This window comes from Oncorhynchus kisutch, unplaced genomic scaffold (assembly GCF_002021735.2).
Source record: "Oncorhynchus kisutch isolate 150728-3 unplaced genomic scaffold, Okis_V2 scaffold909, whole genome shotgun sequence".
In the NCBI taxonomy this organism is placed as follows: domain Eukaryota; kingdom Metazoa; phylum Chordata; class Actinopteri; order Salmoniformes; family Salmonidae; genus Oncorhynchus; species Oncorhynchus kisutch.
Genome location: NW_022262854.1, coordinates 1 through 105000, shown reverse-complemented (window position 1 = coordinate 105000; position 105000 = coordinate 1). Strand labels below are relative to the sequence as shown.

At 46.2% G+C, this 105000-nt stretch overlaps 2 protein-coding genes across 2 annotated transcripts; both read left to right on the top strand.

Moving 5' to 3' along the window:
- Nucleotides 1-19129: 19129 nt before the first annotated feature.
- On the top strand, nucleotides 19130-76148 carry LOC109886485 (Na(+)/H(+) exchange regulatory cofactor NHE-RF2). The gene is made up of 6 exons (XM_031816988.1): nucleotides 19130-20106; nucleotides 21626-21907; nucleotides 58121-58339; nucleotides 70189-70342; nucleotides 71581-71699; nucleotides 72411-76148. Exons 1-6 carry the CDS (start codon nucleotides 19834-19836, stop codon nucleotides 72576-72578), a joined length of 1215 nt encoding a protein of 404 aa, XP_031672848.1. The 5' UTR covers nucleotides 19130-19833; the 3' UTR covers nucleotides 72579-76148.
- Nucleotides 30920-32212, top strand: LOC116363065 (RNA-binding protein 12B-like). The gene has a single exon (XM_031816989.1). It carries the CDS (start codon nucleotides 31159-31161, stop codon nucleotides 31834-31836), a length of 678 nt encoding a protein of 225 aa, XP_031672849.1. The 5' UTR covers nucleotides 30920-31158; the 3' UTR covers nucleotides 31837-32212.
- Nucleotides 76149-105000: the final 28852 nt, after the last annotated feature.

Genomic DNA, 105000 nt, shown 5'->3' with positions numbered 1-105000 from the left:
GTTTGTAGACTATGTTATAGAGTCCTGCAGGCATACTGGCTGGGTTTGTAGACTATGTTATAGAGTCCTGCAGGCATACTGGCTGGGTTTGTAGACTATGTTATATAGTCCTGCAGGCATACTGGCTGGGTTTGTATACTATGTTATAGAGTCCTGCAGGCATACTGGCTGGATCTGTACACTATGTTACAGAGACCTGCTGGCATACTGGCTGGGTTTGTAGACTATGTTACAGAGTCCTACAGGCATACTGGCTGGGTTTGTATACTATGTTATAGAGTCCTGCAGGCATACTGGCTGGGTTTGTATACTATGTTACAGAGACCTGCTGGCATACTGGCTGGGTTTGTATAATATGTTATAGAGTCCTGCAGGCATACTGGCTGGGTTTGTATAATATGTTATAGAGTCCTGCAGGCATACTGGCTGGGTTTGTATACTATGTTATAGAGTCCTGCAGGCATACTGGCTGGGTTTGTATAATATGTTATAGAGTCCTGCTGGCATACTGGCTGGGTTTGTAGACTATGTTATAGAGTCATGCAGGCATACTGGCTGGGTTTGTAGACTATGTTATAGAGTCCTGCAGGCATACTGGCTGGGTTTGTAGACTATGTTATAGAGTCATGCAGGCATACTGGCTGGGTTTGTAGACTATGTTATAGAGTCATGCAGGCATACTGGCTGGGTTTGTAGACTATGTTATAGAGTCCTGCAGGCATACTGGCTGGGTTTGTAGACTATGTTATAGAGTGGCTGGGTTTGTAGACTATGTTATAGAGTCCTGCTGGCATACTGGCTGGGTTTGTAGACTATGTTATAGAGTCCTGCTGGCATACTGGCTGGGTTTGTAGACTATGTTATAGAGTGGCTGGGTTTGTAGACTATGTTATAGAGTCCTGCTGGCATACTGGCTGGGTTTGTAGACTATGTTATAGAGTGGCTGGGTTTGTAGACTATGTTATAGAGTCCTGCTGGCATACTGGCTGGGTTTGTAGACTATGTTATAGAGTCCTGCTGGCATACTGGCTGGGTTTGTAGACTATGTTATAGAGTGGCTGGGTTTGTAGACTATGTTATAGAGTCATGCAGGCATACTGGCTGGGTTTGTAGACTATGTTATAGAGTCATGCAGGCATACTGGCTGGGTTTGTAGACTATGTTATAGAGTGGCTGGGTTTGTAGACTATGTTATAGAGTGGCTGGGTTTGTAGACTATGTTATAGAGTCATGCAGGCATACTGGCTGGGTTTGTAGACTATGTTATAGAGTCATGCAGGCATACTGGCTGGGTTTGTAGACTATGTTAGTGGGTTATCTGTTTGAATGGGGTTTTGCATTAAACATAGCAGTTTCTCTATTTTGGCCCCCTGACTCCAAAACACCTCTGTATTTGTGAAATAATTGGAGCACATTCTTCTTGTTACCAGTTCTCTCTCTCTCTCTGTCAGTTTCTTTTAAAATGTATATTTTCCATACTGCAGTTGGGAGATGGCACCTCCATTGTAACTTTGACAGTTCTTCTCCTCCCTTCTTGACGGTCTTGGATGTCAAAGATTTTAGAAATGGACAGATTTGATAACAACTGTGAGAGGAGGGAAGGGGAGGGAAACTTGTCTCCCACAAACTGTGAGGAGGATAAGGTGAGGGATGATGCTGTGGAGGTGGAGGGAGGGAACGAGGAAGGACTCTGTGAAGGTGGAGGGAGGGAACGAGGAAGGACTCTGTGAAGGTGGAGGGAGGGAACGAGGAAGGACTCTGTGGAGGTGGAGGGAGGGAACGTGGAAGGACTCTGTGGAGGTGGAGGGAGGGAACGTGGAAGGACTATGTGGAGGTGGCGGGAGGGAATGAGGAATGACTCTGTGGAGGTGGAGGGAGGGAACGAGGAAGGACTATGTGGAGGTGGAGGGAGGGAACGAGGAAGGACTCTGTGGAGGTGGAGGGAGGGAACGTGGAAGGACTCTGTGGAGGTGGAGGGAGGGAACGTGGAAGGACTATGTGGAGGTGGCGGGAGGGAATGAGGAATGACTCTGTGGAGGTGGAGGGAGGGAACGAGGAAGGACTATGTGGAGGTGGAGGGAGGGAACGTGGAAGGAATCTGTGGAGGTGGAGGGAGGGAACGAGGAAGGACTATGTGGAGGTGGAAGGAGGGAAGGAAGGATGATGCTGTGGAGGTGTAGGGAGGGAACAAGGGATGACACTGGAGGTGGAGGGTGGGAACGAGTGATGATGCTGTGGAGGTGGAGGTAGGGAACGAGGGATGACACTGGAGGTGGAGGGTGGGAATGAGGGATGATGCTGTGGAGGTGGAGGTAGGGAACGAGGGATGAAGCTGTGGAGGTGGAGGTAGGGAACGAGGGATGATGCTGTGGAGGTGGAGGTAGGGAATTGGGATGATGCTGTGGAGTTGGAGGTAGGGACCGAGGGATGATGCTGTGGAGGTAGGGAACGAGGGATGATGCTGTGGAGGTGGAGGTAGGGAACAAGGGATGATGCTGTGGAGGTGGAGGTAGGGAATGAGGGATGATGCTGTGGAGGTGGAGGTAGGGAACGAGGGATGATGATGTGGAGGTGGAGGTAGGGAACGAGGGATGATGCTGTGGAGGTGGCGGTAGGGAACGAGGGATGATGCTGTGGAGGTGGAGGGTGGGAACGAGGGATGATGCTGTGGAGGTGAAGGACAGAGGTTGCTCTCCGGTTTTGTGATGAAACAAATGTGTGGTTAAATTTAATCTGCCACTGTGTCTTCTTATAGTCTCGGCCTGTAGATCAGTGTCAAGGCACATGAACTAACAGGTTATAGAGCAAACAACGCAATTATCACAACACACATGTTGTAACGTGGCATGTTTTGGGGGCTTGGCTTCCCCAGGGATTTTCCCCACACTGTCACATTCTTCAAAATGAGCGGACCAAGGCGCTGTGCTCAATGCAGCGTGCATTGAGTTCCAAATTTTTTTAATACAGAGTGAAACTAGAAATAAAACCACAAAACTTACAAAGAACGTGAAGACGTAGTGCCCAAACACACTAACACGAACAATATCCCACAAAGCAGGTGGGAGATAGGGCTTCCTAAATATGATCCCCAATTAGAGGCAACGATTACCAGCTGCCTCTAATTGGGAACCATACAAAACCACCAACATAGAAATACACATTTTAGAACACCCCCCTAGTCACACCCTGACCTAAACCACTATAGAGAATCCAAGGGCTCTCTATGGTCAGGGCGTGACACACGCACTGCTACTTTGCATATCCCAACTCTCTCTGAGACACCCTCGGAGAGTGGGGTCACGGCCAAGGTCTGCCATTATCTGGAGAAATTAGGGTGAAGTGCCTTTCTCAAGGTCACATCAACAGATTTTTCACCTTCTCAGCTCAGGATTCGAACTAGAGACCTTTCTACCTGGATGCATGTTTTGACATGTGTGTGTGTAAATACTGTAACTGAGCCACATGCAATACCTACAGAGTTTCACTAGACTCTACGATAATATGTACTCATCTCTCTTCAACCAAAAGATTACAGGAGACAGGATGGAATAATCATTTCATAGAGTCCTTTCCAAAAACCCAGCATCTCACCAGTCAGAATCTTAAACCAAAAAGATAATTTCATGGATGCCCTGCTTTCAGAATTACAGGCCGCTTTCCAAAATGTCAAGCTGCCTCTCTGATTTTCCTTGGTCACGCGGAGGTGTATAGACTGTTCCTGCCGGGATTTTGAATGCAGTGTTACATTTTGAAGGAGATGTGAGGCATTTTGTGTGTGCAGTTTTGGGAATTGTGTGTAGAGTTTTGAAAAAAGGAGAAACTGTAATAATTTTATCTTAGACAAGCTGTCTTGTTGTCTAGTGGATTAGGCATAGAACTCTCTACCTGTTACACACGATGTGCATGCCCTCAGCTCAGAGGAAATGATGATACAAAATGTAAAACGGAACAGAACAGAAGGATTCTCGCCAGAGGTGTGTTTGCATTGTGAGAAGACAAAACAAGTAATTTAATCATGAATAAGAGAGAAAGGGAAACAATGGTGGAATTGCAGACGTATCTATTTACGCCCTCACCACGACGCTGGCCTGAGTGGCAATTGCCTGGAAATTGCTATTTTATTTGAAAGGTCTGCCGGAACAATTCTCTGGGTGTAATAGTTTATTGTTCCGATGCCCTGCTTTCAGAATTACAGGCCGCTTTCCAAAATGTCAAGCTGCCTCTCTGATTTTCCTTGGTCACGCAGAGGTGTATAGACTGTTCCTGCCGCCCCCACTGCAAATCACACAGAGGTGTATAGACTGTTCCTGCCGCCCCCACTGCAAATCACACAGAGGTGTATAGACTGTTCCTGCCGCCCCCACTGCAAATCACACAGAGGTGTATAGACTGTTCCTGCCGCCCCCACTGCAAATCACACAGAGGTGTATAGACTGTTCCTGCCGCCCCCACTGCAAATCACACAGAGGTGTATAGACTGTTCCTGCCGCCCCCACTGCAAATCACACAGAGGTGTATAGACTGTTCCTGCCGCCCCCACTGCAAATCACACAGAGGTGTATAGACTGTTCCTGCCGCCCCCACTGCAAATCACACAGAGGTGTATAGACTGTTCCTGCCGCCCCCACTGCAAATCACATAGAGGTGTATAGACTGTTCCTGCCGCCCCCCACTGCAAATCACACAGAGGTGTATAGACTGTTCCTGCCGCCCCCACTGCAAATCACATAGAGGTGTATAGACTGTTCCTGCCGCCCCCACTGCAAATCACACAGAGGTGTATAGACTGTTCCTGCCGCCCCCACTGCAAATCACATAGAGGTGTATAGACTGTTCCTGCCTCCCCCACTGTAAATCACACAGAGGTGTATAGACTGTTCCTGCCGCCCCCACTGCAAATCACACAGAGGTGTATAGACTGTTCCTGCCGCCCCCACTGCAAATCACACAGAGGTGTATAGACTGTTCCTGCCTCCCCCACTGCAAATCATACAGAGGTGTATAGACTGTTCCTGCCGCCCCCACTGCAAATCACACAGAGGTGTATAGACTGTTCCTGCCGCCCCCACTGCAAATCACACAGAGGTGTATAGACTGTTCCTGCCGCCCCCACTGCAAATCACATAGAGGTGTATAGACTGTTCCTGCCGCCCCCACTGCAAATCACACAGAGGTGTATAGACTGTTCCTGCCGCCCCCACTGCAAATCACACAGAGGTGTATAGACTGTTCCTGCCGCCCCCACTGCAAATCACATAGAGGTGTATAGACTGTTCCTGCCGCCCCCACTGCAAATCACACAGAGGTGTATAGACTGTTCCTGCCGCCCCCACTGCAAATCACACAGAGGTGTATAGACTGTTCCTGCCGCCCCCACTGCAAATCATATGTTTTATTTATTTCAGAATTATGTAAAAAATGTATTAATAAGCATTTCTGAGTTATCTTAGACAGGCTGTCTTGTTTGTAGGTTGGTAAAAGACAACTGAGACTAAATTATAGTTATTATAAACTTTTTGCTTATCATATGTTTCTAGTTTCATGTTTGAATATCACGTGCACAAGTACAGTGAAATGCCTGTCTTGCAAGCTCCAAACCCAACAATGCAGTAATCAATAACAATTTAACACTACATATAACATAAGGTAGAACAAAAACACACAAGAAATGAAAATAAGAAGAACACAAGATAGTAAGAAGTTATATACAGGGTCAGTTCCAATACCATATTTACATTGTGCAGAGATACTGGAGTGAAAGAGGTAGATATGTAAATATGAGTGTGTGTGCTTGTGTGTAGAGTCACTATAAATGTGTGTGCGTGTGTGTGTGTGTGTGTGTGTGTGTGTGTGTGTGTGTGTGTGTGTGTGTGTGTGTGTGTGTGTGTGTGTGTGTGTGTGTGTGTGTGTGTGTGTGTGTGTGTGTGTGTGTGTGTGTGTGTGTGTCCAACAAGCTGTTCTCACCATCCCCAGTAGAGCTATACTAGGCCTATACTTTTCCATTTGGAGAGTGAGAAGGCAGTGTTTCCAGCATGTGAATATGCATGACGCAGGAATACTCTGCTGGCTCTGAATAGCCAGAGGGAATTGCCATGTGTTCACAGAGATGCAGATAATATTTTACAGAGCAAACCACAGCTGTTTATTTTTTGTGTGTCAGGATAAAGTCATGGCCCAAATCATGGTACAGTATATGGATATCAGCTGCTATTGGTTTTAACTCAATGGATTTGCTACATTGTGGCGAGGGGCGTAGATCCTCCACTAGCCAAGTGACTGACAGTGATTTACAGCACATGGTAATCCCTATCCTGTCAATTCCCAGGAGCACAATTCCCAGACTGCCTTACTCCCACCATCACTTCTCTTCTACCATCCCTATCGACCTGCTTGCCTCTATAAAAGTCCAACAACGTCACTAAAAAAGGCAGAGGTCTTCAGGAAAACATATTTTTCAATGGTGTGGTAAAACTGAAAGCTCCATTTCATATCCACTAATAATAAAGGGAAGGTTTACTGTTGCTCGCTCTCTCAATCTTTATTTTTCATGAGAGGGTTTACGGCTTTTCAGACTTGATGTATCGATACCGCTTGTCGTGAGGAAGCAGAGAGAACAGTCTGTGGGTGGCTGGAGTCTTCCTTTCACACCGCCTGGTATAGAGGTCATGGATGGCAGGGAGCTCGGCCCCAGTGATGCACTGGCCTGTCCGTACCACTGTCTGTAGCGCCATGCGATCGAGGGTGGTGCTGGTGCCATAACAAGCAGTGATGTACTGGCCTGTCCGCACCACTGTCTTTAGCGCCATGCGATCGAGGGCGGTGCTGGTGCCATAACAAGCAGTGATGTACTGGCCTGTCCGCACCACTGTCTTTAGCGCCATGCGATCGAGGGCGGTGCTGGTGCCATAACAAGCAGTGATGTAGCCAGTCAAGATGCTCTCAATGGTGCAGCTGAAGAACTTTTCAGCCAGAATTGTCTTTATTCTTTTGGAACTTCTGTGAGTGTAATGTTTACTGTTCATTTGTATTGTTTATTTCACTTTTGTTTATTATCTACTTCACTTACATTGGCAATGTTAACATGTTTTTCCCATACCAATAAAGCCCTTACATTGACATTGCATTGAATTGAGACAGAAGCAGAAAGCGAGAGTGAGAGTGAGAGTGAGAGTGAGAGTGAGAGTGAGAGTGAGAGTGAGAGTGAGAGTGAGAGTGACAGAGAGACAGAGAGACAGAGAGACAGAGAGACAGAGAGACAGAGAGACAGAGAGACAGAGATGATGAGGTGAGTGGAGGAGATGTAGACAGAGAAAGCAGAAAGTCAGGTAGGAGGAACAGACAGGAGAGTAAAAGAGAAAGGAGGAACAGACAGGAGAGTAAAAGAGAAAGGAGGAACAGACAGGAGAGTAAAAGAGAAAGGAGGAACAGACAGGAGAGTAAAAGAGAAAGGAGGAACAGACAGGAGAGTAAAAGAGAAAGGAGGAACAGACAGGAGAGTAAAAGAGAAAGGAGGAACAGACAGGAGAGTAAAAGAGAAAGGAGGAACAGACAGGAGAGTAAAAGAGAAAGGGAGAGATAAAAGGTTAAGAGATAAATAAAGGGTGATTAGAGCCGACTCATCACTCCCCCTTCTCTCTTGCTCTCCCTTTTTCTTTTTCCTCACTCTCTCTCACCTTTCTCTTGTTTTCATCCTCGGCTCCCTCTCTCATCTTTCTTTCTCCCTCCCACCTCTCTCCCTCCCTCCCACCTCTCTCCCTCCCTCCCACCTCTCTCCCTCCCTCCCACCTCTCTCCCTCCCACCTCTCTCCCGACGTATCTATTTACGCCCTCACCACGACGCTGGCCTGAGTGGCAATTGCCTGGAAATTGCTATTTTATTTGAAAGGTCTTCCGGAAACAATTCTTTGGATGTAATGGTTTATTGTTCCGATGAAATAAAGTGGATTTGATTTGTGTGCCCTTTTTAGACTGGGACATCCATTATGGTTAATGTAGGAAGAGGGATGAGGTGGTAAACTGGGACATCCATTATGGTTAATGTAGGAAGAGGGATGAGGTGGCAAACTGGGACATCCATTATGGTTAATGTAGGAAGAGGGATGAGGTGGTAAACTGAGACATCCATTATGGTTAATGTAGGAAGAGGGATGAGGTGGCCAACTGGGACATCCATTATGGTTAATGTAGGAAGAGGGATGAGGTGGCAAACTGGGACATCCATTATGGTTAATGTAGGAAGAGGGATGAGGTGGCAAACTGGGACATCCATTATGGTTAATGTAGGAAGAGGGATGAGGTGGCAAACTGGGACATCCATTATGGTTAATGTAGGAAGAGGGATGAGGTGGCCAACTGGGACATCCATTATGGTTAATGTAGGAAGAGAGATGAGGTGGCAAACTGGGACATCCATTATGGTTCATGTAGGAAGAGGGATGAGGTGGCAAACTGGAACATCCATTATGGTTAATGTAGGAAGAGGGATGAGGTGGCAAACTGGGACATCCATTATGGTTAATGTAGGAAGAGGGATGAGGTGGCCAACTGGGAAATCCATTATGGTTAATGTAGGAAGAGGGATGAGGTGGCAAACTGGGACATCCATTATGGTTAATGTAGGAAGAGGGATGAGGTGGCAAACTGGGACATCCATTATGGTTAATGTAGGAAGAGGGATGAGGTGGCAAACTGGGACATCCATTATGGTTAATGTAGGAAGAGGGATGAGGTGGCAAACTGGGACATCCATTATGGTTAATGTAGGAAGAGGGATGAGGTGGCAAACTGGGACATCCATTATGGTTAATGTAGGAAGAGGGATGAGGTGGCAAACTGGGACATCCATTATGGTTAATGTAGGAAGAGGGATGAGGTGGCAAACTGGGACATCCATTATGGTTAATGTAGGAAGAGGGATGAGTTGACAAACTGGGACATCCATTATGGTTAATGTAGGAAGAGGGATGAGGTGGCAAACTGGGACATCCATTATGGTTAATGTAGGAAGAGGGATGAGGTGGCAAACTGGGACATCCATTATGGTTCATGTAGGAAGAGGGATGAGGTGGCAAACTGGGACATCCATTATGGTTAATGTAGGAAGAGGGATGAGGTGGTAAACTGGGACATCCATTATGGTTAATGTAGGAAGAGGGATGAGGTGGCAAACTGGGACATCCATTATGGTTAATGTAGGAAGAGGGATGAGGTGGTAAACTGGGACATCCATTATGGTTAATGTAGGAAGAGGGATGAGGTGGTAAACTGGGACATCCATTATGGTTAATGTAGGAAGAGGGATGAGGTGGCAAACTGGGACATCCATTATGGTTAATGTAGGAAGAGCGATGAGGTGACAAACTGGGACATCCATTATGGTTAATGTAGGAAGAGGGATGAGGTGGCAAACTGGGACGTCCATTATGGTTAATGTAGGAAGAGGGATGAGGTGGCAAACTGGGACATCCATTATGGTTCAAGTAGGAAGAGGGATGAGGTGGCAAACTGGGACATCCATTATGGTTCATGTAGGAAGAGGGATGAGGTGGTAAACTGGGACATCCATTATGGTTAATGTAGGAAGAGGGATGAGGTGGCAAACTGGGACATCCATTATGGTTAATGTAGGAAGAGGGATGAGGTGGCAAACTGGGACATCCATTATGGTTCATGTAGGAAGAGGGATGAGGTGGTAAACGGGGACATCCATTATGGTTAATGTAGGTAGAGGGATGAGGTGACAAACTGGGACATCCATTATGGTTAATCAAATCAAATCAAATCAAATTTATTTATATAGCCCTTCGTACATCAGCTGATATCTCAAAGTGCTGTACAGAAACCCAGCCCCAAACAGCAAGCAATGCAGGTGTAGAATACCTAGGAAGAAACCTAGAGAGGAACCAGGCTATGTGGGGTGGCCAGTCCTCTTCCTGCTGTGCCGGGTGGAGATTATAACAGAACATGGCCAAGATGTTCAAATGTTCATAAATGACCAGCATGGTCGAATAATAATAAGGCAGAACAGTTGAAACTAGAGCAGCAGCATGGCCAGGTGGACTGATAGAGAGAGAGAAAGAGAGAGACAGACAGACAGACAGACAGATACAGAGAGAAAGAGAGACAGACAGATACAGAGAGAGAAAGAGAAAGAGAGAGACAGGCAGATAGAGAGATATAGAGACAGACAGATACAGAGAGAAAGAGAGACAGACAGCTTCAGAGAAAGAGAGAGACAGACAGATACAGAGAGAGAAAGAGAAAGAGAGAGACAGACAGATACAGAGATATAGAGACAGATACAGAGAAAGAGAGAGACAGACAGATACAGAGTGTCACGACTCCGACCGAAGGTGGCTCCCCTTCCCGTTCGGGTGGAGCTCGGCGGTCGTCGTCGCCGGCCTACTAGCTGCCACTGATTCTTTCCTCCCCCTCCTTATGTGTTTATTGAGTACACCTGTTTTGAGTTGGGTATAATTAGTGAGGCTTTATTAGTCAGCCGGCCCGCCTGGTTCTTTGTGCGGGATTAATTGTTGTGACCTTCTGTTTTGTAGTATTTGAAAGTGTTTGATCCTGGTGGTGTATTTTGGTTGTGAGCACCTTGTGTTATGTTTTGTGCATTAAAAAGCACAGCATCGCACTCTCTGTTTCCTGCGTCTGACTCCACACCCACGACACCCGGAACGTTACAGAATCCCGCACCTCGAAGGAATGGAGTCAGCAGGAGCAACAGCCAACCCTCTCCCATCGATGGAGGAAAGGGTTCTACATCATACCACCGTTCTTTATCGGATCGGAACGGCTATGGATCAGGTGATGGAGAGAATGGACCGATGGGAGAGAAGTGGTCTCCTCTCTCCACCTTCGGCTCCCCCAGCTCAGGACTCCCCTTCTCCCGACTCCAGCACCCTCCGTCTTACGCTCCCGAGAGTTTATGATGGAGCGGCGGCGGGGTGCCAGGGGTTCTTACTCCAGCTGGAACTGTACCTGGCCACCGTCAGACCCACTCCCTCGGGAGCGGAGAGGGTGAGTGTCCTCATCTCCTTCAGCACGGGTCGTGCTCTGGAGTGGGCGAACGCAGTCTGGAATGGCCCAGACTCAGCGATGGGACACCGCTCTTTCCCTGGATGAGCTGATTGATATGTCCATCCGACTGGACAATCTGCTGGCTGCCCGCGGGCTTTCGGAGAGGGTCCTGTGTGTTCCACCACCCAGCACCTCCACTCCCGTTCCGATGGAGTTGGGAGGGGCTGTGCCGAGGGGTCCCAGAGGAGGAGGCTCCCTCTGCACCAGCTGTGGTCGGCGAGGACACACGGCCGATCGGTGCTGGGGGGGTACGTCTGGGAGTCGAGATGGCAGGCGGAACACTTCTCGGTCACCCCAGGTGAGTCGGCACCAAACTCACCCAGAACCCCCTGTTGGTCACATGTTTGTCTTGATTTTTTTCCTTACATTTTTCCCCTCTTCCCTGCATAGGGCGCTAGTCGATTCAGGCGCAGCTGGGAACTTTATGGATCGCGGACTCGCTATTAAATTAGGTGTTCCGCTTGTGCCGATAGATTCTCCCTTTCCCGTGCACTCCCTAGATAGCCGGCCATTAGGGTCAGGGGTGGTCAGGGAGACCACGGTTCCACAGGACATGGTAACGCAGGGGAATCATAGGGAGCGTATCAGTCTCTATATTATTGATTCGCCTGCGTTTCCAGTGGTGCTAGGGATTCCCTGGCTGGCCCGGCACAATCCTAAAATTTCGTGGAGACAGGGGGTTCTCCAGGGGTGGTCAGAGGAGTGTTCTGGAAGGTGTCTGGGAGTTTCCATCGGTGCCACGTCGGTGGAGAGTCCAGACCAGGGTCCCACGGTGTGCATTCCCCCCGAGTATGCTGATTTGGCAATCACTTTCAGTAAAAAGAAGGCGACTAAATTACCACCACATCGACCGGGAAGGGATTGTGCGATAGATCTCCAGGTAAACGCTGCGCTTCCCAAGAGTCACGTGTACCCATTGTCCCAAGAGGAGACGTTGGCTATGGAGACATATATCACGGAGTCTCTGGGACAGGGGTACATTCGGTCCTCCATCTCACCCGTCTCCTCGAGTTTCTTTTTTGTGAAGAAAAAGGAGGGAGGTTTGCGTCCGTGTATTGATTATAGAGGTCTAAATGCCATCACAGTGGGGTTCAGCTACCCACTACCTCTCATTGCTACGGCAGTGGAATCATTTCAGGGAGCGCAGTTCTTCACAAAATTGGATCTCAGGAGCGCGTATAGCCTGGTGCGTATTGAAGGCGCTGTTCATGGATGCTCCCGTGTTGGCGCATCCGGACCCCTCTCTAGCATTCATAGTGGAGGTGGACGCGTCCGAGGCTGGGGTGGGTGCCGTGCTATCACAGCGCTCGGGTACGCCACCAAAACTCCGCCCCTGCGCTTTCTTCTCGAGGAAGCTAAGCCCAGTGGAGCGTAACTATGATGTGGGGGACCGGGAGTTGTTAGCGGTGGTCAGGGCTCTGAAGGTGTGGAGACATTGGCTTGAGAGGACTAAGCACCCCTTTCTCATCTGGACCGACCACCAAAATCTGGAGTATATTCGGGCAGCTAGGAGACTGAACCCACGTCAGGCAAGGTGGGCCATATTTTTCATCCGATTCCGGTTCACGTTATCGTATAGACCGGGCTCCCAGAACGTGAAGGCGGACGCACTGTCCCGCCTTTACGACACGGAGGATAGGTCCACCGAACCTACTCCCATCCTTCCCGCCTCAAGGCTGATAGCACCAGTGGTATGGGAGGTGGAATCGGACATCGAGCGGGCGTTACGGGCTGAACCCGCGCCTCCTCAGTGTCCAGCGGGGCGGGAGTACGTGCCGCTTGGTGTTCGGGACCAACTTATTCGGTGGGCTCACGTCCTACCCTCCTCGGGTCACCCTGGGGTGAGGAGGACAGTGGGGAGCCTTCGGGGGAGGTATTGGTGGCCTACCTTGGCTAGGGACGTTAAGGTTTATGTCTCCTCCTGTTCGGTATTACAACCCCTCCCCGTTACACAACGGCCATGGTCACATCTATCCGTAGATTTCCTGACCGATCTTTCCCCGTCTCAGGGGAACACCACGGTTCTGGTGATTGTGGATCGGTTCTCTAAGTCCTGCCGTCTCCTCCCGTTGCCCGGTATCCCTACAGCCCTACAGACTTCGGAGGCATTATTCACCCACGTCTTCCGGCACTACGGGGTGCCGGAGGACATCGTTTCTGATCGGGGCCCCCAGTTCACGTCCCGAGTATGGAGGCCGTTCATGGAGCGTCTGGGGGTCTCAGTCAGCCTGACCTCCGGTTATCACCCCGAGAGTAATGGGCAGGTGGAGAGAGTAAACCAGGAGGTGGGAAGGTTTCTGCGGTCGTATTGCCAGGACCGGCCAGGGGAGTGGGCGAGATACATCCCCTGGACCGAAATGGCCCAGAACTCACTACGCCACTCCTCTACTAATGTGTCCCCCTTTCAGTGTGTGTTGGGGTACCAGCCGGTCCTGGCACCGTGGCATCCGAGCCAGACCGAGGCTCCTGCGGTGGAGGAATGGGTGCAGTGCTCCAAAGAGACCTGGAGGGCTGTCCAGGAATCCCTTCAACAAGCTAGTGGACGGCAGAAAAGGAGTGCTGACCGCCACCGCAGTGAGGCCCCCGCGTTTGTACCCGGCGACAGGGTCTGGCTCTCGACCCGAAACCTGCCCCTCCGCTTGCCCTGCCAGAAGCTTGGGCCGCAGTGTGTAGGGCCTTTCAAAGTCCTGAGGAGAATAAACGAGGTGTTTTATCGATTACAACTCCCTTCCTATTATCGTATTAACCCCTCGTTTCATGTGTCTCTCCTCAGGCCGGTGGTAGCTGGTCCCCTACAGGACAGTGAGGTGCCGGAGGTCCCTCCTCCCCCTCTGGACATCGAGGGGTCCCCCGGCGTATACGATACGGGCCATTCTGGACTCGAGACGCCGGGTGAGGGGCCTGCAGTACCTCGTGGACTGGGAGGGGTACGGTCCGGAGGAGAGGTGCTGGGTACCGGTGGGGGACATTTTGGATCCGTCAATGTTGAGGGATTTCCATCGCCTCCATCCGGATCGCCCTGCGCCTCGTCCTCCAGGTCGACCTCGAGGCCGGTGTTGGCGTGCTGCGGGAGCCGCGCGTCAGGGGGGGGGGGTACTGTCACGACTCCGACCGAAGGTGGCTCCCCTTCCCGTTCGGGTGGAGCTCGGCGGTCGTCGTCGCCGGCCTACTAGCTGCCACTGATTCTTTCCTCCCCCTCCTTATGTGTTTATTGAGTACACCTGTTTTGAGTTGGGTATAATTATTAGTCAGCCAGCCCGCCTGGTTCTTTGTGCGGGATTCATTATTGTGACGTTCTGTTTTGTAGTAGAGGAACGTGTTTGTTCCTGGTCGTGTATTTTGGTCGTGAGCACCCTGTGTTACGTTTTGTGCATTAAAAAGCAAGGGTGCATTCTGAGCCCTCTCCTGTACTCCCTGTTCAACCACGACTGCGTGGCCACGCACGCCTCCAACTCAATCATCAAGTTTGCGGACGACACAACAGTGGTAGGCTTGATTACCAACAACGACGAGACGGCCTACAGGGAGGAGGTGAGGGCCCTCGGAGTGTGGTGTCAGGAAAATAACCTCACACTCAACGTCAACAAAACTAAGGAGATGATTGTGGACTTCAGGAAACAGCAGAGGGAACACCCCCCTATCCACATCGATGGAACAGTAGTGGAGAGGGTAGTAAGTTTTAAGTTCCTCGGCGTACACATCACAGACAAACTGAATTGGTCCACCCACACAGACAGCATCGTGAAGAAGGCGCAGCAGCGCCTCTTCTTCCTCAGGAGGCTGAAGAAATTCGGCTTGTCAGCAAAAGCACTCACAAACTTCTACAGATGCACAATCAAGAGCATCCTGTCGGGCTGTATCACCGCCTGGTATGGCAACTGCTCCGCCCACAACCGTAAGGCTCTCCAGAGGGTAGTGAGGTCTGCACAACGCATCACCGGGGGCAAACTACCTGCCCTCCAGGACACCTACACCACCCGATGTCACAGGAAGGCCATAAAGATCATCAAGGACAGCGACCACCCGAGCCACTGCCTGTTCACCCCGCTATCATCCAGAAGGCGAGGTCAGTACAGGTGCATCAAAGCTGGGACCGAGAGACTGAAAAACAGCTTCTATCTCAAGGCCATCAGACTGTTAAACAGCCACCACTAACATTGAGTGGCTGCTGCCAACACACTGACTCAACTCCAGCCACTTTAATAATGGGAATTGATGGGAAATTATGTCAAATATATCACTAGCCACTTTAAACAATGCTACTTAATATAATGTGTACATACCCTACATTATTCATCTCATATGTATACGTATATACTGTACTCTATATCATCTACTGCATCCTTATGTAATACATGTATCACTAGCCACTTTAACTATGCCACTTTGTTTACATACTCATCTCATATGTATATACTGCACTCAATACCATCTACTGTATGTATTACACTTGTGTCTATAAGGTAGTAGTCTTGGAATTGTTAGCTAGATTATTTGTTGGTTATTACTGCATTGTCGGAACTAGAAGCACAAGCATTTCGCTACACTCGCACTAACATCTGCTAACCATGTGTATGTGACAAATAACATTTTATTCGATTTGATTTGATTTGCATTAAAAAGCACAGCATCGCACTCTCTGTTTCCTGCGTCTGACTCCACACCCACGACACCCGGAACGTTACACAGAGAGAGAAAGAGAAAGAGAGAGACAGACAGATACAGAGAGGGAGAGAGAGAGAGAGAGAGAGAGAGACAGAGAGAGAGAGAGAGAGAGAGAGACAGAGAGAGAGAGAGAGAGAGAGAGAGAGAGAGAGAGAGAGACAGAGAGAGAGAGAGAGAGAGAGAGAGAGAGAGAGAGAGAGAGAGAGAGAGAGAGAGACAGACAGACAGACAGACAGACAGACAGACAGACAGACAGACAGACAGACAGACAGACAGACAGACAGACAGACAGACAGACAGATACAGAGAGAGAGAGAGAGAGAGAGAGAGAGAGAGAGAGAGGAGTAGGAGAAGAGCAGAGGAGAGGAGGAGTGACATTCATACTATACAGTCGTGGCCAAACGTTTTGAGAATGACACAAATATTAATTTCCACAAAGTTTGTTGCTTCAGTGTCTTCAGATATTTTTGCCAGATGTTACTATGGAATACAGAAGTATAATTACAAGCATTTCATAAGTGTCAAAGGCTTTTATTGAAAATTACATGAAGCTGATGCAAAGAGTCAATATTTGCAGTGTTGACCCTTCTCTTTCAAGACCTCTGCAATCTGCCCTGGCATGCTGTCAATTAACTTCTGGGCCACATCCTGACTGATGGCAGCCCATTCTTGCATAATCAATGCTTGGAGTTTGTCAGAATTTGAGGGGTTTTGTTTGTTCACCCGCCTCTTGAGGATTGACCACAAGTTCTCAATGAGATTCAGGTCTGGGGAGTTTCCTGGCCATGGACCCAAAATATCTATGTTTTGTTACCCGAGCCACTTAGTTATCACTTTTGCCTTATGGCAAGGTGCTCCATCATGCTGGAAAAGGCATTGTTCGTCACCAAACTGTTCCTGGATGGTTGGGAGAAGTTGCTTTTGGAGGATGAGTTCGTACCATTCTTTATTCATGGCTGTGTTCTTAGGGAAAATTGTGAGTGAGCCCACTCCCTTGGCTGAGAAGCAACCCCACACATGAGTGGTCTCAGGATGCCCCAAACAATCGGAAAGGGGATTCATCAGAGAAAATGGCTTCTCAGCAGTCCAATCCCTGTACCTTTTTTCAGAATATCAGTCTGTCCCTGATGTTTTTCCTGGAGAGAAGTGGCTTCTTTGCTGCCTTTCTTGACAACAGGCCATCCTCCGAAAGTCTTCGCCTCACTGTGCGTGCAGATGCACTCACACCTGCCTGCTGCCATTCCTGAGCAAGCTCAGTACTGGTTGTGCCCCGATCCCGCAGCTGAATCAACTTTAGGAGACGGTCCTGGCACTTGCTGGACATTCTTGGGCGACCTGAAGCCTTCTTCACAACAATTGAACCGCTCTCCTTGAAGTTCTTGATGATCTGATAAATGGTTGATTTAGGTGCAATCTTACTGGCAGCAATATCCTTGCCTGTGAAGCCCTTTTTGTGCAAAACAATGATGACGGCACGTGTTTCCTTGCATGCAATCATGGTTGACAGAGGATGAACAATGATTCCAAGCACCACCCTCCTTTTGAAGCTTCCAGTCTGTTGTTCAAACTCAATCAGCATGACAGAGTGATCTCCAGCCTTGTCCTCGTCAACACTCACACCTGTGTTAACGAGAGAATCACTTACATGATGTCAGCTGGTCCTTTTGTGGCAGGGCTGAAATGCAGTGGAAAAGTTTTTGGAGATTCAGTTAATTTGCATGGCAAAGAGGGACTTTGCAGTTAATTGCAATTCATCTGATCCCTCTTCATAACATTCTGGAGTATATGCAAATTGCCATCATACAAACGGAGGCAGCAGACTTGGTGAAAATGAATATTTGTGTTATTCTCAAAACTTTTGGCCACGACTGTAGAACCTGGATGGATGGATTGTGTTCTTTCTGTCAGAGTAACATCTTGCAGAAAGTGATTGGTTCCCTGACTGACGTACAGATCCTCCTAGAAGAGACACTAATATCCTGGGATGACACTAAAGACAGGACTGCTCCTCCAAGAAGAGACACTAATATCCTGGGATGACACTAAAGACAGGACTGCTCAGTCTTGTTGTGTTTAATCCACAGTTTGAAAAGTATGAGAAATAGTGCTGTCTGCAAGTTACAAATAATTAAAAAAAATATGAGCTGGCGCACACCCAGAAAAAATATTTTGTGTAGAGGTGCTGACTATCACCAACGTTTCGGCTTCAGGACACAGAGATGCCGAAACGTTGGTGATTTACCCAATAAATGACTGGGAGTTTATATGTGGAGTGTGCAACGCTCTTTATTTACAGACAGACAATAACGTAAGCATATACTGTAAATACAGTATGTGAATATACTGTATCAGAATGTTGTTGTTTTTTACATTTTGTGTTATTCTCGACAGTTGTTAAATGCATTGTATCCACATTTGTGGTTGTATTGTGTTTTTGAATTGTCAAATAAATCAAACACAAACAAAATAAAGTAGGCTAAATATAAATAGAATTGCTAGAACCGGCATCCCCATTCAAGTCAATGAGACATACTGGTGCACTGGACATAGAATCAGGAATTCTATTTCTATCTCTTGATCATGTATCATACCTGTATTGTAGAGTAACATACGGCCAGTACATGTACAGTCTTCGTGGCCTCTGCAAATACATTCCTCTGCTGCCACCTGCTGTTTTTATGTATAGACAGCAACAGCATATTATATCCATATATACAACCTCCTTGGCCTTAGAAACGACAGAGGAGGGTATCAGCTGACCCTACCCCAATCCTAACCTTAACCATAGTGGGGAAAATGCTAAACTGACCCAAGATCAGTGTCTAGGGGAAACTTCCCCCCAGAGCTATAAAGACTCTGCTGCCCCCTCTGTGTTCATGTATTAGTGCTCCTCTCACTAGTTTGACTGTGACCATGCAGGCCATACGGGCTCCCCCTTCTGTTGCAGTTCAGCTTGTGCTACTCAGTGTAGGATAGGGTGCGTTCCAATAACATCTCCCTTCTCCTGAAGTGTACACTTGTTCACTTGTTCCCACAAATCCCCCCCCCCCCCCCCACCACACACAAAAAAAATGGATACTACTATCACTTTTCATACCCTTTTTACATGTATTTCGTGATTTGACCACTTAGGGGCACCATTGTAACATGAACGGTATGCGTAATTGTATGCCATGCGTAATGGTGCTAGAGGGGTCATGTTACAAATAAATCGTTATTTACCTGAATTTAATGACAAAAAAATCATTGCGTTGTCATTATGGTACAATTGAGTCCTTTCCGACACAACAAAACAACCTCCTAACTATTTTTGGTGAGGTCGCCATTTTGGACACTTGAGACACCCAGCGAGCACACTGATTGGTCGATTACATGCGGAGTCCTCATACCTGGACACCCATCCCGTGCTAAACGGCAGCATTTCCACAGCATGCGCTTGATTAGGCTACTCAGTGAGAAAGGACCCCTTCTTAGACCACTCTTCAAGATCCGCGCTCTTATAATGACAGCCCCAGAAAAACTCGTTGATTTCTAGCGAGGGAGGTGCTATTACGCACCAAACGAGTGTCCTATCCAATTATCTGGAAACCCGGCTTGTGTTGTAATTGAATCCTTATTCCCCAACCGGTTGTTATGGATGGAGGTCGAGAGAGGGGTTAGTTAGTGCCTGTTGCTCTTTCCTGGTGCAGCATGTTGCACGGGGGGTCACTCGCTTTATCAGTCCTCAGGATGGGCAAGTTGGAGGGATTGAGGACGCTGCGCCGCCAACAAGAATAATTCACTCGTTTTCGGAGAGACGATACGACTAGCGGATATCTTGGTTCCACCATGCAATACGTTCGCCTGGGTCGATAATTTACGCAATTTTTAGGAGGAGTTTGCCTTTATTACATGTGAAGTTCAATGCTGGAATATAATTTTTAATACGGAGTGTTTTCTTGTGTTTGGAGCGTTTTTTGTGTGTGAAGAACCTGCAGAGCAACTTTTGGAACAAATTACGCATACGCAGAGGATGGTGTTTTACATGTAGAGTGAAAGTTTCGCTCTGCGCTCTGTTGGGTCATTATTGTATTACATTTTTGTATGTTTTCTGCTTTGCTAACAATATTCAAGAACGAAATAGGTTTAAAGTCCTGGACTGCAGGAGAAATGGCCAGCGAACTGAAACCACGGCTTTGTATCATGACAAAGAGTGAGAACGGGTATGGGTTTCACTTGCACGGTGAGAAGGGGAAGAACGGCCAGTTCATTCGCAAAGTTGAGCCCGCGTCGTCAGCCGAAGCTTCGGGGCTGCGCCCGGGGGACCGTGTCATTGAGGTGAACGGGGGAAATGTGGAAAAAGATACGCACCATCAAGTGAGTATAGCACATCAAGAACTGTCCAACTCCATCCGGGTTTCTCTGTCAGTGGTCTACATCGACATGTTTAATATGCGCCAGCAGCACACCACCCTGCATACCACTGCTGGCTTTAACCAGCAGCACACCACCCTGCATGCCACTGCTGGCTTTAACCAGCAGCACACCACCCTGCATGCCACTGCTGGCTTTAACCAGCAGCACACCACCCTGCATACCACTGCTGGCTTTAACCAGCAGCACACCACCCTGCATACCACTGCTGGCTTTAACCAGCAGCACACCACCCTGCATACCACTGCTGGCTTTAACCAGCAGCACACCACCCTGCATACCACTAGCACACCACCCTGCATACCACTGCTGGCTTTAACCAGCAGCACACCACCCTGCATACCACAGCTGGCTTTAACCAGCAGCACACCACCCTACATACCACTGCTGGCTTTAACCAGCAGCACACCACCCTGCATACCACTGCTGGCTTTAACCAGCAGCACACCACCCTGCATACCACTGCTGGCTTTAACTAGCAGCACACCACCCTGCATACCACAGCTGGCTTTAACCAGCAGCACACCACCCTGCATACCACTGCTGGCTTTAACCAGCAGCACACCACCCTGCATACCACTGCTGGCTTTAACCAGCAGCACACCACCCTGCATACCACAGCTGGCTTTAACCAGCAGCACACCACCCTGCATACCACTGCTGGGAGGCACCCTTTCCTCTGGTCTAAAAATAATGCCCCAGGGCAGTCATTGGGGACATTGCCCTGTGTAGGGTGCTGTCTTTTGGATGGGACGTTAAACGGGTGTCCTGACTCTCTGTGGTCACTAAAGATCCCATGACACTTATTGTAAGAGTAGAGGTGTTAATCCTAGTGTCCTGGCTAAATTCCCAATCCAACCCTCATACCATCATGGCCACCTAACCATCCCCAGTTTACAATTGGCTCGTTCATCCCCCCTCCTCTGCCCTGTAACTATTCTCCAGGTCGTTGCTGTAAATGAGAATGTGTTCCCAAACCCTTCCTCCCTAGTCCCTTATCCCGTGCCGCTCGGCAGTAAGTCATCACTGGCGGAGACAGACGTCTACTGGGACAAGGGAGACCCACTTTAGACACTTCAGCAAAGAGGCTGACATGATGTAGGGTCCAGCTACTGTAGAGAGTGTTAGTGTTTCTGTCTCCCATCACCCCCTATTCCCTGTAGTTCACTACTTCATTATCATGTCAATTATCATGTTATTACTCTCATTCTCTTTCTCTCCCTATCTTACGCTTTCATCCTCTCCTTTGTTCCATTCCATTCAAAGGGCTTTATTGCCATAGGAAACATGTGTTTATATTGCCAAAGCAAGTGAACTAGATAATAAACAACAGAGTAATATATACAATTTTAAAAATGAATAGTAACACTCACAAGTTTCAAATATCCACATTTCAAATGTCATATTATGGCTATGTACAGTGTTATAATGATGTGCAATAATGATCTCCCTCTCCCCACAGGTGGTGCAGAGGATCAAGGCGGTGGAGCATGAGACCAGACTGCTGGTGGTAGACCGGGAGACGGACGAGTACCTCCGCAGCCTGCGCCTCGTCTGCACCGAGGAGATGGCTGTCCGTCTGGGGGGACCCACCTCTGTGTCCCCTGCCTCACCCCCAGCCTCACCACCCCCCTCCTCGCCCCCAGCCAAGAGAGAGAACGGCTCCGTGTCCAAGCTGCCCACTACCCTGACCAGAGAGGTACCCAAGCCCACGCGAAGGTCTCCGTCGCGGGCCGCCAAGAAGGTGCGTACCCCCTCGGTTGAGACTCAATGGATGTTTACTTTGTAGGGGTGTTGTGGTGGTGGGTTAGTGCTGGACTGGAACAAAAGCTTCCACATGCACAAACACACACCAGAGACCACCAGCTGACAGATACATGCTTTTTACACTGGAGTAGGGCTGTGTTCTTGTGTTCTTGGCTGGAACAAAATCCTGCACTCATATCTGCATATCAGAGATGGACTGAAGGCTCCTGGATCAGGGGATGGTATTTCGGGGATTATGGCTGAAGTTAGGGGAACATACAGTACTTACTTAGGCCTTTGAATTCCTTAAGGAATTCCACGCTTCCTATCTCTTCCAAACCCTTCTGTCCTGCACCATTCCTTCAAGGTGTTGATACGTCACCCCCACTTTCTTCATGTCTTGTTCTGTGTCACCACTCCAGCTGTTCTTGGGTCTTCCTCTCTTGCTTTCACCCTGTGGGTTCCAGGTAAGATTGAGTTCAAGGGTAGCTCAAGGGTAGCTAAACCAAAACTGCTATCTGCTATCTGCACAGTACCATGCTGTCACCGTGTGCTGGTATTTGAATGTGGGTCAGCATTCTCTCTCTGTAGCAGCCAGAGAAGCCGATGTATAACATCTGATTGCCTTTAGTCACAGATCTAGGGTCAGTCTATCTTCCCCAAATCATAACCTACACTATTAGGGGGAGACATACAAATTTACCTTAGATCTGTGTCTAAGGGTGACTCCATCCTATACCCGCTGAGATCTGATTACCTGGGTCTTGTTTTTTGAGCTGGCTGACTGAGCTCCAACCTGATCTGATGGCCTAGATTAGATTAGACCTGTCCTCTATTTGAAGGGAGCCCTGTCCAAGACCTGTCAACACACAGTAGTAATAATATGTGTGTCTGTGTGTGTGTCAGATGGCAGGATTGGTTCCAGACTTCTTGTAGTTTCAATGGTCAGAAAGTCACTCAAGGGTCATTACATCACAGTGGTTAGGATTCTGACCTAATGGACAATGCAGCAATTCTCCCTGTGCTTGCCAAGTACCTCAGTGACATCCTGTGGCTGTAGAAACTACTATCCACACAGTATTACAGTAGACCTCAGTGTAGAAGTGCTGGGCTAGGATCAGTTTAGTGTTTTAGATCATAATAAATAAATAACAATAAATAAGATGGATGGACAGGGGGACCTGATCCTAGATCAGCCCTCCTACTCTGTAAAGCTTTATGAATAGGGAACCTTGGGTGAACATGTTCTGGTGAATGGTTGTATGTGCAGATGTCTGAAATATGATAGCCCTGGCTTATAGCCCTGGGCTGCAAACAGTTTGTTTTCTCAAATCTAGTTCAAGTATTGCATGTTGATTATGAAAACATTTCCGTTGGGTCCCTGTCTTCCTGACAATCTACTCTGCTTTTGTTTTCATCTGCAAGAGGAGGCTCCTCTGCTTCTGTTTCATGCATTCAACAGAACATGTGTTTTCACTTACGCTCGTCTTGCCAATTGGTGCACGATGCAGAACTCTTATTTCTACAAAAGCACTGACAAGGCCAATCAGTGTGTGTGTGTGGGGGGGGGGGGGGGTGCAGTGTGTGTGTGCGTGCGTGCAGTGTGTGTGGGGGGGGGGCGTGTGGTGTGTGTGCGTGTGGTGTATGTGTGCGTGCAGTGTGTGTGTGCATGCGTGCGTGCAGTGTGTGTGTGTGCATGCGTGCGTGCAGTGTGTGGGGGGGGTGCAGTGTGTGTGTGTGCATGCGTGCGTGCAGTGTGTGTGCATACGTGCGTGCAGTGTGTGTGGGGGGGGGGGGTGCAGCGTGTGTGTGTATGCGTGCGTGCAGTGTGTGTGTGGGGGGGGGGGGGCGTGCAGTGTGTGTGTGTGTGTGGGGGGGGGGGGGGGGGTGCAGTGTGTGTGTGTGTGGGGGGGGGGGGCAGTGTGTGTGGGGGGGGGGGTGCAGTGTGTGTGTGTTTAGCCTTTGCTCAGCTGCGATCGCTTTGTGAGCCGTGGAGAGAAATCCCAGCAGCCTGAGGGGCCAGAAGGCCTAACTAAGTTTCTGGAAATGTATCTCTCCCCCCCCCACACCCCTCTCTCTCTCAATCTCTCTCTGCCCAAGCTTGCCTGAAGAGAACATAAAATACACAGAGACCCCAGAAACAAATCCTTTCCAAGTGGAGAGGAGGAAAGGAGAGGAAAGGAGAGGAAAGGACTGAGTTTGGGAAACCCTGCACAACAGCCAGTCAGTGGGCCAGTGTAGGGTAGTGTGGATGTCTGGAGGACACGCACACTCACACTCTCATGTATGCACGGCACGCACTCACACTCATGTATGCACGGCACACTCACACACTCACACTCTCATGTATGCACGGCACACTCACACACTCACACTCTCATGTATGCACGGCACGCACACTCACACTCTCATGTATGCACGGCACACTCACACACTCATGTATGCACGGCCCACTCACACACTCACACTCTCATGTATGCACGGCACACTCACACACTCATGTATGCACGGCACACTCACACACTCACACTCTCATGTATGCACGGCACGCACACTCACACTCTCATGTATGCACTCACACACTCACACACTCACACACTCACACTCTCATGTATGCAAGGCACGCACACACACTCACACACTCATGTATGCACGGCACGCACACTCATGTATGCACGGCACGCACACTCACACTCTCATGTATGCACGCACACTCACACTCCCATGTATCCACGGCACACTCACACACTCATGTATCCACGGCACGCACACACACACACACTCTCATGTATGCACAGCACGCACACACACACTCTCACGTAGGACTAGGGTCCTGCAGCTGGACATGTCTATGGTAATGTGTAACAAGCTGTGGGTGGACGAGGAGGTGATATTTCCTGTTTCATTACGAAGGGATCAAAGTGTGATATGTGCATGCCTGTGTGTCCACTCTAATCCACAGAGCTAAAATAATGTATTTATTTGTTGATATAGTTTAGTTGGTGGCCAGGACTCATTATAAAATAATAAGGGGACAGTATCCGGTCTGCAGCCTTCAGCTGACCCCAATGCCTGTACTCTGTCAGTGTCCCAACTGAGAGTCCATGTTTTATAAGAGATGGATTTCAGTCTAGATATGCAATATAAAACATGGACCATGCATCTGTAACTTCCATTGCAGACTCCAGGGGCTGACGTAGAGAGTGGGGGGGTACGACTGGAACGTCCCTCCTAGCTGTCAGTACCAGCCGTCTGTCTCACACCCTGTCTCCCACACACGTCTGTTTTCCCTCCTTGGCCTCCGCTGTGGTCCATAAAACAGACGTAGAAACGTCTGACCAGCTGGATGGATGGGGGAACAGGGAGGGAGGGGCTCTGTAGCAGGGCAGCAGTCTTTCACAGGATGGCTGCTTAACCACAGAGCAGTTCTGATCAGTTTTAGATGTGACTGTTTAGTCTACTCAGTTATCTAGAACTCTAAAGGACCTCTCTTTTCCTCTCTTCTCTACTGTGTATGCAGTGAGCCCAGTTTGCTACAGTAAGTGTTGTCAGGGCAGCCAGACTCCTAGGGTTACCTTGAATTCCAGGACTTCCTGGGGGGAGGAGTCGAGGGAGGAGCTGAGGGATTAGGCTCCAGTCTGCAGCCCAGTCTGTTCTGGGGCTGGGAAGTAGTGCAGGCAGCGCCTCTACAGAGCTCCACAGACCCCCTGTCACCAACCATAATCACTAACACATTCGCCTAATGTGTGTGTGTTTGTGTGTGTATGTTCATGTGTGCACGCGTGTGTGTGTCTGCATATGTGCATGTGTGCATTACTGCCTGCGTACGTGGGTGTATGCATGCTTGTCTGTATGTCCACATGCCACCTTTTGCATCAGTGCATCTGTGTGTGTAGAAGTCATACGATTCTCACTGGGGTTTTCTGGGTTTGATCTCCCTTCATCTTCTAGTTTCCTTTTCCCTGCATTCCTCTACTGTTTACACTCCTGTAGATTTGAGAGACAGCTAAGGGAGTCCAGAAGAAGAGATTAACTCAGAACCAACTGATTTCAGGCTATACTGACTATGTGACTGTACTGTAGCTGTACTGACTGAGTGACTGTAGCTGTTCTGACTGAGTGACTGTACTGGCTGTGGGACTGTAGCTGTACTGACTGTGTGACTGTACTGGCTGTGGGACTGTACCTGTGCTGACTGTGTGACTGTACTGACTGTGACTGTACTGGCTGTGGTATCTGTTCTGGCTGTGTGACTGTACTGGCTGTGTGACTGTAGCTGTACTGACTGTGTGACTGTACTGACTGTGACTGTACTGGCTGTGGGACTGTAGCTGTGCTGACTGTGGGACTATAGCTGTACTGACTGAGTGACTGTAGCTGTACTGACTGTGTGACTATAGCTGTACTGACTGTGTGACTATAGCTGTACTGACTGTATGACTGTATCTGTACTGACTGAGTGACTGTAGCTGTACTGACTGAGTGACTGTATCTGTACTGACTGTGTGACTATAGCTGTACTGACTGTGTGACTATAGCTGTACTGACTGTAGCTGTACTGACTGTAGCTGTAATGACTGTGTGACTGTAGCTGTACTGACTGTGTGGCTGTAGCTGTAATGACTGTGTGACTGTAGCTGTACTGACTGTGTGGCTGTAGCTGTAATGACTGTGTGGCTGTAGCTGTACTGACTGTGTGACTGTAGCTGTACTGACTGACTGTGTGACTGTACTGACTGACTGTGTGACTGTAGCTGTACTGACTGACTGTGTGACTGTAGCTGTACTGACTGTGTGACTGTAGTTGTACTGACTGTGTGACTGTTGCTGTACTGACTGTGTGACTATAGCTGTACTGACTGTGACTGTAGCTGTACTGACTGTGTGACTGTAGCTGTACTGACTGTGTGACTGTAGCTGTACTGACTGTGTGACTGTAGCTGTACTGACTGTGTGACTATAGCTGTACTGACTGTGACTGTAGCTGTACTGACTGTGTGACTGTAGCTGTACTGACTGTGTGACTGTAGCTGTACTGACTGTGTGACTGTAGCTGTACTGACTGTGACTGTAGCTGTACTGACTGTGTGATTATAGCTGTACTGACTGTGTGACTGTAGCTGTACTGACTGTGTTACTGTAGCTGTACTGACTGTGACTGTAGCTGTACTGACTGTGGGACTGTAGCTGTACTGACTGTGTGACTGTAGCTGTACTGACTGTGTGACTGTAGCTGTACTGACTGTGTGATTATAGCTGTACTGACTGTAGCTGTACTGACTGTGTGACTGTAGCTGTACTGACTGTGACTGTAGCTGTACTGACTGTGTGATTATAGCTGTACTGACTGTAGCACCAGGAATGCAACCCCCTTATGCACAATGTACACACATGAATCCAAAAAATGATTTACCCTGTACAGTGTATGGTTGACTTGATAACGTATAAAAAGAAGGTGAAACTGGGGAGAAAGAGAGTGCTAGAGAGGAGAAAGAGAGTGCTAGAGAGGAGAACTAGAGTGCTAGAGAGGAGAACTAGAGTGCTAGAGAGGAGAAAGCGAGTGCTAGAGAGGAGAGAGAGAGTGCTAGAGAGGAGAGAGAGAGTGCTAGAGAGGAGAGAGAGAGGAGAGAGAGAGTGCTAGAGAGGAGAGAGAGAGAGTGCTAGAGAGGAGAGAGAGAGTGCTAGAGAGGAGAGAGAGAGTGCTAGAGAGGAGAGAGATAGAGAGAGACAGGCATATGGTTGTAATATTATGTACATACTGTATGTAAATAGGGGTGGATATAAAACTCAAAACAGGAAGGAGAACATTTTCATCCATAAGCACAGCAGGCTTACCTATACAGTCATGTGAGTCGTGTCCAGCTTTCTAAAAAGAGTTTTTTTTTAACAACTAATAGAATCCTAATAGAATCCTACTGAGGACAATGACTGGAGCTGCAGAGGGAGTGTAACAGTTATATAACCCATTGTGTTGCGCGTAAGAACATCCCTTAGCCGTGGTATATTGGCCATATACCACACCTACTCTGGCCTTATTGCTTAATTAACAGGGGGCGTGGGTATATCTGAAGGCTGCTCTCCACACAAACACACGCACTCACACATGCACACAAAGAGAGAGAAAGAGACACACACATATGCACGCACACAATGACAGGGGTCTAGATATTACAGTAGAATCCTCTATCTAACCCAGCCAAGACTATTCCTTCAGGTGTATATATATATATAGACTGATGTAAAGAGACTCACTCCAGGGCCTAACAGCGTCTAACAGCTTCCTGAGACATAATCAAAGAAACAGAACACCCCCTCCCCCTCGATAGAGGAGACGAGATTGTGTCATTATCAAATGAAAGAGTTTCGTCTTTTGCTTGCCTCTCTCTCTCTCAATTTCTATTCAATTTCAATATAAGGGCTTTAATGGCATGGGAATCATATGTTTAGATTTGCCAAAGCAAATGGGGGCTCCCGAGTGGCACAACAGTCTGTGGCACTGCATCTCAGTGCAAGAGGCATCACTACAGTCCCTGGTTCAATTCAGGCTGCATCACATCCAGCGGTGATTGGGAATCCCATAGGGTGGCAAAGCAAGTGGAATAGATAATTAACCAAAGAGAAATAAACAATAAAAAAATATATTCACACACTTGCCAATCAGACCTTACCATTGGATGAATGAGTGGCTTTTAACTGAAATGAAATGAAATGGCGAAGGAAATGAAAACGGAACCATGTGGTCATGAGGATGTATCCCTTACCTCTCCACACAGCTTAGTCAGCAGCTATCACCTTAACACTTACCCAGTCACACAAACACACCCCCCTCTCTCACCTTCTCCAGAAGAGGCGGGGCTTAGTCTTGTATTGTCACCAGCACCTGTGATAAAGTGTCAGGTGTCACTTTCTCACAGCATCACACAGAGCAGCCTCAGCCAGACCTACACACACACACTTACACTCACACACACACACTCACACAGCCAAACCACTACAGAGACTACTCTTCTCATGCGTCTGTGGTGCCGGTGGTTGAGAACAGGTGTGTGACATCATTAGGACTGTGTTTGTGTGGTCATTCAGTTATATCACCTTACTGTGTTGGCATCAAGCAAAACTATTATGTCACTTGATTGTGTGGGGGTTGGTGCCACTCATTATGACGTCAATAGAGTGTGTAGGTGTTGGGGGGAAACAGGTAAAAAACACCTTGTTGACCTCCATATCTGTGTAGCACGCACGCGCACACACACACACACAGAGAGAGAGACAGAGACACACACACTAGTGATATGTGGGTTGACTCATAACCTGATGGCCCCGATGAGATATCCACGGGCCAAACGGGTTTCGGGTCATTAAATATTGTTGTTATGTGTGATAATTCTGAGGCACTATACAAATTCCACAGTCACAAGACGGACTTCAAATAGGCCTGTGACATGTCAAGAGAACTGTAGCCTACTGTTGAGATGGGTTAACTGGACAGTGACATGTCAAGAGAACTGTAGCCTACTGTTGAGATGGGTTAACTGGACAGTGACACGTCAAGAGAACTGTAGCCTACTGTTGAGATGGGTTAACTGGACAGTGACACGTCAAGAGAACTGTAGCCTACTGTTGAGATGGGTTAACTGGACAGTGACACGTCAAGAGAACTGTAGCCTACTGTTGAGATGGGTTAACTGGACAGTGACACGTCAAGAGAACTGTAGCCTACTGTTGAGATGGGTTAACTGGACAGTGACACGTCAAGAGAACTGTAGCCTACTGTTGAGATGGGTTAACTGGACAGTGACATGTCAAGAGAACTGTAGCCTACTGTTGAGATGGGTTAACTGGAAAGTGACATGTCAAGAGAAATATGATTTCTTTCTTTCAGCCTCTGGAGAGAATGTGAATGTGCAGTTATATACCGTCTGTAGAGGTGCTGTCTTTATCAGCATCATAACATTTGATAGTATTTCGGCCACATAAAATATGCATCCAATCAGAACTGTATCTGATCAGAAACTCATTGGGTCGTTTTCACAGCTTTCTGTTTCCTGACAACCGTCAAACTGGTGGTATCTTGCATTTTCTCCCCAGTCACTAAATGTCTTTGCTCCGCGAATGAAGATGACAGAGAGAACTTCACCGACGTCATCTAGATTGAAGCATTCGTTCATTCTATCTATTACATTATTCTGTTGAGCAGGTGTTTATTTAGTCTTCTAGGGCAACATATAATGACAAGAGAAGCTACATGTATCTAATTATAGACAAAATGTAGAAAATTATAAGCAGAAACATAATATCTAAATTATGCAAAAAAACAGTCCTGCCCCCCTTTCAAAAAGTATTGGACTGTAGCCACATGTTCTGTTTGTGGGTTAGGGGGTCGGGTGCTGGCCTCAGACTTCCACATGTTCTGTTTGTGGGTTAGGTGGTCGGGTGCTGGCCTCAGACTTCCACATGTTCTGTTTGTGGGTTAGGGGGTCGGGTGCTGGCCTCAGACTTCCACATGTTCTGTTTGTGGGTTAGGGGGTCGGGTGCTGGCCTCAGACTTCCACATGTTCTGTTTGTGGGTTAAGGGGTCGGGTGCTGGCCTCAGACTTCCACATGTTCTGTTTGTGGGTTAGGGGTCGGGTGCTGGCCTCAGACTTCCACATGTAGTCGGGCGGTTGAGGATGTTTATTAGCAATTGCAGGCGGGTGCGGGTGAACAAACAGCTGACCCGCGCACCGCTAACACACACACACACCGCTAACTCACACACACACACCGCTAACTCACACACCGCTAACACACACACACACAGTAATGTTCACAAGCAGCTCTTAACATCTTCAAAGCAAATACAATGAAATAACAATAACAAGGCTATTTACAGGGGGTACCGGTACTGAGTCAAGGTTCAGGGGTACAGGTTAGTCCAGGTAATTGAGGTAATATGTCGGTAGGGGGTAAAGTGACTATGCATAGATAATAAACAGAGAGTAGCAGCAGCGTATGTGAGAAATGTGAATGTATGTGTGTAGCGTCAATATCCAGGTGTGTGTGTGTTGGAGTGTCAGTGTAGTATGTTTCGGTGTGTGGTTAGCGTCCAGTGAGTTTACATCCAGCCTGTGCGAGAGACTCAGTGCAAAGAAATATGAATAAATTAAGGGGGTCAATGCAAATAGTCCAGATAGCCATTTGATGAACTCTTCAGCAGTCTTATGGCTTGGGGTTAGATGCTGATTAGAATACTTTTCACATACGCTTGATATGGCGGAACCTGGTGAGGAAGACATGGTGGAACCTATTGAGGAAGACATGGTAGAACCTATTAAGGAAGACATGGTGGAACCTGGTGATGAAGACATGGTGGAACCTGGTGAGGAAGACATGGTGGAACCTAGTGAGGAAGACATGGTGGAACCTATTGAGGAAGACATGGTGGAACCTACTGAGGAAGACATGGCGGAACCTGGTGAGGAAGACATGGTAGAACCTATTGAGGAAGACATGGTGGAACCTATTGAGGAAGAAATGGTGGAACCTGGTGAGGAAGAAATGGTGGAACCTGGTGAGGAAGACATGGTGGAACCTGGTGAGGAAGACATGGTGGAACCTGGTGAGGAAGACATGGTGGAACCTATTGAGGAAGACATGGTGGAACCTGGTGAGGAAGACATGGTGGAACCTTGTGAGGAAGACATGGTGGAACCTGGTGAGGAAGAAATGGTGGAACCTGGTGAGGAGGAAATGGTGGAACCTGGTGAGGAAGAAATGGTGGAACCTGGTGAGGAAGACATGGTGGAACCTGGTGAGGAGGACATGGTGGAACCTATTGAGGAAGACATAGTGGAACTTGGTGAGGATGACATAGTGAAACCTAGTGAGGTGGACACACTGACAAACTGCCCTGCCCAGTCCTTATGTCTGTTGCTGTTAGTCCAGTGATGATTATGAGGGCAGCCAGGGACTTGTTGCTATTGATGTGGCGTTGATGTGGCTATTCTTCCCACAGTGGTTGAGGCCAGGGATTTTCTGTTTGAACTGTGAGTTGAGTTTATATTTCTCCTTCTGCTGTTTTTGAAGCCATATTGACCCAGAAACCCTTAGCCACAACTGGGCATAGCGTTATCTGTCAGAACACACACTGTGAGGGTTTTGTTGCTGTTCTGTCAGACTCTGTAGTGGTGATTTTCTCTCTGAACTGTGAGTTGTTGTGAAAATTGGGCATATTTTTGTGCAACCCCTAATGCCTTTTGGACTCTCCCTCCCTCCCTCTCTGTTCCCCCATCCCTCTCTGTTCCTCCCTCCCTCTCTGTTCCTCCCTCCCTCTCTGTTCCCTCCTCCTCTCTGTTCCCCCATCCCTCTCTGTTCCCCCATCCCTCTCTGTTCCTCCCTCCCTCTCTGTTCCTCCCTCCCTCTCTGTTCCCTCCTCCTCTCTGTTCCCCCATCCCTCTCTGTTCCCTCCTCCTCTCTGTCCCCCCCTCCCTCTCTGTTCCCCCATCCCTCTCTGTTCCTCCCTCCCTCTCTGTTCCTCCCTCCCTCTCTGTTCCTCCCTCCCTCTCTGTTCCCCCATCCCTCTCTGTTCCCTCCTCCTCTCTGTTCCCCCCTCCCTCTCTGTTCCCCCCTCCCTCTCTGTTCCCCCTCCCTCTCTGTTCCTCCCTCCCTCTCTGTTCCTCCCTCCCTCTCTGTTCCTCCCTCCCTCTCTGTTCCTCCCTCCCTCTCTGTTCCCTCCTCCTCTCTGTTCCCCATCCCTCTCTGTTCCCCTCCTCTCTGTTCCCCCCTCCCTCTCTGTTCCCCCCTCCCTCTCTGTTCCTCCCTCCCTCTCTGTTCCTCCCTCCCTCTCTGTTCCCCCCTCCCTCTCTGTTCCTCCCTCCCTCTCTGTTCCGCCCCTCCCTCTCTGTTCCCCCCTCCCTCTCTGTTCCCCCCCTCCCTCTCTGTTCCTCCCTCCCTCTCTGTTCCTCCCTCCCTCTCTGTTCCCTCCTCCTCTCTGTTCCCCCCTCCCTCTCTGTTCCTCCCTCCTCTCTGTTCCCTCCTCCTCTCTGTTCCCCCCTCCCTCTCTGTTCCTCCCTCCCTCTCTGTTCCCCCCTCCCTCTCTGTTCCTCCCTCCCTCTCTGTTCCCCCCTCCCTCTCTGTTCCCCCCTCCCTCTCTGTTCCTCCCTCCCTCTCTGTTCCTCCCTCCCTCTCTGTTCCCTCCTCCTCTCTGTTCCCCCCTCCCTCTCTGTTCCTCCCTCCCTCTCTGTTCCTCCCTCCCTCTCTGTTCCCCCCTCCCTCTCTGTTCCTTCCTCCCTCTCTGTTCCTCCCTCCTCTCTCGTTCCCTCCTCCTCTCTGTTCCCCCCTCCCTCTCTGTTCCTCCCTCCCTCTCTGTTCCCTCCTCCTCTCTGTTCCCCCCTCCCTCTCTGTTCCTCCCTCCCTCTCTGTTCCCCCCTCCCTCTCTGTTCCTCCCTCCCTCTCTGTTCCCCCCTCCCTCTCTGTTCCCCCCTCCCTCTCTGTTCCTCCCTCCCTCTCTGTTCCTCCCTCCCTCTCTGTTCCCTTCCTCCTCTCTGTTCCCCCCTCCCTCTCTGTTCCTCCCTCCCTCTCTGTTCCTCCCTCCCTCTCTGTTCCCCCCTCCCTCTCTGTTCCTCCCTCCCTCTCTGTTCCTCCCTCCCTCTCTGTTCCTCCCTCCCTCTCTGTTCCTCCCTCCCTCTCTGTTCCCCCCCTCCTCTCTGTTCCCTCCTCCTCTCTGTTCCCCCCTCCTCTCTATGTGTGTGTGTGTGTGTGTGTGTGTGTGTGTGTGTGTGTGTGTGTGTGTGTGTGTGTGTGTATGTGTACGTGTGTGTGTATATATATATATGTACGTGTACGTGTGTGTATATATATGTACGTGGGTGTGTGCGTGTATGTACGTGGGTGTGTGTGTGTGTGTATATGTACATGGGTGTGTGTGTGTGTGTATATGTACGTGTGTGTGTGTGTATGTGTACGTGTGTATGTGTGTGTGTGTAAATGTGTGTACGTGTGTGTGTGTATGTACGTGTGTGTATATGTACGTGTACGTATGTGTGTATGTGTACGTATGTGTGTATATGTACGTGTACGTGTGTGTGTATATGTACGTGGATGTGTGCGTGTATGTACGTGGGTGTGTGCGTGTATGTGTGTGTGTGTGTATATGTACAGGTGTGTGTGTGTGTAAATGTGTGTACGTGTACGTGTGTGTGTGTGTGTGTACGTGTGTGTATATGTACGTGTACGTGTGTGTGTATATGTACGTGGGTGTGTGCGTGTATGTACGTGGGTGTGTGCGTGTATGGGTGTGTGTGTGTGTGTGTATATGTACAGGTGTGTGTGTATGTACGTGTGTGTGTGTGTATGTACGTGTACGTGTGTGTGTATATGTACGTGGGTGTGTGCGTGTATGTACGTGGGTGTATCAGGTGATGGTGAGGTCAAACAGAGACTGATCTGAATCTAAACACTAACAGAGTGACTAAACACCACAAACTGAGAATAAACAACTACTAGCTACAAACTGCAGCTAGCTGTCAGTCCTTATTAGGGATGGGCTCGGTTATTCCAATATCTGAATGGACTTCAGTATTCAATTACCTGGGAGAGTATAAAAATATATATATTAAAAAGATAGGCCTATTTTAATGAAAAGGCTTTGTCTAAAATGTCATTCAATTATTTGTGACATTGCTACATACAAGGACAGACATTTTAATAAAACAACGGTTATATGACAGTTTTTCACGCGTGTAGCTTGTTATTGTCGTCAATCAAAGCAGCAACACAGTGAGGCTCTAAGTGAAGTGGGAGATTTCTACTAATGCTGAATAGAATTACAATTACAGAATGAAGTGGGCTAAATGAGAAGGAGTAGGCTACAATGACCAACCAACAGGTAGGCTGTTGTTTAATAGGAATGGAGTTGGCTAAATGAGAAGGAGTAGGCTACAATGACCAACCAACAGGTAGGCTGTTGTTTAATAGGAATGGAGTTGGCTAAATGAGAAGGAGTAGGCTACAATGACCAACCAGCAGGTAGGCTGTTGTTTAATGGGAATGGAGTTGTTGTAGACAAGGACGCGGGGAGAGCAGCAGAAAACATCAATTAGCCTTGCTAGCTAGCTAACTGGATTGTGTACTTAGCTAGTTTCTTTATATCAATTTGATGCAGTCAAGAAACACACGACCAGATAGGATGATCTCTCTCTGTGTCAGACACACCAGCCCCTGCTCCTCTAGCACCCCTCCCCCATATGTCTGCTGAAACAACGAGCACAGTGGACCGCCTCTCCTGAGTCGCGCAAGCAAGTCCCCACTCATGTATTTCAACAATCCAGATTTACGAAGAAAAAAAATAATGATATTATAAGAATAGTGAAATCATTTCCAAGTCCCATCCCTAGTTCTCACTGCATGATACCATATCACTGCATGGTACCATATCACTGCATGATACCATATCACTTCATGGTACCATATCACTGCATGACACCATATCACTGCATGACACCATATCACTGCATGACACCATATCACTGCATGACACCATATCACTGCATGATACCATATCACTGCATGGTACCATATCACTTCATGATACCATATCACTGCATGACACCATATCACTTCATGACACCATATCACTGCATGACACCATATCACTGCATGACACCATATCACTGCATGACACCATATCGCTGCATGATACCATATCGCTGCATGATACCATATCGCTGCATGATACCATATCGCTGCATGATACCATATCGCTGCATGATACCATATCACTGCATGATACCATATCACTGCACGATACCATATCACTACATGATACCATATCACTGCATGACACCATATCACTGCATGACACCATATCACTGCATGACACCATATCACTGCATGATACCATATCACTGCATGATACCTCTGTAGGAAATGATGGAGCTTAAGATGGGAATCTGATCCATATTCATGTGTCCTCCTCGGTCCTCCTCTGCAGGGCTGCTGGTGCAGCAGAGTGGAAGAGAATCTGATCCATATTCATGTGTCCTCCTTGGTCCTCCTCTGCAGGGCTGCTGGTGCAGCAGTGGAAGAGAATCTGCGTGGGAATAAATGGATGTAGAGAACATGGTGTGGGGTTAGAGTCAAGGTCAGAGGTTACGATTGAATAAACGCAGGCAGGCAAGGCAGGCAAATGAAGGAGAGAGAATAATGATGGAGAGCTGGAGTAGTGTTGTGTTGAAGGAGAGAGAGAATAATGATGGAGAGCTGGAGTAGTGTTGTGTTGAAGGAGAGAGAATAATGATGGAGAGCTGGAGTAGAGTGTTTGTGTTGAAGGAGAGAGAATAATGATGGAGAGCTGAGTAGTGTTGTGTTGAAGGAGAGAGGAAAAGACTGAAGCAGTAAGAGGAAGGAGGTGAGAGAAAGAGGGAGAACGAGAGGGAGAGAGAGAGAGACAGAAGGAGTCTTGAGAGAGGGAAGAGATAAGAGAGAGAGAGAGAGAGAAAGAAGGAGTCTTTGAGAGAGGGAAGAGATAAGAGAGAGAGAGAGAGAGAGAAAGAGTCTTTGAGAGAGGGAAGAGAGAGAGAGAGAGAGAGTTGTGTGTTAGAGGATGTGTTCTGGGTGTTGGCTATAAGCAGATAGAGGATCCATGACTAATGGATCCAGTGGACAACTGCTTTGGTAAATACAGTTGTAGAGTACAATGATGCCACACACACACCTCTCTTTTATCTGTTGAAGCTGGATCATATGAACTTCATAAATCCCTTCTTTCACATCTTCTACTTCTTTTCTCCTATTCCCACATTTCTCATCTCTCCATCCGCAAAGGGATTTTGCAAATGTGTTTTTGTCTGCCTCATTGTTTTGATGTAATTCTGTGGGTAGTTTTCTGCCACTTTTTCTCTGTGTGAGAACTTGTTAAAAGTAGCATCTGTCTCTTTGCTGTCCCACATTGTGTCTCAGTCTGTCTCACGTCAGTTCTCAGTAATGGGATAAAGATGACTGGGGTCAGCTCCGCTCGAGAGGGACCAGTACAGGAGTCTTCTGGAGTCTGGAGCCACTCAGCTGAAGGGAGAGCTGAAAGCACAAAGCAGCTGGGTTTTAAACACTCTCCTGGGCCCATATTCACTAAGTGTCTCAGAGTATGAGTGCTGATCTGAAATCATTTTTAATTTGCTTTTAGATCCTAATATATGTATTTATATGGAGAGGGTGGGACCTGGTCCTAGATCAGCACTCTGAGACTCTTTGTGAATACAGGCCATGGTCTGTAGGCTGTCACTGAACCACTGAGACTGATCTCTTGTCTTATCTTTACCTAATCGCTCAGTGACTCTCTTCCACCCAAAAAGAAGGCTTATAGATATATAGTCATGTCCCATCATGGGATTTGTTAGTGTTTCCTCATGTGTACTGTGTAATGGTGAGTCATGGAAAGGCAATGTGTCCTATTTTTTTCTAAAACATGAACCCCAGTAACCCAGTGTTTATCAGTCCCAGTGCTATACACCTTCTCCCCCATCTCCTCTGTTCTTCCCTCCCTCCATCTCCACTCCAGTCTCCCCTCCATCCCCCTCTTCCCCAGTCCCTGCTGAAAGCCAGCTGTGTTATGTCCCGATGTGGGGCGTCTGGAGGGGCCCAAGGGGGGTAGGCGGGCTGGGTCTAGGACTGAGGAATGCCTGGAGTTGGAGCTGGTATGGGGAGTCTGGTTGGGGGGGGGGGGTTTAGGGAGAGGTGTGTTGTGCGTGGTGTTGAATACAGACGTGTCTTCCCTCTGTTATCTCTCCAGGCATGACTGCATGTCCGGCACCGAGGTCATCCCCCCTGTCAACCCAAATGAAATGTTGAATGTTTAGGTTTGTGTGGCCTTTGGCACACATCAGGGGAGATAGTTGCTCAACACCCCCTACCCCTCTATGCTCTGGTCTGCCCTGGTGGAATCAGGAATGGATCCCACAGCACAGACAGCTATGTGGTTTAGAGGTTCTGTTTGCTAACCACACACAGGCTCTCTCTCACACACAATAGTGATGTACACCAATACAGCTCTCAGAATACTGTGTAGGTTCTTCTAACCAGGAAGGGATCGATACACTGCGCCACTCATCGTTACCTAACTGTGGGAACCGCAGAGAGATGGATGGATGGAAGGATAAGAGGAGAGAGAGAGAGAGAGAGAGAGAGAGAGAGAGAGATATGTTCAGTTGTAGTTGCCAGGTCTTTGTAATGAGATCTGATTTTTTTTTTATACAACTAAAATAAGGGTTAAATACAAACATCCACCACACACACTCTTTTCCACACTTTCAACCTCTTCATTTCACCATCTCCCAACCTCCATCTCTGTTAAACCCCCATTCCCAATGAAATCCTCCTCGCTGCCTCACAGCTGCTTACAGTACAGCCAAACAGGGAGAGACATTGATCCTATATGTCATCAGCTCTGATCTTGGATCAGTTTCTCTGGATCCCATTGCCTCAGCCCACAGATGGAGCTTCGGGATCAGTGTGATTCCAGCCATCCCTTTCTTGATTGAACCTTTTACTGCAGTGGGCTAAATCAAAGTCACACAGAGTGTTTCTTGGTAGTCTTAAACCAATCTACTTTGAAACCAAAGTATACACCATGGTTATGAGCTTAAAGAAAGAAGACACCTGTACCATGTCAGATATAGTCTGCATCCCAATATTACACTTTATACACGTCACAGAAAACTGAAATATAATTAACTGTTTCACATAAACACCAGATTTTCAGATGTAAAAAAAGTGTATTAATTATGAAGTTATGAAAAATATGAATAACATTCCACCCGTGGGGCCACTAGAGGGCGATTTGGTCATTTGACTGCAGGAAAGCGCTACGGGAATGTGGAGTGTGGCTGGATCAGACCGGAATTACGCTTTCGGTATGGACTGGGATAGATGGAAATAATGCTTTGTATCCTAGGATGAGTGGGAATGCTATGGATCCAGCCATCTCCGGGGAATGGTGGAGTGGGCTGGATCAGATTGGAATCAGGCTTTGAATTCCTGTGTCAGGGTGTGGACTGGACTGGGATAAATTGGAATTATGTTTTGTACATGGGACTGTGATAATGGGATGGGAATAATGCTCTGTATCCCTATGGATGAGTGGGAATGCTTTGGAATGCTACAGACACTCAGCTGCTTCCCGAACTCAGGGATTAACTCATGGGTTTGTGAGGTGTTCAGGTGACATGCATGAATTACATGGGTCCCAATGCAATCTGGATGGGAGGACATTGTGGACGCAGAGAGGAATTCAACCTAATTGATTCAACATGCTTTTCCAGACATATTTTTGGGAAGCCACTGCCTGAAATTCATGTGTCATATTATTGTGAAATAAATAATGCTTTGGTTAAAATTGAACCATGCTGGTTGGATTTTAATTGAAAAGGTAAATTGTGATTTGGATTAACACATTAGTGATGTAGATGGTATCTAACCTCCTCGCTATCTCTCTCTCTATATATATATACTTTCTCTCTCTTTCACCCACTCTTTCTTTTATTCTCCCACTATCTTCCTCTTGCTGTCTCTTTCACACACACACTCTCTCTCTCTCTCTCTCTCTCTCTCTCTCTCTCTCTCTCTCTCTCTCTCTCTCTCTCTCTCTCTCTCTCTCTCACCATCAGTGTACATGCTGTTGGGCCTCGTCTCTTTCTCCCTCTGTTATCATCAATGTACATGCTGTTGGGCCTCATGTCTCCTTCTCTTTCTCCCTCTCAGTTACCATCAGTGTACATGCTGTTGGGCCTCATGTCTCTTTCTCCCTCTCAGTTATCATCAATGTACATGCTGTTGGGCCTCATGTCTCTCTCTTTCTCCCTCTCAGTTACCATCAGTGTACATGCTGTTGGGCCTCATGTCTCTTTCTCCCTCTCAGTTACCATCAGTGTACATGCTGTTGGGCCTCATGTCTCTTTCTCTTTCTCCCTCTCAGTTATCATCAGTGTACATGCTGTTGGGCCTCATGTCTCTTTCTCTTTCTCCCTCTCAGTTACCATCAGTGTACATGCTGTTGGGCCTCATGTCTCTTTCTCCCTCTCAGTTACCATCTGTGTACATGCTGTTGGGCCTCATGTCTCTTTCTCTTTCTCCCTCTCAGTTACCATCAGTGTACATGCTGTTGGGCCTCATGTCTCTTTCTCCCTCTCAGTTACCATCAGTGTACATGCGTTGGGCCTCATGTCTCTTTCTCTTTCTCCCTCTCAGTTATCATCAGGTGTACATGCTGTTGGGCCTCATGTCTCTTTCTCTTTCTCCCTCTCAGTTATCATCAGTGTACATGCTGTTGGGCCTCATGTCTCTGTCTCCCTCTCAGTTATCATCAGTGTACATGCTGTTGGGCCTCATGTCTCTTTCTCTTTTTCCCTCTCAGTTACCATCAGTGTACATGCTGTTGGCCTCATGTCTCTTTCTCCCTCTCAGTTATCATCAGTGTACATGCTGTTGGGCCTCATGTCTCTGTCTCCCTCTCAGTTATCATCAGTGTACATGCTGTTGGGCCTCATGTCTCTTTCTCTTTTTCCCTCTCAGTTACCATCAGTGTACATGCTGTTGGGCCTCATGTCTCTTTCTCCCTCTCAGTTACCATCAGTGTACATGCTGTTGGGCCTCATGTCTCTTCTCCCTCTCAGTTACCATCAGTGTACATGCTGTTGGTTCTCTTTCTCTTTCTCCCTCTCAGTTATCATCAGTGTACATGCTGTTGGGCCTCATGTCTCTTTCTCCCTCTCAGTTATCATCAGTGTACATGCTGTTGGGCCTCATGTCTCTTTCTCTTTCTCCCTCTCAGTTACCATCAGTGTACATGCTGTTGGGCCTCATGTCTCTTTCTCCCTCTCAGTTATCATCAGTGTACTTGCTGTTGGGCCTCATGTCTCTTTCTCCCTCTCAGTTACCATCAGTGTACATGCTGTTGGGCCTCATGTCTCTTTCTCTTTCTCCCTCTCAGTTATCATCAGTGTACAGAGGAACTTTCCACCAGTATAACCAGTGGTATCAGAGAGAGAGACTTTCCACCAGTATAACCAGTGGTATCAGAGAGAGAGACTTTCCACCAGTTAACCAGTGGTATCAGAGAGAGAGACTTTCCACCAGTATAACCAGTGGTATCAGAGAGAGACTTTCCACCAGTTTAACCAGTGGTATCAGAGAGAGACTTTCCACCAGTATAACCAGTGGTATCAGAGAGAGAGACTTTCCACCAGTATAACCAGTGGTATCAGAGAGAGAGACTTTCCACCAGTATAACCAGTGGGATCAGAGAGAGAGACTTTCCACCAGTATAACCAGTGGTATCAGAGAGAGAGACTTTCCACCAGTATAACCAGTGGTATCAGAGAGAGAGAGACTTTCCACCAGTATAACCAGTGGTATCAGAGAGAGACTTTCCACCAGTATAACCAGTGGTATCAGAGAGAGAGAGACTTTCCACCAGTATAACCAGTGGTATCAGAGAGAGAGACTTTCCCACCAGTATAACCAGTGGTATCAGAGAGAGAGAGACTTTCCACCAGTATAACCACTGGTATCAGAGAGAGACTTTCCACCAGTATAACCAGTGGTATCAGAGAGAGACTTTCCACCAGTATAACCAGTGGTATCAGAGAGAGACTTTCCACCAGTATAACCAGTGGTATCAGAGAGAGAGACTTTCCACCAGTATAACCAGTGGTATCAGAGAGAGACTTTCCACCACCAGTATAACCAGTGGTATCAGAGAGAGACTTTCCACCAGTATAACCAGTGGTATCAGAGAGAGAGAGACTTTCCACCAGTATAACCAGTGGTATCAGAGAGAGAGACTTTCCACCAGTATAACCAGTGGTATCAGAGAGAGAGACTTCCACCAGTATAACCAGTGGTATCAGAGAGAGAGAGACTTCCACCAGTATAACCAGTGGTATCAGAGAGAGAGACTTTCCACCAGTATAACCAGTGGTATCAGAGATAGAGACTCTCCACCAGTATAACCAGTGGTATCAGAGAGAGAGAGACTTCCACCACCAGTATAACCAGTGGTATCAGAGAGAGAGAGACTTTCCCACCAGTATAACCAGTGGTATCAGAGAGAGACTTTCCACCAGTATAACCAGTGGTATCAGAGAGAGAGACTCTCCACCAGTATAACCAGTGGTATCAGAGAGAGAGACTCTCCACCAGTATAACCAGTGGTATCAGAGAGAGAGACTCTCCACCAGTATAACCAGTGGTATCAGAGAGAGACTCTCCACCAGTATAACCAGTGGTATCAGAGAGAGAGAGACTCTCCACCAGTATAACCAGTGGTATCAGAGAGAGACTCTCCACCAGTATAACCAGTGGTATCAGAGAGAGAGACTCTCCACCAGTATAACCAGTGGTATCAGAGAGAGAGAGAGACTCTCCACCAGTATAACCAGTGGTATCAGAGAGAGAGACTCTCCACCAGTATAACCAGTGGTATCAGAGAGAGACTCTCCACCAGTATAACCAGTGGTATCAGAGAGAGAGAGACTCTCCACCAGTATAACCAGTGGTATCAGAGAGAGAGACTTTCCACCAGTATAACCAGTGGTATCAGAGAGAGACTTTCCACCAGTATAACCAGTGGTATCAGAGAGAGAGACTCTCCACCAGTATAACCAGTGGTATCAGAGAGAGACTTCCACCAGTATAACCAGTGGTATCAGAGAGAGAGACTCTCCACCAGTATAACCAGTGGTATCAGAGAGAGACTCTCCACCAGTATAACCAGTGGTATCAGAGAGAGACTTTCCACCAGTATAACCAGTGGTATCAGAGAGAGACTCTCCACCAGTATAACCAGTGGTATCAGAGAGAGAGACTCTCCACCAGTATAACCAGTGGTATCAGAGAGAGAGACTCTCCACCAGTATAACCAGTGGTATCAGAGAGAGAGACTCTCCACCAGTATAACCAGTGGTATCAGAGAGAGAGACTCTCCACCAGTATAACCAGTGGTATCAGAGAGAGAGACTCTCCACCAGTATAACCAGTGGTATCAGAGAGAGAGAGACTCTCCACCAGTATAACCAGTGGTATCAGAGAGAGAGAGACTCTCCACCAGTATAACCAGTGGTATCAGAGAGAGAGACTCTCCACCAGTATAACCAGTGGTATCAGAGAGAGAGAGACTCTCCACCAGTATAACCAGTGGTATCAGAGAGAGAGACCTCCACCAGTATAACCAGTGGTATCAGAGAGAGAGAGACTCTCCACCAGTATAACCAGTGGTATCAGAGAGAGAGACTCTCCACCAGTATAACCAGTGGTATCAGAGAGAGAGAGACTCTCCACCAGTATAACCAGTGGTATCAGAGAGAGACTCTCCACCAGTATAACCAGTGGTATCAGAGAGAGAGACTCTCCACCAGTATAACCAGTGGTATCAGAGAGAGAGACTCTCCACCAGTATAACCAGTGGTATCAGAGAGAGAGACTCTCCACCAGTATAACCAGTGGTATCAGAGAGAGAGACTCTCCACCAGTATAACCAGTGGTATCAGAGAGAGAGACTCTCCACCAGTATAACCAGTGGTATCAGAGAGAGAGAGACTCTCCACCAGTATAACCAGTGGTATCAGAGAGAGAGACTCTCCACCAGTATAACCAGTGGTATCAGAGAGAGAGACTCTCCACCAGTATAACCAGTGTATCAGAGAGAGAGAGACTCTCCACCAGTATAACCAGTGGTATCAGAGAGAGAGACTCTCCACCAGTATAACCAGTGGTATCAGAGAGAGAGACTCTCCACCAGTATAACCAGTGGTATCAGAGAGAGACTCTCCACCAGTATAACCAGTGGTATCAGAGAGAGACTCTCCACCAGTATAACCAGTGGTATCAGAGAGAGACTCTCCACCAGTATAACCAGTGGTATCAGAGAGAGAGAGACTCTCCACCAGTATAACCAGTGGTATCAGAGAGAGAGACTCTCCACCAGTATAACCAGTGGTATCAGAGAGAGAGACTCTCCACCAGTATAACCAGTGGTATCAGAGAGAGAGACTCTCCACCAGTATAACCAGTGGTATCAGAGAGAGACTCTCCACCAGTATAACCAGTGGTATCAGAGAGAGAGACTCTCCACCAGTATAACCAGTGGTATCAGAGAGAGAGACTCTCCACCAGTATAACCAGTGGTATCAGAGAGAGAGACTCTCCACCAGTATAACCAGTGGTATCAGAGAGAGAGACTCTCCACCAGTATAACCAGTGGTATCAGAGAGAGAGACTCTCCACCAGTATAACCAGTGGTATCAGAGAGAGAGACTCTCCACCAGTATAACCAGTGGTATCAGAGAGAGAGACTCTCCACCAGTATAACCAGTGGTATCAGAGAGAGACTCTCCACCAGTATAACCAGTGGTATCAGAGAGAGAGACTCTCCACCAGTATAACCAGTGGTATCAGAGAGAGACTCTCCACCAGTATAACCAGTGGTATCAGAGAGAGAGAGACTCTCCACCAGTATAACCAGTGGTATCAGAGAGAGACTCTCCACCAGTATAACCAGTGGTATCAGAGAGAGAGACTCTCCACCAGTATAACCAGTGGTATCAGAGAGAGAGACTCTCCACCAGTATAACCAGTGGTATCAGAGAGAGACTCTCCACCAGTATAACCAGTGGTATCAGAGAGAGAGACTCTCCACCAGTATAACCAGTGGTATCAGAGAGAGAGACTTTCTCCACCAGTATAACCAGTGGTATCAGAGAGAGAGACTCTCCACCAGTATAACCAGTGGTATCAGAGAGAGACTCTCCACCAGTATAACCAGTGGTATCAGAGAGAGAGAGAGACTCTCCACCAGTATAACCAGTGGTATCAGAGAGAGAGACTCTCCACCAGTATAACCAGTGGTATCAGAGAGAGACTCTCCACCAGTATAACCAGTGGTATCAGAGAGAGACTCTCCACCAGTATAACCAGTGGTATCAGAGAGAGACTCTCCACCAGTATAACCAGTGGTATCAGAGAGAGACTTTCCACCAGTATAACCAGTGGTATCAGAGAGAGAGACTCTCCACCAGTATAACCAGTGGTATCAGAGAGAGAGACTCTCCACCAGTATAACCAGTGGTATCAGAGAGAGAGACTCTCCACCAGTATAACCAGTGGTATCAGAGAGAGAGACTCTCCACCAGTATAACCAGTGGTATCAGAGAGAGAGAGACTTCCACCAGTATAACCAGTGGTATCAGAGAGAGAGACTCTCCACCAGTATAACCAGTGGTATCAGAGAGAGAGACTCTCCACCAGTATAACCAGTGGTATCAGAGAGAGAGAGACTCTCCACCAGTATAACCAGTGGTATCAGAGAGAGAGAGACTCTCCACCAGTATAACCAGTGGTATCAGAGAGAGACTCTCCACCAGTATAACCAGTGGTATCAGAGAGAGACTCTCCACCAGTATAACCAGTGGTATCAGAGAGAGAGACTCTCCACCAGTATAACCAGTGGTATCAGAGAGAGAGAGACTCTCCACCAGTATAACCAGTGGTATCAGAGAGAGAGAGACTCTCCACCAGTATAACCAGTGGTATCAGAGAGAGAGACTCTCCACCAGTATAACCAGTGGTATCAGAGAGAGAGAGACTCTCCACCAGTATAACCAGTGGTATCAGAGAGAGAGACTCTCCACCAGTATAACCAGTGGTATCAGAGAGAGACTCTCCACCAGTATAACCAGTGGTATCAGAGAGAGAGAGACTCTCCACCAGTATAACCAGTGGTATCAGAGAGAGAGACTCTCCACCAGTATAACCAGTGGTATCAGAGAGAGACTCTCCACCAGTATAACCAGTGGTATCAGAGAGAGAGACTCTCCACCAGTATAACCAGTGGTATCAGAGAGAGACTCTCCACCAGTATAACCAGTGGTATCAGAGAGAGAGACTCTCCACCAGTATAACCAGTGGTATCAGAGAGAGACTCTCCACCAGTATAACCAGTGGTATCAGAGAGAGACTCTCCACCAGTATAACCAGTGGTATCAGAGAGAGACTCTCCACCAGTATAACCAGTGGTATCAGAGAGAGAGACTCTCCACCATATAACCAGTGGTATCAGAGAGAGAGACTCTCCACCAGTATAACCAGTGGTATCAGAGAGAGAGACTCTCCACCAGTATAACCAGTGGTATCAGAGAGAGAGAGACTCTCCACCAGTATAACCAGTGGTATCAGAGAGAGAGACTCTCCACCAGTATAACCAGTGGTATCAGAGAGAGAGACTCTCCACCAGTATAACCAGTGGTATCAGAGAGAGAGACTCTCCACCAGTATAACCAGTGGTATCAGAGAGAGAGACTCTCCACCAGTATAACCAGTGGTATCAGAGAGAGACTCTCCACCAGTATAACCAGTGGTATCAGAGAGAGAGAGACTCTCCACCAGTATAACCAGTGGTATCAGAGAGAGACTCTCCACCAGTATAACCAGTGGTATCAGAGAGAGAGACTCTCCACCAGTATAACCAGTGGTATCAGAGAGAGAGAGACTCTCCACCAGTATAACCAGTGGTATCAGAGAGAGACTCTCCACCAGTATAACCAGTGGTATCAGAGAGAGACTCTCCACCAGTATAACCAGTGGTATCAGAGAGAGAGAGACTCTCCACCAGTATAACCAGTGGTATCAGAGAGAGACTCTCCACCAGTATAACCAGTGGTATCAGAGAGAGAGACTCTCCACCAGTATAACCAGTGGTATCAGAGAGAGACTCTCCACCAGTATAACCAGTGGTATCAGAGAGAGACTCTCCACCAGTATAACCAGTGGTATCAGAGAGAGAGACTCTCCACCAGTATAACCAGTGGTATCAGAGAGAGACTCTCCACCAGTATAACCAGTGGTATCAGAGAGAGACTCTCCACCAGTATAACCAGTGGTATCAGAGAGAGACTCTCCACCAGTATAACCAGTGGTATCAGAGAGAGAGACTCTCCACCAGTATAACCAGTGGTATCAGAGAGAGACTCTCCACCAGTATAACCAACCAGTATCAGAGAGAGAGACTCTCCACCAGTATAACCAGTGGTATCAGAGAGAGAGAGACTCTCCACCAGTATAACCAGTGGTATCAGAGAGAGAGACTCTCCACCAGTATAACCAGTGGTATCAGAGAGAGAGAGACTCTCCACCAGTATAACCAGTGGTATCAGAGAGAGAGACTCTCCACCAGTATAACCAGTGGTATCAGAGAGAGAGACTCTCCACCAGTATAACCAGTGGTATCAGAGAGAGACTCTCCACCAGTATAACCAGTGGTATCAGAGAGAGAGACTCTCCACCAGTATAACCAGTGGTATCAGAGAGAGAGACTCTCCACCAGTATAACCAGTGGTATCAGAGAGAGAGAGACTCTCCACCAGTATAACCAGTGGTATCAGAGAAGAGACTCTCCACCAGTATAACCAGTGGTATCAGAGAGAGACTCTCCACCAGTATAACCAGTGGTATCAGAGAGAGACTCTCCACCAGTATAACCAGTGGTATCAGAGAGAGAGACTCTCCACCAGTATAACCAGTGGTATCAGAGAGAGAGACTCTCCACCAGTATAACCAGTGGTATCAGAGAGAGAGACTCTCCACCAGTATAACCAGTGGTATCAGAGAGAGAGACTCTCCACCAGTATAACCAGTGGTATCAGAGAGAGAGACTCTCCACCAGTATAACCAGTGGTATCAGAGAGAGAGAGACTCTCCACCAGTATAACCAGTGGTATCAGAGAGAGACTTTCCACCACCAGTATAACCAGTGGTATCAGAGAGAGACTCTCCACCAGTATAACCAGTGGTATCAGAGAGAGAGACTCTCCACCAGTATAACCAGTGGTATCAGAGAGAGACTCTCCACCAGTATAACCAGTGGTATCAGAGAGAGAGACTCTCCACCAGTATAACCAGTGGTATCAGAGAGAGACTCTCCACCAGTATAACCAGTGGTATCAGAGAGAGACTCTCCACCAGTATAACCAGTGGTATCAGAGAGAGACTCTCCACCAGTATAACCAGTGGTATCAGAGAGAGAGACTCTCCACCAGTATAACCAGTGGTATCAGAGAGAGAGACTCTCCACCAGTATAACCAGTGGTATCAGAGAGAGAGACTCTCCACCAGTATAACCAGTGGTATCAGAGAGAGAGACTCTCCACCAGTATAACCAGTGGTATCAGAGAGAGACTCTCCACCAGTATAACCAGTGGTATCAGAGAGAGAGAGACTCTCCACCAGTATAACCAGTGGTATCAGAGAGAGAGACTCTCCACCAGTATAACCAGTGGTATCAGAGAGAGAGACTCTCCACCAGTATAACCAGTGGTATCAGAGAGAGACTCTCCACCAGTATAACCAGTGGTATCAGAGAGAGAGAGACTCTCCACCAGTATAACCAGTGGTATCAGAGAGAGAGACCCTCCACCAGTATAACCAGTGGTATCAGAGAGAGAGACTCTCCACCAGTATAACCAGTGGTATCAGAGAGAGACTCTCCACCAGTATAACCAGTGGTATCAGAGAGAGAGACTCTCCACCAGTATAACCAGTGGTATCAGAGAGAGAGACTCTCCACCAGTATAACCAGTGGTATCAGAGAGAGAGACTCTCCACCAGTATAACCAGTGGTATCAGAGAGAGAGACTCTCCACCAGTATAACCAGTGGTATCAGAGAGAGAGACTCTCCACCAGTATAACCAGTGGTATCAGAGAGAGAGACTCTCCACCAGTATAACCAGTGGTATCAGAGAGAGAGACTCTCCACCAGTATAACCAGTGGTATCAGAGAGAGAGACTCTCCACCAGTATAACCAGTGGTATCAGAGAGAGAGACTCTCCACCAGTATAACCAGTGGTATCAGAGAGAGAGACTCTCCACCAGTATAACCAGTGGTATCAGAGAGAGAGACTCTCCACCAGTATAACCAGTGGTATCAGAGAGAGAGACTCTCCACCAGTATAACCAGTGGTATCAAGAGAGAGACTCTCCACCAGTATAACCAGTGGTATCAGAGAGAGAGACTCTCCACCAGTATAACCAGTGGTATCAGAGAGAGACTCTCCACCAGTATAACCAGTGGTATCAGAGAGAGAGACTCTCCACCAGTATAACCAGTGGTATCAGAGAGAGACTCTCCACCAGTATAACCAGTGGTATCAGAGAGAGAGACTCTCCACCAGTATAACCAGTGGTATCAGAGAGAGACTCTCCACCAGTATAACCAGTGGTATCAGAGAGAGACTCTCCACCAGTATAACCAGTGGTATCAGAGAGAGACTCTCCACCAGTATAACCAGTGGTATCAGAGAGAGACTCTCCACCAGTATAACCAGTGGTATCAGAGAGAGAGAGACTCTCCACCAGTATAACCAGTGGTATCAGAGAGAGACTCTCCACCAGTATAACCAGTGGTATCAGAGAGAGAGACTCTCCACCAGTATAACCAGTGGTATCAGAGAGAGAGACTCTCCACCAGTATAACCAGTGGTATCAGAGAGAGAGACTCTCCACCAGTATAACCAGTGGTATCATCAGAGAGAGAGACTCTCCACCAGTATAACCAGTGGTATCAGAGAGAGAGACTCTCCACCAGTATAACCAGTGGTATCAGAGAGAGAGACTCTCCACCAGTATAACCAGTGGTATCAGAGAGAGACTCTCCACCAGTATAACCAGTGGTATCAGAGAGAGAGACTCTCCACCAGTATAACCAGTGGTATCAGAGAGAGAGACTCTCCACCAGTATAACCAGTGGTATCAGAGAGAGAGACTCTCCACCAGTATAACCAGTGGTATCAGAGAGAGACTCTCCACCAGTATAACCAGTGGTATCAGAGAGAGAGACTCTCCACCAGTATAACCAGTGGTATCAGAGAGAGACTCTCCACCAGTATAACCAGTGGTATCAGAGAGAGAGACTCTCCACCAGTATAACCAGTGGTATCAGAGAGAGACTCTCCACCAGTATAACCAGTGGTATCAGAGAGAGACTCTCCACCAGTATAACCAGTGGTATCAGAGAGAGACTCTCTCACCACCAGTATAAATAACCAGTGGTATCAGAGAGAGACTCTCCACCAGTATAACCAGTGGTATCAGAGAGAGAGACTCTCCACCAGTATAACCAGTGGTATCAGAGAGAGAGACTCTCCACCAGTATAACCAGTGGTATCAGAGAGAGAGACTCTCCACCAGTATAACCAGTGGTATCAGAGAGAGACTCTCCACCAGTATAACCAGTGGTATCAGAGAGAGAGAGACTCTCCACCAGTATAACCAGTGGTATCAGAGAGAGACTCTCCACCAGTATAACCAGTGGTATCAGAGAGAGACTCTCCACCAGTATAACCAGTGGTATCAGAGAGAGAGACTCTCCACCAGTATAACCAGTGGTATCAGAGAGAGACTCTCCACCAGTATAACCAGTGGTATCAGAGAGAGAGACTCTCCACCAGTATAACCAGTGGTATCAGAGAGAGACTCTCCACCAGTATAACCAGTGGTATCAAGAGAGAGACTCTCCACCAGTATAACCAGTGGTATCAGAGAGAGACTCTCCACCAGTATAACCAGTGGTATCAGAGAGAGAGACTCTCCACCAGTATAACCAGTGGTATCAGAGAGAGAGACTCTCCACCAGTATAACCAGTGGTATCAGAGAGAGAGACTCTCCACCAGTATAACCAGTGGTATCAGAGAGAGACTCTCCACCAGTATAACCAGTGGTATCAGAGAGAGACTCTCCACCAGTATAACCAGTGGTATCAGAGAGAGACTCTCCACAGTATAACCAGTGGTATCAGAGAGAGACTCTCCACCAGTATAACCAGTGGATCAGAGAGAGAGACTCTCCACCAGTATAACCAGTGGTATCAGAGAGAGACTCTCCACCAGTATAACCAGTGGTATCAGAGAGAGAGAGACTCTCCACCAGTATAACCAGTGGTATCAGAGAGAGAGACTCTCCACCAGTATAACCAGTGGTATCAGAGAGAGAGACTCTCCACCAGTATAACCAGTGGTATCAGAGAGAGAGACTCTCCACCAGTATAACCAGTGGTATCAGAGAGAGACTCTCCACCAGTATAACCAGTGGTATCAGAGAGAGAGACTCTCCACCAGTATAACCAGTGGTATCAGAGAGAGACTCTCCACCAGTAAACCAGTGGTATCAGAGAGAGACTCTCCACCAGTATAACCAGTGGTATCAGAGAGAGAGAGACTCTCCACCAGTATAACCAGTGGTATCAAGAGAGAGACTCTCCACCAGTATAACCAGTGGTATCAGAGAGAGACTCTCCACCAGTATAACCAGTGGTATCAGAGAGAGACTCTCCACCAGTATAACCAGTGGTATCAGAGAGAGACTCTCCACCAGTATAACCAGTGGTATCAGAGAGAGAGACTCTCCACCAGTATAACCAGTGGTATCAGAGAGAGAGAGACTCTCCACCAGTATAACCAGTGGTATCAGAGAGAGAGACTCTCCACCAGTATAACCAGTGGTATCAGAGAGAGACTCTCCACCAGTATAACCAGTGGTATCAGAGAGAGACTCTCCACCAGTATAACCAGTGGTATCAGAGAGAGATCTCTCCACCAGTATAACCAGTGGTATCAGAGAGAGAGACTCTCCACCAGTATAACCAGTGGTATCAGAGAGAGAGAGACTCTCCACCAGTATAACCAGTGGTATCAGAGAGAGAGACTCTCCACCAGTATAACCAGTGGTATCAGAGAGAGACTCTCCACCAGTATAACCAGTGGTATCAGAGAGAGACTCTCCACCAGTATAACCAGTGGTATCAGAGAGAGACCTCTCCCAGTATAACCAGTGGTATCAGAGAGAGACTCTCCACCAGTATAACCAGTGGTATCAGAGAGAGACTCTCTCCACCAGTATAACCAGTGGTATCAGAGAGAGACTCTCCACCAGTATAACCATGGTATCAGAGAGACTCTCCACCAGTATAACCAGTGGTATCAGAGAGAGAGACTCTCCACCAGTATAACCAGTGGTATCAGAGAGAGACTCTCCACCAGTATAACCAGTGGTATCAGAGAGAGAGACTCTCCACCAGTATAACCAGTGTATCAGAGAGAGAGACTCTCCACCAGTATAACCAGTGGTATCAGAGAGAGAGAGACTCTCCACCAGTATAACCAGTGTATCAGAGAGAGAGACTCTCCACCAGTATAACCAGTGGTATCAGAGAGAGACTCTCCACCAGTATAACCAGTGGTATCAGAGAGAGAGACTCTCCACCAGTATAACCAGTGGTATCAGAGAGAGAGACTCTCCACCAGTATAACCAGTGGTATCAGAGAGAGAGACTCTCCACCAGTATAACCAGTGGTATCAGAGAGAGAGACTCTCCACCAGTATAACCAGTGGTATCAGAGAGAGACTCTCCACCAGTATAACCAGTGGTATCAGAGAGAGAGACTCTCCACCAGTATAACCAGTGGTATCAGAGAGATCTTAGTGAATAATTCAACAACAGCACCGATCTCATTTCATCAACCACAAACACACGTACAGAGCCAGTGGTCACATTTGAGAAAACACACACACACACATTGACACATGCTCCATCATAATCTCACTCACACACACCACATACTGTACAGACACACACACACACCACATACTGTACAGACACACACACACACGCTGTACAGACACACACTCAGGGCAGGTTGACGTTTATTGGGATGAGTCTTGTCCTTGAGGCAGGACTGGGGGCCTCATACAGAGAAACACACATCACACAGGCAGGCAGGCAGGCAGGCAGGAAAGCATACCAGGGCCTAGTTCTGTTCTAATACCAGGGCCTAGTTCTGTTCTAATACCAGGGCCTAGTTCTGTTCTAATACCAGGGCCTAGTTCTATTCTAATACCAGGACCTAGTTCTATTCTAATACCAGGGCCTAGTTCTGTTCTAATACCAGGCCTAGTTCTGTTCTAATACCAGGGCCTAGTTACTGTTCTAATACCAGGGCCTAGGTCTGTTCTAATACCAGGGCCTAGGGCTGTTCTATACCAGGGCCTAGGTCTGTTCTAATACCAGGGCCTAGGTCTGTTCTAATACCAGGACCTAGGTCTGTTCTAATACCAGGACCTAGTTCTGTTCTAATACCAGGTGCCTAGTTCTGTTTTTAATAACAGGGCCTAGTTCTGTTCTAATACCAGGGCCTAGTCTGTTCTAATACCAGGGCCTAGTTCTGTTCTAATACCAGGGCCCTAGTTCTATTCTAATATCAGGGCCTAGTTCTATCCTAATACCAGGGCCTTTGAGTTCTTCCTGGTCAGGTCATGTGGTCAGGAAAAACTCCTGACCCTACTTACAGTGCATACTGTTTCCTGACAATGTGACTTGACTAGGAAAAGCCCTGCACTCAGCCTGACTATGTTGTATGGATATCATGAAGGTGGAAAACCATTCTGTTTGGATTTTCCTTTAGGAATCATTAGAATGTATGCCTGTTAGTTTCCAATGGCTGTGTTCAGAAACAGAAACGTAGCTCACACATATTGGAATGGGATTGGAGAATGTCATTCTGTACAGAGTTCCTAAACAGAACACTTGATTTTCCAAAACAAGGTTTGAGTTCTCACCCTGAAGTGATTTCCTGATTATAGGCTTGTTTGCCGACAGAAGGGAAAAAGCAAAAACTCGATTTTGTTCTGTTTCTCATCAAAGTATCTAAAAGCCACTGACCCATTAGAGACTGACCCATTAAAAAAAAAAAATCATTCTAACATGGATCAAGCCAAGTCTTTCTACAGTGATAGCGTTGGAATAGTCCATTTTTCCCTCATAAATAGGGGTGAAGGTTGAAACTGCCTAACCCCACCTGAAAAAGAACTAATGAAACTACCACATGAACACTGGCTTTATATCCATCCATAATTACAGATATCATCATTAACCTAGATAGGAAATACCTCTTATTCTTGTTCCCAGTTGGCTCCAAAACTCCCACACTGTTGCCAAGTGGAGTTGGAGGAGTGAAGCCTGGAGGGCGGCCATATTTGGCAGTGTTGTGATTTATATTCTCTATCTCTGCTGGCTGTCAGCTCAACTAACCAGTCCTTCCACACCCGCCACAGGTGTGAGAGTGACTATAACTGAAAGATGTTGTAACACCAAGCTCAGTGCAGTACATCACATGTAACAACCACTTCTTTAATGTTTGTATAAGGTACATCGTCTCATAATGATCGTGTCATAACATACATCGTCTCATAATGATCGTGTCATAACATACATCGTCTCATAATGATCGTGTCATAACATACATCGTCTCATAATGAACATGTCATAACATACATCGTCTCATAATGATCGTGTCATAACATACATCGTCTCATAATGATCGTGTCATAACATACATCGTCTCATAATGATCGTGTCATAACATACATCGTCTCAATGATCGTGTCATAACATACATCGTCTCATAATGAACGTGTCATAACATACATCGTCTCAATGATCGTGTCATAACATACATCGTCTCAATGATCTTGTCATAACATACATCGTCTCAATGATCTTGTCATAACATACATCGTCTCAATGATCTTGTCATAACATACATCGTCTCAATGATCTTGTCATAACATACATCGTCTCAATGATCTTGTCATAACATACATCGTCTCAATGATCGTGTCATAACATACATCGTCTCAATGATCGTGTCATAACATACATCGTCTCAATGATCTTGTCATAACATACATCGTCTCAATGATCTTGTCATAACATACATCGTCTCAATGATCTTGTCATAACATACATTGTCTCATAATGATCGTGTCATAACATACGTCTCATAATGATCGTGTCATAACATACATCGTCTCATAATGATCGTGTCATAACATACATCGTCTCATAATGATCGTGTCATAACATACATCGTCTCATAATGATCGTGTCATAACATACATCGTCTCAATGATCTTGTCATAACATACATCGTCTCATAATGATCGTGTCATAACATACATCGTCTCATAATGATCTTGTCATAACATACATCGTCTCATAATGATCATGTCATAACATACATCGTCTCAATGATCGTGTCATAACATACATCGTCTCATAATGATCGTGTCATAACATACATCGTGTCATAACATTGATTATTTTCCTTTGTTTACTTCTCTGTTTTTCCTCCTTTCCTTTTAATAGATGTTATCTTGCCCTTCAGAAACAGGAGAAAACAATCACATGAACGGCTGTTGGTGTACTGACATTTGATCATTGCCATCTGGCTTGCAGAAACAGAGAAATCCCATTTAGATATACAGTATTGTCAGAGTTGTTATGACCACTTGGATTGGACAGATCCTCAGAAGGCTTCTCATATCTTCCAAGTCCCTTGTTAACTGATGCATTGTTTTTCCTCCAAGCCAATCACCACTCTTTAATAAGACGTCTCCCGTTTCGCTGCACCTCAGCCCAGATTGGCCCTCACAGATGGTGCTGGCTAAGGTAGAGCGAAGAGGGCCTTTGGCACAGAAAGAGGAAGACACACACACGTACAGAGGGACGATGACATGGGCCACTCTCCAGGGGGTGATTAGTGCTGTGTGGACGGGCATCTAGAGGCAGTCAGAGGTTGGCTTGGCAGGGACGGCCGTCTCCCCTCGCTAATGTCTACCAGCAGGGCTGTTCACACTGTTTATCTTACTCTCAGACCTTCCAGAACTCACTCACTCTCGCTCTCTGTTTCAACTCTCTTGTTTCTTCTTTCTCTTCCATACACACACAACCTCTCTCTTTCTTCTCAACTTTTTCTCTCCATCTCTCTCTATACCTCTCTCTTTATATCCTCTCTTTCTCTCAACCTCGTTTTCCCCCTCCATCTCTCTCTATGTGGATCCAGGACAGATCCCTGGGTGGTAATAGCTAAGTGACCTCTCTGTATTAAGCCCCACCCCTTCCTCTTGGCCTTGCGGTCACTTCCTGCTTCTCTGCCAATAAGAATGAATTTGAATGAAATCAGTCTGAATCATTCCATTGTACTCCACATCAGGCCTGGAGGATTTTCTTAGGGCATCCTTCCCGGAACGCTGTTGGTTTAAGCAATTTTATGGAATTCTGTCCATGAAATGGGCCATGTTTTATATTTTGGTGTTGAGGAGAGAGAGATTTAGTCAGTATTAAAACAGATATATTAGATATCTACCTCGTAATACTTCTAAAAGTGACATCCATGCATCTGCGTACTCCTTCCATCCCACACCCATCCCTCCCTCGTCTCCCTCTATGCCCAGCGAATGGCTGACCATTGTTGTCGTCCCAACATAGACACACAGGGTGTGGTGCACTGTCTGCTAAAAATACCTTGGCAGGACTGGATGTATTGTCTGATGACAGGCGATGTATAATGCAGATATTGTGTGATAGTACACACACACACACTGATAGTGTGTGGCAGGTATGTGTTCTTCATTGGGTGTTTGAGGGATAGGGTCCCATATGGGGGTTAGCCCAGACCCCCTACACCCCCTTTACCACTCCATAACAACTCCTTATCACCCCACAGTGGAGGTGAGGTTACACCATGTCATTAATAACAATTACTCTGTCACCAGTGACACGTATTGTTAGTGAATTAACCTAGATGTCAGAAGTGTACGTACTGGTAGCGAATTCAGGTGCAGGAGAGCAGGGATTTGTAAACAGGCGCACACTTTATTTAGGCAAAAGTGCAAAACGCGCAAAACCGTCACAATAATTATGTTTAAGAATAAACATCTTCATGAAAAATAACACGGAAAAAACAAGCCAGTCTGGTCAACAATACACACGTAACACAAACAATCTCACACAAAGACATGATGGGGAACAGGGGAATAAATACATGTAGATTGATTGGGGAATGTAAACCAGGTGTGCAGGGAACAAGACAAAACAAATGGATACATGAAAAATGGAGCGGCGATGGCTAGAAAGCCGGTGACATCGACCACCGAACGCCGCCTGAACAAGGAGAGGAGCCGACTTCGGCTGAAGTCATGACACTAGATGCTCATTGACGTTTTACACAGATACTCAACACAACATTTACTCCGATTCCCATGTACAGTGTGGTCTACAGTCTTAGAAAAAGGTGCTATCTAGAACCTAAAAGGGTTCTTCAGCTAGAACCGTTTTAGTTCCAGGTTCCTTTCCACCGAGGGCTCTACATCAAACACAAAAGGGTTCTACCTGGAACCAAAAAGGGTTATCCTGGAACCAAAAAGGGTTATCCTATGGGGACAGCTGAAGAACCTGTTTGAAACCCTTTTATCTCAGATTGCATATCACTTTCCTGATAATCAGTTGTTATGTGTGGCTGTGGTTGAGGTGAGTGGTATGTGGTGTTGAGATGAGTTAGTTTTATACAAAGGGAAGGTCTTTGAGTTGGAGATTGTCTTTCTATACTTAAAGTCCAAATCATTGTCATTACAACTATAGACTCCGTATAGAGCAGCTGCTGAGTGTTTTTTCCACTGATAGGCTAGCAGTGTTAAGGAGATACAGGCCTACAAACAGTATGGACATTCCTGTGGTGTGATAACTATTTGATTTCTTTGACAGTCATCTTACTGTAATAACATCAGGATGATCTGTCACGGAATATTTCTCTCTCTGCTCATATGGCCTTAGTACATGTGCTGGTGTTGTACATACTATGTGTGGGTATCTTCAATCTGTTCTGCTTCTCTGACTCAAGTTAAACAGAATATACAGTAGATAGGTAGGGGTCGTATCTTCAATCTGTTCTGCTTCTCTGACTCAAGTTAAACAGAATATACAGTAGATAGGTAGGGGTCGTATCTTCAATCTGTTCTGCTTCTCTGACTCAAGTTAAACAGAATATACAGTAGATAGGTAGGGGTCGTATCTTCAATCTGTTCTGCTTCTCTGACTCAAGTTAAACAGAATATACAGTAGATAGGTAGGGGTTGGGATCAAGCAGAAGACACATTTCATTTCCCTGTGATAATGGACAACAAATGAAACACATTAGTGGTGTTTGTTTGGTAGAGAACACAAACAAGCAATAAAGACTATTGGAGGGATCCAAACTTCTTCCTTCTGCACTTACATCTGACAGGACTTCTTTGAGTACTTAGTAGTGTATATGACTCAACTGTAGATGATATTGTGTATCTTTCTCTCTGTTCACTACAGGAGGCTCTGGCCCATGTTAATGCCCATGCCCAGGTGGCGCGGACACCAGTGGACCCATCGGAGCTGTTCCCCAGGCTATGCCACCTGGTGCGGGCCGAGACTGGCTACGGCTTCAACCTGCACAGTGAGAAGTCCCGGCCGGGCCAGTACATCCGCTCCCTGGACCCTGGGTCTCCAGCCGACCACGCCGGGCTCAGACCACAGGACAGACTCATAGAGGTGAGGGGAGAGGGGATGGGTGAAGGAGGGGAGAGGAGAGGGGGATGGGTGGAGGAGGGGAGGATTGGTGTCGAAAGAGGGCAAGTGGTTAGAGACTGAAGAAGACGGGTGGGGGGCTGTGGAGCTCCATGAAGGGGTTTATTTTTCATGAAGGTGAGGAGGATAGGTGTGTGAGGAGGAGGCTGGGAAGAAGGGCTAGTCCAGGAGGAGAATAGAGGTGCAGGGGATTGGTGGGAGAGGGAGGAGGGAGTCTGATGTCTTAATAATCACGGAACTATGGACCAGTAGAGGCTTGGTTTGTAAACTTTAGACAAGTGGTGAGAGAGAAGGAGACAGGCTCCAATCAGCTAGTTTACATTGGTCCTAATGAGACCCTAATGAGGTGGGCTTTGAGAAATGGGGTTGGAACACCCTAATTAAGGGGGTTTATAGAACAGAGAGAGAGAGGGAGTGGGGTGATTGAACATGTGTCTGAGATAAGGGATACAGAGTGAGACCCCAAGAGGCATTTTACTCCCCTATGTACATGCAAATGTATGTGTGCTTGCTTGTGAATGTTTGTGCTTATCAGTGTGTGTACACATGTGTGACCTCGTGTGGCAGAAGTCTCGATGCTCATCCTTCATGCGTGTGCAGGGCCACATGTGCCTGGTTTAACCCCTCTAACGATACCACTGCTATAACACGGCCTGGAGCCCAGCCTCATCTCACACATGTTTTAGTTGAGATTAAGGAGGACAGGCTGATAGGGGGAGAGGTTATTCAGTCTGAAAGCAGGATACAGACAAGAGAGAAACATATGAGGCCTGAATGTGTGGGAGAAAGAAGGGATGGTGGGAAAGCAGAGGGTCAGAGATAGAGGGATAGAAGGAGACACAGGGGAGAAGCAGACGTGTGAAACATACTGATCCTGCTCACCATACACCCTCTCAATCAGACCCCCAGACACATTCCCATGAGCCCTGACCCCAGAGCAGTACATCAGGGCCTAACAAGGCCACACAGGGCCAAAACAGGGTCAGACAGGGCCAAATACAGGGTCAGGCAGGGCCAAATACAGGGTCAGACAGGACGTAAAATACACTGCATCAAAACCACAGGGTCAAACAGAATCTAGCTTGGTTTAACTAAACCTAACCTGGCTCGTAGCATTACCATGACGTTACCATGGCGTTGTGGTGAAAACACAAGGCTGGAAACAGTAAAAACAGTGTAATATGGCAGGCAGAGCAGTTGGATACAGTAGACCCCAACAGGGTCAAAGAGAGACTCACACACACATGCATGGCTATACCATTCCAGTCCTGCCCATACAGTACGAGTAACACGGACGGCTGTACACACACTGGCACTAGAGGGAGGAGTTGCTTTCAATGCTTTGATGTGCCTCGGTCTGTCCAGCAACAGGAAACAGGGAGAGTGATCTGTAGCTATGGGAGCTAGCTTCCTGTGTCTGTTAGATGACAATAACAGGCCAGGTCACTCCCTGTCTATGTGCTCTATGGTCCAGAAATAGGTTTTATCATGTTTATATAGAGACTAAAGAGTCCCTGCCCTGCACCCGAAGACACACATCCAGAGAGAGAGAGACAGAGAGACCTCGATCTTCTGCACAGATTCTGTCAGACCTGGGCCCTGACAGTAAATCTCAGTAAGACAAAAATGATGGTGTTCCAAAAAAGGTCCAGTTCCTAATAAAGCCCCTTAAATTGAAATGTAATTGACAGAGATGACAGAGATGCCCTTTCCTGAACCTGTATTCACACGCCCAGGGAGAGAGACAGAGATACCCTTCCCTGAACCTGAATACACACGCCCAGAGAGAGAGACAGAGATACCCTTCCCTGAACCTGAATACACACGCCCAGGGAGAGAGACAGAGATGCCCTTCCCTGAACCTGAATACACACGCCCAGGGAGAGAGACAGAGATGCCCTGCCCTGAACCTGAATACACACGCCCAGGGAGAGAGACAGAGATACCTTGCCCTGAACCTGAATACACACACGCCCAGGGAGAGAGACAGAGATACCTTGCCCTGAACCTGAATACACACACGCCCAGGGAGAGAGACAGAGATGCCCTGCCCTGAACCTGAATACACACGCCCAGGGAGAGAGACAGAGATGCCCTGCCCTGAACCTGAATACACACGCCCAGGGAGAGAGACAGAGATACCTTGCCCTGAACCTGAATACACACGCCCAGGGAGAGAGACAGAGATCCCTTGCCCTGAACCTGAATACACACGCCCAGGGAGAGAGACAGAGATACCTTGCCCTGAACCTGAATACACACACGCCCAGGGAGAGAGAGACAGAGACAGATGACTACACAGGACAGTAAATACAATGGGCTCCATTGGGTTAATACAGGGTATAGTTCAATGCAGTACTGTAGGACATTCCACTGACTTCCCACCCCACTGCTTAGATAAAGTAAGCTCTCAGAGAGGCCAAATACTTGAGACAATACAGTACTGTCTGTCTCTACTGTGCTCTTCAATTCATAACAATAGAATCTCATTCTACGTCTATGCATTACCTTCCCCAATATGTCTGCAAAGCAGCATTCAGCAACCAGCTGTGACATTCCACCACATCATATTCAAGAAGGTATTTGTAGATCAAGAACCTGTATTGGTGTCCTCCTCTGAACACAACAGTTAAACGCCTTGGCCTTCTCCTTTCCTGTATGAATGGGGCTCAACAGTATCAGCTGTGTTTTGACAGGACCGAGTGAAAGGGATTTCTAATGAACACAGTCTGGGTGTACAGTTTCAGCTCAGAGTGGTTTGTCTATAGTCATTGAAACCCTGTCTGTGTTAGCTAGATTAGCGCTAAGTGAAGTTACTCCCTACCCACTGATTCAGGGTCCCTATAATCAGTGGTGGAAAAAGTACCCAATTGTCATACTTGAATAAAATTAAAGATACCTTGATAGAAAAATGTTTATTTTATTTTTATTTAACCTTTATTTAACCAGCTAGGCTAGTTGAGAACAAGTTCTCATTTGCAACTGCGATCTGGCCAGATAAAGCATAGCAGTGTGAACAGACAACACATGGAGTAAACAATTAACAAGTCAATAACACAGTAGAAAAGAAAAAAAGTCTATATACATTGTGTCCAAAAGGCATGCAATTTTACAGATTAACACTGGAGTGATAATTGATCAGATGGTCATGTACAGGTAGAGATATTGGTGTGCAAAAGAGCAGAAAAGTAAATAAATAAAAACAGTATGGGGATGAGGTAGGTGAAAATGGGTGGGCTATTTACCGATAGACTGAAAGTCACCCAGTAAAATACTTGAGTTAAAGTTTTAAAAATCTATTTGGTTTTAAATATACTTAAGTATCAAAAGTAAATGTAGTTGCTCAAATATACTTAGGTATCAAAAGTAAATGTAATTGCTAAAATATACTTAGGTATCAAAAGTAAATGTAATTGCTAAAATATACTTAGGTATCAAAAGTAAATGTAATTGCTAAAATATACTTAGGTATCAAAAGTAAATGTAATTGCTAAAATATACTTAGGTATCAAAAGTAAATGTAATTGCTAAAATATACTTAGGTATCAAAAGTAAATGTAATTGCTAAAATATACTTAGGTATCAAAAGTAAATGTAATTGCTAAAATATACTTAGGTATCAAAAGTAAATGTAATTGCTAAAATATACTTAGGTATCAAAAGTGAAAGTATAAATAATTTCACATTCCTTATATTAAGCAAACCAGATGGCACAAGTTTCTTGTTTTTAAATGTACGGATAACCAGGGGCACACTCCAACACACAGACATAATTTACAAACGAAGCACGTGTGTTTAGTGAGTCCGCCCAGATCAGAGGCAGTAGGGATGACCAGGGATGCTCTCTTGATAAGTGCGTGGACCATTTTCCTGTCCTGCTAAGCATTGAAAATGTAATGACTACTTTTGGGTGTCAGGGAAAATGTATTAAGTAAAAAGTACATCATTTTCTTTAGGACTACAGTGGAGGAAAATTTTAAGTTGTCAAAAATATAAATAGTAAAGTACAGATACACCAAAAAACTACTTAAGTAGTACTTTAAAGTATTTTTACTTAATTACACCATATATACAAAAGTATGTGGACAACTCTTCAAATTGTGAGTCTGAGATTCCCAAAGATTGGAAAGCAGCTGCGGTCATCCCCCTCTTCAAAGGGGGGGACACTCTTGACCCAAACTGCTACAGACCTATATCTATCCTACCGTGCCTTTCTAAGGTCTTCGAAAGCCAAGTCAACAAACAGATTACCGACCATTTCGAATCTCACCATACCTTCTCTGCTATGCAATCTGGTTTCAGAGCTGGTCATGGGTGCACCTCAGCCACGCTCAAGGTCCTAAACGTTATCTTAACCGCCATCGATAAGAAACATTACTGTGCAGCCGTATTCATTGATCTAGCCAAGGCTTTCGACTCTGTCAATCACCACATCCTCATCGGCAGACTCGACAGCCTTGGTTTCTCAAATGATTGCCTCGCCTGGTTCACCAACTACTTCTCTGATAGAGTTCAGTGTGTCAAATCGGAGGGTCTGCTGTCCGGACCTCTGGCAGTCTTTATGGGGGTGCCACAGGGTTCAATTCTTGGACCGACTCTCTTCTCTGTATACATCAATGAGGTCGCTCTTGCTGCTGGTGAGTCTCTGATCCACCTCTAGGCAGACGACACCATTCTGTATACTTCCGGCCCTTCTTTGGACACTGTGTTAACAACCCTCCAGGCAAGCTTCAATGTCATACAACTCTCCTTCCGTGGCCTCCAATTGCTCTTAAATACAAGTAAAACTAAATGCATGCTCTTCAACCGATCGCTACCTGCACCTACCCGCCTGTCCAACATCACTACTCTGGACGGCTCTGACTTAGAATACGTGGACAACTACAAATACTTAGGTGTCTGGTTAGACTGTAAACTCTCCTTCCAGACCCATATCAAACATCTCCAATCCAAAGTTAAATCTAGAATTGGCTTCCTATTTCGCAACAAAGCATCCTTCACTCATGCTGCCAAACATACCCTTGTAAAACTGACCATCCTACCAATCCTCGACTTTGGCGATGTCATTTACAAAATAGCCTCCAATACCCTACTCAACAAATTGGATGCAGTCTATCACAGTGCAATCCGTTTTGTCACCAAAGCCCCATATTCTACCCACCATTGCGACCTGTACGCTCTCGTTGGCTGGCCCTCGCTTCATACTCGTCGCCAAACCCACTGGCTCCATGTCATCTACAAGACCCTGCTAGGCAAAGTCCCCCCTTATCTCAGCTCGCTGGTCACCATAGCATCTCCCACCTGTGGCACACGCTCCAGCAGGTATATCTCTCTAGTCACCCCCAGAACCAATTCTTTCTTTGGCCGCCTCTCCTTCCAGTTCTCTGCTGCCAATGACTGGAACGAACTACAAAAATCTCTGAAACTGGAAACACTTATCTCCCTCACTAGCTTTAAGCACCAACTGTCAGAGCAGCTCACAGATTACTGCACCTGTACATAGCCCACCTATAATTTAGCCCAAACAACTACCTCTTTCCCAACTGTATTTAATTTTTAATTTATTTATTTATTTTGCTTCTTTGCACCCCATTATTTTTATTTCTACTTTGCACATTCTTCCATTGCAAAACTACCATTCCAGTGTTTTACTTGCTATATTGTATTTACTTTGCCACCATGGACTTTTTTGCCTTTACCTCCCTTCTCACCTCATTTGCTCACATTGTATATAGACTTGTTTATACTGTATTATTGACTGTATGTTTGTTTTACTCCATGTGTAACTCTGTGTCGTTGTATCTGTCGAACTGCTTTGCTTTATCTTGGCCAGGTCGCAATTGTAAATGAGAACTTGTTCTCAACTTGCCTACCTGGTTAAATAAAGGTAAAATAAAAATAAAATAAAAATAGTGGATTTGGCTATTTTAGCCACACCCGTTGCTGACAGGTGTATAAAATCCAGCTCACCGCCATGAAATCTCCCTAGACAAACATTGGCTGTAGAATGGCTTTTTGAGAGCTCAGTGACTTTCAACGTGGCATCATAGGATGCCACCTTTCCAACAAGTCTGTTCGTCAAATTTCTGCCCTGCTAGAGCTGCCCCGCTCAACTGTAAGTGCTGTTATTGTATAGTGGAAATGTCTAGGAGCAACGACAGCTCAGCCACGAAATGGTGTGCCACATAAGCTCACAGAACGGGACCGCCGAGTGCTGAAGTGTGTGGTGCGTTAAAATCATCTATCACCGGTTGCAACACTCACTACTGAGTTCCAAACTGCCTCTGGAAGCATCAGCAGCACAACAACTGTTTGTCGGGAGCTTCATAAAAATGGGTTTCCATGGCCGAGCAGTCGCACACAAGCCTAAGATCACCATGAGCAATACCAAGCGTCAGCTGGAATGGTATAAAGCTTGGACTCTGGAGCAGTGGAAACGCGTTCTCTGGAGTGATGAATCATGCTTCGCCACCTGGCAGTCTGACGGACGAATCTGGGTTTGGCGGATGGCAGGAAAACACTACCTGCCCCAATGCATAGTGCCAACGGTAAAGTTTTGTGGAGGGGGAATAATGGTCTGGGGCTGTTTTTCATGGTTTGGGCTAGGCCCCTTATTCTAGATGATTCTGGGCTTCCAACTTTGTGGCAACAGTTTGGGGAAGGCCCTTTCCTGTTTCAGCATGGCAATGCCCCAGTGCATAAAGCGAGGTCCATACAGATGGTTTGTCAAGATCAGTGTGGAAGAACTTGACTGGCCTGTACAGAGCCCTGACCTCAACCCCACCGAACACCTTCGGGATGAATTGGAGTGCCGACTGGAAGCCAGGCCTAATCGCCCAACATCAGTGTGCAACCTCACTAATGCTCTTGTGGCTGAATGGAAGCAAGTCCACACAGCAATGTTCCAACATCTAGTGGAAAGCCTTCCCAGAAGAGTGGAGGCTGTTATAGCAGCAAAGGGGGACCAACTCCATATCAATGCGCATGATTTTGGAATGAGATGTTCAGTGAGCAGGTGTCCACATACTTTTGGTCATTTAATGTACTTTACATCACTGCCTATAATAATCTAGGTTAGGATCAGGAGTAGGCTGATCTCATCCTAGATCTGGGGTTAAGGACTACTTTTACCTTATGCAGTTTCCCCTATACAGGTCAGTGTCAGTAAACTGTAGTCAGTGAAGCCCTGTTTCACTGTTTCAGTCATTGGTTTGAATGCTGTGTCTGTTCGTTCTAGCTGGATTAGTGCTAAGTGGCTAGGTCACTGTACCTGCTGAAACTGCAGGCAGAGCCCCGGGGGTTTGGCCTAGGTAACCCCAGGCAGGTGTGTGGGCTCAGCGGTTGACTAGAGAATGATTATGTGTGTGTTATTCTCTGTGGCTAATGGAGAATGTCTCTGACCAAGCAACTGTGTGGCACGGTGCACTGCTTGGTCCATCTGTCAGCAGCTCGTTAGCAAGGTGAAGACCCATTCTCTCTCTCACACACACACACACACACACACAAAGGTAAACCAATGGAAACATTCCAGGGTGTACAACCTAAGCAAACACTGACGATTATGATTGTACCTTGAAAACGACTGCTCTGTAAAGCATTCAAACAGCACTGTATTCCAATGAAAAACAGCTTTGGACCACTGGCACTACACTGACTGTTGTATTGTGTGGGAGTCGCCTAACGAACAAGGGCCCTATTAATTAGCTTGAGTGGGCTGGATTGTTTTGTTGGATTGTGAAGGATTGCTGCTGCTATGAAACATGACACAACACCTGCTCCCCTATCCCAACACAAAGGGGGCTTGTTCTTCCTCATGCACTAGGGCTGGTATGATGAGACAAATCTCTACCAATTAGTGTGTGATGACTCCACTGAGCCTTATGTTCTGACACCTACTCTAATGGCGAGAGTGACAGAGACAGAGAGAGAGACAGAGCGAGAGAAAGAATAGATAGAGATGTCAGCACCATAACAGTTATCACTGCTTAACTCTCACTCTCTTTCACAACTTCTCTTGGTTTTACACATTCTTTCCTCCCTTTTCCCTCCTCCTAGTCTCTCCCTAGCCTTAACAGGCACTAGACTTTTACATTTCCAATGTAACAGTTAGTTATGAGAGAGTAGGTGGGTATCTAGCCGTGTAGTTACAGTGTATTAGACCAGTCTGGTATCTAGCCGTGCTGTTACAGTGTATTAGACCAGTCTGGTATCTAGCCGTGCTGTTACAGTGTATTAGACCAGTCTGGTATCTATCCGTGTTGTTACAGTGTATTAGACCAGTCTGGTATCTAGCCGTGTTGTTACAGTGTATTAGACCAGTCTGGTATCTAGCCGTGTTGTTACAGTGTATTAGACCAGTCTGGTATCTAGCCGTGTTGTTACAGTGTATTAGACCATCCTGGTATCTAGCCGTGTTGTTACAGTGTATTAGACCAGTCTGGTATCTAGCCATGCTGTTACACTGTATTAGACCAGTCTGGTATCTAGCCGTGTTGTTACAGTGTATTAGACCAGTCTGGTATCTAGCCGTGCTGTTAGTGTATTAGACCAGTCTGGTACCTAAGCCCTGCTGTTACAGTGTATTAGACCAGTCTGGTATCTAGCCGTGTTACAGTGTATTAGACCAGTCTGGTATCTAGCCGCGTTACAGTGTATTAGACCAGTCTGGTATCTAGCCATGCTGTTACAGTGTATTAGACCAGTCTGGTATCTAGCCGTGTTGTTACAGTGTATTAGACCAGTCTGGTATCTAGCCGTGTTGTTACAGTGTATTAGACCAGTCTGGTATCTAGCCGTGCTGTTACAGTGTATTAGACCAGTCTGGTATCTAGCCGTGCTGTTACAGTGTATTAGACCAGTCTGGTACCTAGCCGTGCTGTTACAGTGTATTAGACCAGTCTGGTATCTAGCCGCGTTACAGTGTATTAGACCAGTCTGGTATCTAGCCGCGTTACAGTGTATTAGACCAGTCTGGTATCTAGCCGCGTTACAGTGTATTAGACCAGTCTGGTATCTAGCCGTGCTGTTAGTGTATTAGACCAGTCTGGTACCTAAGCCCTGCTGTTACAGTGTATTAGACCAGTCTGGTATCTAGCCGTGTTACAGTGTATTAGACCAGTCTGGTATCTAGCCGCGTTACAGTGTATTAGACCAGTCTGGTATCTAGCCATGCTGTTACAGTGTATTAGACCAGTCTGGTATCTAGCCGTGTTGTTACAGTGTATTAGACCAGTCTGGTATCTAGCCGTGTTGTTACAGTGTATTAGACCAGTCTGGTATCTAGCCGTGCTGTTACAGTGTATTAGACCAGTCTGGTATCTAGCCGTGCTGTTACAGTGTATTAGACCAGTCTGGTACCTAGCCGTGCTGTTACAGTGTATTAGACCAGTCTGGTATCTAGCCGCGTTACAGTGTATTAGACCAGTCTGGTATCTAGCCGCGTTACAGTGTATTAGACCAGTCTGGTATCTAGCCGCGTTACAGTGTATTAGACCAGTCTGGTATCTAGCCATGCTGTTACAGTGTATTAGACCAGTCTGGTATCTAGCCGTGTTGTTACAGTGTATTAGACCAGTCTGGTATCTAGCCGTGTTGTTACAGTGTATTAGACCAGTCTGGTATCTAGCCGTGCTGATACAGTGTATTAGACCAGTCTGGTATCTAGCCGTGCTGTTACAGTGTATTAGACCAGTCTGGTATCTAGCCGTGCTGTTACAGTGTATTAGACCAGTCTGGTATCTAGCCGTGCTGTTACAGTGTATTAGACCAGTCTGGTATCTAGCCGTGCTGTTACAGTGTATTAGACCAGTCTGGTATCTAGTCGTGTTGTTACAGTGTATTAGACCAGTCTGGTATCTAGTCGTGTTGTTACAGTGTATTAGACCAGTCTGGTATGTAGCCGTGTTGTTACAGTGTATTAGACCAGTCTGGTATCTAGCCGTGCTGTTACAGTGTATTAGACCAGTCTGGTATCTAGCCGTGTTGTTACAGTGTATTAGACCAGTCTGGTATGTAGCCGTGTTGTTACAGTGTATTAGACCAGTCTGGTATCTAGCCGTGCTGTTACAGTGTATTAGACCAGTCTGGTATCTAGCCGTGCTGTTAGTGTATTAGACCAGTCTGGTATCTAGCCGTGCTGTTACAGTGTATTAGACCAGTCTGGTATCTAGCCGTGCTGTTACAGTGTATTAGACCAGTCTGGTATCTAGCCGTGTTGTTACAGTGTATTAGACCCGTCTGGTATCTAGCCGTGTTGTTACAGTGTATTAGACCAGTCTGGTATCTAGCCGTGCTGTTACACTGTATTAGACCAGTCTGGTATCTAGCCGTGCTGTTACAGTGTATTAGACCAGTCTGGTACCTAGCCGTGCTGTTACAGTGTATTAGACCAGTCTGGTATCTAGCCGTGTTACAGTGTATTAGACCAGTCTGGTATCTAGCCGCGTTACAGTGTATTAGACCAGTCTGGTATCTAGCCATGCTGTTACAGTGTATTAGACCAGTCTGGTATCTAGCCGTGTTGTTACAGTGTATTAGACCAGTCTGGTATCTAGCCGTGCTGTTACAGTGTATTAGACCAGTCTGGTACCTAGCCGTGTTACAATGTATTAGACCAGTCTGTCACAACCAACTCCTACTGCCCTCACTTCATAAGCAGCAGCGTTACTGAATTTTAAAACAAAATCCCCCTCAGGACACTGATACCTGAAACCCACACTATTGGTTCAGCAGAAACTAGGCATCAATATTTGATGGTGTACCAACGTTAAGGCAGGCAGCATCGTGCAAAGCTTACAGTACTCGCTGAATAGAGTTAATGGAATATACAGGAGTCTGTGGAAAGTCACAGGGAGAATCTCTCCAACAGAAACTTGCTGATGTGTTAGTGACTGAGGTGGAGGTGTGAGGGCTTCTTCTTACCTTTCAGACACTCTCGCTCCCCTCACACACTCCCCCCTCACTCTTTTCCAGCTGAATTCACAAGTTGCCGAACCAATAAAAGAGGGTTTACTATGACCAAAGAGAGAGAGAAAAAGTGTTTGAAAAGGAAACAAATAAATGATGTTCTATTGTTAGAGCCCATTAGCTTACATGCTCGTTCCATCCTTGTTGTAATGGGGTATGGAATGTAAAGGTATTCTGTTCAGTTTGTACGTCATTGAGGAAGGAATGCAGAATATTCTCTCCTATGCACCATCTTGCAAAAATGTGTGTCTGATTCCTCACAGGTTTTGTCCTAACTCTTCATTGAGTCCGGTGGAAAATGATCGTTTTGGTGCATAGTACCCTCTACTGTTTGGATCACGTAACGGTTTGCATATTCAGTTGATCCTTGTCTGAATAAATAAATATTTTAGTTTAGGCTATACCATGCTTTTGGACAGTTGTGAATGTGTTCTCTAAAACGCTGGGTCAGGTAAAGAGAATGTTGTTGGATTGAGACTGGTGACCTGCTGCACTGGTCCAATGTGGACGAATCAGAAATCAACTGTAAGTCAACCAGTGTAAAGTCTGCACACCAGTAATGACAGACGACCGACCAACCAACATCACTAGTGTGCTTTTTTGAGAACTTGTTTTGGATACTTAGTTGTTCCTGTCTGATCCAGCAGCAGGATCTACAGTTCACTGTTTCTTTCCTACTGTATCCATATTCACAACCAGACAGCCTTGAACGTCTGTCAGACATTGAAACATTGAGACAGTGACGAGGCCAGATCACAGAGTCACAGACAACAGTATAGATGGAGACATGTAACATCACTTACCCATAACACCCTTTCTTCCCCTCTCTCTCCCTTCTCTCCTTCCAGGTGAATGGGGTGAACGTGGAGGGCATGCGTCATGCGGAGGTCGTGGCCTTCGTAAAGAGAGGAGGAGATGAGACCAGGCTGCTGGTGGTGGACCCTGACACAGACCATCACTTTAAGAAGATGGGTGTCACCCCATTGGCCAGCCACGTTAAAGGTAGGCCTACACGCTTGTTTATCTGTAAAACAGAATATTTATTTCAAGTGTACTCTTCTAAACCACGCCAAAGGCACAGTACAGCTCGGGACAAGTCTCTAGTCTAATTGTACATCTCCATTTTACAGTTGCATATTGAGAAGGCAGTAATGGTGTTGATGATCCTAAACTAGAGTGAAATGTTATGGTGTTGATGATCCTAAACTAGAGTGAAATGTTATGGTGTTGATGATCCTAAACTAGAGTGAAATGTAATGGTGTTGATGATCCTAATCTAGAGTGAAATGTAATGGTGTTGATGATCCTAAACTAGAGTGAAATGTAATGGTGTTGATGATCCTAAACTAGAGTGAAATGTAATGGTGTTGATGATCCTAATCTAGAGTGAAATGTAATGGTGTTGATGATCCTAATCTAGAGTGAAATGTAATGGTGTTGATGATCCTAATCTATAGTGAAATGTAATGGTGTTGATGATCCTAAACTAGAGTGAAATGTAATGGTGTTGATGATCCTAAACTAGAGTGAAATGTAATGGTGTTGATGATCCTAAACTAGAGTGAAATGTAATGGTGTTGATGATCCTAAACTAGAGTGAAATGTAATGGTGTTGATGATCCTAAACTAGAGTGAAATGTAATGGTGTTGATGATCCTAATCTATAGTGAAATGTAATGGTGTTGATGATCCTAATCTATAGTGAAATGTAATGGTGTTGATGATCCTAATCTATAGTGAAATGTAATGGTGTTGATGATCCTAAACTAGAGTGAAATGTAATGGTGTTGATGATCCTAAACTAGAGTGAAATGTAATGGTGTTGATGATCCTAATCTAGAGTGAAATGTAATGGTGTTGATGATCCTAATCTAGAGTGAAATGTAATGGTGTTGATGATCCTAATCTAGAGTGAAATGTAATGGTGTTGATGATCCTAATCTAGAGTGAAATGTAATGGTGTTGATGATCCTAAACTAGAGTGAAATGTAATGGTGTTGATGATCCTAATCTAGAGTGAAATGTAATGGTGTTGATGATCCTAAACTAGAGTGAAATGTTATGGTGTTGTTCATCAAAACCAGCATCAGATTACTGACCTCCAAATCTGAGCCTGTAATTCTGGATGTTGGGTGAAGTTCCCCCACTAATGGTTCAGGTTAGGATTGGGGGGGAGGAAAGGGTAGAGAAGCTGATCCTAGATCTGTACGTAGAGCGTAATTCTGACCCTTCTTTCCCAGACTTTGATGGTCCGTCCATATCCAACGGCTCCCCCAGTCCTCAGATCAACGGCAGCTTCACCAGCAGCTCCATCCAGTCACACCACTCTGACCTGAGCAGTCCAGACAACAGCCTGCAGGTGTGTGTGTGTGTGTGTGTGTGTGTGTGTGTGTGTGTGTGTGTGTGTGTGTGTGTGTGTGTGTGTGTGTGTGTGTGTGTGTGTGTGTGTGTGTGTGTGTGTGTGTGTGTGTGTGTGTGTGTGTGTGTGTGTGTGTGTGTACAAACATGCAATAAAGCGTGCAAGGTGTGTGTATATGTGTGTCTGCATGCGTGTGTAGACTATATTGCCGTGTACAGTATATAACCTCTTGTTATTTCATATAACACATGTATCACATTAACAGATATTATCAGAATTACACATCAGGGTTCTATTTCAATTAATTAAATTCAGGAAGTAAACTGAGGTCTACCAATGTTACCATTCCCACATTTGACCAATTCCAAATCAGAGCAAATTAGAAGAATTGGAATTCCCGTTTACTTCCTGAATTGAAATGTAATTGACCTCAATCCTGCCATGCGTGTGTATGTCATCCACACTATAACTACCAAGTAGTCTCTGATATTGTCTGTCTGTCTGTCTGTCTGTCTGTCTGTCTGTCTGTCTGTCTGTCTGTCTGTCTGTCTGTCTGTCTGTCTGTCTGTCTGTCTGTCTGTCTGTCTGTCTGTCTGTCTGTCTGTCTGTCTGTCTGTCTGTCTGTCTGTCTGTCTGTCTGTCTGTCTGTCTGTCTGTCTGTCTGTCTGTCTCTGTCTGTCTCTGTCTGTCTCTGTCTGTCTCTGTATCTAGCTGGGAGAGGACGAGGCGAGCCGTCTGATGGACCCGTTTGCTGAGATCGGCCTGCTCCTGAGTCCCACAGCGGCTGAGGCCAAAGAGAAGGCACACGCCAAGAGAGCCAAGAAGAGAGCCCCTCAGATGGACTGGGACAAAAAACACCAGCTCTTCAGCAACTTCTGAACTTTTCTGCCACCCAATGAGAGAAGCAGAAAGACTGAAGACTGTCGAATTTGACATTTCTGAAACTTACCTTCAACATTCCTACCCGTTACCCCACCACCACTACCACCCAATCCAACAGAAGAGAATATGCAGATAGAATGTTGTACTTTGAACGTTGGCCATCCAACACCCACTCCCCCCTGCTTCCAAAATGGACGGGATGGAATGATGGACATCTCATCCTTTACCCCTCCTTCAATCCTCCCTTCTTCCACCCTTCTCTATACCCTCATCCCACCCAGAGAGCTTGTCTACTGGACTGGAATAAGAGACTCCAGCTTCTTCTGAATCCTCCCGTCATCATCAGTCTTTCCCTAAACTATCCAATGTCCCTCCTCTACCACTAACTCCCACCTCCTCTTCTACCACTAACTCCCACCTCCTCTTCTACCACTAACTCCCACCTCCTCTTCTACCACTAACTCCCACCTCCTCTTCTACCACTAACTCCCACCTCCTCTTCTACCACTAACTCCCACCTCCTCTTCTACCACTAACTCCCACCTCCTCTTCTATCACTAACTCCCACCTCCTCTTCTACCACTAACTCCCACCTCCTCTTCTACCACTAACTCCCACCTCCTCTTCTATCACTAACTCCCACCTCCTCTTCTACCACTAACTCCCACCTCCTCTTCTACCACTAACTCCCACCTCCTCTTCTACCACTAACTCCCACCTCCTCTTCTACCACTAACTCCCACCTCCTCTTCTACCACTAACTCCCACCTCCTCTTCTACCACTAACTCCCACCTCCTCTGAGGACTGCTCTGGAAAGAGGAGGCACTTATTTTTGTATTTAGAAAGTAGAAAAGCACCATGATAGGTGTTAGCCAGCCCAGCTATAAGAAGTATGGGGAATATGGACTATGTGAGATGTTTGTGAACACTGTGACCTGATCTTAAACATTGGGGTTTGTTTTGACCCTGTAAGAGAAGGAACGTACGCCCAAAGATGGATAAAACTCTTCCTCCTATGATCCTGCTGTGATTTTGTGTGATCGATGCGCCTCAGACGACTTCAAGGATTCACTCACCAGGAAAAGCACAAACTGGAGGCTGAATAGCATTGCTTCTGTATCATCTCTGTTTGTATTTGTATCAAAGCATCTGTTTTCTCACAATGTCATAACATTTCCACTTTGCTCCCTATGTTGGATATGAACTGGTATTCATAGATGGTGTTAACAATGCATAGACAATCAAAAGCCTTACTCCACCCATCCCTCCCTCTCAATATGATAGCATTTAAGATACATTGACTAAATGCATGCATACATGCACACACACAAGCCCCCTATGATTCTCTAGCCTATAGGCCTGCTTCACTCATTCTAAGGCAGTTTTAGTTTATTTAAGGGACCCTTATCTTTGACATCAATGACATCCTCTCCACTATTTCATATCCCAATGTCCCCGACATAGAAATAGAATTACTAGAATGGGAATTCCTCAATCAAGTTAAGAGTGAATAGAACAAGCGTTGAGTTTTTTACACTGCCTGTCTAGTACACCAGGGGGTGCCAATAAGACACACAGCAACATGAAGCCACTCCAGTACACTGCTCAGAGATGTATGAGGATTGGGACATGAAAGTACCATAGCAGGAGAAGATAGTCTGGGGATGATATGACCACTTTAAAGATGTATGAGATCTATGTAACACCTTGTAACATTTACATAAAGCCTGCAGGTATGTGTTATTACTAGTTATGAGTATTTATCATGCTTTACCTGTTATAGGCAAATATAATGCTATATTACTTGCTACAGTATGAGCATGTATAATGCTGTATTACTTATTATGAGCATCTATAATGTTTTATTACTTGTTATGAGCATCTATAATGTTTTATTACTTGTTATGAGCATCTATAATGCTGCATTACTAGTTATGAGCATCTCCATCTATGAGCCGAACACCTTTTATATGCAAAAGTATAGATACAAATAATGTATGAAATAACAAGATGGATATTGTACGGGATTGAAAGTGAGCCCAGCGTATCAAAGAAAGCTTACATCATTCAGTGTTGATGTGATGTTGTGGTAATGTTCTGCTCATGTTGTGGTACAGTGATGACAGACTGACATAGTGCTTGTATCAGCTACTCCAGACTGGGCTGTCTTTCTGTTTCACTTCAGAAGGGAAGGACACAGTTATTTTTGTACAACATGCCTGAATGCTGTGGATTGTGGATCGGCTGTGGTATCAGGGGCTTTGGTATGGGACTATAGCCTGGTCGCAGATCTATTTGTGCGATATTGCCAACTCCTATGGTCATTATCAAGAGGCGTCACAACAATAGCCATAGGAGTTGGTAAGACAGCACAAACTGATCTCGGACCAGGCTATTCTGAGCTATGGGGCTAGGGGCTCTGATCAGTGGGCCTGCCCAGTGGGGGCTGTGGTGGTGGGGTGGTGGGGCAGTGGGGTGTGTGGGAGAGGCCTATCCTGGAGGTCAGACTCAGAGATGCTCTAATGAATGAGACCAGGGGAGCAACAGGACTTACAAGAGATTAGTCCTAGCATAGGATAGCATGGGGACAGCTGTCCTGCACACAGACACACCCCAGACCAAACCACTGTCACGCCTCATAGGGGGGTGAAGATCAAGTTTATCTTACTGTGTGTGTGTCATCCACTGTTACGGATAGTAATCTCAGGTCCCCCCGGTCGTTCATATTGTGGTAGGATCTACACAAAGAGAACACTCCCCAGACCAAACCACTGCTACATCTCATACGGGGGTGAAGGGAGATAGAAGGCGAAAGTTTGTCTCTGTGTCATCCATTGTTACTATTCACCCAGGGTCCGTGCTGATCTAGGATCAGTTTTGCCTTTTAGATCATAATTAATAAGATTATATGGACAGGAGGGACCTGATACTAGTTCAGCACTCCTACTCTGAGACGCTTTCTGAATACGGGCCCAGGTCCCCCCTGGAGGTTCATATTGTGGTAGGGTCTGCGGGTCCCTGGTTGGGCTCGGTCTGAGGTACAGGCCAGGGTCAGCTGTGCTATGCGGCGCCGACACCACACTTAGGACAGAGAGAAATGTCTGATCTGTTTTCATATATTGCACAATTTATTTTTGTTAATACGCATATTGTCATTACTATTACTCATAATAGTACAGATAAAACCGTTTTTATTTCTCTGGTTTCCATTTGGGATCTAGCACCAATGTGTTTGCATAAGGGTTTTTACTATTGGTCCATATGATAAGCTGACCGTTAAACCCTGAGCAGAATGGTATATGACCCATGTATATTTACATTTTAGTCATTTGGCAGACGCTGTTATCCAAAGCAGCTTAAAGGAGCAATTTGGGGTTAAGTGCCTTGCTCAAAAGTTTGTTGACAGATTTTTCACCTAGTTGGTTTGGAGATTCCAACCAGTGACCTATCGGTTACTGGCCCAATGCTCTTAACCACTAGGCTACCTGCCTCCCTACAGTATATATACGGCAGGTTGTATTTTTTCAATAAAGTGTGACAATCTCCTCCTGGACTATATGACATCATCTCAGTGTCATCCCTTCTTCTTCTGTAAGTCTGTTGTCTCTGATACTAGTGGGGGAGGGGGGGGTCATCTGTTCAATGAGCTAATCTTCCCACAGCTGTGATCCAGGAGTTCTCAGAGATACTCCTCCTCTTCTCTCTCAAGGTCTTCCCCCCTCTCTCTATCTCCCTCCCTCACTATTGTCCCAGTCCTCCCCTCTCTCTCTCTGTCCCCCTCGATCCCTAAGGATTATGTGAGTGTTGGCATACAGTTTCACTCTGTTTCCAGAATTCTCTCGTGCCTCCAGCTGCCGTGAGTACTCAGGCCCGTTAGAGGTCACGCAGAGGTCCAGAGTGTGTGTGTGTGGTTGTCTTCACGTTGACATCCGTTTGGACCAAACCCGGCCAGATTGACATTTCTTTTTACCCCTTTTTCTCCCCAATTTCGTGGTATCCAATTGTTAGTAGTTACTATCTCGTCTCATCGCTACAACTCCCGTACGGGCTGGGGAGAGACGAAGGTCGAAAGCCATGCGTGAGATTGACATTTCTACATTATATAGGCTACGCATCAGCCGCCTTCCTTCCGACCGGAGGCCTAACTTACTCCCCACAATGCAACACACTTGTGGTTTTCAAAGTTCCCATACAACTCCTCATCTCTAGCTTTAACCCAGCCTTGGTTGAATTTATTTATTTATTTTTATTTTACCTTTATTTAACCAGGTAGGCAAGTTGAGAACAAGTTCTCATTTACAATTGCGACCTGGCCAAGATAAAGCAAAGCAGTTCGACAGATAAAACGACACAGAGTTACACATGAAGTAAAAACAAACATACAGTCAATAATGCAGTATAAACAAGTCTATATACAATGTGAGCAAATGAGGTGAGAAGGGAGGTAAAGGCAAAAAAGGCCATGATGGCAAAGTAAATACAATATAGCAAGTAAAATACTGGAATGGTAGTTTTGCAATGGAAGAATGTGCAAAGTAGAAATAAAAATAATGGGGTGCAAAGGAGCAAAATAAATAAATAAATAAAAATTAAATACAGTTGGGAAAGAGGTAGTTGTTTGGGCTAAATTATAGGTGGTCTATGTACAGGTGCAGTAATCTATGAGCTGCTCTGACAGTTGGTGCTTAAAGCTAGTGAGGGAGATAAGTGTTTCCAGTTTCAGAGATTTTTGTAGTTCGTTCCAGTCATTGGCAGCAGAGAACTGGAAGGAGAGGCGGCCAAAGAAAGAATTGGTTTTGGGGGTGACTAGAGAGATATACCTGCGTGAGTTGAATGAGATGATTTCGACGAATCAGCAGACTTCCCTAATAACGGGCCCTTCGGTACGCTGCATATCGGTGATGGAAGGCGGGGTACACTGTACTTCAATGGGTCCCTTGACCCAGCCTGTATTCCTTGGAGCTAACCGCGTTTGAGACGGTGTACGGCGGCCAAGAGCAAAAACTCCCTATTAGTCCGGCCCAATGGAGAAACCCTGGGAGGACCAGGCTCCTTGGAGTGGCCATTCCTCTGAGGCTGTACTGAGTCAAGATAAGAAGATTTCACCAGTGGAACCCAACCCACTGGCGGCACCTTTTTTCGGCTGTCAGGAGGTGCATCCTGTGTTACATAGCTCACGTCGCGACCTGCTTCACTTAGTTATCCGCTCAAGGTCGCACTTAATTGGGCATATATCTATGTGCGTGTGTTCAGTCAAGTGTGAAAGAGTCTCATTATAGAATGTGTGTCCTTTATTGTCTGCTACGGTGCTTCAGCAGTCTGGCATTCAGAGCTACCCAGCCTGTTTGTCCTAGACTCAGACTGGCATTCAGAGCTTCCCAGCCTGTTTGTCCTAGACTCAGCAGCGTGGCATTCAGAGCTTCCCAGCCTGTTTGTCCTAGACTCAGACTGGCATTCAGAGCTTCCCAGCCTGTTTGTACTAGACTCAGCAGTCTGGCATTCAGAGCTTCCCAGCCTGTTTGTCCTAGACTCAGCAGCGTGGCATTCAGAGCTTCCCAGCCTGTTTGTCCTAGACTCAGACTGGCATTCAGAGCTTCCCAGCCTGTTTGTACTAGACTCAGCAGTCTGGCATTCAGAGCTTCCCAGCCTGTTTGTACTAGACTCAGCAGTCTGGCATTCAGAGCTTCCCAGCCTGTTTGTACTAGACTCAGCAGCGTGGCATTCAGAGCTTCCCAGCCTGTTTGTCCTAGACTCAGTAGTCTGGCTTTCAGAGATTCCCAGCCTGTTTGTACTAGACTCAGCAGTCTGGCATTCAGAGCTTCCCAGCCTGTTTGTACTAGACTCAGTAGACTGGCATTCAGAGCTTCCCAGCCTGTTTGTACTAGACTCAGCAGTCTGGCATTCAGAGCTTCCCAGCCTGTTTGTACTAGACTCAGCAGTCTGGCATTCAGAGCTTCCCAGCCTGTTGGTACTAGACTCGGCAGCGTGGCATTCAGAGCTTCCCAGCCTGTTTGTACTAGACTCAGCAGTCTGGCATTCAGAGCTTCCCGGCCTGTTTGTACTTGATTCAGCAATCTGGCATTCAGAGCTTCCCAGCCTGTTTGTACTAGACTCAGCAGAGACACTGACTGGTGCCTAGTGTCTGTGTGTCCTCCTACGCTTTCCCAGAAAGCCAGTCATGCATAGGTCAGAGGTCTGCGACTGGTCAAGTTAACGGTCAGACAATGAGAACACAGTGATAACATGGTTACATGGGTCGTATTCATTAGGGCACACAGTAGCAGAATATTTTGAAATTGTCATTTAGCAGACACGCTTATCCAGAGTGACTTACAGAAGCAATTAGAGTTAAGTGCCTTGCTCATGGGCACATCAACAGATTTTTCACCTAGTCGTCTCTGGGATTCGAACCAGCGACCTTTTGGTTAATTGCCCAGTGCTCTTAACCGCTGGGTTACCTGCTGCCCCTCCATTTGGTGCCTAGTGAATACGGCCCTGTTGTGGGAGCACAGTGATGACATGTACACATACCTATTGTGTCATTGTTGAGGCTGTGTCTGAAATGGATATGGAGGTGGTGAGGTCTTTCCAGAGTCAGGTCAACAAATAGACAAGACGTGCGCTGTCTAAGAGATTACTAAAATGTTATGTTGACTTTGTAAATCCTAACCTCAAGAAATAGGCAGCATTTTCAAAACATCCCTATATCAGCAGAACCATCGGAGTTACAGACATTGAAACCACCAGAAATCACTAAAAAGACATTCTCTGGCCACATACAACTGTACACTAACTGTAAAACTGTAAAAAGAACTGTACACTAACTGTAAAACTGTAAAAGGAACTGTACAGTAACACCCAGAAAGACAACAATACACATTCAGTTAGCTAGGTGGAGCAACAGCAACAGTGCAAACTAGGCTGTGTGTGTGTGTGTACACGCATGCATGCTTGCCTGTCTGCCAACATGTGTGTTTGCGTGTGTGTGTGTGTGTGTGTGTGTGTGTGGAGCCCGGTACACCCAGTGCCATACCTGGTCTTTGTGGTAATGTGATGCCACACGAGGACAAATTAAACCCCCCACAGGCGCTGGTGGAGACTGACTACGTTCTAGATGTGCAACATCAAAGGATGGACAAGTTCAAAGCAGGCAGCAATTTATCAGAGCATTAAAAACAGATAAAGGATCCACAGGTGATCATTTCTATTCAGTCTGTCTATACAGGCATGTTTAGCCTCTCCTATTCAGTCTGTCTATACAGGCATGTTTAGCCTCTCCTATTCAGTCTGTCTATACAGGCATGTTTAGCCTCTCCTATTCAGTCTGTCTATACAGGCATGTTTAGCCTCTCCTATTCAGTCTGTCTATACAGGCATGTTTAGCCTCTCCTATTCAGTCTGTCTATACAGGCATGTTTAGCCTCTCCTATTCAGTCTGTCTATACAGGCATGTTTAGCCTCTCCTATTCAGTCTGTCTATACAGGCATGTTTAGCCTCTCCTATTCAGTCTGTCTATACAGGCATGTTTAGCCTCTCCTATTCAGTCTGTCTATACAGGCATGTTTAGCCTCTCCTATTCAGTCTGTCTATACAGGCATGTTTAGCCTCTCCTATTCAGTCTGTCTATACAGGCATGTTTAGCCTCTCCTATTCAGTCTGTCTATACAGGCATGTTTAGCCTCTCCTATTCAGTCTGTCCTTGTCTACGCAGGCATGTTTAAACTCTCATTGTTGTTGGGTTTGATGGGGTATTGCGCTCTCTTTCCCTGTGTCTGTCTGTCTTTTTCTTTCTCTCTCTGCCTCTGTGCTCTCACGCACTCTCTCTCACACACTCGCTCTCTCTCTCTCTCTTCAAGAACATCTCTCTCCTGACTTGCTCACTCTTTGCCTTTCTCTATTTCTCTCTCTCCCCCATTCCTCCATTTATCCCTCCCTTCCTCCATCCATCCCTCCCTCCCTCCCTTCCTCTCCTGCCCTGCCCAGATTGGAGTAGGGCCCCAGTAGGGCAGCTGTGCCCAAGAGGAGAAACCGGAGCCGAGCCACGGAAGCACACGGGTAGAGGAGGGGGAGAGTAAGGGGGGAAGAGGAGGCGGGAGTCTCCGTAGCCATGGTGACTGTGTGTTTTTGTTAGCGGCGCGTGAGTCAGCCGAGCGATGAGTCACAGTCAGGAGGAAACACACACAGAGGCACTACAGACACACTCACATGCACTCCCACTCACTGTGGAGCCAAACAAGGACAACTACACTAACATGCACACAGAGAGAGTAGAAGGAGAGAGAGGAGAGTAGAGAAGGAGAAAGGAGAAAGGAGCATGAATGAAGAGAAGGAGAGGGAATAAGTCAATCTGACTATGAAAAAGAAAGAGAAGCGCTGAACGATTAAAAATAGAGAGACATGCAGAGAGAAATACAAAATAAGGGAGTAAGAGAGAAAGAGAGAGTGGAACCACAAGCAGACAAATGTGGATGGAGAGGGAGAGGTTGGAAGAGGGCACATACCTCTTCCCAGGGGCACACTTTATGAGGGAGTCAGGGTGGAAATGAACACACCCTGTTAGTGCACACCTTGGCTTAGCTGACTAATCCTACAGTTGACTTAAGGCAGTGATTCCCAACTCCAGTCCTCCAGTACCCCCAACAGTGCACATTTGTTTGTAGCCTCAGACAAGCACACCTGATCCATCTTGTCAACTAATCATCAAGCCCTCAACGAGTTGAATCAGGTGAGTTTGTCCGAGGCTACAACAAAAATGTGTACTGTTGGGGATACTGGAGGACTGGAGTTGGGAAACGCTGCCTTTAGGGATTGTCCTATATTCCTATACATATGCAGTTCCCTCCTGAATTATTGGCACCCTAGGTAAATATTAACAAAAATGGCTGTGAAAAAATGTCATTGTGTGTCAGCTTGATCTTACACTCAAAATATAATATGCATCTAACCTTTGCTTAAAGAAAAAAATATATATATTTAAACTTTATTCAAAAACATGCATGTCACAGTTACTGACACCCCTAGAAATTATTATGAACCAAATCTAATTGATGTATATTCCGATTAAGATTTTACTTTTTAAAGTTTATCTGATTCTATGGGAACTCTCAAGTGGTCATCCATGACTTCCTGTTTCACTGGGGAATAAATATGCAGTGACACACAGAGTAAACTCCCTTAGTCATCCTTCAACATTGGAAAGGCCAGAGAACACACAAATGAAATGATACAAAAGGTTGCTGACCTTCACAAATCAGGCAATGCCTATAAAAAGATAGCTACACACCTGAAAATACCCATCTCCACTATTAAAGCAATAATTAAGAAATGTTAAACAACTGGAGCTGTGATGAACCTGCCTGGAAGAGAACACAAGTGTGTTTTGCCAACACGAACAGTGAGAAGGATGGTTCATATTTGGAGAATTGCAGAAGTTGGTTACATCTTGGGGTCACCAAGTCTCCAAAACTACAATTAGACGCCACCTCCATGCCACCAAGTTATTTGGAAGGGTTGTCAGAAGAAAGCCTCTGCTGTCACCAAACCACAAGCGTAAGCGCCTGGAGTTTGTTAAATCTCATTGGAACTTTGATTGGAACCAGGTTCTATGGTCTGATGAGACTAAAATAGAGCGTTTTGGCAACAAACACCAGAGGTGGGTTTGGTGTAAAGATCCATGGTCATGCAGAAAATAACCTCATCCCCACTGTGAAGTATGGTGGTGGATAAGTGATGTTGTGGGGCTGTTTTACTTCCGAAGGCCCTGGAAACCTTGTTAGGACACCTGGCATCATGGACTCTTCAAGTACCAGGAGATTTTAGGCCAAAACCTGTCTGCCTCTACCAGGAGGCTAAAACTGTGTCGTCGCTGGATCTTCCAGCAGGACAACGATCCAACACATACCTCCAAATCCACATTAAAATGGTTCACTGACCATAGAATCAAGATTTTGCAATGCCATCCCAGTCCCCTGACCTAAACCCCATTGAATACCTGTGGGGTGAGCTGAAGAGGAGAGTCCACAAGCAAGGACCAAGGACTCTGAATGATCTGGAGAGTTTCTGTATGGAGAGATGGTCTCAAATACCTTCCTATGTGTTCTCCCACCTCATCTAACATTATAGGAGATGACTCAGAGCTGTTATCTTGGCAGAGGGAGGGTGTGTTCTCCCACCTCATCTAACGTTATAGGAGATGATTCAGAACTGTTATCTTGGCAGAGGGTGGGTGTGTTCTCCCACCTCATCTAACATTATAGGAGATGACTCAGAGCTGTTATCTTGGCAGAGGGTGGGTGTGTTCTCCCACCTCATCTAACATTATAGGAGATGACTCAGAGCTGTTATCTTGGCAGAGGGAGGGTGTGTTCTCCCACCTCATCTAACGTTATAGGAGATGATTCAGAACTGTTATCTTGGCAGAGGGTGGGTGTGTTCTCCCACCTCATCTAACATTATAGGAGATGACTCAGAGCTGTTATCTTGGCAGAGGGTGGGTGTGTTCTCCCACCTCATCTAACATTATAGGAGATGATTCAGAACTGTTATCTTGGCAGAGGGAGGGTGTGTTCTCCCACCTCATCTAACGTTATAGGAAATGACTCAGAGCTGTTATCTTGGCAGAGGGAGGGTTCACAGTACTACATGTACTAAATGCAGGGGTGGTAATCATTATGACATTTGTTTTTGAATAAAATAATGATTTTTTTAAAACTAAATTAAAGGTTCAATGCAAATTATATTTTGAGTTTAAGATCAACCTGATAAACAACAATTACATGTATTTTTTTCACAGTGTTTTTTGTTCATATTTACCTATCCCAATCTCTATAATAGAGTGGTATCTGCTTTTGTAATCATATAGGCAGTGTTTCATTCTAGTTAGGGATAGTCCTACACCTACACACCAAGAGATGAACACCATCATCTCTATAACAGACAGGTTTCTGCTTTTATCCTATAGACCCATCAAACTCAACTCTGGACCTCCAAGGCAGTTCCACTCCTTATTTTCATTGTTCCCCTCTAATCAGGGACTGATTTAGACCTGGGACACCAGGTGTGTGCAATTAATTATCAGGTAGAACAGGAAACCAGACGGCTCCAGCCCTCATAGTTAAGAGTTGAATGCCCCTGCTGTATAGACAGTGCTTCATCATATAGACAGTCCCACGCCTACACACCTATACAGAGATGTACACCATAATCTATGTAATAGATCTTTTAAACATTCTACTCTATGAAGGGCTGTGTGGTAAGAGTGGTAGAGTTAAAGAGAGGCATTAGACACTGTCATTTTTATATCCTTGGTTCTTTTTGGATGTGCTTCTTTTCCCACGGCGTGTTGTTTGAGCAGAGGAGCCCGGAGCGCGCACGCACGCACACACACGCACGCACGCACGCACACACGCACGCACACACGCACGCACACACACGCACGCACACACGCACACACGCACGCACGCGCACACACGCACGCACGCACGCACGCACACACACACACACACACACACACACACACACACACACACACACACACACACACACACACATAAACATCATCATCTCTTGTGTTTATTCTGAAGGGCTTGTGTAGGCTGAGGTTTATACATAGGGCCTATGGAGAGCAGAGCTGGTCCGGCGAGACAGAGTTGAATGTGTGTTTTGGCTGCTGTACCTCTGGTAGAGTGGTTCAGTACATACATCTCAGGGGGAAAGAGAGTGGAGATTGTGATGGAGGCCACACGGTACTACCATTTAATACATTTCATCTATTATACACACACGGTACATGAGCCCCTAGGCTTGGGAAGTATACCGTATATACCGTAGACAGGGCTATTTTGAATTTCAGACAGTATGATTTTAAGTACAGATTTTTTTTTTCACAAAAATGTATTTGAGCCACATGGTATGTTAGTTTACAAAGAGCACATGGTATGCTAGTTTACAAAGAGCACATGGTATGCTAGTTTACAAAGAGCACATGGTATGCTAGTTTACAAAGAGCACATGGTATGTTAGTTTACAAAGAGCACATGGTATGCTAGTTTACAAAGAGCACATGGTATGTTAGTTTACAAAGAGCACATGGTATGTTAGTTTACAAAGAGCACATGGTATGTTAGTTTACAAAGAGCACATGGTATGTTAGTTTACAAAGAGCACATGGTATGTTAGTTTACAAAGAGCACATGGTATGCTAGTTTACAAAGAGCACATTGTGTTAGTTTACAAAGAGCACATGGTATGCTAGTTTACAAAGAGCACATGGTATGCTAGTTTACAAAGAGCACATGGTATGCTAGTTTACAAAGAGCACATGGTATGTTAGTTTACAAAGAGCACATGGTATGCTAGTTTACAAAGAGCACATGGTATGCTAGTTTACAAAGAGCACATGGTATGCTAGTTTACAAAGAGCACATGGTATGTTAGTTTACAAAGAGCACATGGTGTTAGTTTACAAAGAGCACATGGTGTTAGTTTACAAAGAGCACATGGTATGTTAGTTTACAAAGAGCACATGGTATGTTAGTTTACAAAGAGCACATGGTATGTTCGTTTACAAAGAGCACATGGTATGTTAGTTTACACAGAGCACATGGTATGTTAGTTTACAAAGAGCACATGGTATGCTAGTTTACAAAGAGCACATGGTGTTAGTTTACAAAGAGCACATGGTATGTTCGTTTACAAAGAGCACATGGTATGTTAGTTTACACAGAGCACATGGCATGTTAGTTTACAAAGAGCACATGGTATGTTAGTTTACAAAGAGCCATGGTATGTTAGTTTACAAAGAGCACATTGTGTTAGTTTACAAAGAGCACATGGTGTTAGTTTACAAAGAGCACATGGTATGTTACTTTACAAAGAGCACATGGTGTTAGTTTACAAAGAGCACATGGAGCAAACGGACTGATGATCCCCCGTTGAGCAGCAGAAAGTTGATCAAGTTACACGTGAGATTCTCTTGTAATGTTTGCCAGCTAACTACAGAGCCTTCAGAAAGTATTCACTCCTCTTAACTTTCACCACATGTTGTTGTGTTACAGTCTGAATTTAAAATAGATTACATTGAGATGTTGTGTCCCTGGCCTACACAAAATACCCCATAATATCAAAGTGGAATTATGTTTTTTACAAATTATTTTAATATGAAAAGCTGAAATGCCTAACTAAGTACAGGAATGAGAATGTGCTTAACAAGTCACGTAAGTTGCATGGACTCTCTGTGTGCAATAATAGTGTTTATGACTACCTCCTCTCTGTACCCCACACATACAATTATCTGTAAGGTCCCTCAGTCGAGCAGTGAATTTCAAACACAGATTCCACAACCACAAAGACCAGGCACGTTTTCCAATGCCTTGTGAAAAAGTGCACCTATAGGTAGATGGGTAAAACAAAACAAAAATTGACATTGAATATTTCTTTGAGCAGGGTGAAGTTATTAATTACACTTTGGATGGTGTAGCAATACACCCAGTCACTACAAAGATGCAGGCAGATACAGAAAGAAAAGAAGGAAGCCTGTAAATAATACAAATATTCCAAAACATACATTGGAATAAGGCACTAAAGTAAAACTGAAAAGAATGTGGCAAAGTAATTAACTTTAAGTCCCCCTTTGTTTTTACACTGCTGCTACTCGCTGTTTATTATCTATGCATAGTCACCTTACCCATACCTACATGTACCAATGTAACCCCGCACATTGCTGCTACTCGCTGTTTATTATCTATGCATAGTGACCTTACCCATACCTACATGTACCAATGTAACCCCGCACATTGCTGCTACTCGCTGTTTATTATCTATGCATAGTTACCTTACCCATACCTACATGTACCAATGTAACCCCGCACATTGCTGCTACTCGCTGTTTATTATCTATGCATAGTTACCTTACCCATACCTACATGTACCAATGTAACCCCGCACATTGCTGCTACTCGCTGTTTTTTATCTATGCATAGTCACCTTACCCATACCTACATGTACCAATGTAACCCCGCACATTGCTGCTACTCGCTGTTTATTATCTATGCATAGTCACCTTACCCATACCTACATGTACCAATGTAACCCCGCACATTGCTGCTACTCGCTGTTTATTATCTATGCATAGTCACCTTACCCATACCTACATGTACCAATGTAACCCCGCACATTGCTGCTACTCGCTGTTTATTATCTATGCATAGTTACCTTACCCATACCTACATGTACCAATGTAACCCCGCACATTGCTGCTACTCGCTGTTTATTATCTATGCATAGTTACCTTACCCATACCTACATGTACCAATGTAACCCCGCACATTGCTGCTACTCGCTGTTTATTATCTATGCATAGTTACCTTACCCATACCTACATGTACCAATGTAACCCCGCACATTGCTGCTACTCGCTGTTTTTTATCTATGCATAGTTACCTTACCCATACCTACATGTACCAATGTAACCCCGCACATTGCTGCTACTCGCTGTTTATTATCTATGCATAGTTACCTTACCCATACCTACATGTACCAATGTAACCCCGCACATTGCTGCTACTCGCTGTTTATTATCTATGCATAGTTACCTTACCCATACCTACATGTACCAATGTAACCCCGCACATTGCTGCTACTCGCTGTTTATTATCTATGCATAGTCACCTTACCCATACCTACATGTACAAATGACCTTGACTAACCTGTAACCCCGCACATTGCTGCTACTCGCTGTTTATTATCTATGCATAGTCACCTTACCCATACCTACATGTACCAATGTAACCCCGCACATTGCTGCTACTCGCTGTTTATTATCTATGCATAGTCACCTTACCCATACCTACATGTACCAATGTAACCCTGCACATTGCTGCTACTCGCTGTTTATTATCTATGCATAGTCACCTTACCCATACCTACATGTACCAATGTAACCCCGCACATTGCTGCTACTCGCTGTTTATTATCTATGCATAGTCACCTTACCCATACCTACATGTACCAATGTAACCCCGCACATTGCTGCTACTCGCTGTTTATTATCTATGCATAGTCACCTTACCCATACCTACATGTACCAATGTAACCCCGCACATTGCTGCTACTCGCTGTTTTTTATCTATGCATAGTTACCTTACCCATACCTACATGTACCAATGTAACCCCGCACATTGCTGCTACTCGCTGTTTATTATCTATGCATAGTTACCTTACCCATACCTACATGTACCAATGTAACCCCGCACATTGCTGCTACTCGCTGTTTATTATCTATGCATAGTTACCTTACCCATACCTACATGTACCAATGTAACCCCGCACATTGCTGCTACTCGCTGTTTATTATCTATGCATAGTCACCTTACCCATACCTACATGTACAAATGACCTTGACTAACCTGTAACCCCGCACATTGCTGCTACTCGCTGTTTATTATCTATGCATAGTCACCTTACCCATACCTACATGTACCAATGTAACCCCGCACATTGCTGCTACTCGCTGTTTATTATCTATGTATAGTCACCTTACCCATACCTACATGTACCAATGTAACCCCGCACATTGCTGCTACTCGCTGTTTATTATCTATGCATAGTCACCTTACCCATACCTACATGTACCAATGTAACCCCGCACATTGCTGCTACTCGCTGTTTATTATCTATGCATAGTTACCTTACCCATACCTACATGTACCAATGTAACCCCGCACATTGCTGCTACTCGCTGTTTATTATCTATGCATAGTCACCTTACCCATACCTACATGTACCAATGTAACCCCGCACATTGCTGCTACTCGCTGTTTATTATCTATGCATAGTCACCTTACCCATACCTACATGTACCAATGTAACCCCGCACATTGCTGCTACTCGCTGTTTATTATCTATGCATAGTCACCTTACCCATACCTACATGTACCAATGTAACCCCGCACATTGACTCGGTACCAGTACCCCCTGTATATAGCCTCCACATTGACTCGGTACCAGTACCCCCTGTATATAGCCTCCACATTGACTCGGTACCAGTACCCCCTGTATATAGCCTCCACATTGACTCGGTACCAGTACCCCCTGTATATAGCCTCCACATTGACTCGGTACCAGTACCCCCTGTATATAGCCTCCACATTGACTCGGTACCAGTACCCCCTGTATATAGCCTCCACATTGACTCGGTACCAGTACCCCCTGTATATAGCCTCCACATTGACTCGGTACCAGTACCCCCAGTATATAGCCTCCACATTGACTCGGTACCAGTACCCCCTGTATATAGCCTCCACATTGACTCGGTACCAGTACCCCCTGTATATAGCCTCCACATTGACTCGGTACCAGTACCCCCTGTATATAGCCTCCACATTGACTCGGTACCAGTACCCCCTGTATATAGCCTCCACATTGACTCGGTACCAGTACCCCCTGTATATAGCCTCCACATTGACTCGGTACCAGTACCCCCAGTATATAGCCTCCACATTGACTCGGTACCAGTACCCCCTGTATATAGCCTCCACATTGACTCGGTACCAGTACCCCCTGTATATAGCCTCCACATTGACTCGGTACCAGTACCCCCTGTATATAGCCTCCACATTGACTCGGTACCAGTACCCCCTGTATATAGCCTCCACATTGACTCGGTACCAGTACCCCCTGTATATAGCCTCCACATTGACTCGGTACCAGTACCCCCTGTATATAGCCTCCACATTGACTCGGTACCAGTACCCCCTGTATATAGCCTCCACATTGACTCGGTACCAGTACCCCCTGTATATAGCCTCCACATTGACTCGGTACCAGTACCCCCTGTATATAGCCTCCACATTGACTCGGTACCAGTACCCCCTGTATATAGCCTCCACATTGACTCGGTACCAGTACCCCCAGTATATAGCCTCCACATTGACTCGGTACCAGTACCCCCTGTATATAGCCTCCACATTGACTCGGTACCAGTACCCCCTGTATATAGCCTCCACATTGACTCGGTACCAGTACCCCCTGTATATAGCCTCCACATTGACTCGGTACCAGTACCCCCTGTATATAGCCTCCACATTGACTCGGTACCAGTACCCCCTGTATATAGCCTCCACATTGACTCGGTACCAGTACCCCCAGTATATAGCCTCCACATTGACTCGGTACCAGTACCCCCTGTATATAGCCTCCACATTGACTCGGTACCAGTACCCCCTGTATATAGCCTCCACATTGACTCGGTACCAGTACCCCCTGTATATAGCCTCCACATTGACTCGGTACCAGTACCCCCAGTGTTACTTTTTATTTTTTTATTTTTTTACTGTAGTTTATTTAGTAAATATTTTCTTAACTCTATTTTCTTAAAACTGCATTGTTGGTTAAGGGCTTGTAAGTAAGCATTTCACAGTATTGTGAAAAAACATTTGATTTGATTTGAATACAAATCATTATTTTGGGGTCAAATCAAACTCAACACATCACTGAGTACCACTCTTCATACTTGCATCATGTTATGGGTATGTTTGTCATCAGCAAGGACCAGTGAGTTTTTTAGGATAAAAATAAACTGAAAAGGGCTAAGCACTGGCAAAATCCTATAGAAAAACCTGGTTAAGTCTGCTTTCCAACAGACATTGGGAGACAAATTCACCTTTCAGCAGGACAATCATCTCAAACACAAGGCCAAATATTGCTTACCAAGATGACATTGAATGTTCCTGAGTAAGCTAGTTACTGTTTTGACTTAAATTGGCTTGAAAATCGGTGACAAGGCTTGAAAAGGGCTGTCTAGCAATGATAAACAAATAAACTTGACAAAGCTTGAATAATTTTTTAAAGAATAATGAGCAAATAATATATACAATCCAGGTGTGCAAAACTCTTAGAGAATTACCCAGAAAGGCTCACAGCTGTAATCCCTGCCAAAGGTGATTCTAACATGTATTGACTCAGGGGTGTGAATAGTTATGTAAATGAGCTATTTTGTATTTCATTATCAATACATTTTCAAACATTTCTAAAAACATGTTTTATGAATACTTTATGAAGGCACTGTATCTTAGTTAACTATCTAAGATGTACCAAATACATTTTCTCCAGCTCAGGGCTCCAGCTATGCATTTGGTTTGCTAACTTGCTCGCTATAGGTGGCTAGCTTGCAAGATCAAGCTTCTTGTTTACAGCAGAGACAATCAATCCCTTGCTGGATCAGGTGTGAGTAGCCTTTTGAGATACTGTAGTTGTATAACTTTATGAGCTGGGTTGTCTATCCATGTATTTAGTTTATGTCTGCTTGCGCTAGTTAGCATTTAGCTAGCGTCAGCTATAGCAATTCACTAGTAATTTGATAGCATTTGTTAGCATAAAAAAACGTTTGGAAAGAAATAGAGCCCATTTTAATGTTTGGAAAGAAATGGTGTGTGCACTGCTGGTAATACCGTATACCACAGTATGGTACAGGAATGGTATGGAAATCTGGATACTGCTCAGCCCTAGTAAGCCCTGCTCTGTTCTGTCCTGTTCCCTCCAGTGACATACATCTCCTGTTTTTACACTATCATAAAAGCTCAAGGACTCAACACTGAACATCATAAATGTTTTCTCAGAGTGTCCCTGAATCCCCAACTGATGCTAAGATATGCTATACAACTGCTTTGCAGGACAGCCAAGGAGATAGCAGGCCATGCATGGCTATAAGTCTTTACCATGTGACCTGACCAGCAAAAACTCCTATTAAGGCCCTATAAATAGTCTTCTAGCCCAGTCAGTATGGCATCGACAAGATGGCATTACATGTTCCACCGTATGGTCCATTAGATCAGAAGGCTAATTGAAATGTAAATATGTCATACAGAGTGTGCAACTGTTTGTTCTGTGTAGCCTGCCATCCATCTGTTGTATGTCATGGCAATGGTAAATCAGACAGTTCTATTGATATGGGGTTGTCCATGCAGGACTGACATTGTTACAACAAAGACTTCTGACTGGAGTGGGAGGTCAGTGGGCAATGAGGAATAATACATGGATTTTAACACAGAGAGAGGTGGGGGCGGAGCAAGAATGTGACAGAGATCATGAGAGAAAACATTGTGCGTGAGGGACTTAGAGAGATAAGTGCGTGTGCTTATTTACTTGCATAGATGCCTGCGTATGTGTGCGCCCGTTGTGTGGCACGCTCGTGTGTGTGTGTGTGTGATAGAGAGACCTTGCAAGAGCTATTTGATTAATGAACAAGAGGAAGTCACTGGACTTGTGTCATTACAGATGACCTCAGACAGTTGAATGGAGGAACAGAACACAGACTCCCCCCCCCCCCTTACCTCAACAGTTTACTCACGCCCACACAGTTGAACAATTAACTCAGTCAGTTCTCTAGGATACCACTGCAATACATTCAATACAACACATTTCACTTCCTTCCTTTTCATTACCATCACTGCTGTTTCACCATGGCTTGCAACACTCCAGTTGTGGGTTTGACTCTCGTAGGGTCATGGATATGGTTTCCACAAATAATAAAATACGTGTTGTTTGAAAAAAAACATAAGAACTTTATATAAAGTCTTCAGCTAAATGACCATATCATCACCATCACTATCATCATCATTATAGTTGTCATTTCATCATTATCACCCTCTCTTCCCAGTGTTGTTCAGCTCTGCTGGAGTAGTCGACATAGAAATAGAATAAATAGACTAGACAGAGAATAGCTTCTCTAATCATTCCCAGAATGACCTCATCTCTGGAACATCCACACCACAGTGTCTCTATTAGTGAGCTGACATTAGTCTGTGCAGTGTTCATAACATGCAGTGTGTGTGTGTGTGTGTGTCTCGGGACTGGGTGGAGAAGCCCTTATCAGAGGGACAGGAGTCAATATAATTTAATTACAGATATTAACTAAGTAGAGAAGGAGACAGGTGAGGGATAGGGTGAGGGATACACGAGAGAGGAGAGGGGGAGCAGGATAGAGAGAAAGAGAAATATAAAAAAGCAGAGGAGAAAGAGGGAGGAAGGACAGAGAGAGGGGAGAGTGGGGAGGCAGAGGAGAAGGAGGAGTGAGGAGAGGGGGAGGCAGAGAGAGGAGGGAGAAGAAGTAGAGGGGAGAGGGGGAGGCAAAGAGAGGAGAGGGGGAAGAAGGAGAGAGGAGAGGGGAGAGGGAGAGTGGGAGGCAGAGAGAGGAGGGAGAAGAAGGAGAGGGGGGGGGGAGAAGGAGAGAGGGGAGAGGGAGAGTCAGAGGCAGAGAGAGGAGGGAGAAGAAGGAGAGAGGAGAGGGGGAGGCAGAGAGAGGAGAGGGGGAAGGAGGAGAGGGGAGAGGGGAAGGAGGAGAGAGGAGAGGGGGAAGGAGGATGGAGGGGAAGAGATGAAAGGAGAGAGGGCAGAAGGATTGAGAGAGGGAGAGGAAAGAAAAGGGGGATACGGGAGAGAAAAGGGGAGATGAGGGAGAGAAAAGGGGAGATGAGGGAGAGAAAAGAGGTAATGAAGGAGAGAAAGGTGGTTATGGCAGGATATATTTAGCCAGTGAAGGGGTAGAGGGCGGTCTCTTCTCAAGGGGTTTTCCAGGGTATATTTAGGCTAGGCCTCCGCTAAAAGAGAAAGAAACGGAATGATGTGCTTACAGTACAGAAGGACCACCAGTCTGATGTAACACTGTGCAATAAGGGACACGCCCCACTTTTCATCAGGGACACATGCTTCTGCTAACAAGTTAACAACACAAGACAGATTTTAGACTGCCAAATACCACAAGGCAACTGTGGACCCCATTTTATTTCAATATTAAAACTACTTGAGACTTTTCAACACGTCCACCGACACTCAACTCCCAGACACCACAAACGGAGTGGACAGGGGGTACCGTCAGGAGCCAGTCCACAAGTCTGTTTTCCCCACACAAATGTAGCTAACGTGGTGAAAATGAGAGTAAGACAGACACAGCTGAAAAGTCATGCTAATAATAATGAGGCCAAAACTGTGCGGTCTCAGTAGCGATAATAGCATGCGTACTGGCCGGGGAGCGGTGAGTGGAGAGCGAGCACCGAGCCGCAGTGACGTCATTGTGGTTCCACAGCACTTCCTGTCTCTGCTCTGCTGCAATGTTTGTGTGTCTTGTCTCCATGGCGACTGCCAACACATAAATACCAGAGCGAGAGAAGACAAAAAGAGGGAGAGAAAAATGAGAAAGAAAGAGGGGGAAAGAGGTAAAGAAAGAAAGTATGAGCGAAAGAGGGCGAGGGAGAGAATAGAAAAGAGTGTGAAGGGAGAGAAATAAAGTGAGTGAAAGAAACAAAAAGAGACAGAAAATGAGGACAACCTCATTTCCTACCAAAGTCAAGTGGACCCAATCTGGCCCTCGGTGACTGGTTAACTGGACCCAATCTGGCCCTCAGTGACTAGCTAACTGGACCCAATATGGCCCTCAGTGACTGGCTAACTGGACTCAATCTGGCCCTCAGTGACTGGCTAACTGGACCCAATATGGCCCTCAGTGACTGGCTAACTGGACTCAATCTGGCCCTCAGTGACTGGCTAACTAGACCCAATCTGGCCCTCAGTGACTGGCTAACTGGACCCAATCTGTCCCTCAGTGACTGGCTAACTAGACCCAGTCTCGGCCTCAGTGGCTGGCTGAGTATGCACAATCTGTCCCTTAGTAACTGGCTGAATGGACCCAATCTGGCCATCAGTGACTGGCTATCTGGACTCAATCTGGGCCTCAGTGGCTGGCTAACTGGACTCAGTCTGGGCCTCAGTGACTGGCTATCTGGACTCAATCTGGGCCTCAGTGGCTGGCTAACTGGACTCAATCTGGGCCTCAGTGGCTGGCTATCTGGACTCAATCTGGCCATCAGTGGCTGGCTGAGTGGACCCAATCTGGACCTCAGTGACTGGCTGAGTGGACCCAATCTGGACCTCAGTGACTGGCTGAGTGGACCCAATCTGGACCTCAGTGACTGGCTGAGTGGACCCAATCTGGACCTCAGTGACTGGCTGAGTGGACCCAATCTGGACCTCAGTGACTGGCTGAGTGGACCCAATCTGGACCTCAGTGACTGGCTGAGTGGACCCAATCTGGACCTCAGTGACTGGCTGAGGGAGGCATGATGGTCTTGAATTTACTACCCTGCACTGAGCCTGGACAGCATTCTGTTGACGTAGTACCAAGAGAACAGAGACTGTGACCCCAAGTGCCCAGGTCTGGATCTGTTCTGGGTCTTGTCTGGGTCTGGTCTGGGTCTATACAGTGCCTTAGGAAAGTATTCAGACCCCTTGACTTTTTCCACATTTTGTTACGTTGCAACCTTATTCTTAAAAAATCCTCATCAATCTACACACAATACCCCATAATGACAAAGCAAAAACAGGTTTTTAGAAATTTGTGCTAATTTATTAAGAATAAAAAACTGAAATATCACATTTACATAAATATGTAGACCCTTTACTCTGTACTTTTTTGAAACACCTTTCGCAGCAATCACAGCAATCACAACATCTCTCAACAAGTCTGGGCTCTGGCTGGGCCACTCAATGACATTCAGAGACTTGTCCCAAAGCCACTCCTGCATTGTCTTGGCTGTGTGCTTAGGGTCGTTGTCCTGATGGAAGGTGAACCTTCATCCCCATTCTGAGGTCCTGAGCGCTCTGGAGCAGGTTTTCATCAAGGATCTCTCTCTGTACTTTGCTCCGTTCATCTTTGCCTCGAACCTGACTAGTCTCCCAGTCCCTGCCGCTGAAAAACATCTCCACAGCATGATGCTGCCACCACCGTGCTTCACCGTAGGGATGGTGCAAGGTTTCCTACAGACGTGATGCTTGGCATCCAGGCAAAATAGTTCAGTATTGATTTCAATGGATCAGAGAATCTTGTTTTCCATGGTCTGAGAGTCTATAGGTGCCTTTTGCAAACTCCAAGCGGGTTGTCATGTGCCTTTTACTGAGGAGTGATTTCTGTCTGGCCACCATAAAGGCCTGATTGGTGGAGTGCTGCAGAATTGGTTGTCCTTCTGGAAGGTTCTCCCATCTCCACAGAGGAACTCTGAAGCTCTGTTAAAGTGACCAAGGCCCTTCTCCCCCAATTGCTCAGTTTGGACGGGCGGCCAGCTCTAGGAAGAGTCTTGGTTGTTCCAAACTTCTTCAAATTTAAGAATGATGGAGGCCACTGTGTGGGTTTTAGCCATTTAGTCCTCTGCATGACAACGGTAGTCAGAGGAAGTTGGTGAAAGCATGCATTCAGATCTGGGACCAGTCTAACAAAACCTTCAGAAGTTTGCTGAAACACATACAGATCTAGGTCCCATCCTCACTGATTCTCAGTGTATTCCCAGTGTAGAGTGAGTGAGAGATGAGGGAGTGGAGTCAGGTTGTAGTTCGGTCCAGTGGAGGGACGGTCTCTCTCCACTCTCCCAGAGGAAGACCTATTTCCTCTCTGGAATGCTTGTATAATTAGATCCCCGCTGTCATGACAACCAAACTGGATCTTTTTTTTTCGTATCCCGGGGCTGAGTTTAGAGTCACTTATAGTTGTGTGACTCACTGTCTGAGACACACTGACTCTGACACTTCACATGACTACCTCACACACACACACACACACACACACACACACACACACACACACACACACACACACACACACACACACACACACACACACACACACACACACACACACACACACACACACACACACACACACACACACACACACACACACACCAGACAATTACTCTCACATTCATTTTGAAGTCAGATTCGAAAACATAAATCTTTTAATTTTGGAAAGTACTTGGAAATACACTTGGAAATTATTGGAATGCATTTGAAAATACTAAAATACACTACATACCCATGCATTTAACCCAGGTATTTGAAAATAGCACTTAAAATAAGTAAGCTATTTATAGGAAATGATTTTAAAATACTTCCAATAGAAGTAGTTGATTCGGGCCACATTATTAAAAATGCTCAAATACACAGAAAAGTAGCATTTAACTAACAAATAATCGAATACACATTTTAACCCAGGTCTGACACACACACACACACACACACACATCGCACACATAAGAGTCATGTGTTGCACATTTCTCTCAATAAACTGAGCTGAAGGTGCAAACTGACCCAGCGTGAACATGTACAGTAACATAACGTCCACATACATTTCACTGCACTACGACCCCTACATGTTGCAAAACAGGCATTCCATTATGACCCCCCTACCCCTTACACACATACACACCACAGACACACACACTGACACACACATTGAGCACACAATCCCATGCATGCACCTTGCACTGTGAACCTGGACCCTCAAGGACACATTCACACTCTACTTGAGCTTTGTTCTAGATTATAGCTCGGCATTCTATATTAGGACGCACATGATGACTTTTTCTGTCTAGACCATGACATTTCATATGCTATGACAGAGGAGTCTTCTTAGTGCTGAGACACACCACTGATTCAGTATCAGGGAGACAATACAGACAAATTCAGCCCGTCTGACCCTGACACACTCACGCACGCAACAAGTTTTTTTTCAGACAGGTCTTACACACTTACACTCACACACGTACATACACACACACACACACGTACATACACACACACACACACACACACGCACACACGCACGCACGCACGCACACACACACACACACACACATTTTTACTGACATACAGTGGGGCAAAAAAGTATTTAGTCAGCCACCAATTGTGCAAGTTCTCCCACTTAAAAAGATGAGAGAGGCCTGTAATTTTCATCATAGGTACACTTCAACTATGACAGACAAAATGAGAAAGAAAATCCAGAAAATCACATTGTAGGATTTTTTATGAATTTATTTGCAAATTATGGTGGAAAATAAGTATTTACACGCTTCCCACAATTCAACAGTTCTATAACAACATAACAAATCCACACAAATCCATGAACACTATCAAATTTGTCAGCTGTAATGTCATCCAAAAGACCCATTTCAAGACAAATATATCTCTGTTATCATCTGCCTCACGGTAAGAATCATTACATATGCCTTTGTTAGTGTTGCTTAGAAACAACCCATGTGTGTGTATATGTGTGTGTGAGCGTGTGTGTGTGAGGAATGTGTAACGTACACACTGTGCTTACTGGGGCGTGGTCATCTAAGTAAGGCTCTTTCCTCACACAGTACCCACCCTGAGACTTGTGGCGGTAGGGGAGGAGTGGATGGAGGGAGGAGAAGAGAGAGTAAGGAAAGTCGTAAAGTCTCTAATAGCCTCTCTCAGATGCTCGTCTTACCCGGGGGTGAGGAAAGGAAGGAGGAGGCAGGGAGGGAGGCTGTGTAAACTCTGGACAGGTGCGGACCAAACCACACAGGCCCTCTCCTTCCCTCCCCGCCCCCCCCAAGAGTTACCAACCACTGAGCCTCACAGAGCCATGAGGACTCATAAAGATTGTGGTCCCTAAAAAAATCTAAACGAGCACCTGTTGCTTCACAACAAAAACAGAAAGTGAAAACACATGATACTTAATTGGACAGCTTAAAAACAACAGAAAGAAGGGCCTCCTGAGTGGCGCAGTGGTCTAGCGGCGCAGTCCAGTGCTAGCTATGCCACTAGAGATTCTGGGTTCAAGTCTAGGCTCGGTCACAGCTGGCTGTGACTAGGAGACTCATGGGGCGGTGCACAAGTTTTCCAGGTTAGGAGAGGGCTTGGCCGGCAGGGATGTCTTTGTCCCATTGCACACTAGTGACCTCTGTGGTGGGCCGGGCACAATGCACTCTGACCAGGTGTACAGTGTTTCCTCCAAACACATTGGTTCTTCTGGGTTAAGTAGTCTGTCTAGAAGCAGTTGGGTGGTGTTTTGGAGGACGCACGGCTCTCGACCTTCGCCTCTCCCAAGTCCGTACTGGAGTAGCAGCGATGAGAATTGGATACCACGGAATTGGTGAGGAAACAGGTTGGGTTTAAAATAATAAATAAAAACAACAGAAAGACAAAAATATGAGGCTTATTGAATTTGTGGACATTGGTTCATAGTTTTCCACCTCGAGCATAATCTGTTACTGATGCAGTAGCACAAAATGAAGAGCATCCCAGAGAGGAGAGAGAGGAGAGAACCTCCATGAAAGGAAGATCATAAGTCCATTGCAAAGAAAACAGGTCAACCTAAAACAGTAAAGTATGTTAAGCATGGTCCAAGACATTACACAATAACACCCCATAAATGTTATCCTCTCAGCCCCAGGCTAAGTCTTGGTGAAATAGCATTGCCCCTTTATTACCAGCATTACAGCTAATTGCCTCCCTGCCCCCTTTCCTGTGTGTTACAGCGATGTGGGGAAGGGGTGGACCCAAGCTTTGACGTTTACAAAAAGGAATCCCCTCAATGGCTGGGGCTGGGCTGCCTGACTCACTCAACCCGTCTGGCTCCCAGACACACACGCACTCACACACACTGTCTGTTCTGGGAGAGAGACAGAATGGAGAGAGAGAGAGAATGAGAGACACTACAACCTTGAAGTTCAACTCAGTCTCTGGGAGAGAGAGAGAGTGAGAGAGTGAGAGAGAGGCAAACAGTCTCCTCTCAGGTATGTAACACTTCTATCTTCTATCACATAGGATGTTCTTTTTTTCACCATTGTCCCAGATAATGGTCTTATTGGATTATTGACGACTTTAGCTTTTTTTGTTTTTTTAAGTGAGGATATAGGCCTAGGTGTATGTTCCAAACAGGGGAGGGAACCACTTCACTTTTCACCAGCTGTTTGTACAACAACCTGTGGATCAGGCTTTTTACTTTCTCTAGTGAACGGTGGATATCTTTATCTGGATCTGATACTCAAGTGTTGTTTGGATATGCGACATATCGCCCTGATCTAAGAGTAATCTCTGCCGCCAATGTGAACATCCACCCAAAGGTCATGCTGTAAATAGTTTCATTGTCTGTGACAGTCTGTCTAGTCTGTCCGTATGTCTGTACATCTATCTATCTGTCCGTCCGTATATCTGTTAGTCTGTCTCTCGCTCTCTCTTTTTGTAAGCCTGTCTGCCTATCCGTCCGTCTGTCTGTCTACGTCTGTCAACCAGCCCTGAGTTAGTTGGGGGCTGAGAGACAGAGCACAGCGGATGTCATAAAAAGTTTGTTGGAAAAGCAGGCGAGAGAAGGACGTGGAGCAGAGAGAGAGGGGGGGGAGAGAGAGAGGAGAGCTCTGAACATTCCTGTCATTGTTCAGAAGTCCTGTAAGTCTGCTACAGCGGCCCAGAGACGAGAGAACCTCCATGAAAGGGAATTATACAGATCACGGTTCTAGTCAAGGGTTTAACCAGCCAGGATGTCTGTCTCTGACTATCTGGCTCCCCCTCTCTGGGGCTCTCAGCATGGGTCTCTACTGGAGCTAACTGGGCCTCCAGTCCTAGACCTCCAGGCAGGGGGGGTGGTGGGGGGGTGAACATTTATCCTCTCACACTGTGCTCATTAGGACTGCAAGTGTCACCGGACATTGGGGAGAGGGGTGGAGGAGTGGATGGTGACAAAAAGGAGAAAAATAGATGGAAGGAAGGGAGAGAGAGGAGAGGGAGGTGGAAGAGGGCAAGGAGAAGGAGAAGAGGTGCCGGACAGGAAGGTGGAAGAGGGCAATGAGAAGGAGAAGAGATGCCGGACAGGAAGGTGGAAGAGGGCAAGGAGAAGGAGAAGAGGTGCCGGACAGGGAGGTGGAAGAGGGAGAAGAGGTGGAGGAGAAGTAGAAGATGAGGGTCTGGAGATAGGCCTGGTGTGTGTGTGTGTGTGTGTGTGTGTGTGTGTGTGTGTGTGTGTGTGTGTGTGTGTGTGTGTGTGTGTGTGTGTGTGTGTGTGTGTGTGTGTGTGTGTGTGTGTGTAAGGCAGCGTGGGCGTCTGTGGCGAAGTACGGTGGTGGTGGGGTTTGGCAGGGGATAAGGCCCAGGGTAGGGTTACAGCCGCTGGGCTGAAGGGAGAGAAGGATTGGCCGGGCTGAGCTGGGCTGGGTTCTGGGCTGGTACGGCCATCGAGCTTTTTGTCTGGAAATACTTTTTATTTTTATGCTAATGTACCACATGTGACGTGTTCCCTTGGTTGTTGGTTCGACTTCCAGGGAACTTTGAATTGGCTTTGATTCTGTTACCGCTGTTAAACATAACAATGACATTGACATCTTTCTGTGAATGTCATTGAATGTCACGGAATCAGCACTAACTATGCCCTCACACGCATGCAAACACACACACACACACACTTACTAGGAGGAAATGGAGGCAAGCACACACAAAGGAACGGGTGTGGTAGTGTATCAAGGTGTGTAGGTCTACAGAACTAGGTTAAAGCGAGTGTGCCACACAGTGATTCTGCTGTGTCACACACACTACTTCAGCTCTCTTGATTGAAGGACTGATTGAAAGGCTTAAGAGGATTCATGGTAATTTACGGTAGGCCTCATCCAGTTTGTGACGATGTCATCTTAGCAACACCCCTGATCCCTGCTTATTTACAGTATTGAGCATCATGTAGATCATGGCAATACAGTAGTTTTCCATAGTAACACATAGAAATATAATTAAACTAGACATTATGTTCCCGTCTATATTTATCTGTTTATGTACAGCAGTGGAGGCTGTTGAGGGGAGGACGGAGCATTCACTCCATTCCAGACATTATTATGAGCCTCCACCGATGTACAGTATGCTGTCGTCTGTAAAAACACAGTATTACACTTTGGTGAAAGTAGACCATAATGGTACGGTTGGTCCAGTTGGTTCTGTATTAGAGGCTATGGGAGCCAGTCCACACCACCAAGCTGAATATGATGTCAGGCTGCTACAGTATCGCTTTGGATTCTGTTCTCCTTTTATGAGTCGCTAAGGTCAGAGTGCCACTAACACCTCACTCTGTTTGCTCTAAAGGACATTGTGAAAAAATGCTGTTTGTATATTGATTATATGCATACTGTGTGTGCATTGTACTCTGAAGTGTACTCAGCAGCGACAGTGTGTGTGTGTGTGTGTGTGTGTGTGTGTGTGTGTGTGTGTGTGTGTGTGTGTGGTGTGTGTGTGTGTGTGTGTGTGTGTGTGTGTGTGTGTGTGTGTGTGTGTGTATGTGTATGTGTATGTGTATGTGTATGTGTATGTGTGTGTGTGTGTGTATGTGTGTATGTGTGTGTGTATGTGTATGTGTATGTGTATGTGTGTGTGTGATAGGCTGATTGGATAGGCACACAGGGAGAAGATATGTTTAGAGACAACACACATTGAGATCCAGCTGTCTTCACAGAGTGTTTTCCACTTAGCGTTATGCCCTTGTGTAAACGGCTGTGTAAATGCTACTGCTCAACTCACACACACTACCCAAATACCCAAACAGAGAGATTGGTGGCAGGAGGAGTCCACGTCTACACATAGAGAAACACAGACACACACACACCCGATACTCTCTTTTCCATATACACACACATAGGCTACGTACGCATACACACACACACAGACACACACACACACACACAGCTTGTCATTGCTAAGATACATCTGCTTCTGAACATCACTCAGTCAGTGATGACATTTTCCTCCAATTCTCCACTTCGCTCGGGATTCACAAATTACCAAATGATGATTAGTTGAGAATTAGCCAAAAACTCGTTGACTCAGAATGAGAGAGAGGGGGAAAGCAGTGAGAGATAATAGCCGTCTATCCCTTGAATAAGTGTTTGAGGTGAGGCGGCAGGGCGGCGTGCGTCACCAGCCATGCTGTCATTAGAGGGGAAGAGGGAAGGAATGAGCTCATAGGTACTAACGGCTGGGGGTTAGAATGGGGAAAAGAAGGCGCCAATGAGAGAGAGAGAGAGAGAGGAGAGAGAGAGAGAGAGAGAGAGATTAAAGTACATATGGGTACACAGTGTAACTGACTGATATGCTGCCAGAGAAGAGGTTCAGTTATGGTCTTTCTTATAAGGGCGCTGACCTTGAATGACCTTCTGTCTCCAGGAGACTAAAGCTTTAGTAAATATTATGAACATGAAACTGTCTTGACGGCAAAGTTATTCATATGTAACTCATACAGTTAGAAGCATAGATGCAATAAAAGACATCAGATACAACTCAATGATAAAAGGCTAGACATACTGTAGCCTAAACTGTGAAGAAATGTTTGTATTTCTCTAAATCAACTTGCAGCATCCCTGTGTCCACTGAAATGTGAACCAACAACAGTGGCCCTCAATGATGCAAAAAACGATAACTCAGCAGTTAATTGAATCTGTCCCCAAATTGAAGTCAGTCACACTCCATACTGTAAGCAGGGAGAGCCAGAGCTAGAGAGAGAAGAATGACAGACAGAAACTTCTAGTTGCTCGGTTTCTTCCAGCATAGCCACACGTCTAGTCCTGCGCTGTTAATCAAGCTTTGATTGGTTAATTGACCCACAGAAAACAGCAGTGGTGGGACAGAACGTGGTTTTGCAGAGCAACCCAGGTTTGTGGTCCGAAAGAGAGAAGCTTGTTAGCATTAGCATGTACTCATAGGGCTGTTATGCACCAGTACAGAGAGAGCGAGAGACGTTTGTTAGCATTAGAAGCGCTCATAGGGCTAGTCTGTCCCATCAAGAGATATTATTAGCATGTGCTGGGCTGGTCTGTCTGTAGGCTACCCAGAGATAAGAGAGATATGTTTGTTAAAGTTAGCATTAGCATGCCAACCTGCAGGCTACACAGAGATGTTTGTCAGCATTAGCTAACAATGAGCACTCATAGGGCTGCTTTACACACAGTTCACAGCGTGACCCGTTATGGAGTATAGAATCTTTATCTCTGTGGAATCTTATCTCCGAGGGACCATTTACTCCGAGTAGTTCAAATACATACAAGTTACATTTAGACATAAATAGTAACTGTATATCAACATTTTGAACACAATCAGGTGAGCTGTGTACACATTTTTGTAATGAGTGTTTATTTCACTGTTTATTATTTTTTGGTTTGTGTTAAACCGCCGGTCTGTTAGAATCAATGACACACTACATTAGCTAATTATAGTCTGACACTACTCTTCATTCACAGATCCAGCTTGGTAAAAGGTATATTAGGAACTTTACAGCTTTTAGTGCTACAGCTAGCATTAGCATCTGCCTATACAGTGACAAGTGTTAGCATAGCGATGCTACACGGGTGTACTTTGGCTGGCACGGCAGGCTTGTGTACAGACACCAGACTAACTTATTTAGGGCCTGGAATTCCCCCAAAAGGTGCTCTAATACTGACTCATATGGTGTGATCCAGAATCACTAGACTAGAGTAAAACAGCTCTCTAAAATTGATATCCGTCCATTAGGTAATGGTTAAATATAGCACTTTGTTAGTACTGGATGTACCAAACTCAGTCTTGACGTGTCATTCACTGTGGCAGAGGAAGAACCCAGCTCCTGTGAGGTTTGGTTGAGGCAGAGTTAGGAGTAGTCCTGTCCATGGGTGAGGTATGGTTAGGGCAGAGTTAGGAGTAGTCCTGTCCATGGTGAGGTATGGTTAGGGCAGAGTTAGGAGTAGTCCTGTCCATGGTGAGGTATGGTAGGGCAGAGTTAGGAGTAGTCCTGTCCATGGTGAGGTATGGTTAGGGCAGCAGAGTTAGGAGTAGTCCTGTCCATGGTGAGGTAGGTATGGTTAGGGCAGAGTTAGGTGCAGATCCACTATGAGGTATGGTTGGGCCCGAGTTAGGAGTTAGAGAGCAGCGTCACTGTACACTGAGTCAGTTTCCCCAGTCAGGGGCACAGAGAGGGGCACAGAGGGTACTGTATAACATCTTAATGGGAGTGACAGAGAGAGGGCACAGAGGGTACTGTATAACAACTTAATGGGAGTGACAGAGAGAGGGGCACAGAGGGTACTGTATAACATCTTAATGGGAGTGACAGAGAGAGGGGCACAGAGGGTACTGTATAACAACTTAATGGGAGTGACAGAGAGAGGGGCACAGAGGGTACTGTATAACATCTTAATGGAGTGACAGAGAGAGGGGCACAGAGGGTACTGTATAACATCTTAATGGGAGTGACAGAGAGAGGGCACAGAGGGTACTGTATAACATCTTAATGGGAGAGACAGAGAGAGGGGCACAGAGGGTACTGTATAACATCGTAATGGGAGTGACAGAAAGAGGGGCACAGAGGGTACTGTATAACATCTTAATGGGGAGAGTGACAGAGAGAGGGGCACAGAGGGAGAGGGTACTGTATAACATCTTAATGGAGTGACAGAGAGAGGGGCACAGAGGGTACTGTATAACATCTTAATGGGAGTGACAGAGAGAGGGGCACAGAGGGTACTGTATAACATCTTAATGGGAGTGACAGAGAGAGGGGCACAGAGGGTACTGTATAACATCTTAATGGGAGTGCCCCTTGGCTATACATCCTTCTGACAGAATTCTCT

Excerpts from the sequence above, each read along its gene's own strand:
- LOC109886485 (XM_031816988.1), top strand. The coding sequence starts at position 19,834 with ATGTTTTCTGCTTTGCTAACAATATTCAAGAACGAAATAGGTTTAAAG. Across the intron at positions 21,908-58,120 it reads CGTCGCGGGCCGCCAAGAAG|GAGGCTCTGGCCCATGTTAA; the intron begins GTGCGTACCCCC and ends TGTTCACTACAG. Across the intron at positions 58,340-70,188 it reads CACAGGACAGACTCATAGAG|GTGAATGGGGTGAACGTGGA; the intron begins GTGAGGGGAGAG and ends CTCTCCTTCCAG.
- LOC116363065 (XM_031816989.1), top strand. The coding sequence starts at position 31,159 with ATGGCGGAACCTGGTGAGGAAGACATGGTGGAACCTATTGAGGAAGAC.